At 40.1% G+C, this 126,474-nt stretch overlaps 4 protein-coding genes across 12 annotated transcripts; 2 read left to right on the top strand and 2 right to left on the bottom strand.

Annotated features, from left to right (window-relative positions):
- Window positions 1-5,075: 5,075 nt before the first annotated feature.
- Window positions 5,076-34,321, bottom strand: adss2 (adenylosuccinate synthase 2). 2 transcript variants are annotated; one of them, XM_085182120.1, is made up of 13 exons: window positions 34,073-34,321; window positions 23,763-23,865; window positions 21,926-21,994; window positions 21,783-21,833; window positions 21,529-21,595; window positions 15,245-15,352; window positions 13,585-13,666; window positions 13,339-13,465; window positions 12,109-12,263; window positions 11,587-11,711; window positions 10,849-10,946; window positions 10,443-10,592; window positions 5,076-10,333 (listed from the first exon to the last, which is right to left on the bottom strand). In XM_085182120.1, the coding sequence occupies exons 1-13, from the start codon at window positions 34,232-34,234 to the stop codon at window positions 10,281-10,283; spliced, it is 1,350 nt and encodes a 449-aa protein (XP_085038246.1). In that variant the 5' UTR covers window positions 34,235-34,321; the 3' UTR covers window positions 5,076-10,280. The 2 variants fall into 2 exon arrangements, with proteins under 2 accessions (XP_085038246.1, XP_085038247.1); XM_085182121.1 differs by lacking the exon at window positions 21,529-21,595 and having other exon boundaries at window positions 34,073-34,198.
- Window positions 34,322-38,650: 4,329 nt separating this feature from the next.
- Window positions 38,651-43,627, top strand: LOC146505614 (uncharacterized). The gene is made up of 2 exons (XM_085182126.1): window positions 38,651-38,962; window positions 40,418-43,627. Exons 1-2 carry the CDS (start codon window positions 38,782-38,784, stop codon window positions 41,416-41,418), a joined length of 1,182 nt encoding a protein of 393 aa, XP_085038252.1. The 5' UTR covers window positions 38,651-38,781; the 3' UTR covers window positions 41,419-43,627.
- Window positions 43,628-47,934: 4,307 nt separating this feature from the next.
- Window positions 47,935-100,727, top strand: LOC146505613 (equilibrative nucleoside transporter 1-like). 4 transcript variants are annotated; one of them, XM_085182122.1, is made up of 13 exons: window positions 47,935-48,099; window positions 80,668-80,755; window positions 80,941-81,022; window positions 81,590-81,765; window positions 84,406-84,545; window positions 86,764-86,898; window positions 89,326-89,423; window positions 89,693-89,774; window positions 91,396-91,481; window positions 91,722-91,830; window positions 92,923-93,008; window positions 96,026-96,228; window positions 97,427-100,727. In XM_085182122.1, exons 2-13 carry the CDS (start codon window positions 80,727-80,729, stop codon window positions 97,536-97,538), a joined length of 1,338 nt encoding a protein of 445 aa, XP_085038248.1. In that variant the 5' UTR covers window positions 47,935-48,099; window positions 80,668-80,726; the 3' UTR covers window positions 97,539-100,727. The 4 variants fall into 4 exon arrangements, with proteins under 4 accessions (XP_085038248.1, XP_085038251.1, XP_085038249.1 ...); XM_085182125.1 differs by lacking the exon at window positions 47,935-48,099 and adding an exon at window positions 68,161-68,367; XM_085182123.1 differs by lacking the exon at window positions 47,935-48,099 and adding an exon at window positions 68,161-68,372.
- Window positions 99,873-122,641, bottom strand: LOC146505612 (atlastin-2-like). 5 transcript variants are annotated; one of them, XM_085182114.1, is made up of 16 exons: window positions 122,365-122,640; window positions 111,981-112,153; window positions 109,973-110,179; window positions 108,088-108,222; window positions 107,844-107,948; window positions 107,674-107,724; window positions 107,527-107,583; window positions 107,219-107,311; window positions 106,843-106,981; window positions 106,308-106,435; window positions 105,742-105,798; window positions 105,589-105,660; window positions 104,530-104,961; window positions 103,138-103,152; window positions 102,823-102,966; window positions 102,265-102,380 (listed from the first exon to the last, which is right to left on the bottom strand). In XM_085182114.1, the coding sequence occupies exons 1-15, from the start codon at window positions 122,435-122,437 to the stop codon at window positions 102,829-102,831; spliced, it is 1,875 nt and encodes a 624-aa protein (XP_085038240.1). In that variant the 5' UTR covers window positions 122,438-122,640; the 3' UTR covers window positions 102,265-102,380; window positions 102,823-102,828. The 5 variants fall into 5 exon arrangements, with proteins under 5 accessions (XP_085038244.1, XP_085038245.1, XP_085038240.1 ...); XM_085182116.1 differs by having other exon boundaries at window positions 102,274-102,380; window positions 102,791-102,966; window positions 122,365-122,641; XM_085182118.1 differs by lacking the exon at window positions 102,823-102,966 and having other exon boundaries at window positions 99,873-102,380; window positions 122,365-122,639.
- Window positions 122,642-126,474: the final 3,833 nt, after the last annotated feature.

The following is a 126,474-nucleotide window of genomic DNA, read 5'->3' as shown; positions in this document are numbered from 1 at the left end:
CCGCTGGACTCTAGAGAAGTGGCAAAGTGTTCTCTAGAATGACAACTTAATCTTTTTTATCTGTCAGTCTGATGGATGAGTCTGGATTTGCCAGGAGAACAACACTTGTCTGACTGAACTGTGGCCCTTTGGACATTTTCATGCTCCCAACTTTGTGGGAACATTTTGGGGATGGGCCCTCCCTGTTCCAACATGTGTAAACACAACTACACAACGCAAGGCTAATTAAAACATGGATCAGCGAGTTTCCACCACACTCACTGTAGGAAGAACTCGCCTGGCTTGCAGAATGAACTGGAGCGAAGAGTCCAAGCCAGGCCTTCTTGTCCAACATTAGTGTCTGATGTCACAAACCCTCTACTGGAATAATGGTCAAAAATTCCTATAAAAACACTCCTGAACCTCGTGGAAAGTATTTCCAGGAAAGTTGGTGGTGTTATATCTGCAAAAAGTGGGCCGACATCATATCAAACCCTATGGTTGAAATGAGTTTATGTTTATAGAATCAAAGCTTTCCGCACTGACAGATGTCGGTTTGTTCAGGCCTGGGTGTGGCTAAATCAATTTAACTCAGCTTTCCAAAAAAACTCAGTTAATCATTTAATTCATGATTTTATCAAAAGGGGCAGTTACTTTTTCACACAGGCCCAGGAAGGTTTTCGATAATGTATAAAAAATACAACAAAGAGCCACATGTTGATTTTAGGGGGAAAAAAAGATACTAAACTGATTTTATTGTAAATTGTTTTCAAATTTTTAAAGATCATCCATAAACTTAACAGTATTAACAGGAATGTGCAGGAATGCCTGCTGGGTTTCCAAGACTGCAGTGAAACCTGCAATGATGTCTGGTCTGGAGACAATGGCACTAACAAAACACAGGAGGCCAGGCTGGAAGTGGAGAAGCTCATGTTTTTGTTGGGAGTCACCACGGTATTAATTAACAAATATTAATGCAGCTGAACTGCCTGAAAGCTTCTCCAAAATCTAATACGACTTCAGTCGGTTCAGTCAGATGCAGCTCAATACTCCCTAACTCTGCACACCTGTGTAACACTTTTTAAAGTCTCGTGCTTCTGTCTGTGCCACATCTGGGCTCTGTTTCCCTCTGAATCTAAATCTTTAATCTTCTGGTATTTTTAGAAACCAAAGCTTTGTTTCTGTAACTTTATTCAGCTGAATCCAATTTCATCTGCACCTTTTTACTTGTATTTAAAATGTTGTTTTGAATATTTATTTTAATTTGTCATTTTCTAAATCATCCAGGACCTGTTTGGAATAAACTCAGGGGGGCATTTTCTCTCATTAACCTGCCACCAGGTGGTGCATTGTATGCAATAAACTGGTAACTATGCTGAAAAAAAATGGTTTTTTTGCAAGGTTGTACAATGAAATTTTCATGTGATAAATGAACTAAATAAACATAAAGATAAATTATTATTAAATATAAATCATGAATAGATATAATTATTATTATAAGTGACAATCCCTCACATTTCTGAGTTTAACTATAATTTTGTGCATCGACCAGACATATTTAAAGATGTGAAACTACAGTGGCTTGCAAAAATATTTGCCCCCCTTGAACTTTTCTACATTTTGTCACATTACAGCCACAAACATGAATCAATTTTATTGGAATTCCACGTGAAAGACCAATACAAAGTGGTGTACACGTGAGAAGTGGAGCGAAAATCATACATGATTCCAAACATTTTTTACAAATAAATAACTGAAAAGTGGGGTGTGTGTAATTATTCAGCCCCCTGAGTCAATACTTTGTAGAACCACCTTTTGCTGCAATTACAGCTGCCAGTCTTTTAGGGTATGTCTCTACCAGCTTTGCACATCTAGAGACTGAAATTCTTGCCCATTCTTCTTTGCAAAACAGCTCCACAGCTGCTCTGTGACAACCTCAGAGGTTGTCTAAGAGAATATTGGGAGCAACAACACTATGAAGTCCAAAGAACACACCACACAGGTCAGGGATAAAGTTGTTCAGAAATTTAAAGCAGGCTTAGGCTACAAAAAGATTTCCCAAGCTTTGAACATCCCACGGAGCACTGTTCAAGCGATCATTCAGAAATGGAAGCAGTATGTCACAACTGTAAACCTACCAAGACAAGGCCGTCCACCTAAACTCACAGGCCGAACAAGGAGAGCGCTGATCAGAAATGCATCCAAGAGGCCCATGGTGACTCTGGACGAGCTGCAGAGATCTACAGCTCAGGTGGGGGAATCTGTCCATAGGACAACTATTAGTCGTGCACTGCACAAAGTTGGCCTTTATGGAAGAGTGGCAAGAAGAAAGCCATTGTTAACAGAAAACCATAAGAAGTCCCGTTTGCAGTTTGCCACAAGCCACGTGGGGGACACAGCAAACATGTGGAAGAAGGTGCTCTGGTCAGATGTGGCCAAAATGCAAAACACTATGTGTGGCGGAAAACTAACACTGCACATCACTCTGAACACACCATCCCCACTGTCAAATATGGTGGTGGCAGCATCATGCTCTGGGGGTGCTTCTCTTCAGCGGGGACAGGGAAGCTGGTCAGAGTTGATGGGAAGATGGATGGAGCCAAATACAGGGCAATCTTGGAAGAAAACCTCTTGGGAGTCTGCAAAAGACTTGAGTAATAATGAATAATTATGCACACACCCCAATATTCAGTTATTTATTTGTAAAAAATGTTGGGAATCATGTATGGTTTTTGTTCCACTTCTCACGTGTACACCACTTTGTGTTGGTCTTTCACGTGGAATTCCAATAAAATTGATTCATGTTTGTGGCTGTAATGTGACAAAATGTAGAAAAGTTCAAGGGGGCCGAATACTTTTGCAAGCCACTGTAAATGGGATATCTAATCACTCAAAGTGCTGGAAGTGTAATGAATACAGGAACACTAGCAAGATTCTGTTTCATCTTGCTAGTGTGACTAGATTTAACTACTGCCTTCAGAGTTACTGTATCAATAGAGAACCATTAATAACTGTGAAATTCCTGCTATGACAGGCCAGCATGTGTGCTGTAAAGATGTGTTGTCAAACTCCTATTAATGAGAAGCAGATACATTCATGAATCAAGGACAACTAACAATACTGCACACTCTATTTGAGGTAGCCTATATTATGGACCCAGGCAGGTCAATATGGGTGTCACGTCAAAGCCCATATTTTCAAAAAAATAGTGAAATTAAAGTTTCTCCATAAAAAGAACTTTAGCATGCTTTTTGCAGTTTTAGAAATGAAGCTAGTTACTGTTGCAGAAACAATAGGTTAAAAGAAAGAAAAATAAAATGAGTTTGGATTTAGCCTGCAGTTGATCCCAGGCATTAAACCAGAGTGAGAGACAAGAAAATAAAAACTGGGCAAAACGCGATTGCAGTTGTAATTTATGCATATAAGAGCATGTATATCAGGAAATCTAAGCCACCCATTCTCCCGAAAGCACTTTAAAACTGTTATTTCCAGCTGTGATAAGGTAGACAATAAGCTGCAACCTAGATTTGATCAAAACAAGTTGTTCTCTGGTCTGCAAATTTACTGTTGCTCTGTATCTGCCACATGCTGCGAAATTATTGTGCAAGGATCAGCAAGAAAAAGGAAAATAGGTAAGTCAGTGTGTTTGTAAGGACATTTAAAAGCACCAGGTGTTTATTGAAGTGCTGCGCAGCTAAGAGATTAAAATAAAGTGACATAACAGCAAGTAAAAAGCAATATTAGATTTAAAAGTTATGAAAAGGTCTTGATGTGAATGGTTTGCTTGTTTCATAAATATGGAACAGTAAAGCCCTCATCTCCTTTGCAAAAGACCGTAAAAAACAAATTAAAAAATCTTTTCATGCTGAAGAGATTCTGGTTGAAATTAAAGGTTTTATAAAAGTCTTTCTTCCAATAGTCACCTGGTGTTTAAGACAAAATTTAAATGCAGCTTCTTCTTTTCTTTTTTTTTACTACAATGGTTAAAATTATTATCCCCCTATGCTAATAGCTAATTGTATATTGGAACAGCCTGTAGTCGTTTCGTTTTCAAGTCTCATGTCTTTCAATACTGTGCGATATTTAGTACTTGCACGGGTTGCAGCTGATCACACTACCACACTGGAATTCACTGAGCTCCTGGGAACAACCCATTCTTTCACAAATGTTTATAGAAGTCTCGCACACATCTACTGAGCAATCCCATTCTTCTTAATTAATTAAGAACGTCCTTCCAATACGTTCCAGTACATGAGTTTTGTCCAGGTTGTCCTACTTCAAGGTGTGATGGTCTCTCTTCTCCACAGGTGAAGGTTTTACTGATCTGCAACCTCACAGCCCACTCCTGTTGCCTTTTTGAGACTACATTCTTGAGTTGGCAAAACATTAACGAGTATCTTTGCAGCTGTTCTGGGGTCTTTAGACAAATCTCTCACTAGTTTTCTGTCCAGAGTCTTTGAAATCTTTCACTTTCTACCTCTCCCAATGTTGTTTCTGTACAGAGTGTCTTCTTTGAATTTGTCACTCCAGTTCTTGATAATTGGAAACACTGTGATAACTTTGTATAGCCATCTAAGCTAATTGTAATCCTGACACTAAAACTATGCTTTGAGTCTTAAAAATTCTTATGGGACTTAACTTATGGGAACGGGGACTTTGTCCCCATAAGGGCTGTTGGTCCCCACAAGTAATCTTCCAATGTTTGGTCCCCACAAGGATATGTAAACATGTACACACACACACACACACACACACACACACACACACACACACACACACACACACACACACACACACAAAGTAAAGTGATACAAACATAACACAAAAAATACAAGAGATGTATGCCCACATCAGATGTATCCCCCCCCCCCCGGGAAAAAAATCACCTGACAGCCTTCAAAATTAAGGAAAATTTCCAGGCCAAGGTGTCTTATGAATGAAAATTAGAAGAAACATGCAAGAATCCATCAAGGTTAAAAGCAAAACTTCAAGATTTAAAGTTTATAAGATCACACTGACAGAGAGGTCTAATAAAATCTGGTTTTAATCGGTGCCAGACATTCCTCAGATCTGAAGAAATACTCTGCAGCAAAATGTTGTTTAAACCCGAAGAACTTTATTTGAAATTCCAGTCAAGATCCCAAAGTCACAAAATACACCAGCAGTACAGGAGGAATATCAAGATGTGGAGACTTTTTTTTATAACCTGAAAAGGAAAACTGTGTTTAAAAGTGTTAAGGACAAAAAGAGGCAGTGTAACATGGTAAGGTTTCGTGTGAACATTGTGCGCATGCAGCCATTTAGTCTGTTTATGATTCAGGCAGTTTGGACAAGTAAAGGGATAAAAGTTCGCTCGAAACAGCAGCTGGAAGAAAAAAAAGTCAGAGCTGCTGTTAAGAAAAAGGAAATAAAGGCTCAGAGAGTTCATGAGAGCAAACGTGCCAACATCTGCTGTGGACAGACAGAAGCAGGAGACAATCAGGAAATCAAATCAAACCATTTTTCTGCTTATAAGAGTATATGAGGAAAAAGCAACTTTCGTTGAGTGAGTCACAAACAACAGAAACACAAAAAATACAATTTCTTTTTTTTTTTTTAAATGTCCTCACTTTATAAGTGCAATGTTTAGGACACCAGATGAGAGGCAGATTATATACAGTATCATATAACTTCCATCACCAGTTTAATTATTTTGCTTTGGAAAAGGGTGGTTTTAAAAATACAGAGCACAGAGTATTCCTCGTAATTGTAAATTTTATTTCTCTGTGTGAAATTTCCAACATTCACCTTGGATCAGAGCAGCCACCTGCAGCTCATTAAAGGGAGATTCAACTGAATTGTACTCGTAAAGTTTTGTTTACATGTCATGTGTAGCCTGTAAACACAGGCGTTATTTGCTCTGTGAGCTTTCTGAGGTCTGATTAAATGCTACATTCATGTCAAGTCGATTCATTCATGTCGAAGCACCTCGTCCAGCTTGTAAATAACATCAAAACTCAACCCTGGGAGCTTTAAAACAGCTCAGCTTTAAAGCTGCTGCGAAAATGATTAAACTCCGTCTGCACCATCCTTCCATGAATCGACACCTCATTAGGATAAAAATTGGGGATAATTAAGACCTCTGCTTTCTCTTTTTTTCCTGTGATTGCCAAGAAGGTTATGCAATGGGTTCAGTTTGTTAGCAGGATTGCTCAAAATATTAAAAGTGATTAACTTCTGGAGTAGGTCCAGATCTGGATCCAAGAACTCTTAGTATTTGGGGTTTTTGTTTTTGGCTATTGCGAGATTAAGGAAGATTGAACATTTCTCATCATATCATCACAAATGCTCACAAACTAAAACATGAAGTACTGCCACACAACGTCATCATGTTTTCCAGAAAATATTATCCCAGTGTCCTGAAATATTTTTACATCCAGAGACTCGATTCACACACGATGTGGAGGGAGGTACAAGGTGTCACACTTGTTTTAAAAGTGTGTCTGAGCCACAACGTTATGGAAGAGCTTTACGTAGTAACATGAAAACTCTTTCAACATTCAAATCCAGACATCTTAAGATGAGATCAAACAATAAATAAAGCCGATTTACACAACAAAGTGGAAGACTACCACCACGTTCATGCTGCAACGTTTGAACCAAGTGGGAAAATGTTGCATCAGCTGCTTCCTTTAAACCTTCGACAGAATGGCTGCAGATGATGTTAAATACACTCTGATGATGGCACAAAGCAAACCGATCTGAACTGTTCATTTATACCCATACGTGGAATCTCCACCTGATTAACGCAATTCAAACAATGCGGCTACTAAAGCAGCTGTCGCGGCGGCCTCGCTGCATCGGTCTGTGAGCACGCCCACGTTGGAGTAAGAAATATGAACGCAGGATTAGACACGTTACCATTTTTCCTGCTGTGACCTCACATCTCCTCTGAGGTCTGGTTGCCAGATCCAGATTCTTGTTTCATTCACCCTTTTTTGCCTCAAAAGCCAAATCACCTTGTAGACAAACTATATAGTTGTTGTTTTTTTAATTTACAGACCCCTTTATTTTATTTTTTTATTCAGTTTAAAAGAAGACCCATTGAAGTCACTGTATCAGTTCACGCTGGACTGTTTTCTTTAACAACACCTTTAAAAAAGAAACAGTGTTCAAATTTAGGTTTACAAACAAAATCAGAGCTGTTTCTGCATCATTTACAGTACTGTATTAAATCCAACTCATGGCAGAACGTGAACATTCCCAAATATGTAACCATACGTAGCTATCGTAAGTAATAATACGCCATGTAGACACAGTATATTAAATAGCACAGGGATAATACCTTTCAGAAACTGTTGCAGTTTTACCCAGCTTGCTAGTACTGTGTGGGCACGTATACCATTTTTCTGATTTTCATTGCTCTGACATTCTTTGTATGCACACCAACTCAGCTTTGTCTCAGTAAAAGTAATGTTATTCATTATTAGCTCCAAGTCCAACAAGAGCAGCCCGGTTTCACTCTTGATCAGTGCAGACACAAGTTTAAAAGCATACAGCATTAACTTGTTTTTGCTGTGCACTGAAGACATTTGTGTGTGAGATTGAATGATGAACATGAGAAGAGAGATCAGAGTTTCAGCTTTTATTTCCTGGTATTTACATCTAGATGAGCGGCACAGTCTGGGCCTCACATCGTCCATTTGGGTTCTCTGTTGTCCAATGGCATGCATGGGGTTAGGCTAATGGGTGATTCTAAATTGATCATATGTATGAATGTGAGTGTGAGCGGCTGTCTGTCTCTAAGTATTGGCCCTGTGATGGACTGGCGACTTGTCCAGGGTGCATCCTGCCTCTTGCTTCATGACAGCTGTGTTAGACTCTATAACCAGGAGCAGGTTAAGTTTAACTTACAAAATCGCTGCGCACTGATCAATTAATTCTCCAGAAAATGTCGTCACAATTCTTGGAAGATCAAACCAACCTCTGTGTGCAGTCAGTGACTCAGTCACTCTGATGTCAGTGATATCTTACATCAGTAGCCCAACATAGATGCTTAGACGTTATTCTTCGACTCCCTTATTGCAAGTTTGCACAGAGAGTAAGTCCACGTTCAAGTCTAATTTTATATTCACGCTTTACTGAGAATTTTAAACACCACTGGGTTTTGTACATATTTAAACATTAATTTAATGGTGAAGCTTGCTCAGATTCTGTGACACTTAAGTCTCTAAACCTACACAGTCACAGCTTTTCTTCCAGACTTCAAATAGGCACAGATGTTTTTGAGCTGGACTGACCAAAATGTTTAAACTGCTCACACATTCATACAGCATGTTTCCTGTTACTCACACTCATTTCACAGCTGCATTTTTCTTCACTTTTTTCTAAAGTTATAGTTTTTTTCCCCCCACAGCTAACCATGGGTGAGTTTGTGGTACAGTATTGTTCCACAAGGTCCATTGTTTAATCATGGATATCTCCTCTCAGCTTAAGCTTTCACCTCTGGGTAGACCAACATGAAGACCAGTGAGAAAAGCATGTTATTCTGAAGCTGAGAAAGTGGAAAGAAGCTGAGCAAAGCCAGTAAAAGTATCTGGATTGTCCTGAAAAAGAAATGATGTACAGAGCAACAGGCATCTAAATGGCTGTCCAAGCTAAAAAAAAACAAAACAAAACAAAAAACAAGAGCTGATAAAACACAAATGGTGAAAGCAGCAAGAAAACCCCCAAAACACTAATGAGACTTTGAGAACAGCAATGCAGAGGCCACACTGCAAGATGCCAACCACTCACCAGCAGCAAAAATCAAAAAACAGGATTGCAATTTACAAAACTGTACAGATGAGCACCATCAGTTAAGGAACAGCTTTATGGACTGATGAGACAAAGCTTAACTACTACCATATAGATAGAAAGGCCAGTGTCTGCAGAAAAGCATGGATCTGCTCATGATCCTAAACATACAAGCTCATTTATAAAGCACGGTGGAGGTGCTGTCATGGCTTGGGCTCCGTCGCTTTCATTGATCACGACTGCAGCAGCAAAATGAATGAAGAAGTCTCCAAAAACATACTCTGACAATTTACAAAGAAATTCATCCAAAATAATCAGGAGGATCTTTATTATGTGGCAAGATAATAATCCAAAGCACACCACCACCTCAACAAAGGACTTCAGCAGGATACATAATGACCATGCACTTAAAAACCTGAAAACCCCAACAAATCTGACAACTACACGATGGTGCAGTAAAATCCTGTAAAGGCCTGACCAGTGAAGAAACAGGAAACCTAAAGTTTATTTAATGGATACTGAATAAAAGCTGAAACTTTTTTGTGTCTCTTCTCATGATCACCTTTTGATCCAACACACAAAATGTCTTCATTGCACAGAACTGTAAATGCAAACAATGTCGTCATCCACTAAGGTGGGGATTCAATGCAGTACTCTAAATCAAGACTGTGGAACTCCATGTTTTGGCTTCAGGTACTTTAGTAATTACAGTCTTGCAGAAAACTGGGCAAAAAAAAAAAAAGACAGCATACATCGAATCATTGCCTTCATCCCATGTTACCAGAACAATGTGCTAACAGTGCAAAGACAAAACATTAATCACAAGAATGTGAGGCGTGGAAAAGTGCTGACAGACTAATTTGATTTGTTTACTTCAAAAATCTAAGTTACATTAACATTTCTGTGCCTGTTAGTGGTTAGAGGAGAGCTCACCTGCTGAGATTAATCCTTAAAAGTCGAGCGTTCCCACAGCGATCAGTGGAAGCAACCGCTAGCTACGGAAAAAATTTAAAAGCTAGTTTTTTTTTTGTTTTTGTTTTTTTGGAGTTGAATGACAAGGCAAGTTTTAACACTGAGAACACAGAAAGACACATTTAAAATATAAACCGATCCCTTTATCATGTGAGGATGCGCCGTACACCTGGAAGAATAAAACATAAAGCACATACAGTCCAAAGCATCTAAAGTGCTGAGGGGGAAAACACAGCGCGTTAAAATCACAGCATAGATCAACCAAAATACAGTCAAACAATGTGTTCAACCAAACGAGCGATCCGGTGCCTGCGTGTCTCGTGGCCGTTCCTTCACGCCCTCACCTGATGGCAGCTGGTGTTGCCCAGTGTGTTGTATATGAAACAAAACGCTGCAATGTTAGCAGAGCGCCTTGTGATGCTGTTTTAATAAAGTTTAAAACTGTTAAAAATCCAAACAGACTGGAGAAGTCCAGTCCGGCACAGTCTGATGACGGTGGCGTCTTTGTTTGGAGGTTTAAAACAGGTAGGTAGGCTGTGTTTCTTTCCATTTGTCTAGAAGAGCTGGATCATGGACTCCCGGGACTTCCCTACTCCGATCCATTTGACTGATGAGGTGAGAAGCAGAAGAAGCAATCATCTTAGGGGAAATACTGAAAATCTATCAATTTAAAAAGCTGCTCATCAGTTCTTGCACTTCCATGCGTGACTTCTTACCAGGCACTCCCACATGCTCCTCAATGAAGCGAACATATTTCTGTGCGTTCTCGGGCAGCTCCTCGAAGCTTCTAGCGGCCGAAGTGTCGCTGTCCCAGCCGGGCAGGGTCTCGTACTGAACCTCCACACGCTGCAGCACCTCCTGATTGGCTGGCACAAATCAATAACAGCATCACACCATTAGCTTGACAGGAGGGATCACTCGAAGGGCAACAGCAACAGATCGATGTGTTCTCTCTGAAAACGGAGCTCTCTGTAAATGATCAAATAGACTGGAAGAAGAGAAAAGGCTGCCCGATGATCTCCCATGAAGGCAGAAGATTCTCCACCTACTCAGATCGAGTTTAAGTCTACCAAGCAAAACAAAATTCATTAACAAAGCTCACATGTTCAAATTTTTCCTTACCTGGAAAGTGAGGTATAGTTTGGTTGTCGACTTTGTACCCTATGCCCACTTTGATCTCGGTGAAAACGTCAAGTATGTCGAGTTTGGTGAGAGCTAAACTGAAAGAGAAGACGGACAGCTTTACAACAACTGGATAAAGATACTTTTTATATTTTTACAGCAAATCACTAAACAGATAAAACAGATCTGCTTTAAACAAAATGTGACAAAAAGGATGAAAAACTGACAGAAAACAAGAAAAACAAGACTTTTTAAAAAATTTATAATAGTCACCGTCTTCCTAAAACTTATTAGCATCACATCACAATATTCAATTCAATTCACAAAACAGTTGCCTCAAGGTGCTTTGTATAGTAAGGTCAAGATCCTACAATAATACAGAGATAACAGAGAAATCCCTGACCATATGACCAAGCGCTTTGGCGACAGTGGGAAGGAAAAACTCCCTTATATCCACGTAAGCTTTTAACAGAGCAGTTCCCTCTCTTCTTCTCTTCCTCTAAATACATCATATAACATATAAACAGGTTACATGATGTCCTAAAGTGTTTAGATACAATAATCAAAGATACAGAAACTTCCTTCTGTAGGGACACAAAACCAGCTTAGTGACATAAACTCGCCAAAGTGTTGCGACTTTGCCCTAAGGTGCCCAAGCATCCTAACTGGAGTTGTGACTCTACTATAAAATACCTTCTTTTCTCTTAAAATATATAAAAAAAAATATTTAAAACTCACGCAGTGAAGCCATTAATCATATGTGCATATTTGATGAGCACCAGATCCAGCCAACCGCACCGTCGTTTTCTGCCCGTGGTCACGCCGACCTCCTTCCCTCGAGTCTGCAGCAGGTCTCCGATCTCCTAATGAAAACAAGAGTCTAAACTTGAACATCAGTTCTTATGCAGGTTTTCTGTAAATGTTTGCAATTGCAGAAAACAAAAATACTCTAAATTTGTCTCTAAATCTTTGAAACGAATTCTAAGCTACAGCTGCTTTACTGCTGGCAGTGTGGCAAAACTCCTCCAGGTGGTGCTATTTGAAAATCTACTCATATTTCACACAGACAAATTAAGTGATTAGGCCATGTTTTAACCATGCAGACACAGTAGATACTGTATGTACGAAACAGTTAATGTGTATGTAACGTGCAGCTTTTAATTCTCGATGTGAAATATGAAGTCGTGCTTATTAAAAATAAAACCCGATCTGAACCAAACTTTTATCGTGTCTATATTTCGTATCGGTGTGTGCTCGTACATTCTTCTGCTCTGAGGGGAAAGCACCGATGCCCACTCTTGTGGTGTACGCCTTGACGACCCCATAAACCTCGCCGACGTTCTGAGGCGGCATCCCGAGGCCCGTGCACACCCCGCCCACCGTGCAGTTGGACGACGTCACAAACGGGTACGTTCCTGCAACGACACCAGAGGTGAAGTCGGGTCATACTTTCTCATGTCACATCTCCTTTACTGGTGTGAGCTCTGAAAAGGTGATGTCATCGCAGGCTTGTTTTAACAAGTGTCCTGATTTGTACTGATTTGTACACGTACAAAGGCTTTCATATTTGTCCAGAGATTTGTGACAAATCCTGCAAAACAAGCTGTGACTGGACTAGAAACCAGATGGCTTCTACGTGACACTCAGTTAAATTTAAAGTAATTTTCCTAATCTGTCATTCTGTCTGATTAGACCTGCGGTTGTACCTTAGGAAACATACAGACAGACCGACACAAACAGAACAATCAATCAGAGAAATGACATGCTTGGAAAATTTTAAAAGCAAATAAGTGCTGGGATCACAAAACCAGTTGCTGGAGGCTGCTGACATGGAGGTAATCCCATTGTGAGGAGAGACTGTTGTGTAATCAAACAGCAGTTTTGGTGTCTAAACCATCAAACGTGTCCTGTCAAAGTGCTCTTTATGTAAACGCCGACACCCATGTGACATGTTCTGATCATGTGTAGATCTGTCAGAAAGAGGGGATGTGTTTCGCTCTGACACCACAGAAACTACAGGCATCGTCTCTGGATCATGTTGAACTTTGACTGTAATTTAATCTGCTCTCAATGACAGGTTTGTGCTCTTACAGAGAGATATTATGGTTAATGAAAGGAACAATCAAATTGTCATACTTTAAAGTCTTATGAGAACAGTTAAAGAGGCCCTCTAATTCTGATCAACTGACCGATAGACTCAGGGTGCCTCCGTGCTCATGCACAGGTGAGTGGGTTGAACTTGTGATTGTGCACGCCAAGCCCAGATGCACAAAGCGCAATAATAACGATTAAACTTACCGTCGTCCCTACCCTGAGCTCCATGCAGGCTTTTGCAAAGAGCATCGCAAAGCTTTAAGTGTTTCTTGGACAACGTCATCAGCTCACCGTGGGTGCACTAAACAGCACTTTGCAGTCAGAAACAAGATTTATACTGACACTACAGGTTAGCACAAAGAAACAAAGAAGTGAAGTAAACACTGATTTACTGACCAAAGTCGATGTCCAACAGCGCTGCATTGGCTCCTTCCACCAGGATTTTCTTAGGAGGACCATGAAGTGCCTCGTACATGTAGTGCACACCATCTCTTACCATAGGCTTGATCTGCTCAACATAGTCCTAAAATAAAAAATAAATAAATAAACAGCAAAAAACCCAACATAAATAATAAATAAAATACAGGGAGATCTGCAAAGAGCACAGCTAAATGTTTTCAGATTTCCTTTTAGTTTTATTACCTTTAACTTGAGCAGCTCTCCGTCTATGTCGATCTTTAGAGTGGGGTACATAGACTGGTACTGCTGGGCCAAAGCTTTATACCTGCAACAAAAATGATTCTGATTTATTTCAATCATTCATGCACCTTGGTAACACTTTTCATATTTCCCCCCTCCTTTTCTGGTGGGGAAGTAGGAACAACCAGGAATGGCCACATTCATGAAGAGATCAACCCTTTGAAGGAGGTCAGTGAAAGTAGAAGGGTTTAGCATAGAAATTCGAATGTCTATCATGGTGTTACCTACTAGGCCTGTGCAATCAAACTGATTTTCTTCTACCTCCAATAATTATTAAAAGAATACATATGAGATAAAGATATTACCCTCCATAAAACTCCCCTCCCATACTGTGACATGTCCACTTGTGCTTTTCACTTGAATAATGATTATAGTTAAATAACACTAGCAGATTTCTGTTGGTCTGTGTGAATACTTTGGGGTTGATTCCTTAATCACAATGAGTTACTATAGCAGGTAGCAACTGTTTGGAAACTTTATTTTAATGAATCACTTTGCATAACCGTAACCTAAGTTGTAAAATTCTTCCTGTAAGTATTCAAAACCACCATGAGATAACCATAACAGCTGAACCATCTTGAATTTCAACTCTGAGTAAGCAAAACAACTTACAGAGCTGGATTTCATCCGAGCACCTGCTTAGATCTGCTTCCAGTAAAAGTTCCTGAGTTTATGGCACCAAAAAAAGGCTCGTCGGCCAGTTAAAATTTCTGAGCTCGGTGGTTCAAAAGATATAAAATACTACTCAGCCTTTAATTAATTAGTAATCTTAAACCTTTGCATAGTGACAGCGTCGCTGTCAGGGTAGGCTGAGCGGTGACTGTAGAAATGAAATGTGTTAAAACAGTTCAACTTTATTTTTGTTTCGCTTCTACAGTTGTTTATTAATGCAACATATTTAAATTGCAAACCAGTCCACCTGAAACTAAACTAAACAACCAGCTTCACACCAACTTCAGCTTCTGAAAAGTAAAGATAAGATATTTTATTTAACCCTTACTTACAGAGACAGTCCCGTTGAGACTCAATGTCTCATTTACATTTACTTATTAATGGGGCAAATCCACTGGTGGACGTCTGTGGGAAAGTGACCCTCAGCTGCCTTCCTCTGTGAGCTCTGTGAATGCTTTCCTGATAACTTTACGGACTCGATCACTGGTTTAAGATTACACTGAATAAAACCTGGAGTTCATTTTGGAAAGTAGAAGTCAGGAGGATTCTCCAGGGTAGGCTCATTAGCTAGCAACTTTCACAGGCTTGCGTTTTCACAGCCAGATTCACCCACTGGTTGGTCACATGCCGTTTCAAAACACTAGATGGCGATGGTGGAAACACTCTATTTTACTAACCAATGGGTAACACGGTGGTTGCATCCAGGTTTTATATCATTTATGGTCTAAACTATGGTCTAAAGCTTTTTTTGTGATACTGGCACAACAGCAACAGTTACCAGACAACCAGACTCCTGCTGCTGATATGCAAAAGTGATCAGGGTGAACGAGCACTGCATGTTGAGTCTTTATAGACTGTGGGCCTTTCCAGTCTCCAAAACTCTATTCTGAAAGGTAGATGTGACATATATAATGTTGTTGGTCGGACTGACCTTTCAGAGAACTGTGTGAAGTCTGCCAGCAAGTCACATATCCTGAGCCCGGAGCGTGCCGCCTTAGCCGAGTACACCGGACCAATCCCCTTCTTTGTCGTCCCGAGGCTGAGCAAGGCCAAGAGAGGAGGGAAGGAAACACAGAAAAAAGAAAAAACAGCATTTACATGCAGTCTTACTCCACAACATGAACTCTGAAACTGTAAAATCATTTCATGCCATGCACAGTTGCACACAAATGAAAAAGGAGCAGCTCAGTGGTTTTCACAAGAACAAAAGTTCATTACGCTGTTTCTAAAACAATACAACATAAAAAACATTTGACCTGCCACCTCTCATTTAATATCCCTAAAACGGTTTCAAGTTATAGTCACAGACTAGCAAGTCCGAACTCGTGATGTGGAAACTTTTATTCTCTGAAAAATGACAAAATGCAGATGTTTAACTGTCACTGAGCCATTTGCTTCTTCTCTACAGACTCCAAAATATTATAAACTCAGACAGAAAGCATCTTCTCACACTAGAGTATTACAGTCTGACGTGCTATCACCACAGAATTACTACAGAGACAGCATGCCCACCTAGATACACATCTACATACAAAAGCTTACCATGTCATCATGTACCTCTAATGAGACGCCCTATTAAAAGGAAGTCTTGGCACAGCAGAATATTTACACCCTACATGCAACTACAGAACAGAAATAGATAAATATGCCCTACAGTTATTGCGTTTCATCATCAGTGCAGCCAATATAACTCATGTAGTATCCAGTAACCATATGTGCCAATGTGCATGAGTGAAAAGTCAGCTGTTTCTGCCAGAGATGTAAGAAAGTAAGAAGGAAAGTCCAGTCGTACAAACTTTTGATTTATTTTTAAACGCATTTTTGCTTTATCTGAAATATTGCATTATTTGACATCTTAATAACACTTATTTAAATACAACTGTCAGAGATGTTTGAAAAGGGATGAACTCTTAAGTACAACTGGGAACAAACTCGGACACACTACACTCACTGGCTATTCTGTTATGTACTTCTGTTCAACCGCTCACTGATGCAAATATCTAATCAGCCAATTATATGGCAGCAACTCAGTGCATTTCAGCAAGCAGACATGGTCAAGATGTCCTGCTGAAGTTCAGTGTTGGGAAGTAACGGAATACATGTACCGCCGTTACGTATTTAAAATACAAAATATGAGTAACTGTATTCCGTTACAGTTACCGTTTTAAAAGGTGGTATTTAGAATACAGTTACTTTGTTGAAATACATGGATTACGCGGCGGTATTTCCCTGTTTCATATTGTGGCGGGTCAGGACTGTTTGGGTTTTGTTTGACAGCTACGTTCTGTAGTTCCGTTACGGTTGCCATGGTTACAGGGTGACTCTCTCTCTGCGTGTTTCCTGGGTGAGAGAGCGCCTTTTTGTTGTTGTTGTGCTAAGCTAATAGGCAGAATGCTACAGGTATAGCTCTAAAGAATGTAGCATCATAGGCAGTGTAGTCCGTGCTGCAGGAAGAATGGACTGCCATACACGTTATGTGTCTGTGAGCGAGGGAGGGAGAAAAAGGAAAAGTACGAGCTGTCATCGAGCAGAAACAGGAGCTGGAAGCATGTAAATATAATAATAACCACTGCAGCCAAGAAGAGTGCCTGACGAGCCAAGTTGTAAGTAAGCTATTAAGACTCGACTGTACACCGTGTTCGTGTTTTCCTCCAAAAACAATAAGTTCCATTGGAGCAGCCTTTCAACGCCTCTCTCTGTCTCTCGCAAGCAAAGTTGACCCAGACAACAAAGTAAAGCTATTTTTCGGCTACGTGCCCGACACAGAACCCACCGTATTAGCCAGAGGTCCCTTTACTACGGTTTGGAGCCGTGGACCTTCAGTAACAGTAATAAATCACAGCAATAGTACATTCATGTAGTTGTAAACAGCATGATAATATATTAAGTAATCCAAAGTATTCAGAATACGTTACTCTCATTGAGTAACGTAATGGAATACGTTACAGAATACATTCTGGGGCATGTATTCTGTAATCTGTAATGGAATACATTTTAAAAGAAACCTTCCCAACACTGCTGAAGTTCAAACAGAGCAGCAGGAGTGTTTCTAGTTCCTTGTGGAATCTGTGCCACAACAATTAAGTCACTTCTGATGGCAAAGGGAGCCCAATCTACAAAAGCTGTGATAAAAAAAAAAAACTGTGCAATATAAAGCATGATATTTTAGTGGAATTAAATTGGATTTAATTTGAGCTTCACCCCCAAAGTTTGAATACAGTGCAGAATAGTAGACTTTACATTTAAAGTGAGGCAACAAAATTTGAAAAGAAATATTAGACAAGTGGAAAATTAAATGTGTGCAACTTAATGTCCATTTCATGAATGATCTTACAGCAGTGCAAAGCTGGGAATGAGTGATGCATCATCTTTTTTCAAATATTTGTAGAAAACTTTCAATATTAATTGAAATATTAAAGTTTTTGTTTCTTTTTTACTTGCAATGTTGCTAAATTTGTCAGAGATGAAATTTATGACACACAGTCGCACAGAGATCCCAGCCTTGAACTGTTTTACAGACACTTTTAATTTTATGGTAGAATAATCTTGATTACAAATCTTGATTATAACATGAAATTGAGAGTTACTAACCTAAATGTGTGAGGTTAGATCAGCAATATAACACCGGCTGCTGTGATATTCCAGCACTCTGAATTGTGTTGCCTGGTTCTGTGATCGTATTCTGCTCTGACTTTCAGCAGACCTTACACTACAGCGTGCCTGCAGATGCTGGAAATCCACCAGCCTGACATCGCAATCTGCTGAAAGCTCATAATGACTCGGCCATTAAAGCACATGCACTCTGTCGCTCTCAGAAACACGTGAGCCGGCTGTGAGTTTGGGACCGTGGCTGCTTTTAACAGGAGTATGCTGGGTCTGAATTTAGATTAGCATTCTGAATGTTCCTCAGGCTTAGAATAATATTCCTCACACATATCAGTATGACGCAGTGCCCGGGCGAGTACTGAATTAGATGATTGAATATCTTGTTTTACTACCTATTTTATTGCTTGTGTCCTTGTGGAGAGTTTAGAAGTCAGACTGTCAGCAGGAGCCTGCTGCTTTACTTAGTCACTTGTTGAAGCTGTGCTACTCTGTCTCGCGCTACAGAAACGACACCAGCTGCAGGGCTGCTCCTCTCTGCCTGCCCTCCGACTTCTCATGAGGACGCCTCCAGGCAGAGGAAAGCTGAGGTTACACGCACAGTGTCACTGTGGAGAGATGTTCGTGCACACATGCAAAGTAAAGATAAGCCTATGTGTGAATAAGTAAAGGAGAAAATGCTATATCTATCTTTTTAAGTTACTATATATAATATAATGGGCTCTGTGATATGTATCCATATGTTTTCAGATACAGAATAAAACAGCATTGTATATATGAATATAGTTCTGTTACATTTTACAGGATTTCTCTAGCTAATTCTGACCCCAAAATTGGAAAATAACTCAAAGTTTAAAGGTATTCATACAAAATAAATGAACTGTGCAGGTGAGGGAGCACACAGAAGAGTCTGTAGATTTGTTCATGCAAATAAATCCTGGTTTATTTTCTGAGACTTTTACAATTTAACAAACTACTTTCAGTCTGTACTGACCCATGAAATGGCCAAAGTCACACAATGACACAAACTAACCACACTAGACGAGACAAACTCCCGTTTGTTGTGAGGATTAAATTAATAGTAGACTGCAAAGGCCCTCAAACCTATTATTGAAACCATCAGCAAGAAATATTAAAAATGCTTTCATTAAGGCCTCACCTGCACAAGCCTAGAGACCTGTGGGAAATCATCTCGTGGTCTCTGGTCACAAATGAAAATCATGCATTCCCCAACAGGCTGCTGGCAGCTGCTGTGAAATCGACTGCTAAACCCCATTCATGCAGGCCTAGAGACCGGTTAGTGACCTCCTGGTAACCACCGGTCTAGAGGAAAATGTGTATTCTGTGATTAGCAAGAAAACTGAAACTGAAAACTGCATCTGCAGTGAGAATAAAGCAATCACAAGGCGATTTTTGTGTGTTCCTTCTCTGCAACCAAATCACACAAAAGCAGATGTGATCAACCGAGTTGTCGATGAAAGATTTTCTGGAATTTGGAATTTGCCAGAGGACGTTGTCGACCGGTCTCTAGGTCTGTGTGAATGAGGTTTATCTTCCAAAGTACTATAACACTCTTTGGCAGCAATTACCCAGTTTAAACCTCCCGGCGGACTACAAACAACATTAACATATTATGTTTTAAGCTGTTTTGTTTAACAGCTGAATATTTACACATCGAGCAGCAACAGGATGACATTAAGTCCAATAATCCGCTTTTAACTCCTCGTGGAAATATCTGGCATTTTGGCTGCTAAATCCTCCACGATGTTCACCATCTAGTCTCTTTGCCTTTCAGCTGTTTAGTGATGAGCGCACAGAGTGGATGTTCAGAGATCCTTGTGTAAAATTACACTATGAGAACACAGAAAATGAAAGGTGTGCATGGAGCCGAGAGTCACCACGATGCTCTGCAAAGCCGAGGGTGGGAGCAGTTTTAGGTGTTATTACAAAAAATGTCAGTGCTTCAAGTTTGTATGTGAGGATCAATGTCGTGTTTATTTCCAAACAAGAAAGGAGACTAAGATGTTTATAGAAGAAATCCAACGTGCTGGGATCGTGTTCAAAGCTGCCGTTACATTCTTCTACCTGGATTTACAGTCATACTGTTGTTAACCGCATTCAGCAGCTACTAGTGGTGCAACGGATCAAAAATCTCACGGTTCGGATCGGATCACGGTTTTAAGTCACGGATCGGATCAATTTTCGGATCAGCAAAAATAGAAAAAAAAGACAAAAATTCAACTCGCCATTTACTTATTTAAGTATTTTTTGCCTATTAAAAAACATTCAACTGAAGATTCATTCCACGCACTTATATAAAAACAAATTAAGGTGCAATATGGACATTATGGACCATGCTGGGCATCCTCTGCATCCTCTGCATACGGCCATAAACAACAAGAGGAGTCTGTTCAGTGAGAGGTTGCTGCTCCCAAAGTCAAGGACCAGCAGACTTAAAAATAACTTTGTCCCACACACCATCAAACTGTTTAACTCCTCGCTGGAGGGGAGAGGGAGGGGAAACGGGTACAAAGGAGGGGGGAACAAGTAAGCTGTAGTGCCTTTTCACTGTGCAATAGTTTTTGTTAATATCCAACGGTGTATTCTTATTCCTATTTATTGTATTTATCCCTTTTGTATTCTCTGTATTTATATATGTGTATATATGGTATATTTCTGCTCACATTCTGCAACTTCTGTCGGTGCTGTGCTACTGGAAACTGAATTTCCTGGAGGAACCCACCCGAGGGATAAATAAAGTTTCATCTAATCAAATGTAATCTATAGGGCAGTACAGGGCTTTGTATCTACCACTCCACTGTGATATAACGAGCGGTCACGTGGCTTTACGTTGACCTGGAGGTCGACCCATTTGTAGTTAGGGCAACAGAAGATGCCTGGGACAGTTCAGCCATAACTTTAAACTTCTCCTGTGCATACATGCTTGGAACGATCTTGTCACTGAAGTGGACGCGCAACGAGATATCATAGCGTGGCTCAAGCACGTTTATCACAGTTTAAAACCCTTGTTTTGCACAACGGAATACGGCTTCCCGTCTGCAGCTAAACACCCCAGTAGCTTTTGTAATATCTTTAGCCCGGTTGGATTGGGCAGCAAAGAGCTGCTTAAATGCCGCAAACTACTCTGCTCCGCCACTTGGACCGCTAGCGCTGGCCCACAGACCCACCACGCGCACCATACGCATACTTTTTTTTTCTTTTTCGAATCTTCGGATCACGTGCGTACCGAACCGTGGAGTGGGATCGGTTCGGATTTCGGATCAACCGTGATCCGTTGCACCACCAGCAGCTACAGCTGGCATGTGACATGTGGAATAGTACCCTGACCCTGTGACAGCAAACTGCAAAACTATCCAGAGGCCTAACTAAGATTCACATGACAAAAAGAAAGAAAAGCATGACTCAGTGCAAAGAAGAATACCGAAAACAGAACGCAATCCAAGATAAGGAACACAAGGAGTGGCATTTATTCAATCAATGACTAACTTTAATGTTTGAAGCTGTGTTTGCTAATATACTGAGTACCTGAAACTTAAAGTGTGTGCACGCTGTGTGTACATTGCAGCCGTTTGTAAGCAACAGGTTTCTTACTTCTGGCCTGCTTGTTCTTGTCTCTGCTGTTCCTGAACGCCATCAACCGCTTGGTGGAAGTCAAACACTGCGAAGGAGGGAGAGAGGACACACACACACTCACACACCTCAAAGAAAGCAGAGCTCCCGCATTCACACACACATACACACCCACACACGCCCACACACACACACACACTTCTTCTTGCATGCATTCAAACTGTCGCACACTCTCTAAAGTAAACGAGTCCAGGGGCAGATCTGTGAGGACTTACCAATGTGTGCTCTGTCCGAGATGATCAACCGTTTCTCCCAGCCTTTTAGACCTACACACGCATATATGCTGTGAGTTCCACACAGATAACTAATACCATGTTTTGCTCAGAAAAAGAAAAAAAAAAGTAAGTACAGCGCTCACTTTTTCCTTTGCGTTGATTTTTTTCTGCTTCTTCGAACAGGCCTGGAAGATGGATCACCACACCATTGCCTGATGTAAAAACAAAGCTATGTGACATTACAGTTCTTGGTTTCAAATCAAAAGAGTCAAAGCTGAGTTTATTTCTCTGTAAACGATCAGCATGCGCCCTATTTTGGTTTACAATCCCTTAAAAAATACCCAAAATTATGTTTAAAGAAAGAAGAGTGACTTTTGATACGAAAGTAAAAGGTTTCAATGCCACAGTGAAGGTTCGGATTCTCCTACAATAGAGAAATTACAGGTAGTATAAAATTCTATCATCGCCACAATGTCACGCTTTGGGACAACGGAGGCTTCATTAATGATATTAGAAACAAAACTTACTACAAAGACAAGTCAAACTTTCTGACATGTTATGTTTCACACTGTTGTCATTTGTGATGCTGTCGATCGGAGATGTCCTGAGTAGCTCTATGGAGTGATATCGAGGCCAATCCAGGCTTATTACTCTGGATGAACTAAAATAAACCTGATCAAATTTAAACCCTGTCTTTATAGCACTCCACTGTATTAACTTCAGCCTGCTGGTGTTACTGTGCAGTCAGCCCCTATCAAGCAGCTTTGTGCTCTGAGAGAGTGAAAATTAAGGGCAAATGAGGGGAGAGAGTGTGACCTCTGAAACCCAGACACTAACAGATGTGTTACTGAATCTTAAATCTCTCCTCTGACCAGGGCACAAAGCGTTTAGATACCAGCTTCTCATTTCTGGCCAGAGCTGACAGTTACTTTCACAGACAAGTGTTTTTGTTTCCAGCGAATAGTCGCATCGAACGTTTCTGTGACCTTGAACACACTCGTCCTGGCTAATCAAAACTTTTGTACAGTTACAGTTGTTGCATGAGCACCAACCAGTGTTTGTTTCAGTCAGATCTACCCATTACTCATCGCATCATGGTTCAAAATACAAATAGGTGACGCCAAATTTGCTTTGTCTGTTGTTTGTTCTATACTGTCTGCTGTTCAGACCACAGTGGAAGCAAACCTGAATGCAAAACTGGCCAAACAGGATAGCCTGCATCTGAAAATGTTTTAACTTAGTTGGAAGACAAGCTTATCGTTCCCATTTGTGGGCAGAGTCGCTTCATTCGACTGTGTGTAAGTTGCATCTAAACCAAAGTCAGCGCCCGTCATTGTGAAAGCAGTCTTAGGTGTGCCTGAATGTAATGCCAAGAGACAGAGCAGAGCTTTCTTTACTCACTGGAGTATTCAAACAGCTGGCTCTAATTAGCTTTTAACTGGAGCTTCATTAAGTGGAGGCAATGGGGTAATTACTTTAACCAAATTAAATATAGGGAAACAAGGAAATTAGCTATAAAAGCATTAAAAAAGCTCTTTTGACACTGTCAGAATGAATGTGCTCACTAAATGAGACGTTCTCAAAATCTACACAGGAGGCAAAATTGTGTCACAACAAACAGAAATATGCCTCTACATATGAGTGCCACAGTCATAAGCAAAAACAAAGCAGAAACAGTATTAAGTATTGATAGACTGTACGTGGTCAACTGCAGATGTGTAGAGGGACTGGAAGCCTTAAAGGAGAAGTTGGATCCATTAGCTAATGAAATTACTGCAGATGGGTGGATACGATATAGCCTGCAGTCTGGCTCTGAGTCAAGCCGATCGCACTCGCTGTAAGAGTCGTCAGGATGGAGGCTATATGAGCGATGACGAGCAGCCAACTAAAAGGGATCGCGATCAGTTCAAGAAGAAAATAGCGAGGGACTGTGTGTGTATCGTGCAGCGATGTAAGTGTATTTCTGCATGCGATACACACCAATGAAAGCGGTGACCTTGGGGTTGATGATGCCGCTGGGTAGGAGGTGAAAGTCGTACTCGACTGAGTCGACCACCACTGTGTGTCCTGCGTTGTTGCCACCCTGCAGGGAGAGAGGGGGAAAAAAACAGAAACTGATGACTAAAGCCAAACAGAAACTAGAGGAGGCTCTCCAACTTTGTTTTGAAAAGCCAAATAGTTTGGCGAGAAGCAACAAGCATCATACACAAACCCCGAAGCGCTGCCTGTTAGGGTATGTGTTGCTCTGCGCTGTTGCTTAGAAACTTCTGCTTACTTTGAGGTCAGAAAGCAGAGGTATCAACCCAGTATAAACCTACTGACAGATGCATGGAAGGACATGTCAAACGAACTGTTGGTAATGTGTGGTAAGAACGCGTTCATAATCCTCTAGTCTGCACACCCAAACACAGTGACATGTTCTGTCAAGACTCTACAACTACAAACACACAAAGGAATATTCGTAGTTATGCCTGAAGGACATGGTACTCCAAGAAAGGAAATGAAGCTGGAGGAATAACGAGTTATTGCACCCCTCCTTACAACAAGCTGTGATTACAAAAGTAAAAGCTAGACTGAAGTTTATAATATTTGCGTAACAATATGCAATTTGTCTACAGGTTCTAATACTCAAAATTTATATTTATATAGGGCTTTACAAGCTCTTCAGTCCTTTTCTTGTCAAAATTGGTGCCTATATTAACCATAATCTGTCTTTTTTGTTTATTGAGCCTTATTAGCAGTTTATATGGCCCCAATAATCTTCTACAGTTGAGCAGAGATTACAAGCAAGAAAAAAGGATATGCTAATGCTACTTCTTTCCAACTCCACACTCAGATTTTTTAATTTTTAAGTCTTTAACTAGCGAGGCAAAGCAACAACACTTATAATAGCTCATCAGACTTTGTGCATCTTTATACAAACACTGTTCACATTTGCAGCAACGCTCGCCAACACTTAAACTGACTTTGACATGTATAAAAGGCCAACTCCTCACGCTTAACAAGACGACGCTATCTACCTGACAGCTAAGTCGGTGAGAAAACAGAACCTCATCAGTTTTTTTATGATAATAGTAAATGGTAAATGGACTGGTTCTTAAATAGCACTTTTCTACTCTTCTGAGCACTCAAAGCGCTTTACACAACTTGTGCATTCACCCATTCACACAAGCACATTGTTCTAAGTGCTTTCTAAGTAACATTCACACACATTCATACTCCGATGGATGCATCGGAGAGCAATTTGGGGTTAATATCTTGCCCAAGGATATTTGGCATGCAAACCACGGGAAGCCAGGAATTGAACCACCAACCTTCCGATCAGTAGATGACCTGCTCCACCCCCATAGTGATGATAAATCACAATAGTGATGACAGATTTATGACAAGAACAAAATCAGCTAATCATTCAGGCTGTGGACTCTTGGAAGTGCAGGTTCTGAGAAGCGAAAGCAGTATCGCCATCGGTGTGTAGACGCTCAGTACTGAACTATATATGTACACCAATTTGTTTGCAGCACAAGACATCCACTGGCTAAAGGAAACTACAATTTCAGACAAGCAGAGACCATTTAATCTTGTTGTATTTAATCATGCTTCTGTGAGTTAATCTGATAGGATGTAGCACAGACGCCTGCAGATGATTTAGCACATCTGACTTTAGAGATAAAAATGGGGGAACCCAGAAAAGGAACAGTGAGTTCTTGGACTAGAACATCACAATCTGACCTGCTTTACTCCTCTCTTCTTCATGTTTATCAGTCAGATGTTAAGGTACAAAAGAACACAAGGTACACAGAAAAGAAGGGGAGAAACAAACAGATACTTAAGCAAGTACCTCATTTTTTTTAAATTTCTTTTTCTTTTGCTGTGATGAAAAATTAAACTCCTGATCCATTTTTTCTGCTGCAGCTTGCGTCACTACTCACAACCCACGGTGCCTATTCAACTTAGGCTATCGTGCTGAAGCCTGTGGACATAAATCAGGCTCAGCATGTGCTTTGGCCACATGGAGTTATTCCTGGCTACAGCAGCACCCTGAAGGTGGAGAGGGGAAACAGATGGGGGGCAGATGCCTCTCCTTTTTAGATATGACTTTTACGATTCACCCCATCCCCCAGAGAACCGAAGAACTCCGGTCTTCCAGCAGTCCCATGACCGGCTTCTCGTACCCATCACAAGACACAAATTTTTACGATGGTCACCTACTGCCCTTTAGTTTGGGAACTGCAGGGGTAGTGTGATTACTGCTCTAAGGGTACAATAGAAGGTCTCTGCTATGCAAACATACTTCAACAATAACAGAAATTATTATTATTATTAAAAAAGAGACAAAACTAAAGCTGTAGTAGCTTTTTGACAATAGATAAAGGACCTGAGGAAAAATCTGACCTTGCTGTTAGCAATAATGAATCATGCGACTCTGACCTGGGATAAATGTTTTGATGTGAAAGGAAAAACATGGGTTAATCTTGCAACTATGCATCTCTTAGCCATTAAATTAACTGGACAATTAGTCAATCCCTACGTTATCACGCGCTACTGCTAGTTTCTTCTGAAAGACATAATTACATAAGATTAATTTACAGATTATTTGGCTTCAGCTTTAAGAAATCTTAAGCTGATCCAATCTTTGGATCTTTATTTGGTTAATGTGTTTAAAATGCATTTTTTTGCCCCATCCTCTCATTAATGTTGTGATGCAAATACTTTTGAAAAGCACTCGTTGGTCTCAGATTTCATTTATTTTGCAAAAATAAGCAGCTTAGAAATGAGCAAGCAGAAACTTCTACTCATTGTATAAGATTTGAATGTCTCAACGTCTCTGTTTTTACTGCTATGTCAGAATGGTAAGTTGGGTAAGTCGATGTCCTGCTGGCGCATCTGATCTTTTAGTTAGCATCGATTTCCAAAAAGATCTCAGTTCAGCGGTTTTGATGTTCACACTTCTTTTTTTACTTTTACAACTAATAGCACTGGGAAAAAAACCCCAAACTGCTCAAACCCACTGGGCATACCAAACGCCGAACAGCAGGCAGACATCGCTAGAACTGATAGAAAGTATTCAACTTACATTCAGCAGGTGGCCAAAAACTCAATAAAAACTTAGAGTCTGAATGACTTTTTGAGTATGATCATGATAATTACATTTAGGTTGCTATGAATAACACTCAGACTTGATGATAAACATGATGCTTTTCATCAGACTCATTATTAGATCCTACCTGCAAGATAAACCTGTTTTTTTACAAATGTCATCCACAGAGTTTTACACAGAGACAGCAGTGGATTCAGTAGATTCAAAGACATTTACATTTTCAGAGACTGGGTACGACTCAGTATTTATATCTCAGATTTCCATCAGATAAATTTTGTTTTGTTTTTTTTCACAGAAAATACTGTGATATACCACAGCAGGAAAAGTGATGCTTGATGGGACACAGTATCTGCAGTTGGAGAAAGAAACACTTTTCATAGAGGTTTTGAGAGTTTGGGAAAACACTGGACTACTTCAACCACAAATCCTGCTTTTTAAAAAAATTCTAAATATAGTTATTACATTTGACTTCTTTTAAAAACTCCTCAGAAGCAGAGAGCTTTGACGCCTCACCAAACTGTTCACGTTACCACACTGAATCCCATGTGTTAGCACAAAAACAGGGACTTTTTATTAGCGCTGCCACTTTTCATGTGAATCAAGTAACGTGCAAAACAGTTAAAACAGGTCAGCACCAACTCCGTTCTGTTCAGTCATTTAATGCCAGATAACAACTTTGCCAAACAGATCAGTTGTACCTAACACTTTGTCTCTGAGAAACAGGGAGTCATGGTGAGGACAGGATCTTCCTCCTAAACAGGCTCATGTTTTGTTGGCAACCATTTGCCTTACTCAAGTGTACTTTGACACTAAATTGCAGGTCACTGTCATGTTCTGTACTACCTTACAATGCTGCAAAAGATTAACTACATCTTATGAATCAATCATTAAATAAAATCAAATACCATACTCCAGAATTTGGGGCATGTATGTATATTTATAAGATATTAACTAGCCGTTGAGGATGCTCACACTTACTTTTCTTCTTTGTGATGCAAACAAAAAAACATAAAACAGGCAGGTAGTTTAAGCTAAGGCTGGATGTAATCACACCCCGAGCAACCTTAACAGATCGGGGGTTTTCAAAAAGATTTAGAAGCCCCCTCTAAAAAGTTTTGGCCTTCCACTCAAAAATAAATGAATAAATAAAGGCCCAAAAAAGAAGCACAGAAGGAGACTGAGATATCCTTTGGCCAGATGAGCTAAACCTAGGCTTTGTTCCACTCCATTCTGGGTTCATGCTCATGTACAGTTAGGAGCCCATCCAACGGGCAAATGAAAAAAAAAAACACAATGTAACTGTATTTGTTTAAATGTTTCCTCAATCTATATATTACCAAAACGCAGATCTATTTAAATGATATCATTGGTAGAACACAGTAGTTCATCATACACACTGGTGAGGCTAGTAATAACTCTCAGAGTCAGCTGGCTAAAGGATACAGTACTGCAAACACGAATGAAACAGAAGTGATGGAGGAAAATGGAAAAACTAGCAATGCAGTGAATTTATGACGTGAAACTTTGGTCAGATCTAAATGAAGGAGCCAGGCTGCCCTGACCAGTGCAGGGGTTTCTGCACCTCTCGACCAAAGCAATGAATATCGAGAGAATATTTTACCTGCATTATTATTTATTTTTTGTTCAACAAAGAAAGTTCCTTTTCTAATTGGGCAAGAGTATTTTACCCAAGAAGCTCTCTGAGCTCTATACTTTATTGCTCTTTCAACATTAATCCGTGAGCAGTAGATCTGACTGTGTTATCGATGAGATTAGCTGAATCAAACCAAGTTGCTGAGGTCCCACCACACAGTTGTGCCCAGGGGTCTTTAACTTCAAACTGACCGCCAGCATCTGCCTCTAACTGGTCACTGTGCAGAAGCTTTCCTGCATATAAAAACTAATGATTAGTTCTCCTTATGTGAATCCCTGTTTTGAGCCAGGAAAAATCCTGCCGTGGTTTGATATTTCCCCTCTTTTTCTGGTAGGAAGGTCTGACTTCAGTTCATTACAGACGATTTATACGATTTTTATCAGATCCTTTTAAGTCTTGAAAGACCAAATGCATCAAAGTCGAAGGGCTAACAGGGCAACAGTCTCTGTTTTCGTTTCTTTTTGCAAACATCTCTATAGAAACTGAGTCGGCGTGCGGCAACCGCGTCTCCAGCTGAACTCGTACATCATTATAATACAAACCACTGTAATTTAAACCTACACTGTAAACAAAACTGGACAAAATTGGCTTTAAAACTTGAGAGGAAGTATTATCAGTTTCACCTGATGACCTTGCTTCACAGCCCTTTGTTCTGCGTCAGGTACGTTTCCCATCTCCGATCAGGTGATCGAGCCACTCTAAACTTTTAACTGTAAAATGTCTGAATAGTGAAAAACACTTTGTCCAAAATGATAAATAAAAATATGACAATCTGGAGCTGTTGTTTAGAAAGCTACTTAAATAATCAGCTATTAAAGTACGTGTTGAGTCATTTCAATCCCACATCAACAAATGTTTAAACGTTTAAAAGGTGTGAGCAGCTTGTACAGAAATATATTACTGTAAATGTGTTTTGCTAGTATCACGCCCTGTCTGCTACACACCTCTGACTCACACACCCAACTGTCACCAACAGCATCTTAGGTCTGGGCTGTAAGGGACACCGAGCAGGACTGCTTGGCAAAGCTGATTTTATAAAAAGACTAAGGGTGCCTGCTGCAGCACTTCACCGCTCACTTACACATCAAGCACACATGTCATAACATCATAATGCAGTGAGGGGAAGCACGTCTGTGCAGGTCGCCTGACAGACAACTGGACGGAAAAGGGAGTTTCCTGAACAACCAGTTTTCGCGAGCACTCGGCAGATTCACTGGAACGTCTGCATTAGTGAAAGAGGCTGGGCTGTTTGATTGCAGCAGAATTATAAACCACAATTATTTTGGCTCCTGTTGAAATTATTTGACAGGTTTATACACGCACTTTCCAAAAGTAATTCTAGGCTTATCGAGCAATTCTGTATAATTACATCGACTTCCGTAAACATTAATTATATTTCAGCTGAAAAAAAGAAAGAAGCCACAGACTGTTGTGTCGGTTAATTTGGACTTTTTTGAGTGGAGAGCAATAAATGTGGCGCAGTAATTGTTTTATCTCAGTATCTTGTTTTATAATTTTGGAAGCCAACATTAGAATTTTAATTAAAATTGAACCAAGTGCACATCACAAGGTGTTATTAAGCTTTGCTTTTTTATTAAGACCAAGGTTTGCTTATAGCGCTTATCAGTTTAACAGGAAATCCACCCCATCTGCTGTCAAACAGATTTAAATCATAATTTTGAGATGTTTATTATGCATTTTAACTGCTTTGGTATCGCTGCCTGATTAGAGGATATGGTTAATATTTTGCCAGTTCACTTGGTAGGAGCTTTGTGAGTCTACTTATTGGAAGAGTGCAAGTTTGAGCTTGAGTTAGAGCAGAGATGTCAAACTTATTTTATATCGAGGGCCACAAACAGCTTACTTTGATCTTATGTGGGATGGACTGGTGAAACTCCAATTTCTGACAGTGTAAAAAAAGTTTAACTGCATATTTAATCAATTAGATACTTTAATATAAGACAAAGAAGAGATATTTCAACATTTTGCCTCACTTTGTCTACATGGTAAAGAATTACTGCTTTGCTATGCCCTCCTTCACATTTTCCATAGCCATCCAGCTGGCCAGATTGGGGTCTTTAATGGGCCGATCCTGGCCTCCAGGCCTTATATTTGACACCCATGAGCTAGGGGGTGAGCTGAAAGGACTATCTTGAGTCTAATTTTCAAAAAAAGTTACAGTGCTGGAGGCCAGAACAACACATCACAAATGCATTCACCATATGTTAGTCATCAGATCTTCAAGGTGAAAACGGTGTGATGCTTTTCTTTTTTTAAAGCACTTCTCTCAAGCAAGTTTCAAACCTCTGAATCAGATTTTCACACCTTGCCAAGAAGAATTTAAACCAGTGTGTTTCTGAGCCAATCTGATAAATTAACATTGCAGTGAATTGATGTGGACTATCCTGACGCTGTTATTAATTGTGCGTAGGCACAGCCGGATTACTGGAAAGAGGAGGGAGACACTGGGGTTTTTATTTGTTTCCCTCTTACAGCATGAAGAGGAAGTACCAAAATCACATTTTACCTCATTGTGACAGAGAGATAAAGTATTTAATTTCACCTGCTTTTTGTTTAAATGCATACAAAAACAGTTAACAAAGACAGACTTAACCGTTGAAGCTTTTGCCTAGAAAAGAAAAAAATAAACCTGGTGCATAAGCCTGGCAGGCTTGTAAAACATACTGTGATTAGTTTGCTTCCCCACTCCTCACTGCATTACATGCGCAGATTCAGGCTGACAAACTGCCTGTTTGTCATCTGCAAAGGTTTGATGCCTTTTCTTCCAAAATAGGAAGTACTGCGCATTGTTCTGCAAACACAACACACTCAGCTGACTAGTTTGCATGTTTTGTTGCTAAGGCAATACCTAAACCAGTCCAAAACATAAGGTTACTGCATTTCAAATCCAGACACTGTATGATGCGTAACAACATACATCACAGCCCTAATATAAGCAGTCTGATGCAGCCTTGCCAGACGTCAGCAGTCTTCTTTCTGTTGCTTTCCACATTAACAGCAGTGTTTGAAGCATTTCTTTTTAACTGAGGGTTTGAAACCTTTTTATTTAAGCAGATCAAGGGCAGATACAGGCTGGACAAAAAGAGGAGAGGCATATTAAAAGCCCAGGGATAACATATCCGAGTATTTTAAAGTAAAGAATCCACTCATTTTGCATGAGGAAACCACAGTGGATGCAAATCAAAAGTCCTTGTAGTCTTTGTACTGTCACCATTTCACTAGCAAGCTTAATTTTATTCTATCTGAGATTCTGGGCTCGGTCTTTAGTCTTGCTAAATGAAAGGTGAAATTCATTTTGTAAATTGTGGTCATTATTAGAGTCTGGAGGACTACTTAGGGTATGCTCACTGGCACATGATTTTGTCAACTACAAGTTGTTAGCCAATGAGTGTGTAGTGTCCTCTGTGTCACAGTCAGGCCTCAATTGTCATGTCTGGCTTCAAAAGATGGTCAAAAGAACCAATGAGTGGCTCTAGCCATTGTCTATGCAGTTAACAGATTTTTAAAAAGCTAAAACACTAAAATCTCTCTAAAAGCAAGCTGTGCCACTCTGTGACCATCGTGGTAATGCTTACAGAGGACCATAAGTGTCACGTCAATATTCCTTATAACATGGAGATTCACCCAAATCTCCCTGTTGCAAAACTGACCAGGCAACGCTTCACAGAGCAAATGAACAATGTAAATAAAGCATGCTCTAAAAGAAACCGTACAAGGCAAAGGAAGGGGATATTCTTCAATGGCATAGTTAGTCACTTGATCTCAACCCAAGAGAGCAAACAAACAAGCAGCAGCTGAAGCTGGCTGCAGTTAAGGTCTGGCAGAGCATCTCAGGGGAGGACACGCAGCATTTGGTGACGCCCATGGGTTCTACACTTCAGGCAGTCATTGACCGCAAAGGATTTTTATCCAAGTATTGAAAACAGTCCTTGTGCCAGTCTCTCCATCTACTTTTGAATTTGTATAAACATGGCTCTAAAATGCTTTTGTATAAAACATACAAAAGCATTTTGGAGTATATGTAAAGTCTTCATTGAAGTGCGTCACTTATTAGGAGGTAAAGTGAGTGTCTACAACAAATGCTGATTATTAGTAATCAATTAGTAATCCTTAATTAATGCTTCAGAAAGCAGGAAGGGGGCATTCTTCAGGTTTTACAACGCTTGTTTTTGGAGAAAAATAACCTCACTGACCACTCAAAGTGCGTTTAATTGCAAGTTACACTGTAACCACATATTCATACAGTACTGTAAACTTCAGGCACTTTTTGCAACTCACATCTATGATCAACTCACCAATGTGTGTCGTAGGATTGTACAAGGAAAAGGAGTACTCATATAGGCAAACTGCACGCAGACAGGCTTGGTACCAGGAACCTTATTTATGTGAAGCAACACCATTACCCACTTTTCCACCGTGGCACTGAGGTACCCTCTCTCAAGGAAACCTTTGACCTCTGTATGACCTCTATTCCTTTTGTGCCCCCATACACGATCACTCCTGTGCTGTTTTACTATTGCACTGTTTAGCAATTCCCCCCCCCCATGACACTTTAGAGACCAGCAGGTGCACAGATACATCGCATGTCACCACTGTCCCATAAAAACATATACAGAGACATGGCATGTACAACTTCAGAGTTTCAAGATTCTCTAGTTTGACTGCAACAGCATCAGTGTGTTAGAGTTTGCAGTACCTGCACATTTTTAAAGTTTATATTTTTGTGTATTTTTGGTGACGTTTGAAACGCTGTCAAATGTCAACACGGGTCAATTTTGAGGCCAACAGCAATTAAGGCTTAAAAGAAGAAAAGAAAGAAGGGGAAAATGCCTTAAGATAACTTTAATTGTGCCAATACCGCCAAGACACAAGAATTAATGAAGAGCTCGGCTAGAATAAACACAAACCGAGGATAGCCGCTGTTTTGCGCCTTCTCTCTTCAAATAATTAGCTCTAGGTATCTGTTTTACGTGTGCACATGAAGTCACCACAGCTTTACAGGTGTTTGGGGAGCTAGGCAGCTAGCAGGAATTCAAGGTGACTTTAGCAAAAACACAGAGAGCCAGCCTGCCTGCCTGGGGTGTTCGTCAGCCAGGAAATAGTCGCTGGCTTGTTGGATTCAATTCACACGGTCTTGTGAGGATGACAGAAAAAAGGGGGAGGAAGACCCCGCTTTTTCCGGTGCTAACCACTTTCACGAGGTGTGAAATTGGTGAAATCGCACCTGTTATGTTGTGTATTTGTAGTTCGGGACAGTACGGGTGAAGCCCGGCACGAAACAGATGTGCTGTATAAAAGGAGCTGAACGTATTGCTGTCGAGTTGGTACAGATTCGTATTTGCATGATTCGCGCAATATTTCCGTGGCGTGACAGCTCCCACTGAGTGGCTGGAAGTCGGAAGCTGACAGTAGGTTTTCATAAAGAATGCGGCAGAACATCAGAGAGGCGGGTGTTTCAGCTAACGAGCAGCGGTTACCTGCGGACTCTCTCCTGACGACAGAGCTCACCTAACGTACCTGGCATCTGCACACCATGTCCGCGTCCTGTGCCAGCAGATCCACAACTTTCCCCTTCCCCTCATCGCCCCACTGAGCGCCGAGTACCACGGTCACTTTGTTGCCAACCGTCGGCCTGGGTATCCGTGTCTTCGGGGCTTCCTGACTCCCGCTGTCCGACATTTCAGCTCGGTCCCTGGCTGTCTCCACTCCTCACCGACCTAGACTGGAGGAACTACCAGCGACTGACCCGAACCGGAAACCTGGCTTATTCTACGCATGTGCGAAAAATTCTTCTTCCCAGTCCTTTCACAATAAAATGGTGAGATGGTTAAATTTAGTACTTTATTATTCTTTCCTATAGCAAACTTTCTGAGCTCGCACAATGTTAATATTCCTATATTTGTTTGTTTGCTTGATGGAAGTTTAAACAGAAAGAAAGAAAGAAAGAAAGAAAGAAAGAAAGAAAGAAAGAAAGAAAGAAAGAAAGAAAGAAAGAAAGGATATGTTCTTTAAGTAATTTCAAAAATTCCAGTAGATTCTTAGATTTAGAAAAGATTAAATTTTTCCTCTTAATAAATATATGCATGTTTTGATTGCCTGGAGGCTAATATATTAGGAAGTTTAACAGTTAATAACACACTTATTACTATTTTGGTAAAGACTAATTTCATTTTCTCAATAAAAGCTGGAGAAATACCTGCGGTGGGTGCATAAAGTACGTGGGAAGCACTTTATGAAACTTATTATTATCATTGTTGGTGTTTAATTGTAATAACATAACAACTTTATTTGCAGATTATCCCACATTATGCCACAGTGGCCATAAAATAAATCATGACAGATCACATTTCACCAGAGAGTGCAAGTCATTGAGCTGATAATCTCTCGTCTTTAATCTGTGATCGAATACATGAACTTACATATTAGACATGAAGGCTGTTTGAGCTTGCGGTACACTCTGTGCATGAGTCTGAAATCGCAATTAAGATACAGAAGTTTGGATTGAAAACCCACAAGGACCTCTGCAGTTGCAGCTTCAAACCACAGTGGAATAAGTCAAATAAAAACATGTGCAATATTGAGCTTTTAAAGTTTTCAGAATCTGACTGTAAGCAAATATTCTGCAGACTTCAGTCCTGCTAGTCAAGGAGTGAAATAAATAGAAACACTAGCAAGCTTTTCATTAAAACCAAGTTAAAACATACTTACGCGCAGTCTTGTTGTACTGCATATGAGATGTTTTTCTTATTATTCAGCTCCCTCTGCTGGTGATCATAATGCATGCAAGGCCAATATCCCTGGAGCATTACTGGAGCCATGTGGTGCTGTTTCATGTAAGGTAAACCAGATATAAAAACATCCTTTATATAAAGTCAGCTATTTACATTTGGTTGAAACTGTTTCCTTGACAAAGGCTCAGCAATGAAAAAAAAACCTAAAATAAAACAATATAAAAGTATGTCTGCAATTTGCCTAGTATTTTTAGACAAGTGTTACATACAAAGTCTAATTGTTTACCTGCTGCAGATGGACATCAGCGGTGCCAGGTACAGCTTACATCATGTCCCTTTTGTTTCCTTTGAGCTCAGCGTGGGACAGATGGTCAAGTGGGTAGACAGGAGAGCACAGTGTGGGAGCAGTGGGCCCAGGTCACGACTCAGACTCTGTGGAGTCAGTTATAAATTAATGCTACAAAGGTTTTTCACTCTGACCTTGGTTTATGGAATGAAACAACAATGTGGATTTATTAATTTATTAATCGAAACTCACTGGATGAGTCCTCTAGTCAGGCTGGCATAAATCTTTCAAGTTCCTACCTGCTGACAAATACCAGCAACAAATAGAATGATGTGGCAGTCAAAAATACAAAGAAGTGATACAATAAATCTAAATTAATAGAATCTGGGGACATAAAATTTACTTGACTTACATGCATTTGATTTATATTTTAGCACATTTCCCTAACTAAACATTTGATTTTATACACTTTCATTTTATTGCTTCATGCTTTTCAACTTTGATGCACCAGAGGCACCAGAGGAGGCAGCCCCCATGCAACCCCCCCGCACACAACCTTGGCGACACACCAACCAGGACCCAAGCCCCCAAGGCCCAGCCAGAGCCCCAGCCTGGAGACGGAGCACCCCCAGAACTCCACGCCCGCCCCGGTCCCACTCTGGGGCAGCCAGGCTACCAGGTCAGTAACCCACATCCATCAGCACAGACCCTCCCCCAGCCCCGCTGCACGCAGCCACGAGGAAACCATCATCTAAGAGCCACCAGAACCCGTAACAGGTCATGACCACAACCCTGGGTTGGGCCCTCCAAGGAAGACGCTCCTGGGGAATCCCCCGACGCCCCAAGCCTGTCCCTGCCCCCACACCAATCACAACAGCGAAGGTGGGACCAAACTACGGCACCCCACCCCCACTAGGTGATGGAGCTGATCAAAGGAGCCCAGAGCGATTGATCTGATGTGGTGGCAGAGGCTGTATCAAGACTAATGTAATCTATTAGATAATTTCTATATTGGTTAGAAATAAGATTATTTTTATTTTTCCAGTTCATGAGGACTGTTTTCTTGGCGATGCATAGGGCAGTGAAAACCATGCGGGCTATATTCTTTTCTGTAGTGACATTATCTAAGTTGCCCAACGAACACACTAAAGGGGAAGTCGGAATGTTACATTTCAGACACTTCGATAAGTCTTCACATATCTCGCGCCAAAACTTCTGAACTGAGGGACAGAACCAAAGAGCGTGGATATAATTGTCCGGTGAATTGGTTTGACAGTGTGAGCAGCTGTTGGAGGACATAAAGCCCATCTTGAACATCCGATGACCTGTATAGTGTACTCTATGTAGTATTTTGTATTGAATTAACTGAATACAAAGTGTTACAGAAAGCAATCTGTATATTTTGGAAAGTAATTTTGGGGTTTTAAGAGTAAGAAATTGTACCACACTTGATGGTGTTTGTAGTTCAACTTGACCAGGTTTAAATTTCTTTTTTACTATGGATTTAATTTGTTGATATTCTAAAAATCTTTTCTTGTTGATCAAATATTGTGTAACTAGTCTGTCAAATGGAATAAATTCTGTTCCTTCTACTATATGTTCTAAGTATTGGATTGATTGTTTTGTAATATGTCAGGGTTGTTCCAGATAGGTGTACGTTTGTATGGGATTAATAAAGACTCTGTCAATTTTAGAAACTCCCACCATGCTGTCAGATGATAAATGGTAGGTCTGAAATCTCTAGATTATTACAAAGTGGTTGTTCTACATCTAGCAAGGTTCGTCTAAGAAGGTATGTTTTAGCAATCCTGAGATAAATTGAAGCCTGAAAGTTAGCTAGATCTAATCCTCCTTTATCCTTGGTCTTTTGTAGTGTTTTTAAGCTTATACGTGGTGGTTTATCTTTCCAAAGGAATTTAGACATATATCTAGAGATCTGAACCAATCTTGTGGTGGTTTAGTTGGGATCATTGAGAATAAATAATTTATTTTTGGTAAGACCATCATTTTTATAGCAGCAACCCTTCCCTTGAGTGATATGGGTAGACATTTCCATCCAGCCAGATCGTCTTTTACTTTTCTTTAAAAGTGGGATATGGTTTAATTTAGTTAAATCTGCAAGCTTGGGAGAAACATTAATACCTAAATATTTTATTTTTCCCGATTGCAGTTGTGTAGAAGAAGAATTATGGAAGGAGCAATTAATCGGAAGGACTGAAGATTTTGACCAGTTAATTGAATAATCTGATACTCTTGCAAAAGAGTTTATCAATGCAATTACCCCAGAAAAAGTAACACATCATCCGCATAAAGACTGATTACCAAATTTGTGTAAAGTTGCAAATAAAAATTTCCAGTTAACCCAAGGTTTACATTTATAAGGGATATTGGACGATAGCTTGGGGGATAAACAGGATCTTTGCCTGGTTTTAGCAGGAGTTTTCAACTATTTTCTGAGTAAATGAGAATGAGGGTTTGTGTTCTATGTGAAAAATAACAAAAAATAATATTAAAGACAGTGCTTACATTTTTATTTGATTCTTTTAGTTTTATAAAGATATACTTTATTTATTAAAAAATGTGAGATGTCTGTGTTAGTGCCAATTAAGTGCCACAGTTAAATACAGTATAGTCAATCAAAATAGCTTAAAAAGAAAAAAACAAATACTCACTATGAAAAAGCTATGTTTATAATAAATAAAGTAAATAAAGGAGCTCACAAGTAAAAAATACACAACAAATCAAACACATTTGTGAAGTAAAAGAAAACAACAAAATGATAATAATAATAATAAAATAATATAAAATAGCAGAATACAAGTACAAATGATGCACTAAAATGTGCTGGAGGAGACGGGCCAAGCACTGGATGCTGAGGTGAGCAGTTAAGCAGCAACAGGAGAATGAAGACTTCCTGCAACTGAAAGCTAAATATTTATTTTATGGTGCAGAGGGTAGTTAATTGAGTTAACTATAATTTTTATAAAATCATCAAGTCGAATCACCTTGCATAGAACATGCACAGTTAAAGGTTTCCGAGCAGTTTCGCTGGTGTCCACCAGAGGGCAGCACCTGTCTGATTTGTGGGTGCTGTCAGCGCTCTTCCTCTCGGTACTTTGTTTACTTCTGCTTCCGTAGCTTCTAGCTAGCGCAACCCCCGCTGTCTTTAAAACCTCTTCCCGTGCTTCTAGAGTAACACGTATCCTAAAATGTCTTCACCGCTTCTTCTCAGGGCCTTCGTGACCGAGCGCCTGACAGCCGCCGCGGAGGAAATATTTCAGGTGTTTGAGAGGACGATAGCAAAATACGAGGAAGAAGCGAGCAGCTCCCAGCAGGAGATCGAGCGACTCAGAGGTCTGCTGCTGGAGTTCATGACAAACCAGAAAAGAGGTCTGTGGGGTCTTATTTTTTACTTATCTGTGGGTGTTCGACTAGACTGGAATTATTAACCTAAAATGTAACCTTGCAGAGGAAGTTTATTTTCTGCAACGTAATTTGTGAAGTGTGTTTAATTCTATTTAACACTTTAATTTGTGCTCCAGCAACTGACTGGAAGACAGTCTAAAACTCATATTATTTCTGATTTTCCTCAATGAGGAATTTTGAAATGTTGTGAAAAAATAATAGTTAAACATTAAATATTTACTTAGTAGTAACTAAGATATGGTTTGGGGCCACCTGATCCAGCACTAACTATAAACTTTTATCAAAATGTCAAGTTTCTATTGTGATCTTAAAAGTAAAGAGGGTATCGGTGGGAGCTGGGTCCACAGCAGATGGTCCTGATAGTTGAAGGCCCAGCCTCCCATTCTACTTTTAAAAACTCTAGGAAGTGCAAGTAAGCCTGCAGTCTGAGAATAACGTGCACTGTTTGAATAATAAGGTACTATGAGGTGTTGTGGTCACTGTGTTGGGGCCTGATTATTCAAGACCTCATACTCTCATGTGAAAAAGTTGATTCACTGCACCCACATCATTCAGTAGGTTATGGAACCATTTTTAGCTGCAGTGACTTGAAATAATCACTTTCTGTACAACTATACATCTCTGGGGTTACATCTTGAGATTTCTGGGCATTTGTTTACACACAGCTCTCTTAAGGTTCCACCACAGCATTTCAGTCAGATGAAGTCTGGACTTTGATTGCGCCACTGCAACATCTTGAATCTTTTCTTTTTCAGCTATTCTGGTGGAGATTTGCTGCTATGCTTGGCAATGCGTTCTGTTACATGACCCATTTTCTGCCAAGCTTCAGCTGTCAAACAGATGGCCACACATTTGTCTCTAGAATACTTTAGTACAAAGAAGTGTTTGTTTGCAAGGTGCCCAGGACCTGTGGCTGCAAAACAAGCTTTAAATCATTACCCCTTCACCACCAACAGTCGGCATGACATTGTGTCAGAAGTCGTGGGGTTTGCTCTAAGCTCTGCTGCCCTGTTTCTTTTTAGAGAGAAGAGGCTTTCTCCTGGCATCCCTTCCAAACAGCCATGCTTGTTCAGTACTTTTCTAATTGTACTGCCATGAACTTTAACATTACCAATTTTAACAACAGCGTCCTATAGAGCCTGAGATGTAGCTCTTGGGTTTCTTTTAGCTTCAGGGGGTGAGTTGGGGTGAACGTCCACTCCTGGGAAGATTGTAGTATTGTGTTAACACACACCTGAATGCTCCAGACCAGCAAACTGCTGATATCTGCTTTTTATCAGTAAATGATAAGCTTTTAGTTCATTTGTATTTGATCATCTGAAAGCTTTTGAAGGACCTTTTGAGAGTAACAAACATGATTGTTAATCCTTGTTTATAGTAATAAAGTAATAAAAAGAAAGATTACATTTTCTTTTTCAGATGTTCTTCAGTTGTCTGTTTGTAAAGAGGAGTCACCGCCTGAGCAGGAGCCATGTGAGCGCACACCGAGCATCAGCATCCATAAGGGCAATGCAGAGCCTCGACATATTAAAGAGGAAGACAGCGAACTCTGGGCTGGTCAGGAGCAAGATGAAAAACAGGCCGAAGAGTTTCATGATGCTGATGCCTCATATCCACCTCACTCTTCTGTTTGGGAGGAAAATGAGCTAGAGGACACAAAACTGTCTCTGCAGCCTGAAGTGCAAAACTGTGAACGTGATGAGGAGTTTCTGGAGGAGCAGGAAACCAGAACTGCTCAGTTCATTTTGCCTCTCACATTGACATCTTCTTCACAAACACTAGCCCAAAGTGAAAGCGTCCAGGACGGAAGGGCAAGCGAAAGACCTGCTGCTAGTTTTTCATCTGAACAAACCCAGGCACCCTTTAGCACTTTCAGAGAATCCACTGAGTTACCTCATTTTAACACTGCTGCACCTGACTATCATTGCCATTTGTGCAATAAATCGTTTTCCTCCAGCCATCACCTGATAAATCATGCTTTCCACGTGCATTCAGCAGACGCAGGTGCCATCTGTGCCGTGTGTGGAAAGATGTTTGAATCCACCGAAAGCCTTAACATGCACCTCAAATCGCACAAGGGCTCAAAATGTTGCCACATGTGCGGCAAGCAGTGCAACAGCACGACCGCACTGACCGAGCACATGGCGAGCCACGCCGGGGTGAAACTGCATCGTTGCCACGTGTGTGGGAAAGAGTGCAGCCGCAAAGGGGATTTAAAGATACATATGAGGATTCACACGGGCGAGAAGCCTTTCTGCTGCTCCTTTTGTTGCAAAAGTTTCACCCACAGCGGACACCTGAGGAAGCACATGAGAAGCCACACAGGCGAGAGGCCTCACCGCTGTGGTATCTGTGGCAGAGGGTTTCTACAGAGTGCACACTTGAAATATCACCTGGGGACTCACACTCAGAAATATTGACTCATTCATCCCCCTGGGCTCATATTTAATAATGAAAAATGTTCAAAAGAGACGCTAAACTTTGCTGTAAAGAGCAAGAAGACCCATTATAAAGGTGTCAGTAACGTTTAAAGTGGGTCTAATTCAATTATTTTTAGCTCCATGTTTTTGTTCTTGGGCATTGCATGATTCACAGTTCAAAATAATCCTTATTTATCCTATTCTGGTCCTCGGTGCAGCCCTCCAGTTCATCCACTGCCTGAAAAACATGCTTTTAGGTCCTCTGAGCAGCACCCTTGTAAAAACAAGTCTCTGCACTCAGCAGCAGGTTATTATTTTGAGAAATCGATTGAAGCATGAACTAAATTAACTTGAATTTTAATGCTGCATGTATAGAATCACCAGTTAAATCTCAAAACTAAATAAAGCACTTTAAAATGTCCGATGACTTCCCCTAAAATAAATTTTTAAGGAAGGTTTTCCTCTGGAAATTAACACTTTGTTGTTTTGTAGTTTCTCTTTAATAGCTGCTATCAGGTGACACTGTGATTAATCATCTGTATGTTCTGATGTATCTGATTCATTTTCTTTAATAAAATCACATGTCACTGGAAGATGTGTTATAGAAAACCAAAGTGGAGCAGAAAATGAATTCTTAACTTGGGTTTTAAATAAGTGTTTGTTTATAACATCGTGACAAGATGCATGAAAAGTGCTAAAGAAAGCTGCAAACCTCTTTTAAATTTAAGCAGTGTAAACAGCTAAAAAGTAAAGTGAAGGACAAGTATTTTAACAGTTTGATGAGCGCAGGCTCTGAGCTTCACACTATGTTTCTCTTTACTGTTGACATGACCTCTGATCCCCACTTTGAGCAATAACATTGCCGATAACGTCCAGTTTGTAATGATTGCTTTTATACAACAGAATCTGAATGGTGTTAAGTCATCGGTTTATTTTGCTCAGAAAGAACAAACTGGGACACGGTGCACTTTTCCACTCTTATTTTTTTAAGTAAGCAGATGTTCAGCAGATGTGCTCTCTGGTACAGCTGCAGCTCGCCTGGTCATGCAAACTTAAAACACTGTCACACTTTCAGAGCCGTGTGCCGACCTCTTCATCAACCAAATCTCTTCTGCTCTGTGATTCATTAATTATAACCTTTATTATTAAAAGTAATTTTCCTACTAATCATCCCACTGACATTTTTTCACATACGTACTTCCTGTGATCTTTGGGTACACCAAGAATAATTTACTGTTAAGAGCAAATAATATCCATTCGTCCGTTCTCTTCCACTTATCCAATTCAGGGTCGTGGGGAGGCGGGAGCCTATCCCAGCACAAACACTGGGAGAACATGCAAACTCCAGTAAACATATATGACATGTTTGTGTGATAACCTATCAGGTTCAGTCCTCCTAGGACTTGCCCATATTTAAGGGGTGTCCAGGGGGCATTCTGGTTGGATACCCAAACAATGTGAAGACATCTCTATCTGTAAGGGAGAGCCTAGACATTCTTGACAATGAGCTCATGTCTGCATACATCAACAATTTAATTTTTCAGTCACAACCCAGAGCTCATCGCAAATATATATGAGCCTATAAATGGACAGCTTCATAGTGAGCTCTCTCTTCACCACTGCAGACACGATTCACCTGCGACCCCAAAACATTTATATTTTTAAAAAACAATAACACACAACAAAGCTGCATTGTCACGTCATTAGGAACAAATAGACAGAAATGATGGAATGAAAATTATTTGTGTCTGTATGATAAACAATGTTCTTCTGTGGTCTGCAAAGACCACAGTTGGTCACATTTCAACTAATTCAAAGCAGTAGGTTCTTATTACAGATGAAAGTAGCTCAGTTTCAAGCATTCATTCATCACTACTGATTTATTTTTTTAGAAATGAAGATTTTCATACATGCAGAGTCATATTTTTCTGTGCTCAGCTGACATTCCCATCACTAAAAAAATAATAACGAAGGTTTGGTTATACTTGTAGGGGCAACCGTGGCTCAGGGAGTTGGGAAGCGTATCTGTAACCGGAAGGTCGCTGGTTCGATCACCGGGCTCTCTGTCCTGGTCGTTGTGTCCTGGTGTTAGCCAGAGGGGCCGATGGCGCAATATGGCAGCCTCGCTTCTGTCAGTCTGCCCCAGGGCAGCTGTGGCTACAACCGTAGCTTGCCTCCACCAGTGAGTGAATGCGAGAGTGAATGAATAGTGGCATTGTAAAGTGCTTTGGGTGCCTTGAAAAGTGCTATATAAATGCAATCTATTATTATTACTTGATTAGTGCATTAGTGTGTAAGTTGAGCTATATTTCTATGTAAAGATGGACCACGAGTGCTGAATTGTTTTTTTTTCTACTAACGGAAGAAATTCAGAATCAGCTTAAAAGTTTAAAAAACATCTACATAGCAAAGCTTTTCATTTTTTTGTTTCTGTTCCTGTTTCTTTTTCAGTTCTTCTTTTTTTGGTCTCAAAAGGACGCTTTTCTTTACCAGCTAGATGCTTTACATTCATCACAAGTTTGTCACTAACTTCATACTGGGCGAGAGCTCTTGGGGAGTCTGTGTGATGCACAGCCAGCAGGCTCTGGTCACATGACCTCATGTACCTGCAGAGAATCTCTGGATGTAAAAGTTCACTGGTTGTTTCTCCATCCAGACATGTTTTGCCTTCATGCTGTAGATGAGTTCAAGAGTATCTGAATGTAACTCTGAAAGTGAACAATCTTCAGATGTCAGTTTGGAAATGGAACCTCCACAGTGTGCTGTAGTGGTGAATTATCACGGGCTACTACAGTCTAATGAATAAGAGTGTTTATTTTCAAGATGATTGCTTCTCTCTAGAAGTGTGTTTGCTTACGGTGGGAAACTGCATTGTAATTTTTACAGCACCATTCATTCAAATATGCAGCACAGAGGTCAACGTGACAAAACAACAGTTTTAAAAACAGATTTAAAAAAGTAAAAGAAGAGCTGCAATTATCATCAGTTATGTGGACAAGAGAAGCCAAAAGCAGGACACCAGAGATAGAATGATTGATGAAAAAAACAAGCATTAATGCTGAAATAAGTCCAATAAAATAACAAAGTCCAGAACAAAGTAAACAGAAATCAGAAGATAAACACAAGGACCCAGGGAATAGATCCAAAACCATCGAAACAGTCTGCACGCGACTGAATGTTTGTGCACTGAGCGCAGGTTGGGAAATTTGGGAGTGAATTATATCATTGTGCATTAGGTACCTGTTCAGCTGCTCATTAACACAAATATCTAATCAGCCACATGGCAGCAACTCAATGCATTTATACATGAAGATATAATCAAAACAACCTGCTGAAGTTAAAGCTGAGGAACAAAGATGGTTTAAGTGACCAAGGCGCCAGACTGGCTGAAACTGCTGATCTACTGTGATTTTCCCACACAACCACAAAACGCAAAAAATATCCAGTGAGCCATGAGTGTAGCTAGTACTCATGTGCTCTCGTTTTTCTAGGCTAACTAGTTTTACATTTACAAGAGAAGTTATCACTGATTAATTCAGGATGTGCACATGCATAGTGCAAACTGACAAAATAATTCAGTTCAGTTACAAAGAAAAAGTCCTTTATTTTTTAGACTGAGTGATATATATGACCTCCAGTTTAAAACACAGAGAGTGTGCTGTGCAGTGTGTGTATGTGTGTTTTGATTGGTTAATAATGGAGCTTACCCTGAAACGTTTACCCACTTTACTTTTTGCATGCCTCGGTCCAGCCTGAGAAGAAAATAATTTACCACTAGGTGGTACTGCAAGAACCTTTATTTATCTATCCAACTTCTCATTTTTCCACCTCCAGTAGTTAATTTTTGAACATTTTAATTGTTATATTTAAGCTTGCCTCACAATCCTGCTTAATCAGGACATGTAGCACATCTTAGTCAACTAAACGAACTCTGTTCATGCATTGATTTCAAAACCTTTATTAAACTTGGTATTTACTCCTCAAATGTTTTTTCTTTCATGGTTTATATTTTTTCTAGAGCTTTCATTTTTCAATTTTAATCACTCACTCTTGAGAACAGCAGCTGGAAAGCTACATTCGCCATCATCTATGACTTATTAAGGAACTCGTTAAGCCTTTTTTTTAGGCCTTTCCCAAGAATCTCTTCCATGTGGCCTAAAAGTTTCACACAGAACAGCAGCACATTCAGGAATCTCAGTGTTTGGGAAGCTGCTTCAGGCGATTCAGATTGAAAAAGCTAAAGAGCATAATCAGGCCTCAGTGACCCCAGAGCCTAAAACTAACTGCCCTAATCTGGTTATGCAACCACCCACAAAGACACGGGATCATCAGCAGACACCACTGGATCCTTGGAACCTATTTCCCACATGTCTGTTCATGTCCAGCCCAAATGGGGACTCAGTGGCTCAAACCTCACCAGATAATTTGTTTACAGTTCCCTTACGTGGCTTGATGTGCTTCAATCACTACTTCATTATAGACAGTCTGAGCTACAGCAAGTAAGAGTGTATAGTCTCTATAAAGCAGCAGTGTTTGATCCTAACTAAGGTTATTTGATAAAATCCTCCCATACCTTGCTGAGAAAAAAAAAACAGTCAAGTGGTTAATCTCCTGCGATTTAAATTATGTGAAACTTACGCAAGGGAATTGGAGGAATTTTCCTTATGTAGGTCAGGACGTGTCTCACAGTTGAGCTCATGAGAAGAAGGGTTATGCTTTTCTCAGTGTGTGTGTTTGTGTGTGTGTCTGCAGGGTGTCTGAGAAGTAATATTGTGCACTGAGTATAGTAATAAGACTTTGAATTGAGCTGGGATTCAGCCATGATCAGGAATTTTACAAACCCAGGGTCGCATAACAGGGTCAGTGAGTTACTCTCCATCCTGTCCAATGAAGGAAACGCACAGGACGAACATTTGAGGGGAATGCAGTTGTGGATGAGGAGAGATGTGCTCTCCCTGACACATGGATCGCCCACTGTTAGGTTGGGTTTGGTGTGGAGGAGGACAGCAAACGTGTCAAATAAAACATGCATGCATAGTCACACTAATAAGTAGAGTGTTGGCAAATAGAAATAAGTTGCATCATGTTCACATATTTGTGAAAATGCACCGTGAATTGCACACCAGATATTTCTGTGAGTTCACTGAGTAAATATCTGAATACTGGTGGACCTTTCTGTTTTTGTTTTGCAGCTATCTGATGTTTTAAATGGCATAAACTCAAACACAGTTGGTGAAAAAACCTTGAAGCAGGCCACATGACACATTTACCCTTTTTTTTTTTACCTTCTTTTGCTAATCCCGCAAAATATAAATCAGATGCTGGACCCTTTGAGATGAAAGGAGCTCCAAAGAAGAAAGAATAACTGATGATGATGCTGCAGCTGGGGGTAGAAGCTGTTTCCTCACATGCCCCAGCTCTCTGCACAGAGCTGGATCAAGCAAAGCCTCGTTTGTCATCTGTTACCTTATTTATAACAAACCAGCAACATGAATAAAAAATGGAATTCGGGGTTACAAAATAAACCATCTGTGCTGTAAAGCATCCACAGAAGGCGCGCACATTTCTTATCCAACATTAAGTGAGAAAACAAACCAACCATAAATATGATTTCCTTCTAATTTATTGGTGAGATTCAGAATATACCATCACTAATTCAAGCAAACATTTCTCAAATTACACCCTCCTTTCTCGATCACCAAGTTAATCCCCGAAAGGGAAATCTTATCTCTGCACCGGAATTCGCTCATAAATACCAGGTTTAAGCTATTTTTTGAAAAAATATTTAATTAAAAAATGTCTCACTTCTTACAGATTCGCAACATCTACTCTGTAACAATAAATACCTCTCCGTGTTTTTAATGAAAATAATGCCATATGGGTTGCATTTTCTTATCAGCACTCCCCGATGGAAAATCCACCAAGTCACGAAATGTTCATCCAGAACATGCCTGAGAAATATTCACTGATAGTGTATCTAATTTGTTTCCAAGTCTTTACAACGATTTGAGCCATGTTTAGTTTTAAACACAGACAGCTGCAGTATATGTAGAAGATGGGACCTGGGAGGATGCATTTAAACGCTGAGCTTTGTGCACACACTATCCAATCTGACCACTTCCCTATGACTACCCTTAAAAATGTTTTTTTTTTTTCTCCCACCTAGCACTGTCATTTCCATGCAGTTTTATTTGGGGGAAATAAATTAATAGTGCATAAATTAACACTCTTATGAGACTGTTATGGTTTTTATAGTTCTGAAGAAGAGTAGGTGGCTGCTGGTCCACAACAGTGCGAGACAGACTGTGGTGCCAAAATGCATGGACGAATACTTAGATATAGGTAACTGTGTCCTCTCTCTCTCTCTCTCTCTGACCCAGTATCAAGCTCTGGTTGTAGTTTTAAAAGGATTATAATCTGGTGGCTTATTTGTAAAAACCCAAAGTAACCAGCTGGCCTGCTATTTGACGAAATCTAGACCAGTCACAGAAATCCCTTTCGCCTGCCACCCCCACCCTGCAGTCAGTAGCCCATCTATGTGTGCCAGCTGCACGAACACCGAGGGTCTAATTTCGCGGCTGAATGAGACGAGAGAAAACAGACGAATGAACACGTCACCGCTGTTCCCCACAAAGCTCCGTGCTGCTCGAATGTGAGGTTATCGCAGGCTGGCTGCATCAGGTAAGTCTGTGTTCCTGTCTGTTTGGGACGAGCTGGTGAAACTCCAGCAGAACCGGTGACAAGGTCAAATGCTGCGCATGGTGCTGAAAGTGCGCCAGATGACGCGTGATTGAGGGCAGAGAGCTGTACTCGAATTTTGACGTGAGACAGAAGAGCTGTGGAAAAGTCCACACGAACCCCGCGTTCTTGTTGCGATAGCTGCAGAGGAAGTTGAAAGATGACTCGTTTGGACTCAACGTTGCTGCAGGCCAGAGGTTGAGACTTGTGCACGGTTTGAGTTGAGGCGCCACAGCAGGTGGCAGTGTGAGAATGGAGATCCCTCCTTTCAAATACTCACACACACACACACTCTCTATGCAGCAGGAGATAACATGAAAGAGCTCCGAGAATAGACCCCAATGATCTAAAAACACTACTGCATCATGTGAACATTTGGCACTGTGTTTTCAGTGCTCACACACCATTTCAGACTCCCCTCTCTCCCTGTCCTCTGTGTGCTTGCTATAATGTTGGTGGAGTGCGTTGCACCTTTAAAGCTGCTTGCATATCAGCGCTCCTGTGGCCTTGAGAAAGCTGCTATTCTCTCAGTGATAAGATGGTCTGTTGGTTTTCTCCTGCAGTGAACACAGCTGTGCATGTAAAGAGGAGCAGGTTACATCCTCACTGGAGCTGATGTTCTCAGTTCGAAAACAGTCATCAAAAATGTAGTTGATCATTAGAAGAATTGATTTGTTCTCAGTCTTATCTCACTGAAACTGAAAATATTTGGATTTGAACTTGACAAAAGATAAAGGCAAGATGACCGCAGAGCTTTGTGAACTCATGCCGCTCCTAAGGTTCAGTTATTTTATAGACTTGCCAATTAAAGGAGAACTACATTTCCTATATGCTGATTATTAAAAAAAACCCAAACCATACAAAATCATAAACATCACTAACACATCATCGGGTGTCAGCTATTCCTGCTCCTCCTCCTTCGGAGGTTTAAAAACATTACCGGTTTCCATAATGTAGCCATGCATTCGGAGATGCAGCTGACCTATAAGAATATAGCGGCCAAGATTCAACAAAGTGCAGTCTGGTTGCAACTGTAAGCATGTTTTGTTCTGCTCAGTTGTAGAAATAAAGAACAGAGTTTTAGACTGACATTTGAAATGTAATGGAGTTTAGGGAGTGGTACTTTAAGCAGTGGATCCAGACCTCCTCATCCCTCCTGTAGTTTTTCCCACTTGCACTGATTTAAAACAATTCTGGGGGAAACTGGGAGGGGATGTCAATCAAATTTCAAGGGAAAAAGAAACCACCCCCACGTCCCCACTTTAGCAACACCCCAGTGAGTAGCACTTTACTAGTTAATGGGCCTTTGTTTGCAAAATCTGTTAAGTTTCCTATTCATTAGGAAAACAATAAAACTATGTGACATCCTGATTGTTTTCTCTTGTTCTTGTAACAGAGGCGCATAGATAGAAGTGATTAGATTACAGACTGCAGAAGCCGAGGATCATTGTGAGTTTGAGCAAGATGCTGAACTCCCTACTAGCTCTGTAACCTTCAGCACCTTATTAACTGAGCCCAGTTTACTGTCCTTTTCTGCAGCTCTCTCTTTTTTTGATCTCCTACCAGGACGTTATGCCCTGAGACAATTATGCAGCTATAATTAGAAAGTCAGACGGGGGTGGAACAGCACACAGTGTGAGTATGCAGCAGGGTAACATGATGCAGTGGACTAACCAAAACTGAATCAAGGTCTTAAACACAACTGACTTTATTTTGTAGAGATAGACCAATCTGTTTATGTATTTAACTGGTGAAATAGAAGGAAATGTCCTTCACAGTTTCATGAAAACAACAGTTTAAATAAATGCAAAGGAAAGGAAATCCTGTCCTGCTTTGACATCGCCCAGAGGAGGATCCCAGTGTCTTTGGTTACCTCCAAACCTTTCTTCATCTTTGGTGGCACAAACCGCTACAGATGTCTACTTATTGTTTAATGTACACTTTATGGTCATTTTGTTAGGGACACTTGTTCAACTTAATGCATTTAGGCATGTAGACATGGTCAAGATGATCTGCTGAATGAGCAAGAATGGGGATTTAAGTGACTGTGAATGTAACATGGTTGTTGGTCTGAGTATTTTAGAAGCATCTCTGAAACAGATTAGACAAATTAGACAATAGGATGTTGATCTAATGAGTCCCAGTTTCTGCTGCGACATTCGGCTGAGTCAGAATTTAGTGTAAGCAACATGAAAGCATGGATCCATCTTGGCATGTAACAAAGGTTCAGGCTAGTGCTGGTAGTGTAAGGGTGTGGGGCGTATTTTCTTTGCGCACTTTGAACCCATAGATCATTTAAACACCCGAAACCTCAGTATTGTTGCTGACCTTGTGCATCTCACATACAGTCTACTGTAAGTAGTGCTAGTTTGTGTGCTAACATACTCAGGTGACACTGCTTTCTGCAGTGTTGTTTTACCATTAGCAAGAGCAGTTGTTTGTTGAAATGTTTTAGGGCAGTTTTGTCTTTGTAAAATGTTCAAAATAAGCATGATTAAGTGCTGAAAGACTTTAAACAATTAGTTGTGCTCATCTAATGAAGGTTTATTTAGTTCATTAGCACAAAGTGAATACCAACAAAAACAAAAGCAAGAAACAGAAAAAGGGAAACTGCAGTCAGATGGTTATTTTAAACATCTGCATTGATAACAGTGTATCACTAGTTAAGCACTGGTTAACATGTAACTACAACTTCACAAAGCTGTTAGTATGTATACAGACTTCCATGATGGATATTATGATTAACTTACTACAGAAACAAAAGGGACAGAGGAGGGTGTCTGAACTAAACTGAGAGGGCTTCTACAGTCACTAAAAATAAAGAAGTCTGATATTACAAATAACCTGAGCGTATTTTTGCAGAAAATACCCAGGAATGTGGTCTGATTAAGTTCCATCAGTAAATAATCTCAGGTTTGTTTTCACAAGTTGAATAAGGCATATTTTACATAAACACAGAAGTTTGTTGAGTTTAGCTGAGCAAACTGAGGTCAGTTTGGTTTTTGTCAGATAAGGTTCACGCCTATTTGTCTTCGTTGCTGGTCAAGCAAAGTAGATTTCATAAGAATGAGGTAGTTGCTTCATGTTTTTTCATGTGAAGATAGACATTATGATTACATAACATACCCATGATGAGAGTTCAGGGAAACTCCTCGAAATAATCAGAAACATATGTTTGCCATTTAAATCTTTCAGCTAACAGGCAGCTTCAAATTTGTTGTTTTCAGTGTCCACGAAGTAAACTGCCTGTAAGTAACAGAGCAAAAGGCTTTTTACACGCTTTGAGAAAACACTAACAGAAATTCAGATAATTATCAGACATTCCTAATCCGATCTTATATCAGATTTGTGAAGAATAATTTTACAAAAAATGTGAAGAGATATCCTGATTCTGCCTGCATGTATTTTATTTTGTAGGAGGCATGCAGCCAGCAGCCTCGTGCATTTTTATGACACATATTAGCCACTCTCAACGTTTAAACAAGCTGGCACTTGAAAAGAAAGTTTCCACTAGATGCTCTGCACCCGGGTGAAAAACAAACCTGTGATTCAAATTTAATGTTAAGTAGAAGTGACATATAACTGCACCGCGAGTCATACATGTGATTCCTATGCGACCGAGGATATATAGGCCCTGGGCTATAGTAGCATAGTTAAGTATCTGCTAGTGTGCTTAGGATCATTGTTCTGTTACACAACGCAGTTTCGACCAAGCTTTATGTTTTCGCTTTTTGACTCTACATTACTTCAGTTTACAGAGGAGTTCATGATTGACTCAGTGACTGTGGCTGCAAAACAAGCCTAAATCATCACCTCTTCACCACCAAGGTTGACAGTTGGTACGAGGTATTTATTCTAATATGCCATGTTGAGTGTTCGCTGGACTGCACAGAGTCCTGTGTATCTGGTTTCCGTTACACCAGGATCACAGCTTTCTGCTGCTGCATTTCCTCAAAAGAAAAGACGAAAGAAAAGGACAGGGCTGATTTTGATACTGTGGTATAATTGGGACATTTGTTGAGAATGAGCAAGAGTCAAGACCACACACTTGACTCAGTGAGCCAAGGGCAAAAACTAAATAGATTACAGGCACAAGGCTGACTGTAATTTCTCTTCTCACTTGCACTGAAATTAAGCCCAGTTTCTTTGATCTGGACTACAAAGCTTTACCCAAAGATAAGGGAAATACAAAGTTTAAGATTTAGAAGAAAGAGAAACACTTCTGAGGCTATTGATAAAAATGTATGACTTACTAGACGACTTGGGTCTACTCAAAAAACATTCAAGTCATGTGAATAATGTTGTTGCCCAACATATCTAAATCTGCAGACTGATATATGCATGTCATTTTGTGATACATGCATACAGCACACAGTATGCGTCTTTTGAGGTTTATGGTTTCCTTAATTCTGAAAACATTTTGCAACCAGGCTAGACTGCAAGACAACCACAAGCTCATTGCACACCAGTGCGACAAGGTTGCAAGCATGAGAGGGCAAAGCAGGCTTTCCTGTGTTTTGGTATCTTTACATTATATAAAGAGTGTTCTCCAGTCTGTAGCTGTTTATTTATGTTTGAAGAGTCAGTGTCCTTTTTCGTCCTTCCTCATATGTAGCACACAGCAGGAAACTAGCTGCATCAGTAGTATTCTCACTCTTGCGTGTATTCCCTGGTTTAGAGTGAGCATGCTGGAGGCAGCATATCTGCAAGGTAGGAATTCTGTGCCCCGTTACTTGGAGCGTTCTCACATCAGTGCAATCAGACATGACATAGTTTTTTAGCTGGGAGCTGGCAGGTAAAAGACTTTCACCTCCTTTGGGTAATGTCTATAAGTCCGTCTATTAAAACATCCTAAACAATAGATAAATCCAAGGTCAGTATAATAAGAGAATATGTTTATCTTTATTTTCTTTACAAAAATGAATGTTGTTAGATTCTAGATACTGTTACGTTGTTTGTTTGTTTTTGTTTGTTTCATATTCAGTTTTTTAAAAAACCTTTTGGAAAAAATTAAAATCCTTGAGGCATCATTTAGTCTTTTATCTCTGATTTACTGAGATCTTAAATCCTCCTTAAACATTTAAAAGCATATCACACCTTTATCAAACAATGCTTTTGCAAAATGCTAACTCCGCCTCCAAATAATATTTGTTGACAGACGTCGGGGTCTGTTGCATGATCGTCTGTGTGATGATGTCATGCCACTTGTGGTCAAAGTCTCAGCAGTGCAACTTGAGGCTAAAAGAGAGTAGGTGTCATGTAAACAAACACAATATAATATATGATAAACATGCTTCTTTTGTTCATTATTTATTAATAATAAATGAAAAACTGTAGAACTGAACCTTTTCCACATCTGTGTTTGAGATGCATTGATGATGGTGCCCATGACACATCTCACAGTCACTGTTTGGCCATGCATGTGGCAGATGCCTCACACTTAATCATCAAGTGTCACACTGCTATGTGGTCCACACGCAGCTGAGGGATCTGGTGTCAGCAGTAAGCTTAACGAGTAAATAAAGGCCAGCCTACAGTTCATCCTCAGTGTGAAACAAGCTGTTACAGTGTCCTTCTGCCTCTCTTTAAGCTAGTGGCTGTCTTTCTTAAATGCCCCTGTTCAAAAGTTGAAAAGCTCCTGCCCAAAACCCTGTAATTCTTATTATAATCATTTATCATTTATTTTATCATAAATAAAATTTCAAGTTTAAACTTATTTCAAAAAGGGTCAGTGAACAATATCACCAATATCAATGTCTTGTTTTTTTTCTCCATAAAACAGAATAAATCAGTTTTTTATCATTTTATACAGCGCTGTTGTATAGCTTTGCTTTTTTGATGACTCCTCTGACCATCCAGACTCTTCTTGCCATCAAGGAGCACTCATGTGATCAGTGATTATGACATAAAATTTTGAAAGAAAGCAACCAGAGATATGGTTCTTTAGGCCCACGGTTGTAACTGTCTCTATGCTGGATACAGTGTAAAATCGAATTAGTTCCCAGAACTCAAAAAAATTGAGGAAACTCGTTGCCTCAAAAAAATTGAGTAAAGCTCAGCTAAAAATGACTAAATTAGGACAACTTATTTATTTTGAGTGCCTGTACAAGCTCATTTGTTCCCAGAACTCAAAAAAATTGGATCAAGTTTACTTAAGATGACCAAGTTAGGGCAACTTACTCATTTTGAGTACACTGTACGGCCTTGTTAGTTCCCAGAACCCAAAAAAATTAAGGAAACTCGTTGCCTCAAAAAAACTAAGTAAAGCTTACTTAAGGTGACTGTTAGGACAACTTATTCATTGCAAGTCTGCAGTATTAAGAATAACTTTCTGACCGTACAATACTAATTGTTTACTTACTGACAAACATTTCAAGTTCAACTAAATGAAAAACCAATTTGTGGTAACCTGAATATGATTAAAAATAATTAACAACACTTTTTGTAATGATGTTAAAATCAGCCCAACTTTTATTTTCAAACACAACAAAGTATAACAGCCAACATACTGGACACTGTTCTGCTGAACAACAAACAATTATATTGCCATCACTGTTATAATCTTACAATGAAACAAAGTCTCAGATGTAATTATTCTGAAAATAAGTTTAGGCCTACCTCAAGTTTGTTTTGTACTTACATTACTTATATAATCAAAATAAAATATTTGTTGTTCTGTCACAAGTGCAGTCTCTGATTTAAACAACACATTTGTTTTTCATTACAACACATGAGCTGGATTGTTGTAATGTTTTAAGGATGGCTTGTTTCCAGTCCAGGCATTACTGCCTGAATAACTGTCATGGATCGAGGTGATCCAAATGTAGGTGCAGAAGAAAGTCTTTAACTTCCCTTAAGTACAGTGGCAGTGGGTTGGAGATGCAATGAGCTTGAACCTGCAAGCGACCATCTTCACTGACCACACCATCTGTGACGGAGGACTCATCTCTCCTGGTGTCCTGCAAGAAAACAATTATATTTTTTGGAACATGAACTTAATTGCTTTCTTAAAACATTTTTTTTCTGCATTTGGTATAAAACAGACTCCAATTTACACAATCTCAGGCTCCCTCCCCACCGGAGAGGTGACATTCAATGTCCCAATTGTCAGTCTGGATAGCCCTGACCACCACCCAACACACAATAATGTCATGAAAGCATCATTTTAAAAAGGGCTATGCAAACATGGCCAATAATTTTCATTCTAATGATGTGCAAAATGATTTGGGAACAAAACAAATTTTGCTGTTAGAAAACTTCCAGACTTCACTATTTACAGTGTAGACCCTCTAAACTAAGTTTGGGGGGTGTGATCTTTCAAGAAATGCAGACAAACTGTTGTTGTTTACTTACACCGCATGTCTTGTAGAATTAACTGGAGTCACCAGCAACAGCATAGTGCAGTCATATCTCAAGTCTAATAACAGAAGACAGGAAAAGATCAGTACAGAAACAACTTCCCCAAACCAAAGCACAAATAAAACAATAAGTAAAACAGGCTGATCTAAAGTATGATTAAAGTTCAGCCTGATTAATATAAATATAACTGACTAATTGTTAATATATTGGAAAACCAAAATACTTGCCGCTGAGTTGATGTATTTCTGTCCAACAACAGGAGTGCTGGTCCCGAACCTCAAAGACAGTAAGAAGCAAGCAGAGGGAGAAAAAGCAGAACATTTTTCAGAAACCGATTTGATCCTTAATGGCTGTGCAATCATTGTAACATAGAGTTTGCTTATGTTGTTAAATAAAGTCTAGATTTGACATTAATAAATGCCACAAAGCATGAAAAAAAAAAAGGACGTCTCCGAAAACATCTGAGCATTTTTGCAAATATGTGATGTCTTGATAAATCGAACAGATATTTGAACTTTACACAGCTATATTCTCGCCTGAAAATATCCAGAAAAAGTAATATGTTTTTTAGCCGCGCTCCTCCGCCATTGCCGCGCTTACAAGTAGGCTACACAGGCTCCAACAGCCGACAAACGCAATCTTCCTTTTCCCCAGACTACCCTTTCTGGGTCACAAAATAACCTTTTAAGATATTTTCAGCAGAGAATGTAGCTATGTAATGCTGAAATATCTACTTAATTTATGAAAATATCACATATTTGCAAAAATACTTCCACGTTTTAATCGTGCTGGTCAGCACGATAGCTGACCGGGAGGTCAAGGCTTGATAGAGTCCCCGAGCACAGCTAACTCCTGGCATATTGTTTTCAACCCCTCTGGAGTCTTTTGCTACTCAGGTTAAACATGATATATATAATTAGTTAGTTAGTTATGGCTATGGATTGAAAATACCCCCCACACCCCACCCCTAACGGCTGCACCTCCCGAAGAATTTTGTCTGGGCTCTTATCTCACTTTTTTATTTCAAACAATCAACAGAAAATTTCACCGACATAGTGTTATGTAAGGTTTTTAAGGCTGTGATGTTAATTTTTAAGTAACATGAGCCCAGCGGCAGCAGCAAGGCTAGACTAACACTAACTAGCTAGCAAGATTATAAACCTGGTGCTAAACTAAGACAAGCCACAAAATCAGTTTGAATAAGAGTAAACATTTACTCACCAAGTCAGTGTATCAGGTAAAGATCCACAGCAATGACAACAATAATCTCTTGAGCTGACGCTTTTCCAGGTTTGCTCAACATATTCCATAACAAATGCTGGCACCATGAACATGCGGACTAATCCGAGAGGGAGGAGGACGGTAGTGACGTGGCATTTTCAAAACACATCTTTCATCCTTCCGCACTGAGAAGCAAAACTTCCAGCTTACTTAGTTTTTCTAAGTTAAGACAACTCAAATATCTGAGTTTATCAGCGTTTTTGCATAAAAAGTACTTGTAACTTATTTAAATTGAGTTCTAATAACAAATTGATAAAAACTGAGTTCAGCCTATTTTTAATTAAACACAATATTACATTTTACAGTGTAGTTAGTAAGGACTGAGAGGTTGGGAAAGGTGGAAGGATGGCCACGTAGAATAAAGCCTGACCACAAAGGTGTCCCTTTACTTTTCTACCAATCCTGCCCACACACCGTACACACTTCCACTCTGTTTGGACATCTTTGTAGATGCTTCACCTCAAACAAACTATTCTCAGATGGAAGTAGAATATAAAGCTCTACAACACCACGACTAGTCAGGAGACTAAGGAAAATACTCATACTTTTGGAAGTGCATCCAGTTTTTTAGCTAACTGGAGCTCTGCAGTCATTGCGTACACACACAGGCTTATTTTAACCAGCAATTTTAATTTTACTTTTTTGACAATTAAAAATGACCTTTAGCAGCTGCCTCCAACACCCTCCTTCCAGTTCTCATCTATATAAGTTCCCCGAGCTCTACAAGCTGTTCATTCTCATTTACGTGCCCCACCCTCCCTCCTCTTTTCAATTCTTTAACTTCTTCACTTCTCTTTAGTACATGGGGATCTGCCAGGCCCGGGAGCCATTCCCCTTGGAGGCTTTCCCCAAAGCGCAGCTCAATTCATGTCCAAGCCATTCACCTTTACCTACTAAGACGCTGACAAACCAAAAACGGACGTGGGCCCAGCGAGTGAAAACAACATTTTTATATGATTTCCTAAGGCCAAGCACAGAAAAACCTCTGTATTTTCATGCAGAACATGAACTGCAATTCATTGTTAATGTTCTGGATAAACTATGCAGAAAATTTCCATAGTTTAAATAAATATCTGACTCCATTACTAATCATTTGAAATCCAGGGTGAAACTGAAGAACTGCAATTTTTTTTTAAAAGTGACTGTAGAGAGCCTCATCACCTGACTCTGACAGTCTGAAATTATGTGCTGTGTCACTGTGAAAATATAATTTCACTAAACACATTTCTTAAGCAATTACAGCCTCGAGTGTGCCTTTGTGTCCATTATGGTTTCAACAGATGGCCTGTGTGTGAAGTGGAGGGAGATGAAAACAGTCAAGGTTAAATAAGACTGGGAAATCAAGAACAATTGAGTACTGGGTTTCAAATGGGCAACCACACCACAGAAAACAGACCTCCAAAATGTTAAAAAAATAAAGCCTTTGCGTCTGGTTACCTCTGCTTGATTATTTTCCCTTATGAGGACAGAGCAACAGGATGGCTGTAAGCTCCTGATAAGATGTAAAGCAGGGCCTGGGCGAAAACTGATGACATTAAGAAGAGTGGCAAACAACATCAAGGAGAAGAGTAGATCTATAGATGGTCATGATCTGATAGCCAAATGTACTCCGGACCTAAAGTCTTGTAACAGCTGTCTGTCTGTGGGGAATTCAGATTTCCTGAGCTGTTTTCACAGATGATGTTATGTAAGTAGATACTCAAAGAAAACACAGGCAGCTGCATGCAAACACATATACGTTTACATACATGCAGTCATGGACTTCAGCTGCAGTTCAGATCATGTGCAGAATCGCGAGATTGCTCAAATTTACTGCAGTTTAATATTTGTTGTGTGTGTCGCGGTGAATGTCTGTGCAGTTAGTTCATAGTAAAACTGCGCATGGAGACTTTGGATTCAACAATTTCAAATACACTAACCTTGTTAAGCAGTTATGAAAAACACATGTTGTGACATCACAGATTGAGTTAGTTAGTGCCCACATAAAAACAGGGATTTTATGTTTTTAAGTGGGGGTTTTTCTGTGCAGTTTCTCCTTTTCTCTACATGAAAACACACTTTTACCTCACTTACAATTGACTGACCGTATAGATAGATAGATAGATAGATAGATAGTAGGGGTGCAACGATACACAAAATTCACGGTTCGGTTCGGTTCGATACTTTGGTGTCACGGTTCGATATTTTTTCGATACAAAAAAAATGTTCATGCCTTTTTATTAATTTGTCATTTATTAAATTTTCACGGCACATTCTGCACCACATCTCTGTGCGTTCATCATTTGTTTGAAGCCAGCTCACCTCCTGCAACCACTTTTCAGAGAATACGCGCTTCTTTTGTGGTTCGGACTCCTTCTGACATTTCTTTGGAGGTGGAGGAACATCACAGTAACTGCTTAAAGGAGCTTCTTCGACATCTTTAAGAGTTCTAAACAAATGTCTGTCCTCCTGAAAATCTTATGTACGCAAACACGCGTTGCAACTTCTTATCTTGTGCGGGTTTTTATTTTGACAGCGAATGCGCACCTGCGGACCACTTATGTGCAGCCCTGGTTATTTAGCTCGTCATATTGCAGCCACAGAAATTCTTTTGTCCATGAAACCATAAAGCTGCACTTTCTTTTTTCCTTATAGTCTGATTTGTCATAACCTTTCCGTTTTGTGGTAAGCTTTTCTTTGGCTGTCACTTCTTCACGCTGACCTGTCTTATTTGGCTCAGCAGAACTAAAATATATATCCTGCTGCTTTTACACACGCACTAACATAACGCTCAGCGATTCTCTGCGCGATCAACCTCTCACATGTTTAAGCTGCGGGAGATTTCACTTGTCATGTTTGCATAGTAAGCTAACGATTGATAAGACGATGTCAGAGGAATTGGTGCGCAAATTATCATCACTCACCAATCAGTACTGTCGCTCTCTATACACAGTTCACGCGATTGCAAAGTGAAAGCAAAAAACAAGCGCAAATTCAAACGCGATTTCAGTATGTCACATATTGACAGTGGCCGATGCCAATGACATAATTACCCAGCTACATTTCCAAAAGAATGCAAAAGCATTGACATATATTTTTCCTTCCTAGGATAGGCCGACGGGCAGGGCAGAGATAGATTTTGGTAGCCCGACTGGAAAAAAGCCCCGTCGGGCTAGCGATTTTGCGAGCCCTGTATCTGATTGAGGAATCACTCATCTTTGGAAAAGAGAGTTTATTATGGAGAAATGTCTCTTTCCAAAATAAAAGCTATACTATACGCTTCTTCTGGGCTATATTCTCAGCAGCATATTAAACATATCAGGTCCCCATAAGGAGAATCGTGTGCTAACGGCTGTCTAAATGACTCGGGTAAAGTTTGTAGCATGCTGCTTGTTGTTTTTCTCTGCTTCCACTTGTCTTTGCACTAGGATGATGTCGGAGTAAATGTGCAGTCATATTGGTTGTGTTCCCACTAGTGCTGTCAGCGTAAATCTGAAATGACATTAACGTCACAACACGGCAAATCTCCGTTAACCGCGGATCACCTCATGAGTGGGGCTGGAAGACGTCAACACATTAACGAGCTAACTGCGCTAACACACTAGTTCCCACCAATTGAGCATTGCTGGCACATCCAACATACTGTTTTACTTTTGTCCATGACAGGCTTACCTTCAGGGTCATACATCACATGAAAACCAAAATAGTTCCAAACGCCAGATCTGAATGAGGGTGGGGGAGGTTCAATTTGCCATGTTGCAACTAGCCTAGCTTCTGTCTCGCTAGCTTGCCCTGCGCTCAGTGAATCTGTGTTCGACTACTCCGCCTAGGCTGCACTGTCGAGCGCAGATCCACTGAGCGCTCAACACAGACAGCATCATCAGAAGGAAAGTTGATAAAATAAATTAAAAATGTTGTATCGTTCGATACATATGCGTACCGAACCGAAAGCACTGTATCGAACGGTTCGATATCGATACGAGTATCGTTGCACCCCTAATAGATAGATAGAGCGCTTTCGTCATCTCTAATTTGTGCCTCCTTGTCCCCGCTGTCTTCTTGCCTGTGACATGTAAAGCAATTTCAGTGTGTCATGTTGAATGAAATCCATTCCTAGATTGCATCAGAAGGACAGAGGAGACTTGCTGGAGGAGCTTTAATCAGGGATGCACAGAGCATGTTTTAGTGCTTCTTATTAGCCAATATAGAGCTTTGTGGGAAGGCTTTTTATGATAGTGCTTGTGTGGATTCAGTTCTAGAATGAGTGAGGGAAAATGTGGATGTTTTTAATAGGTTGGTTTGTGTGTCACGCAGTTCTTGCCTTGTGTTTGGTTGGTCACCGATTACACCTTTCTATCTTTCTGTAATTCTCACCTGAACAATGATGATGATACGTGAATGCAACTCGTGGCTTGAAGAGGTACCTGTGACTCGTGATGCTTTGAGATTTGATTTCCTGTTTAATATTCTTGAATGTTGGTTTGTGCTTAGGGGCTGCATGGTGGTGCACTGGTTAGCCCTGCTGCTTCATTGCAAGAAGGTCCTGGACCATGCAGAGTTTGCATCTTACTCTGGCTTCCTGCAGAAGTCCAGTGACATGGATGTTAGATGTTAGGTTACGTGGTGATTCCAAATTGGATGTAGGTGTGAGACTCAATGGTGTGTTAGCCCTACAACAGACTAGTTAAGAGTCTAAAAAAAAAGGGCCAATTTCTCTCAAGTAAGGCACCTAGACCCCCACCCCCTTGTAAAATGAAGGATTTCTTCAGTTAATTTAGAATTAACTCCAGCTGCATATTAACCATGCCTGTAAGCCAGCAGTCTTAAGGATGAAATCAGACAAATCTTTAAAAAAAAAACAAACAAACTTTTGTTCATATTTATATTTATCTAGTTTTTCTGTCAAAGCCACGTTAAGAATCTGGGTTCAGAGCTGCAGGTTGCTGACACCTTCCTTACACCACATTGGGATTAAAACCCTAGATTGAAATGCACTGCAAACATTTCAATGTATTAAATGTTGACCTTTTATGCCTGAGAAGCACTTGCCATTTGTTATGAACTGTGGAATAAAGCAATTAATTGTTTGTTGGTTCCAGTTTCCATATTTCTGGGCTTTTTTTAGTACCACTTTATTTCCTGGGATAACAGCAGCTCTTTCCAGAGAACTGGTCTCTGTCCTGTCATCAGAACAAATCTGCTACAACACAAATTAATTTTAAGGATAACAGAAATGTAGAAATGACAAGAATGCACACTCACACAGCCTCCGCCTCCGCGTGTGCAGAACAGACTCGCAACTGTTCGCAACTGTTTTTTGAGGGCAACTGTGACTGAGAGTGGTGTGAGAAATTTGTGGGTGGGTGCCCGCTATCTCAGTAAATCTAAATCTACGTGTCAAGTGCTCTTAAGTAAGGCACCTAACCCCCCGACTTCTCCCCGCTGCCTTCTCCGTGTGTGTTCATTGCACATGGATGGACTCAAAATTTCTGTGTACAGAACAAACACACCTTGTAAAATGAAGCATTTCTTTGTTTTAACATCATGTAATTCATACATTTTAACAGCATTCAGTGGAAGGTTAAGACCTGCTCAAACTGACATAGATAACTTCTGTTTTCTGTCTTCAGTTTTGTATAAATGTGCACACCTGTTTGTCCATCCTGAAATGAAAAATGAGCTCAGTGATTGATGGAAAAGATCATTTTTATGATACACTTAGATAAGCTTTTATCAACACTTATACATACCAAGTTAGTGATAATGAAGAAGTGATTTAAGGGAATTCAGCAAATTAAAGTCTGATGGGTTCTGTTTTATTTCATGGTCACACAGAAGAATGTGAGCAGCAACTCTTCAAGTTGCACAATTTGGGACTAATGCCAGTTTAAAATTTTCTGGATTTGGATGTAAATCCCATAATGGACTGTTTCAAAATCCTGTCCCTCAACGCACCTCCGGATTGAGGGGAATTCCTTGTCTGTGCAGTAGCAGATTTGCTGATGGTCCATTGTGACAGGGATTTCATAGTAGCGCGTGACCCTTGCAATGACTCGCACTCAGTTGGGAGTTTGAAGGGTCTTCTGAGGTAATGAAAACAGGGATTCCACTCTCACATACCTTTGTGAGGAGTTTTTCTTTGTTTGTTTGTCTTTATCGCTTCAGCCCAAGTTTTAAACCCTAAAAATGGAGCCAGGTCTTAAAATCCTCATCCTCCGGTAGAGAGCTTACTTCACCCTGCTTCCTAAGCCATTCGGGGGTTTAGAGGCCATCCATTGGAATTCCTTTCTTTACCACTGTCTTCTTAAATCTCAGTATGTGGTCAGAAAGCCACTTCCAGCCTATTCATGTCATGCCCTCCTCCTCTCTCTGCGTGCACCTCTTATGCCACAAACTTCACAAGATGTTCTCGAATTAGACGTGTGATGTTTATTTGCTTAACTTTTGTTCTAAAAATGGCAAAACAAGGAAGCTGTTTGTGGGTCAGCGGGAAGTGAAGGGGTTAAGCATTTCATCTGACAGCGACTCAACAAAAAGAAGAAGGCCATTGATTGTTTTTTCAGGCTCTCATTGACAATATGAAAGGTTGCTTTGGCTGCATGTTCAGCTTGTGCAGGCTAAAACCGCCTCTGCCAGATGTCACACAGGCGCTCCAAAGGAGTCAGTTTTCGCCAAAGACCACAAACACGCACACCCGTTGGGTTACAGTTGCTGCTTTTTCTGCCCAAATTTTCTGGTCGTCACCTGCATTTATCTTTCCCACATTACCCGTCAGATATCTCTGCATACATGCTCAACATTGCCTCATGAAAGAAGTCTCTCATAGAAGCCACATTCTCTTTTTTCCCTTTCTTTTATTTTCCTTCTCCCTGGCAGTCTCAGTCCTCTTCATGGAAAAACCCAGTTAAGTTTGTGCCTTACAGCACTGACAAGCTGCTAACCGACTTTCCTCTTTAGCTACACAAGCCAATAAACAAGCCACAGACATATATAGTTACAAAAATACATTTGAAAGGCCGGTGATGGAAATGCTGTGCAGTTTTGTGTCTTCACACCAGCAGAGAGAGAGAGAGAGAGAGACAGTGGACCCTCAGTCCTCTTTGCTCAGCTCGTCGTTCACTGGGTTTGGGTTTGGAGGGAAGCAGACAGACTTGTTCTCCGTCACAGATGGTTTCTGTCCGAAACCGCCGCAAGCTTTTTTTAGACGGAGGGGAGACAGGGTGTGGATGACTGTGTACCTACCACAACTATATGAGTAAACAGGGTTAAGTGTATCCAGACTCGACACAAAAATGTCCACAAACAACGGCCCACGTTTTATGATGAAATTATATGCTGGTGTCTCTTTTTGCACACTCTTGAGACAAGCTGTACTCTAAAAGATTCTGTAAGATGTTTGTATTTTATTTAGAGATACAGCAGGCCAAAGTGTTGCACAACAGCAATAACCGATTCCATCTGTTTCCAGCTTTTGATTATGACAAAAACTGGACTCAGTTCTTCTGGTACAAGGAAAAAAAATGTTTTCGGCAGTTTTTTTGTTTTACATAAATACAGCTCTTTAGGAATACTAAATAGGCTTTCTAATCTTGTCTGTGGGTGATTTGCCCTTCTCTATATGCCTCAGACTGTTAAACTTAGTCAGCTTTGGCCTTCAGGGCAAATTCCTGTGCCTAATGTCTTTGCATTTGAAAAAAAACTGTAGGTTTGTGTGAATATTAGTAATGCATGGTAAATAATTGATTGTACATTTTTAATTAAAACAACTCCCTCTATATTTAACACCAAATTAATTACTGGTAACTATTTGTATTGTGCTGCTTTGGAAATACAGTACTGTGCAAAACTCTTGCGATACCTCTTATTTCTTTATTTTGTTTCCAAGGAGCCAGACTTTTCTTGTCATTTTCTAAAGGGGTCTTGGGCAATAGTTATTCAGGCTCTCTGAAGATCTTTGTCTTTGGATATTGGCTGCTTTTTTACTCACTGTCTGTCCAGTCTTTGTATCTGACCAGAATGTTGTTTTGTTTGTTAAACCACTTGACACTGACCTATGAATCACTCAAGCATAAAATGTGCCAAACTCATGGGATGAACCTCTGTTCTCTCTACACAAAATGAACAACTTAGCAATGCACCAATTTTAAACAGTACATTTAGACACTTTGTTACCAGCAGCTGGTCAAAAAAAATCATAATTTGTTCAGATTTTTACTTAAATCTACCAAAAATACCAATGATGAGAGAATCTGACAGATTTTAAAAAGTGGTTGCTCCAACAAGGTCATTCCCAAGAAGCTATATTAGCTAAAACTAGATATTTCTCAGTAACATGAATCCTTAAAACATTTGAGAAAACCGTTTTGATGCAAGCTCAATCATCCAGGTAAGGAAATCCCAAAAGATCAGTGGTTGTTGATCAGTGGTCATGAATATTTGCATATTAATGATCAAGGAACTGACCTCACAGCCCATTGTTCGCCAGTTGTAATAGTTTCAGTCATTATGCAAATGTGTGCTTTATAAGGTCGGGGAAACCTGCTGTCAGCTGAGGCTGAAGAAGTCACTTGGATGAAAATGTAACATCCAGAAGTACAGAATCAACTTTTGGGATTTGAGAAAACTGGACAAATGGAGGATAAAATAGAAAGTGGTAGATATTATCTGAAAGTCATGTCCTATAGGTAATAGTCTAGGAGAGACCTGACACATGACCTGAGAGATGCTTCTGGCCCTTCAGTAGATCCATTTACTGTTTGCCAAAGCCTTATCAGAAATGGTCTCATTGGCTGTCAAGAAGCCATTAATGAAGAAGGGAAACAGGGAGAAAAGACTGAGGAATGCCAAATTACTCAATAGCTGGACTGAAAATCAGCGACAGTGACTGAAAACAGGTCTTTTGGAGTGATGAATCCAAATTGAAAATTTCTGGTTGAAATCATTGTCAGTATGAATGGAGGAGGTGAGGAGAGGTGCAACAATGACTGTTTATAGCATCTGTAAAATATGGTGGAGGCTCTGTCATGGTGTGGGGCTGCATTTCAGCCTGTTGTGTTGGGGATCTGGTCAAAACTGATGGAGCTGGGAAAGCAGAAAGAAGGGTTAGATTTTAAACCACTGATACCATCTGAAAAGTGTCTTTTTGGCAGAAGGTGTATTTTTCTGCATGTCATGTCATGGATTGGCAGAGCTCAAAACTCGACGTTACTGAAGCAGTGTGGGATCATCTTGATAGAAAACAGAGCAAAAAGCAGCCAGCATTCAAAGAAAAGCTTTAATTGTCTTTCAAGAAGCCTGGAGAAGTATTCCCGAAGACTACTTTAAGAAATTACTAGAAAGCTTGTCTAAGAGAATGGCAGTGCTGAAGAGTAAAGGTGCTCATACCAAATATTGACTTTCAAACTCTTTCAAAAATTATAATTGTACAAACTCTGTTTTTGCCTTATGTACTGATTTCCATCTACATCAGAGAATAGGATCAAAGAATACATTCATTAGGATTGCCGAACTTTGTGATTGAATTCTGAATCATTGCTTCTCAGGCTTCAAGTAGAAGACACATTAAATTCCTTTTCTTCCTCTATGGGAGAATCACAGCTGATGGGTTTTCATGGCCAAAGTTGAAACATCACTCAAACATGGATTCATCTCTGTTTGCATCACTTCCAATCTATGTAATGGTGTCTTGCAGAAACTTTGCTTCGTGCTTATTGCTCAGCAAATGTGGAAACTCCCTCAAGACTTGCTTATGACGCTGCCTGTGCAAAGGTGTTATCAAAGCAAAAGGTGGTTGCTTTGTTATAGAATATATTTAGTTGGTGGTATTTTTGCTTACTTAGTTTTTTTCGTTGTTATTTTGAAGTTCTGAATTCTTGTAGCAAAAACAAAGAAAAACCATGCTGTGCTGTGGCAAGTACTTTTGCATTACTTGGTTTCATTTGTACCACAAGCTGCTTCTTTAAAGTGATATTATTGCCACATTTCTGGTTGTGCTGGTCACATCAGTAGTGATATGATTACTCATCAGAGATGTTTCAAAAACAGTCACAGACATTGGCATTACACATCCAGAAAGTCTTGGGTGGCAGATGACATTTTATTGTCGTCCCACATCGAATACTCAAGCTTCCTCCGCCTCGTCACTGGTTAGGCTTCATGGCGTGCCGTTCAGGGAGGATTTTGAAAGTGCAGTTGACTTGCCGAGCCATAACATTTTATAGTGTGTTTCCATAAATTGTATTCTTTCCGTTTTTTCCTTTTAAATAGAATTACAGTGTAGAAACACTTTGTTATGAGTAATTTTTTTTATTCACTGTTTATGAAAAAAGTACAGCTGACTAGTGTCAAAATATGCGTATTGAGTAAAAGCTAATATAACGGCCATCTACTACACAGCAGTTTGTTGTTTGTTTATTATGTTATATATTAATAATCTTAAGCTGCAAGGTTGTATCTAGTTGTAGTTGAGCATGTCAAATCATTGTAGTAAGTGTAAACGGGAAGTGTTTAACAAAAAAATAGGAAAGAAATTACCTTTTATGACCGAGCCGCGGACCTTCAGTAACAGTAATAAATCACCGCAATAGTACATTCATGTAGTTGTAAACAGCATGATAATATATTAAGTAATCCAAAGTATTCAGAATACTTTGGATTACTTACTGTCATTGAGTAACGTAACGGAATACATTACAGAATACATTTTGGGGCATGTATTCTGTATTCTGTAATGGATTACATTTTAAAAGTAACCTTCCCAACACTGTGGTTAGATATGGTTAAAATGATTCAAATGTAGTAAGTATACACGTTTCATATAAATATAGTCTATAACTCATTTTTTTTCTGTAGCCCACATAATTACATTTCAGTTACATAAAACGTGTGAATTTTGATTTTATGTACTGTATAGCCTGTATAATTAATATGTATAAAATCCAGAAAGGTACACAGCAGGGGGCGGTTCATTTACAAACACAAGTCTAACTTAAGTTTCACACTGTTTTTTGTTAGAAAAAAATCAGATTGTTACATACTTAAATTTACACAATATGCCACAAATCTGCACTGTCATGAACAAAAAATTTAAACCTAATTTTTCATGATTTGTTGGGTTAACCCTCTGAGGATCTAAAATATAACTGGCCATTTTTGACATATTTGTGTTTCATGTTCAAATTGTTTCATTGTATTTTTCTTCCTTGCCTTGCTTGGTATCGTTCTTTTCAGCACAACCTCACGTGTCTGAATTTAGTTATTTTTCACTGACATACTGTATTAACAAAACGGATCTAAAATCACACAAAAAACGTGGTATGGGGTGGCACGTGGCATGGGGTGCCACCCCATGCCACGTGCCACCCTTTCTTTCGTGTTGTGTTTGGGCTCATTTATTAATTTTAGATATTTGTTTTTATACCCTGGCGGGCTACCACCCAATAACAGGCTTATTTTCGTCCCCTGTGCGCCTTTTGTTGTTCTAAACTTGTGATGAATTATGCGATTGGGTGATGATCATGCCACGAAGGCGTGTCTGTGTTCATTTGGGTTGTGTAGACAGAGTGGACGGGACAATAAACTCCACCGACTCCGGTAAGGTAAGACATCACACTGCAGTCATTGAGCGCTAGTGTGTACTCACAGACGCTTATTTTACCTTTACCATCAAGAATCGCCACATAAATGCGGCAGTAGTTTGAAACCGCCTTCAGATTAAGCTTAAAAAAGGCAAATTTGTTGAAAAATAACGTTGCTGTTGTATCGGATTCTGATTTGTGCTGTTATGTTAAAGTTACGAGGCCGTGGTTCGTTTTTATACCTAAAATAATCTAAAGAGGTAGAAAAATAGAGGCAGACTGACCGGGGCTTTCGTTACTCCGTGACCGCGTGTGTCCTTTGTTGATTTAAATTAAATTTAGCGCCACGTTTTCGCGCTCTATCCCGGCAATTAGACCCAGACGGTCCAGCTAGAGAAGAGGGCTGACTAATGGAAACATTTTGGTGCTAGAAAACGCTGTTTCTTAACGCATTTTTTCATTCCTGCGCTTCGCATTTCGCCGCTTTTTTGTTTCTCTCATCACGAGAGTGACACATCTAAACCACTGCTGCATCTTCTTCCCGAATTTTGTGATTTAAAAAAAAGAAAAGAATCTAATGAAACTCTTGTCGAATGAAAGAATTGAATATAGCAGTGCTACATTTTTAGATAACCTTGTGATCAGTCGTTGGACACGTGGTTGTGTAGGAGCACGTGTGTAGTATGTGTGTGTGTTGGCAGCTGTAATGGGCTCTTGAATGGTGCAACATGCGTGATGGTATCACACAGGAGCTAATGAAATGAATTGATGAGCAGATGAAATGAATGCATTCACCGCTTAAGTGTGCCACTTGTAATCTGAAACCATAAATGTGGTTTGAACAGGGGAGTAGGCATCCTGTGGGGTTCTTTCTCTTGTGGTTTTGTGATACTTAGATGATTTATAGGGGATAGTTCTGTTGCAGGCTCTCTCCCTTACTGAGTGTCGTTCCTGGCCTGGCTTCAGGTCACATGAATCTGTGTCTATTTGTGACTCTGTGACCCCTGAACAGGGAGAAGAGTGCGCCAGAATGGCAACTTTCCCCCCCCCAGTGAACAGCTGATAGTGCTGTGACCCACCACAGGGTGCCTAGTAAGAGTGGGAGTTAAGTTTTCACCTGTTTCCTGAGCTTTAACCAGTCTTCTTGGTTACAGAATATAGTATAGATAATTTTTGGCTAATGTAAAGGAAGTGATTAGGCTAAACTGACTCACTGCCTTGTATTTCAACTCAACTGTGCTGACTGTAGTGCAGTCATGGAGCTGCTGTTGCCAGTCTGCTATTCATCCAAACCACCTGAACCAACTGAAAAGACGGGCAGCTGGAGAAAGGCTTTGTTCCTGCTCCCGCTAGAGTGGCGGGAAAGGAAAATGAGTGTAAAGACAGCAGGTCACAGTGAAGACAACAGATCTGGAGACCTTTTAACACCCTTTCTTCTGGTGTGAATTGGATTTCTTTGTAAATTCTAAGGATTTATAATCCTGACACTCTCAGTACCTCACTGAAGTCTCCCTTATCTCCCTGTGTTATTGATTCCTGCTCTTATTTGCCCATGCAAATAATTATTCCCAGTGTGAGACAGCAATCTATGTAAGTCACTGGATTGCTTTTGTAGATAAAATCTAAAAAGGGGAAAAATCTAGACAGCATGATTGCAGTAGGTAGTAGTTTGTTTCTAAATAAAGATCACATGTTTGCTTTAGAGAGTGCTTCCTGTTGTTTTTCACTTCTTATAAATAGATGGAGTTATGAGTAATAAGCCAGATATTGTGTTTCAATTGTATTTCCACTCCCAGCTCCAGTGATGTTAGAGGTTTGTTGAATTACCTTCATTGATCTGCTTTCATTGTGTATTGAATTGTTGTGCAGGTCTGCTTGCTGTGAACGTGACAACTCAAATCCCTTTTTTGTACACGTGATGAGATTAAGGTATTTGCCAACGTCTCAGGATATTCCTTGAATATGAGCTGTCACAGTCATTGTTTGTATTTATCTATTTTTATCACTGACTGAATAAAAGGCCTGTACAGGCACGGCGTTTGGTGATGTCCACTGACTGACGTTGACACCAAATAGCAACTTTGACGTGATGAAAAACTGAATTTTTATGCAGCATAAATTTGCTGCCAGGGCAGGTGGTTGCTATACTGATGCACGGCCCAGTGAAAATTGGAAAGCAGTGTGAAGATATTGTGTTACAGTTTACTGTACTTAGTTTGCAGTGAGGCAGGAGGGTGTGCATGAACATGTATGAGCATGTGAACCTAAAATACGTTAAGAGATAAAGTACATGTAAAAGTCTTGTGCCATCCCTCAAATCTTTATTCAGTTCTTTATCCTATTAGGAATAGGAACATGAGAAATGGATGCATTTGATTTATTGAAATGTGTAACAAAGTGACTAGACACATAGTTTAAACTAGGTTTTGTCATATGTGTAGACACATAGACACACCTCTAATTAGGTGCCTTTTATGCTTGAATAATTCTTTTGATACACACACAAAAAAACAGGTTGGTCTGAAAACGGTCAAGTACAGGACTGGACTAAATGAATGACAAATTTCTAGCTCCTTGATAGCACAATGTAAAGAAATGAGGGGTGGCTCAAGATCTTTGCACATCACTGTAGCAACATATATACTTTGACAGCATATAACTTGTATCTCAAATGAAAGTGTTGCAGTTTTTTGCTGTTCATTGCTCTTAACTTGCATAAAACTCAGGGTGAGTGGTTGCCCACAAGCCTACGAGACTTGGCAACCAGAGTAAAACACTTCCTTATGTAGTCTGCCAATAAAGTGATGGTCAATAACGCAGCTTCACACTTTAAGCTTTGAGAAACTGAGCTGTAAACCTTATTCAACCCAGAACTCCTCTCTTATTCTCTCTTCTTTGTTCAAAAATGAGACTCAAACATCTTGAAATTTTTTTCTGGCCCTTTTTTAAATGGAATTTTTTGCTTCACCCATGTCTTTCCTCCTTTTTTTCAGTCTTTCAATTTGTTGTTCTCTTTAGACAGAATCAAGATAGTGAAACTGTCCGTGACACACAAACTGGAGGAGAGCCTGCGTGAAATTGAAATCAAGACTGTAAAAGTCAACGTACTACAACGTAGCTATAAAGTATTCCTGGGTGTCCTCAGTCTGAGCTGTGGAGCAAACAGACATTTCTGTGTGTGCCTCAGTTTGTGTGTCATACTTGAACCCAGGGCGATTCTAGTTCAAACTTCTAGAGGGTTTCAGCTCCCAATCATAACGTTATCCATATAGTGCCTTCTAATTAATTTTAAAAAAAGAAGCCATTTTCACATTTGCAAACTTCAATTCAGTTGGAGTCGCTTTACCATGTTACCTTCAAAAGCAACCTAATTGGTTGGATGACCTATTGTAGTGTTTAAGAATAAGCCGAGTGAATAGTCGGAGATCTCAGTCTAATCCAGCCGTTTTAGGGTGGAGGCTTTAGTTATCAAACCCGAGGCAAAGGCTCAGTCAGGAAAGAAGTATCGTCGTGTATCCCAATTTCATGACTGGAGAATAGATCTGAAGTCTCTTCGTTAGTGTAGTGGCAGCCATCCTGTTCGAGCCATGTTTAGAGTGGTATGAATCCTGAATAAACTACCATTCATATTAATATGTTTTGTTTAGCATATCCACTGGCATTTTTTTTAAGTGTGCTACTGGAAAGCACGCAAAGCATCCATGAAATACGCGAAAAACTACTTTGTGAAACATAAGTATTGTTTTTCCAGCTAACTTCACCATCTGCTGCCTCCTTCTTTCTCCTTTGTCCTCTCTCTATCCTCCGCACAGAACTAGAAATTTAAAAATGGCAAAAATATAACCTTATAATAATTATAAGAGCAAGTGGGGGATCCACAATCGATAACGGGACAACACAGCTTTATAATCTTTAGTGAATTTTACTACACGTCCTGTCTTACCTGTTTATTTTTGCTTCGTCTCTTTGCTGTCTTCATCCTGCTCTCACCCTTTCTCTCCCTCTCTATGTTAAATATTACAGTCAAAGACATGAAGATGTTAGGCGCAGATTTCAATTAATCACAAATAAACACAGAAGTTATACTTTGCAAACATTATATTTGCTAACTAAATTGTGAAAATAACAGCTGTATATCCATGTGCCTCTTGTGAGTGCTTATGAACTCCAACTCTGGAGCAGCCGGCTTGTAGTCTTTGTTCTGCTCTGCTGCCTCGGTGAGCTCAGCGTAGCGGCACATGAACCAGCTTTTCACCTCCTGCAGGTTGTGGTTAATTTGGCCCTCAAGTGCACAGCAGATTACCAGAGCAGAGCAAGCAGTCCCTGAGGTTGAATTGGAGTACATCCAACTGTGTGAGATTCTTTCTGGGAAGGTGCTGAATGGCCTAAAGGGCGGCCAAAGTAGCAACCTGGGCCAAAAGCCAGCCGGTAGCAAAAACAGGAGACTGGCAGTGCCAGTTAAAGTTAAAGGAGTGTCCACACAGGAACTGATTCACTCAGCGCACATCCCTTTGTAGCTGACGGTCAGTTGCTAGTGGGTGTTGCAGGTAACAGTTGCCTAGGTAACTGTTGTATTTGCCACCCCGTCATATGCCAATCAACACTATCCTTTACTGTTATTGTTGTTGCCTTAATTTCTCATATGTGGAAATCATTCCAACTTACTTTCTTGGAATGTTCGGGTTCAGAGCTAGTTTAGAGCGAGTCACAATGACGACTCAGAGGGTTAATATTGCAGAAATTCCTTTTTTTCTTAGAGAGGATTCCAAAAACATTCGGATTTTTAGGTTAATATTTTTAGGGCTTTATTTAATGGGTAGTTTATTTGTGTTGCAGTGGTGGCATGCAGTTGTGGCGCTAGAATAGAGAGTTGTAAATACATACTGATGGGGAATCCCATGCTGTTGGAGGGGATGTATTGAAAAGCTTGATGATAAGTGCTGTAGAACAAAACCACTATTGTGGTAGTTTCCATGCTCTGTCTTCGAGAAATTTCGGACCTGAAAAGCTATCCAATCACGGCTACATATTGCTTGTTTTCCAACAACACCCCTCCGTCCTACTGGTTGCACACACTGATCATTTAATGGCACACGCTAATGCTACTGATGTCAAAATCATCTTACATCGTGGGCCACATACAGTCCACTTTGATCTTAAGTGGGCCTGACCAATGAAGCTCCGTTGTCTGTGAGTGTTAAGAAGTTTAACTACTATTGAATCCCTAAAATAGCTCAATTTAAGAAAGAAAAGTCTAATTTCAACAGTACAAATTGCAGAAAAAGTTCTGATAGCTTATTGCTCAGACTGTTCTTTAATTCACAGGGTTGGGAGGGTTCACAAACTTGAGCATGACATGTCTCTTCAAGATTCTCAGTATAAAACTATCCAGTCTTCAGCAGTCGTGCTAAAATAAACAGCACCATCATATCCATTTCCTCTGGTTAATTCCTAGAAAAACAATCCAGTTCCAGTCCAGTTGCAGTTTAATATTACTAAGTCAAAATGCTGTCACTTGAAAAGGGTATGGCTCCCATTAGCACTGGGACATGACCTCGAGGAGAGAGTTTATTCTTCACACACCTCATCACATGACCAGCATCAAACTATTCTGTAACTCAGCCTGGGGATAAAGGCGTCTCTGTTATAGAGGTATACCGGTGAGAAAGAGGAACTTCTAACCTTTTCCATCCATGTTTAGCTCTGATTTAAGTGGCATTTTAACTATAACTTCTTACCCTCCACTGTACCCCAGTTTGAAAAGCTCACTTCCCCATACACCAAACCCCTTGTAACTGTCCTTGTCTCTAAATTCAGGCCAACACGCCACATAGACATGCATTACTTCCATAACACGTGCCACTCTTTTTCACATGCCAGCAATAACTGCTGAGAGATCACAATGAGGTGGATGGTCATACCATCTGTGTTCTCAGAATCAGCCTCTATTGTTCCACCAGTCCCCGCAGGACACACATTTGTATGGAGAATGTTGCGTTCACGACTGCTTTTTAACCCTCTCAGGCTCAAATTAAACTTTTTGTTGCTAATGCACAACCAAGTCCTGCAGTGGTACTTCTGAGTAAAAGAAACTCATAAAATATGTACGTGAGGTAATCAGGTTGTTAGTTTTTAACTGTTGCAAATCAGCAACGCCTGCCTTGAGAGGGTTAAACTTCTCAGTGTGGATGGTAAAGTTTAGATCATGCCCAAAGCACATGACTCCTTATGTGTGCTGTTATGTGTGCTGGTTTTAACTTAATGAGGAAACTGCATTCAGAACCTCTTTAACTTTTAAGCCTACACAATATAGGTTATTTTATAGCAAGCTTTGACTTGCTATAAAAAAGGATGCCAATAGAGTTTCTTTGTCTCTGCTTTAATGCAGTATACACATAGGTACATAGTCACAAGTTTTATGTTCTCAGTACATACATTATTAATTTTGAATCCATTTTTACCTTAGTAATGTGAATTGTTCAAGATTAAATTGTAATCAGAATAAAAGACATGCTTGAAACATGCATTCTTTGTAACGTCAACCAGGAGAATGACCCCTGTGGTTTTAGATAGCCTGATTTGTGTAGACGTCCGTGGGCTGTTTAGTCCTTGACTTGATCATCGAACTTGTAGTCAGAAAAGAGGATAACCCGCTGACTAACAATTTGCCAGTCACAACTGGTTACCCAGTACATGTAGAGCAGCGGTCCTCAACCTTTTTTGCACCACGGACCGGTTTAATGTCAGACGATATTTTCACAGACCGGTCTTTAAGGTGTTGCGGATAAATACAACAAAATAAAATGATACGACCAAGACAAACACTGTGGTATTTTGTAAATATAATAATAAACGCGAATTCACTGTGTAATTGTGTAACTTTATTAGCAGCGTCTTCCTGAAATGCGCCAACAACATTGAGAGTAACATCCTCCTCTCTGCCCCTTAATGCTTTCTGGTCACTATGGTAACGCGTAGATATTTCTTTCAAAATAAGATGCACAATTACAACACGGGAAAAGACCCAGTGTTGGGAAGCATTCATGTAACAAAGTGTTTTGCTGGTTACCTCTGTGGTGGCCATCTTGTTTTCCCAGTAAAGAGGAGGCCTGCCTCAATTGCGGCTCTTTTATAGGCCAGTCTGCATTAAGAAGGCGTGGCCTTTAGAGTATTTAAAGGGAGCAGGAAATGGATTGGGGGCCATTTTGAGAAGTTGCTGTCTGTATGTGCATGATGTTGGCAAGAGACAATAGAACAATTACTTTAATTAAGATCGAGTGAAGTCTGATGTTTCCCTCACCGCCCCTCACTGCGTAACACCCAGTTAACGATAAAACCCCTGAAAACCATAAATTTCACACCCGAGCCTCAACTCACGCGGCCTGGTACCAAACGACCGGGGGTGGGGGCTGCTGATGTAGAGCATAAAACTCACATCCGACCGTCGCTCCTTACATCTGGTTGCAGAACACTGAGATGGCGACAGCTAAGACTTAGGCTTCACTAATCACTGGGCGACGTCACAGTGGTTACATCAATCTTTTGCTGATGGTCTGATTGTCTGTCACATCTAAATTAAGGGGCTTTCTCATTCGTTCCTGTAAATGAGCTTTGGCTCAGATTTGGTTGAGGTTGTGACGAGGTTGTGGATTTATGTTTGTGCTCCAGCACAAAAACAACATGGGTCTTGCAATATTTAAGTTTGAAGATCATTTTTACACTGTGTAAAATCTTTGTAGTTGGATTAATGACACAAATGTGAGAAGAACAAAAATAACTTTTCAATTTCATCAAGTATAAAATGAGGTGAATACGGGATGAGAAGCCCACTTTATTGTAGTGTCATTGTGTGTCATTGTGGCGTGACCAGACCAGATTTTTCACATAAATTTTTGGGCTGGTCTGAATTGCCCTAGTTCTCCTAGAGGGGGAAACAATAAATTACCACCAGTGCTGTTAAATCTTTGTTAACTGGAGTGCTGATTGTTGGACTTGGACATCGTTGAGAGGCTAGCCATTGAAAGTGTTAAAGTGCACCACTCTACAGACTGCAAAGTGCTTGTGTGAGTGTGTGTTTGCTGGGCACCATTTCAGCACCAGGCAGCTTATGCCAACTGGCTCGTTTTGATGGCATGTTCGGTTGAGAGAGGCATACTTTACAGGAATCTGGGACAAGGCAAAGCTGGTGAATTTTAAGCACACTGTAGTGTATGGCTATGGTCAACGTCAAGCCTCAATAAGCTGCTCTGATAGACTGACATTTGTCATGCTAACTAGAGAAGAGAGATGTTTAAAATACTGATTTAGTGGTGTGATTCTCAAAAGGCTTTTCAGGAGAAAGAAGTTTAATCCTGGTCCTTTCTTACTTCTGCACGGCTGCAGCCGGTTAGTCACTGTGTGAAAAGAGCGTCAATGTCAGATTAGTGGTTTCGGAAAGTTACAAAATGTTGAGTCAGAGTTCTCTCAGTTTTGACAAAGGTGTGGGGAAAACAGGGTTAAATAAAGCTCAGACAATATGTGCTCCTGTGGATCCATACATCTGTTTTCTTAGCTGCTCATCCCATTAAAGGTTGTAAGACCCATCACACTGAGACACACCGAAACACACACACTCACTTTCATCAATTAAGCTAACAAACATCTCTTCCGATTGTGGGAGGAAGTCTGAGTACCTGGAGGAAGGCAGCACAGAGACAGGATGGGCACATGTGAACAGAAACACGAAAATAATTTCCCGAAAGGTCAAACTTGGCTGCCAAAGACCTTTGTAACAGGAATCGTGCTTTGATACATAATTTCCTAGTTGATTAAATGGGAGGAAGAAAAAAGATGTAGGGAAATATTCAGAAGTTGGTGAAAACCTTTAATGGGCAAGGTCAAACTCTATTTTTTTAAAAGAATAGTGTCTGTGTTTAGTGGAAAGCTGAAACTCTTAATCACATCGTTCAGTTTGCAAATTGCAACCTTAACTTTGCGCACAGTGTAACAAATGTAACAAATGTAACAAAGGTTGTTTCTAGTGTGAGAGGATGTTGTTGCAGGATTTGTCTGCTGGTCCTCTGCCCCTCTAACAATCCATATAGACCCGTCTCACTGACAGGGGCTTCTCACAGTTGGATTCTGCTTGTTCAGTCCCATGTTTCTACAATTAGCTAACCTGTGAGTGCATATAGAGGACCCTCTGTCCTCACTCATAGCTCGCTCATGACCAGCAAGTTAGATCTGGCTGCTCATGGATTCATAAGTTCTCTCAGCAGCGCTACAGAGCTTCTAGTACACTTTGGAAAGGCAGTTAATTCAACTGTAGCTAAGTCAAATTGTATACATATGTTTCCTTGATGTGATTAACTTCACATTCTGTTGATGATTTTGGTTAAATTTGAAGTATTTTAAACATTTCCCTATTTTTACTTGTGTCTCATAAAATCTCACTGTCTTTTTTTGACCTTTTATGCAGCTCAGATTGTTCGTTGAACAGTTACATATTGTTTGTCTGACTGTGAGAGATAACAGTTTTAGCCACGTAAACAGACGCTCTTTGTTTGTGCGTCAGCTTCAGACAATTTCTTATGTGATAAAGGATGGGATGACCCTTTATGACTGTAGTGTTACTTTCTGAGGAGTGTCTAGTTCCACAAATTATCTTATGTGAGAGGAGGACATCCTTCGCTCGCCAAGCTTATTCGTCTTTCCGTCTGTGCAGATTTCATACCATCTTTATCTTGACGAAAGGCAGGAGACTTAAATATGCATTAAATACTCCTGCTATCAATCGCTCATTGCAGATTGAATTTAATGCCGAATTTTCAACAATAAATACTTGTCGGCTGTGTCCTCTCTTGTAGCCTTTGCCACGATGTACTGTGTTATTTGGCTCATCAGCCAGTCACCTGTTGCTCATGAGAGAAGGCAGAGTCTGCACATCATTCGGCTGACTTATCGCTCACCTCTCATTACTGTGGTCTGCAGCAGTGTGAGCTAGCAGAGCTGTGATTCAGTGTTAGGTTAGCATATATTACTGAAGTAAACATCTCTGCAAATGTTGCAAATGCAGTCATGTGATCTTCATTTCTTGCCTCCCGGTTACGTTAATGGTCAAAAAGTGCAACATTTTGCAGTGGCCTTGCTCACGCTATTTCCAACAGCTTATGGGCCCCCTTGTAGTTGCCACATTGGTCATGTTTTGCGAGATTGTGGTATCACCACAGACCTGTCAGTGGGTTTGTTTGTTTTTTTTCCGCTGTCACAGCTGATCCATCTGCGTCCAATAGGAGAGGTGCACGACCAGCCGGTGCTACACCAAAGCACGGCTTGTGCAAGCAGATCCGACTGCGCTTTTGGTGTATGTGATCCTTCACGGGTATTTGAAGGAAAGTTTAGTTTCATTTTAAAGTGTGGCTTTTTAATCTAAACTACCAAACTGTATCTGTTTCAAATATTGCTCATCAATCTTTCTGATTGCTACTAATAGTAAAAAATGTCATATCAGCCAATCACTATTTCATGCAAACAAAACAAAGTGACTTTTTGATGCAAGAGAGTGCGGCCGTGAACCATACCACCGTATCAGTGTTTCATTTCACTATAAACACTGATCCCCCCTTACAGATTAGGGTAACACTTCCTCTCGCCGAAAAAGGTTTCCCCTCCATGTTAGAGGCAAAGACGTGCACCCACTGTGAATACGTCAAGTCCACAGGATACCGTTTTAAAATGAGCTCATTAAAGTTGAAAAGTGCAGTTTGTTAGCTTAAACTTTGCTTTATGTTGTTTAGATTGACTTGATGCCAAATTGCTTTGTTTTTTAAAAGGAGTCAGTGTTTTCTAGTTTTCTGTTTGGATGCGTGTCACACAGATATCTAAGCACATGTCTTCCATCAGATTCAAGACAGAAAGGTTTGAAAGGAGTTGGGGGAGCACAAATAGTTCTGGATAAGTCAATAAGAGGCAGTAAGAGCAAAGTGGATTGGGAAGTGAAAGATGGAGCAGGTCAAGAAAATGTGAACTTGATAATAAAAGAACTGCTGAGGAGGAAAAGTGGATGAAATGAGATGAGAAATTACCAGACAGTAGGACACATGGGGATGAAAGTGAAGGATAAAATGGGAACATGCGGATGGATAGATTAGAAAAATAGGATCACGCAGAGGGGACGCTTGGTGGATTGATTTAATTAATCACTCTTTTTGTTTTTTTTTTGGTTTTGCTCGACTATGTAAAGTAGTAGTCTGTATGACAAGAGTATTGTGTGCTCCAAATGTAAAAATGTGTAGGAAGGGCTCGAGGAGAACAAGATGTTCGAGGTAAAGGGAAGAAGGAGGGATGGGCACTTAGATGCAAAGGGGGCTGGTCACAAGACAGTTGGGTGTCAGCCTACGAAACATCTGTATAGTATAAGCGAGGCATGCAGAGCTCATTCAGCTCTTTGGTGATCTGATCGGTGGAAAGCGAGAGCCTCCGTCTGTGTTTGAACGCCTCCCAGAGTAAGTTTATTTGCAGTTTGTTCCTGTGCTTGTTGTGTTTAAGAGGAGTTGTGCTGTGAACTTTTGAATTTTAAAACTTTGTGGGAAGATGCCTCTGGCTTATTGTTGCTGAAGTGTTAAGCTGCTCTTTGTTGCTGCGGTTAGTTTGTGTTGTAAACACAATGGAATGACTGAGGGGTTGTTCACGTTGCATAAATTAGAAAATGAAATTAAGCTTTTATTGAAATTTGTGTATTAATTAGATTTTCAGTCTGAGGTTGTTTGGAAACTAAAAAGGGGGGTTTCTGAACTATAAAAAGGTCGTCATGTGGAGTAGGTGAAGAATCCAAAAAATGAAGCAGCAGCGTAATAAGCTCAGTTGCTCTTTTAGTTAGTGCCCTAGTTGGGAGTGAGTAGCTGTTAGCCTGCTCGTGCCAGCTTGTTCTGACCTCCTCCTGGCAGAAGCTCCAATTGTTTCTTTTAGAAATAGCTCATCCTACTCCGAGTTTGTAAGGCAATTCATTTACAGGATGAGTTTAACCAGTATATAAATAAAGTTACCAGTGGAAAAAAAACACGTGTAAATACTTGATATCACAGGCTATGCATTGCTTCTAAAATGTATAACAAAGCTGCAAGCGCAGCTGAGAGGAGAGGTGAGAAATGTATACATTTTAAGCAGGTTAAACAATGCATGGGAAAGAAAGTGGAGGATATTGAGGCATCCACAAGACTCTGTTCTCACTCTATTACATGTGAATATGTAAATACAGAAATAAACAAACGGCTGCTGATAATAACACATCGGAGATTTTTACTTGTGTAACCTTCCATTTGTCATCTGCACATTGCAGACCTGGTGCTGCACTAATCCAACACTGAACACGAACCCCGAGATTGTCCATCGAGAACCATGACGGCCATCAATGCGCCTCGGGACAAGTAAGAGGAGAATTTTTAAATGATTTAAGCTGTGCCTTTGTTGGGTTTTATCTTCCCATTAATATTCTCTGACTGAAATTTGGTTGAGTCCCAGTGTATATATTGTTGCGATTTGTTTGTTGATACTAAGATGAATGACTTGATTGACGTGCCTTCATGCGAACTTCCTTTTGCTTCTTTCCCAGATACAATTCAGTATGGCTCATTTTCTTTATCCTGGGCTTGGGAACCCTCTTGCCATGGAATTTCTTCATGACGGCAACAATGGTAAAGTACAATTTTAATCTTGTAATTGCGAGAGCGTCTGCAGGCGAATGTGGTTTATCTCTAGATCAGGAGACAGATGCAAATAAAAGGAAGAGCCCTTGTGGTGCCTTTTGTGGTTGACAAGTAGTTCTTTGAAAGGTTAGGCTTCACTAATGGGAAGGTTGGCAAAACATAAGCTGGTGTACCTTTCCGCTTTTCAATACACTTAATGTTAATGGCTGTCACACATCAAAGTTTCAGTTGAAATTAAAATGAGATTGCTCAGCTGTGCTTGACACCATCAGGAAACTGTTTGAGTGTAAAAATCATGTTCATTCAGCTTAGTTTGACTCAAAATTTTACAATAAACACTGCGCCCATAAGGCAGAAACATTTCTCAGTATTAGCCTCTGTGTAAACTCTAATCATCAGATGCTTTCTGAAGTGCTTCAGGAAAACAAAGTTCAGTTTTTGATGTGACTCTCTGTAAATTACATTCATGTGACATAAACTTGTGACTCCATATTAGTGATGAATTGCAGGAGAACCCTTGTGGTAAATGTGTGTTCTTCCCTTCGTTATCTTCAGTACTTCACCAGCAGACTGAAGGACGTGCCCACTGTGCACTCCTCCAATCAGACGGCCAACGTGACAGCCGGAGACTCTCGCAATGTGCTGGAGTCCAAGTTCAACAACGTGATGACGCTGTGCGCCATGGTGCCTCTGCTCATCTTCACCTGTCTCAACTCCTTCATACACCAAAGGTATCGAACTACCGTCGGTCTAAATAAAAAGCTCGACTCATTAAAAGGCAAACTGTAAATATTTCTACTGAAGCAAGAAGTGAGAAAAGATCTGAGGGAACACGAGTTAAGTGGCCACAGTATTGCCAGCCATCCATCCATCTTCATCCGCTTCATCCGAGGCCGGGTCGCGGGGGCAGCAGCCTAAGCAGAGAGGCCCAGACCTCCCTCTCCCCAGCCACCTCCTCCAGCTTATCCGGGGGAACACCAAGGCGTTCCCAGGCCAGCCGAGAGATATAATCTCTCCAGCGTGTCCTGGGTCTGCCCCGGGGCCTCCTCCCGGTGGGACATGCCCGGAACACCTCACCCAGGAGTAGGGATGGGTACCGGTATCCGGTGCCATGATGGCACCGGTTCTGACATAAACGGTAGTAACCAGACCGAAAAGCAGCGCACATTTCGGTGCTTTATTTCGGTGCTTTTTTTCCTGAGCTGTGATACACTTTCTTCTTCCTTACATTTGTATTGGCGGTTGGCAAACAACTGAAAGGTGCATTACCGCCACCAACTGGTATGGAATGATACACTTTAGATTCTAGCCAATCATTTTAAGTTTCCGAGAATAGTAGGCGGGTCCAGGTACGTACATTCTTTTAGAGCAGAGCTACAGATTAAAAATGTCCAAGGCGAAGCGGTCAAAAGTCTGGCTGTACTTCACAGCAAAAGATGCAAACTCAGCAGCTGCAACAAGTGCTTTAAGCTGATACTGTGATACTGTCAAAGAAGGTAACACCTCAAATCTGATGAAACACCTGGCGACGCATAGTGGTTTTTTTTAAAGCCGAGAAATGCGCTGTATTTGATAGCTTGCTGCGAGACCTCACACCGAGCACATCTACTGCTTGTGGGTTGCCTGTTATCGGACCCGGAATTAGCAACATCCCCCAAAAACCCGAAGAGGAGAGTCCTGGCCCCTAGCCCTGCCAGTGTAGCAGAAATGATGACGGATGATGATGGCAGCAGCAGCAGCAGCCGTTCTTCTCTGCGTGAGTAGCTTAATGTTGTTCGTGTGTAATTTACGTTGAGTAGGCTAACCACGTTATTACATTAATGCATGTAAGGTGAACAGCAAACACCATCATAGCTACATGCAGCTGTCTTCTTGTTTGATGGCAGATACTCCCTTCACCCTGGCCAAAAAGGCTAAAATGACCAAAGAAAAAGTGGAAAACAGTTAAACATGAGAGGTTTTTGGACAAAGTTTGTGTTTTTTTCCATTGTTTAAGCACTGCTTCCAGCCAAGAATGATACCATATATGCCCCATAGCTGCAGAAAAGGCTAACATTGTTATCTTTTTACAAAAAAACAGCTGAACATGAGAGGTTTTTGGACCACTTTTGTGTTTTCCATTCTTTAAGCACCGGTTTGAGCACCGTTTAAGCACCGGCACCGTTTCAAAAGTACCGGTTTGGCACCGGTATCGGATAAAACCTAAACGATACCCATCCCTACCCAGGAGGCATCCTTGTCAGATGCCTGAACCACCTCAGCCACAGTATTGCATTATAATGAAATAACAGCACTAGATTTCGGTTTCAGTTTAGTATCTTTTGTCTCATTTTATGGCACTGAGACATTTTTAATTAGTATATTTCATGTTTTTCAAACATTTTTGCCCTTTTGCTTTAATTGTGATTAACCTTTTTTTTTTTTTTTTTTTTTTTTAAATGTTTTTAATAGTTATAAATATTGACAATCTCCAGAGAGTACACCAGTAGCTAATATATTTAATACAGCATTTTTCTGAGGCAGAATTTACATTTTTCTTCAGTGGTTCACAGCGCTTATGTCTAATCTCTGGGGACGTATCTCTGCTGATACAATTGTCATAACGACAGTAACCAATCACTCACAAGGCAAGCTGTCTAAACAGTTAGCCTCAATGGAGCAAGTATATTAGGAGACCTCCACATGTGATCAATCAGGCTCAAACTTTTAATTGCTCTAATTTCTAATCATCTTCATTACTTACACAAGTTCAGTATAATATAAATCCCCTGGTGTAATAACTCAGTTATAACTTTTTTCTGTACTATGAAGTAATTTTACCATAGCTGTTTTTTTTTATTAATTTGGAGAAGATTGTGTACACAAGACAGTGTAAACTTTTCCTGCCCTTAACCTTCAGTCACCCTGTGCCACTGTGAGTAATGTGATCCTGTTGTATGAGCTTATGCTTAGTGTGTTTGGTTTAATTAGAGTAGGATTGAGAAAAATCCCGGGTGGCCCTTGACCACAATGAACCCTTCTCCTGCACTGCTTACTCAGGAATGTTATTTATGTTCCCTACTTCATGTATCTTCTTTACCTCTTCCTGGTTTGCTGTACTTTGGTTTCCCTGTCTCCCTCTCTTCCTCGGTTTCATTTCTCAGCATTTTTACCACTTAGTTTTTGCTTTATGTGTCATTTCTGTGTACTGCTGTTCTTTCAGAAAGACACAAAAATGAGCTTAAGATGGAAAAAAAAAGGGCTTAGTCACTGCAACTGACTCAAGCGCTTCCGCTTTCTTGACATTTGCATTTCTTTGAAGAGCAGTAACTGAGTGACGCTTGTGTGCTTTCACTATGGGCGTTTTTAGATGTGTTTTTTCTTTGTTTCAGGATTCCTCAGAAATTGAGAATCTCGGGCAGCTTGACGGTCATCCTGGTGGTTTTTCTGGTGACAGCGGTGGTTGTTAAAGTAGAACTGGCTCCTCTTCCCTTCTTTGTCCTGACCATGGTCAAAATTGTCTGCATCAACTGTGAGTGTCTAGTGCTTAAAAAATGCACAGTTCTTCAGTAAAAGTCTGTTACTCAGATAGAAAACTTCAGTGTATTTAAAAGAAATCTGTGGGCGATCAAAATGAAAAAAGCCTAAACTAGCCTACTTGATAACAAGAGCAGTGTTGGTACTTTGATTGTGTGCATTCACCTGTAGGACATGTAAACTTTTTGTTTGTAAAATGTGGAGAAAATGTTAAATGACTTTGTTGAAGAAGAATAAAGTGAAAAACGGATTTCAGTAAATCTAAATTTAAATAATACTAGATGAAAAGAAACAATAGAGAGCTTAAAATGAGTGCAGGTAGTGTGGCATGAAGTTTTTCTACATCTCTGCTTGGGGCAGTGGAGTTGAAATGGATGTTAGATAAGTGTTCAGCTTTGTGTCCTGTAAATGGTGCAGAGGACAGTCAGGATCCATTAAATGTCCACATCCAGTCAATTACATGACCTCTTTGCCAGCTGATGGAGGAATAAAAAAAGCATATATTGATTCAATCTAGATTCAAAAGACAAAAACAAGGACAAATTACCTCAGCAAGCGATACAGATTCCAGTAGCTAGCATTTCAGAATCCGGGCCACAAAGCATCACTTCTGGGATCACACCACTTTTCAGTCCCAAAACAGTTTGTCTGTCCGCTCAGATTAGTGTCCCTGTTCACCCCCAAAATCCCTGATTTGTGTCAGTCTCAATGCAACGCTCTAAGGCTTGCTCGAGGCAATAGAACTACTGGTGAAGATTCGTCATTGTCAATAATGTAATACAAGGAAAAACCAAAAACCACAAGTAGAATTTAAAAAGAAAAAAATTAGCCATTTCACCGTCACTCAAATCAAAATGAGCCAGAAAATCAACTTTTTCAGGTGACAAACTGATTAAAATTTAAACATTGGTACAGAGGACAATCAAATTTCATTAATTATCCACAGCCACAGTTATTTAGATCAGCGGTCCCCAACCCCCGGGCCACGGACCGGAGTCTTTTGGTAGCGGGCCGCGAGAGTTGAGGCTCGGGTGTGAAATGTATAGTTTTCAGGGTTTTCAGCGTTATTTTGTTATCGTTTTTATCGTTAACTCGGTTTTCCTGGGTCTTTTCACGTGTGTTATGAATAAATCTTCTTTTTTTCAGTACCGGTACTAGTTTTATTTTGTTGTATTTATCCGCGACACCTTAAAGGCCGGTCCGTGAAAATATTGTCGGGCATATACCGGTCCGTGGCGGAAAAGGTTGGGGACCGCTGATTTAGATGACCTCTTTGTCAGATGACAGAGGGTTGAAAACTGTATGTTGATTCAAACAACATCTAAATGGCAACAACAAGAACGGGGATCTGGGGGTAAGGGGGGTACAGCAGCCAAAACATGAGGATGTGACCAACAAATTCATTTAAAATCACACACCAGGGGTACAAAAAGGGGGAAAATGACACAGAAGTAGTTCAGTTAAACAGAAAATGTGGGGAAAAGGCCTCAGAGAGTTTTCTGATTTCTGCACACGCCAAAGGCAAATGAAGATACACAGCTTGCTGCACATCTGCAAAGAATTATCCTGCATTAGCAACAAAATCATAAATTTAAGAGCCCAGAAACAGAAAACTAACAGTTATAAGCTTCATGAAGAGATCTGTATTAGAATAAGAATTTAATTCATGGCCTTATTTCCATGTTGAAGATGTATAACTGATTATTTCTGATCTTTCTTTCATAAAAATCGTCCCCTGAACATGTTGGGAAAATTCACACAGAGAAAGATACACAAGCTGCGCTCTCACAGTGTTTGCTTGTTTACAATAAGTCACAGAGCAGCAGGAATAAACTTACCCCCCTCCTTATCCCCAGTGGGCCAGTCCTGACCCCCAGATTCGCATGTGGAACAGCCCATCGTGTTTGCTTTAGAGGGGAGGACACGGTGACTTTGAGGCTTTGATATCTGCGTCGGCACATTCCTCTCAGTTTCACACGTTTCGAGATTTCTGCAGCTACTAACTCGTTTGTAACATGTTGAATTGTGGAAGGAATTTGTCTGGAAAGTCTGTACTGACAAAAAACCTTTTTAGGGGAGACAATTAAAATGATAGAAGGATGTTGTTTCTCTCTGATATGCTTGTTGGCTATAACTGTGTAGATGTGGATCATTTTTTTGTGTTTCTGTGTCACAGTCACTCTGTAATTCCTCAAATGTGTTTTTCTCTCCAGCGTTTGGGGCGATTCTTCAGAGCAGTCTGTTCGGGCTGGCTGGGATTCTACCTGCCTCTTACACCACTCCCATCATGAGCGGACAGGGGCTGGCCGGCACCTTCGCTGCCTTCTCCATGATCTGCGCTCTGGCCAGTAAGTCTCACACAAAACAACTCTGGGATTAAACAATATACGGGGGTCATTTCTTTTTTTTTTTTCTTGCCTGTCCCGTTTGGCTCTTTTGCCATCAGAATTATTGTCTAAAGGCGAAGAAAGATGCCCAACGGATTTTCTTTACCAAATTGACCATCCCAGCTTTGCCGTAATGGTCCATTTGATTCACCTTTTATTCTTTATTTTATTTTCACTTGCTGAATACGGGACAGACTTGACTGGGGGAAAGAAAAGGGAGAAAGAAAGAGGGAAAGAAAAACAGTTGAGAAGAGGGACGGGGGAGAAGGGCAAAAAACAAAAACCAACAGAATAAGCAGAAAAAAAAATACATATATCGATCACCTGGATCACCTGTTGAGAAAGAAAAAAGAAAACAAGCAGAAGAAAACGAGAGTAATACAATAAACAACATCACAATGATATATGGGAATATGACAGTAAATACTAAATATTAAACATTATTGTGCAGCACGTAAGATCGACAGCACAGTGTGCATTGAGGTAGGAGCCAAAAAGGGTGTAGTTTGTGTGTGTGATCACCCGTGTGTACACCTGTGAGCATGGACGCGCTTGTTTTCTTAAAAGGTTCCCTCATGTAATGATCTGCTAGAGGGTGTGGGGGGCCACTGCCCCGTCCTCCAGGGCATGAAGCAGGTATGGAGGAGATCAAAACTCCAGACATCCAGAGGCCCCCAGAACACAAGAGACCAAGGAAGACCAACAGAGGGGCAGCCGTGCCACTGTCCCAGAAAGAGCTGAGGAGAGTCCCAGATGAGGGGTCACCCAGCAGCCACAGAGCAGAAGCCAGGGGGGGTTGCAGTGACGTGCCCGTGAGCTCCGCCGGCAGCCAGCTGTGCCTGAGTGACCGAGCCCCAGGCCGAGAGGCCGGGGGCACCCCACCTCCGAAGTGGCCCAAGCGAGCCCCAGGCTCCAGGCCCCGATAAGCAGCCGCCAAGGAGTGAGCCGGTGTGTACCCGGACGCCCACCCCCGGACACAAAGAACCACCAACGCACCGATGTCTGAGGGAGTCCGCCCCCGGCAGGGGAAGTGGTGGGGGGAGATAGGCCTCCAAACCTTGGAGGGCCTGAGCTGTCCTCAGAGAGGTGGCGTCTGATACCCAACCTGACATATGGACACAGACATACAGGCACACACAGATACAAACATCCATTCCCACCCTCATGCTCTCATATGCACTTACTCCACACTCAACCAACGTGGAGACAGACATAAAGAGACGCTGTACACACAATCACACTCCCCAAGCGTACTCTACAAACCGGGTCTAGGTACCCTTGCCCCTGGAGGGGGGAACTGCACCCAGACCCAGGTTGTGTTACCCCTTTCCCTGCGGTGGGGAGAAGCAGACCGCCCCGACTCCGCAGCAGCAGGGAGGCCCCACATTCCGGACCCCAGTCGGACGGCCAACTCCTCCTCCTAGCCCCCCTGCTCCAGCAGACCGCAGAGAACGAGGGTGAGAGAAGACTCCTAACCTCCCTCCACCCGCTCATTGTAGTGTTGATGTATGTGTGTTCTAAGGTGATGATCTTACTGGCCATGATCTGCGCTCTGGCCAGTAAGTCTCACACAAAACAACTCTGGGATTAAACAATATACGGGGGTCATTTCTTATATTCTGAAGAAGTTCTGACCCTCCTCTGAATCAGCTTACTTTTTATGTTCATCAACTTTAAATGAAGCCACGAAACATTTTAGCTTCTGTAACTTACCCCAAGATGTCTACTACACTGAATTGCCCCCAAAAAACAGACAGACAAGGTCACTGCCACAAAACACCAGACCACTACAGCTCCTCTTGCAGGTGGTGAGCCCATAGCAGGATGAGCCCATGTGGTTTATTTGAGCAGGCACTTGCCAACAAGTCCAGGGTTGCAGAGTGGTTTCCCTCTTATCCCTTCTCCAAGTGAGGTAACTTAGTTTATACAGGATCACCACATTTTGTCTTCACCCAAAACCAGTTTGCTTTGGGTTACCCTATCAAGGGTCAATTTACTCCACAGTTCATGCTCCTCCCCCAACGTGGCGATTCACAGAGTAAAGCACTTGTGAAGCCACAGTACCAGTGGCTTCAGTCTGTGATCCTTGAGTGAGTAAATGTGTTCTTCAGCCCTGACTCTGTCCTGTCCTTTAGAAGGTATGAGGGCTGGAAAAATGATGTGAAATTAAAGGCACAAGATTTCAGCCCTTGTGGACTTCAGGGGTCTGTAACTCTGACAATGTTCATAACGAGAACGTAAAAGTTTCTATGGCTTTATTAAGTGTTCTTAAGTTATTAGAGAAATAAATCAGCTGATTCTGAGGGACTTGGGAGGAACTGATTCATTTTTCATGAAATTATCCAATAATAACAAAACACACTAATGACTCTGTGTGATTGTCTTCAGGTGGGTCAGAACTGCAGGACAGTGCTTTTGGTTACTTCATCACAGCCTGTATTGTGATTCTTCTGGCTATAATGTCCTACCTCATTCTTCCCAAGATGGTAAGGCCTCAATCTATAAATAGAACTTATATTTTTTCCTGGTTTTCTTCCTTTCTAGTGCTTTTTATTCACAAGGTATTTGTTTGAAAAGGCCAAATGTGTCACATTTATTTATTTATTCTTTTTTGGAAAACACTCGCAGACTTGAGTGAAATGTCTTTGAGCCGTTTTGATTGATGGCGAATAAAATTCAGTTTCTCCGGGAACAAGCTGCTTATCTTTGTCCTGCTGGTTTAGTGGAATCGGTTAATCATGGTTTGTGTTAACAGGAGTTCTTCCAGTACTACATGGAGACCAGTAGATCTGCACCATCAGCCGATGAGGAGAACAAGATGGACTTGCTCAAAAAAGGTGCTTACCGGCCTGCTCATTATAAAAAAAGACAACAGTGTGAAACTTTTAGATGTGTGCAAAAAAGAAGCAGAAATGAAGCTAATGCAGATGTTTTAGTCAGGGGGTTAAAGCTAGGACACAACTTTTCATGTTATGCGACGTTATAGTCCGCTTGTACCGTAGAGGCTGCGCAGTCACAAATTTCTGCCTCTTGGATGTTACAGATGCAAAAAGCCTAACGCTGTTGTAACTCAGACTTTGATTCTGGCTGTGCAAATTCTCAAGAACTGACATCACACGGAGAGCGATAAAGTTCAACATGTGTACCCTCCTAGATCAGATTCTCAAAATTCTGTCATCTGTTTTGTATTTTTCCATCTTAACCAGCGGTCCCCAACCTTTTTTGCGCCATGGACTGGTTTATGCCCGACAATATTTTCACGGACCGGCCTTTAAGGTGTCGCGGATAAATACAACAAAATAAAACTAGTACTGGTACTGAAAAAAAGATGATTTATTCATAACACACGTGATTAAAAACGATAACAAAATAACGCTGAAAACCGATAAAAACCCTGAAAACTATACATTTCACACCTGAGCCTCAACTCTCGCGGCCCGGTACCAAACGACTCACGGACCGGTACCGGTCCGAGGCCCAGGGGTTGGGGACCGCTGATCTAAACGGTAGTTTTTTCCCGTGTCATTGTGACTTTTGCTGCACTCTGTGTTTTGTTCTCAGTTTTAACAACATTCTGCTGAAATCTAAACTGATCCAGAATCTCAAAACCTGCAGATTCCACAAACCTGTTTTCTATTAAGTGCAATCTGTAGCTCACGTGTGCTGTTGGCAGCACTCAGTAAGCTCCATCCTCGCCTGTTTCCTACGATGAAACCCTTTTGGAAATTGTACTTTTGTTTCTCTTGTTAGATTAGACAAAGACATTATTTAAAAAGATTGCATGTGACTGGTAAATGGGATTCAGACTGGAGGGCTTTATCTCCATCCAAGGCTTCAATCTGCTTGCTTCATACAAGTCTTTCTGCCAGTGTAATTACAGGCGTGGCAGCCACTATTCCTAAGAGCCCCCTCACCCCCCACCCCAACTTCCTGTTAACTGTTTAAACACATAAAAACAGTTTAGAAAACTGCTCTGTTTTCGCTTCTTTATAAAGAGCCAGGCAAATGATGCTTATCAGCTGAAAACCTTGAAACATTCAGCTGATGTGTGCCTACCTTTGCCCACTTTTTAATGCTAGAAGTGAAAATAAACTCCCTCCTCACTTCTGCACAGCTGCACGTATGATGAGGCTGCATGATTAGCATTAAAGCGGGTGAACAGAGCTGCAGGAATCCACGGTGGAGGTGGATTCCTGCAGCTCTGGAGGTTTTAGAGAAAATAAATGGGAAGTCATCTTGTTTTGGGAGTTCTTACTGCGTTTGCTTTGATATGAAAGATTATTTTCTTGAGTCAGTGTAATTTTATAGTGAGTAGGAGTACCTAATGGGAACCCTTTTGTCATTATAAAATGTAACAATGGGGATCTTGTGTGTACACCCACTCAAATATAGTAATGATGCTCTAAACTCCAGGTGCTGCTTGACCACTAAATAGTTTGGGGTTTTTTTTCCCCTCAGAAAGTGAAGCTGAAAAGCGGCCGGTGATGAATCTCATGGAAGATGAGACCAAACCCACTTCGTCTGTGTTTAACATCTTCAAGCAGGTGAGATGAGAGCTTCAAGACATAAGGCAGAAACTCCGGTTTTGTTGCCGGCAAAACTTTTGAGTCTTTTTTTCAAATCATAAATATCGTGCATTGAGTTGCAGAAGCTTCTATCACATTAACTAGTTACTACTGAAGCTGTGCAGCCAGCAATCTCATTACGAGTCAGACATTATCTGTTCCTGTGTGACAGACTGGTTACATAATATTGATAAAGCTCTTCTTGTTCTCTCTAATCAGATTTGGGTGATGGCTCTGTCTGTGTGCTTCATCTTCACTGTCACCATTGGAGTTTTTCCAGCCGTGACCGTCGATGTCAAGTCGACAGTTGCTGGTGAAAGTGCCTGGGGTGAGTCTGCAGGTCCCTTTCATACAAACAGTTACTGTTACAGTAATCAGTGAGCCAGGAATTCTGAAAATCTGATATTGGAGTTGGATGACGGCTAAGAATTTTTAACTCCTAAACTCCAGCAGTAATGGAAACTTCTCTCACCTGCTTCTCTGAAAGTGGTCGTTACAGTGGATTTTTTGTTGGACGCTCTTCCCCAGAAGGATTTGTCTCCTTCCAGGATTGAACTGGGAATCATTTGCTTACCCATTAACCTCCAATCATGATATGGGGAATTTTTAAGGCCTGGACAAGTTGTTGAATTTCATTCGCCTTCCAGTTCTTATAAAAATGAAATAATCATGACAAGAAGATGATCAGGTCCTATCTCCCAACCAAAAGACCCCGTGTCCCTCACCACCTCATCTATTTTTTTTTTTTATTTCAATGAAAAATATTGTTTAGAAGCTCAGTAAGTTTAGTTGTAAAATAATTAGGACACAGTTGTGTCGTCTTGCTTTTAAAGGGCAGGAAAGTTGTTGGGTTTAAAAATATTGGCACAACTTTACTATTTATGATTTTAAAAACTAGGGGGTGCCTGCTGGTTGATGTGGATTCCAAATGTTTGTGTTTTGAAAGGCTTTTAGTTCAACGTGGTATGAAATTGCTGCTCATTTTCTCTGTTTTCACACATGAGCTGTTTTTAGAAATCACAGTGTTTCCAGCAGTGCTGTGGAAAATATCCAGAATTCAGATTTAAGTGTTGTACAGTCACTAAACCTGACATTTGTGCTCATCTGCATAGTTTCATCTGAAAATATTATGGGCGAGACTTCATTTATGAACTCCAGAGCAGCCTATAAAATTCCAGAAGTTACTTCCATTTAAACATAATTTTTCTATAAGGTTTAAAGTGTCACCAGATCAGTTTTAGAAATTACTTTGGTGTTCTCTGGATTACTTTGGTCCCTCTGTAAAAGTGAAAGCAAACTTCACCTCCTCCTCTTAAACCAGCAGAGGTTTAATGGATTCCTGTGTATTTTTATTTGAGGAAAGCACCTCTGCAGTCTTGTTGCTCTTGACTACAGTTGGTTTGTTTTGATCTCTTTTCAGAAAAGTACTTCATCCCCGTGTCGTGTTTCCTCCTTTTCAACGTGATGGACTGGGCTGGCAGGAGTCTGACGGCCATCTGTATGTGGGTCAGTAAATCACAAATGAGATTTCTTACCAAAATTACCAGTGAGGCCACATCATGCTAAAAAAAAAAAAACAGCCCCATTGAGTTGAAACTTGTTTGCTGTGGAGCCAATTTTTCAGGTTTCAGGTGAGTTTCAGGTTTGTTTGTTTGTTTGTGAGCTCGGTCCAAATTAGCTGCACGGCCAAGTTAGCAAGCCTTTATCCATCAAAAACTCAAACATTGAAAGTGTATAATACACTACTTAAGCGTGTTTTAACCTGTACAAATATGCAGCAATGCCAGTGACCAGTGCTTGAACCAGATGAGCAAGTATTCTTGATTATCAACTCCTTTAAATGCATTTACAAACAACATTAAAGAAGCATCTGCAAAAAATGTTTGCCCATTCAGGGACGAGCTTTTCTGCTGAGATCAGAGGTTTGTATTTGAGGAAAGAGTGACTGTGTGTGTGTGTGTGTGTGTGTGTGTGTACGCATACGTGTTGTGCGTGTAAAGGGATTTTAGGGGTCAGAAAAAAGTGACTGGTGTTTTTCAGGGTTTGCTAATCTTTCCCTCACATCTGGATGAACAATGGGTCCTGGGTAGATATTAGAAAGGCAGAAAGCCCTCGGGTGTCTGTTTCCATTGTGAAATAATTTTTTGGATAACTTTTATTCTCCTACAAGCTTTAATAGACTGTTTTAGATTTGCAACAGAGATGCATAAATATTTTAGCTGATATTAAACTGAAAATCAAGTGACATCTGGTTTGTTACATCAGTTCTGCTAAATATTCCAAAAGTATGTAATAAAGAGCTACATGGCTTTAAAATAGGTCATTTTTATGCAGAAGATTTCACAACAAAACAAAAGGCTTAGTGTCGTCAAACTCATAATTCAAAGTTTAAAATCTGAGTATCGGCTGAGAATTTCACAATTGATTCATCCTGAGCTGTTTTTTTTAAAATGTTCTTGAGTCCGGAGACGGTTACCTCGATCCTATTAGGCCCCAGTGTGCCTCGCCCAGACTGGGGAGTCTCCTCCTAATCTAAGGCTGACACTACAAAGCAAGTTAAGCACACCCAGGATCTCTGTCTTTCTTATCTGGCTTCTCTTACTCCAACTTAAGTGTTCAGTCTGACAAGGTTTTTATCAGCTTGATTATATCCCACTGACCAGTTATGTTGGTTGCAGTGGTAAGGCACAGCTTTTACTCTAAAAGCAGATGTTCTCTGCAAGTTTCACTGCAGCTCAGAGATTAACAGTCGGTGTCTTCCATGCAAACTATTGGCAGCCGCTGCAATCGGCTAGCAATCAAAGCGATTACAAGGAGGCCTTTGGTGCAGCAGCCTCTTTGCAACCCATTTCACCTGCCAACCAGAGCCTTTTAAGACTTTTAGGATCGATACTGATATTTGGTGATTTAAAAATCCGATATTCTTTCTTTTCTTTCAAATACACAAAACATTAAGTGATTTCCCATTTGTTATGTAGTTATTTCTGAAAACTTATGCAGATGATATGATAATATACTTGGAAACTATCTTGTTTTCCTCATGTGGTGTTACCAGCTCTGCTTGGATCGCCTGTTTGGAGCGCCCTCTGGTGAACAAACCATGCTATATCAATATATGCGCCATGGTTGATGGGTGTTTCTTCCATCACTTCTTTATGCTGTTGTCATTTGTCATCAATCTCTAGTAACCTCTTGCCAACTGGTCAGACAATACACGTTTTTCCCAAGCGACCGCTGGTGGCAAGGGGGTCGCTAACTGGTCTCTAGGCCCAGTCAGCTCAGCGTAGCTACGAGTGCATTGACTTGAAGGAGGCGGTGTTTGCAGCTGATAACCAATCACAAACGTGTGACAGGGCCATCCAAACGGATGATTTTACTAAGGAAGGCAAAACATAAATAAAAAAGATTAAGACATTAAACACATAATCCAGTCATTTGATAATGATGAAAATCCTACACACTGGCATTTGCATATTTAAAAAACAACAAAAAAAAGAAAGTGCGTCCTGTTCACCGCTTCTCAGCGTCATGCTGATGTTTGTTTTTAGAATCATAGCTTCCTTTCTGGTAAAAACATTTATTCAAACCTTTTGAAACCTCGTCCAGAAAAACAAATTACCAAGAAGGTCAGATTTCCTGTGCGGCAGAGGAACTCATCTAATTTAATCATCAAGCTCAGTACAATCTGTTGACGTCCTCTGACCTGGCAGGAATGCAGCTTCTCGCTGCAGATAACGCTTGTCAGCTGATTCACCACCATGTGCTGTGTTTTTTCTTTCTTTTCTTTTTTAAATCGTCAGATGAAAGACTGGCGACGGTTTTCCTCTCTTTGTGATTCCACATCTGTGTTTGCTGCTCGAGCCTTTTGAAAAGTCAAAAGAATCGAGAGCACGTTGACGTTGCATGATATTATTTTATATCGCTGACATAGGGGGGAAAAAATCACACTAATTTCTCTAGAATGCTGATTCTGTGTTTTTGGGCTCATAACAAAAACGTTTAAGAACCACTGCTCTAGAAGATTTCTATATTTAACATATTTAATCTTTTAGGGGGAAAATGCTCTTCTGTTGAAGGGCTTTACTATATATTGAGTTAATACATGATAAACACATTATTTTATTTTGGATTTACATTCATTCAAAAGAAAAATCTTTGGGCTGTGAGAGAAGGCCTGAACTGGGCATTAGTTTATTTTTACCTTCATTTGTTCTGGTCGGTGTGATTGTTGTTTTTTTTCATGTTATTGAGACATTTTGTCATATTTTGCATTATCTTTTGAGCTATTTCACAATATTTAAGTTGTTTTGTTATGTGTTGTGTTTAATCAACTAAAGTTTTTATCTTATAAAATCTTGTTTTGTAATTTATCTATATCTCATTACTTATTGCATTCATACCTTCTTTTGCACTGTATCTTGTGTCCTATCTAATGCTTGTTTCTGGATACAAAACAGATCTCTTCAAATATTTTTTTTTTGTCTGACAAACAATCAATACTCTTTGTGTTTCTCTTTCTCCAGCCGGGCAAGGACAGCATCTGGCTTCCTGTCCTCGTGGGCCTGCGGGTCGTCTTCATCCCCCTCTTCATGCTCTGTAATGTCCAGCCTCGTGTGATTTCCCAAACCGTGTGGTTCAGCCATGATGCCTGGTACATCATCTTCATGATTTTTTTCTCCTTTTCCAACGGATACCTGGCCAGCCTCTGCATGTGCTTTGGACCCAAGTAAGGACTGCTCACCTACAAATCACAAACCCATCGGGGCGGGGGGAGGAATATTTCCTGCCTGTCCTAAAACCTTGTTCCTAACAGGACCTCTAAGGGCTAAATGACATCAAAACAATATGAAAACTGTTCATTCGTACACATCTGCTGACTTGGCTTTTGAGAGCTACAGAAGCCAAGTCAGTGAATAAATCATTAAATAGTTCCCACTTCTAACTTCAGTTGAAACTGCGAACCACATACAAATTTGATCAAATGTAAAAATCAAATGAATTCCATTGAAAGCTGCTGCTTGTTTTAACTCTGTGTCCACACTGAGGTAACTGCAGCATGCTTTTACTTTAATGATATCCCAAAACAAACATAACATGTAATCGCAGAGAGAAAATATTAAAAATAGCATAGAACCGGTCGTATGTTTTTCTACCTAAAGTAGCAACAAATCTGGCACTACACTACTGCAGACATCAGTGGCTGTGAGCAGGGCTGAAAATGACGCCAGTGCTCAAGTTTCCAAATCTGCATTTCCTCTGATGACCATTTGAGGCCGGCTTCATAAATCTAACCCATCCCCATAGACTCGCATGTTAATTTGGGATATAAATAGACTGGAAAACAAACAACCTTTGGCCTCTGTGGATTGTTTCCCTCCAACACTACATAACTTTCAGTTCTCAAATGTGTTTGTGGAGATAATAATCTGAATTTCAGGAGTGGGACCGTGCCTCCATACATGCCCCTTCCTGTTCTTTGTCTATATATTACGCCCCTGCACTATAAGCTGTTTGCTAATAGGCCTTCCGAATTCAAACAGTACCTTTTGTTTTTTATGAAACGAAAGTATCAAGTTATTGCTACCTTCATTGAAGGTAGTCTAACCAGCCAGACAATCCCCTCTCCATATTCTATCTATAAGATAAACTCACCGTTAAGACTTCACCAGCTGTTGAGTCATTACCTCCAACCTCAAAATCCCAGAATGCTTCAGTGGCAGTGTTCATCAGAGCCCAGCTACCTGATTCAACCTTCAATTTATGCCCAAGCCATCAGCTACTAGAAACCCTGTCAAACCTGAATGAGGATGGTACTCCCAGCTTGTGAACCATTTCTCAAAAAGCACCAAAGCAGAACTGACACTCCACTTTGTGTTCTGTAACGACTCATTCTTAACTGATTTTATCCCTCTGTCACCTTACAGGAAGGTGTCGCAGCACGAGGCAGAGACGGCGGGGGCCATCATGGCCTTCTTCTTGTCCCTCGGCTTGGCACTGGGAGCTGCTGTCTCCTTCGGTTTCCGGGCTGCAATCTAAAACCTGCAGTAGAACCTCAAGTAGATTTAGGTGGACCATTCTTTCCTCCAACACCTTCCCTGTCATGATCCTATATGGGAGCAGCTTTCAGTAACAGAGAGGAGACTGCACAGCAGGCTAGAGGACCTCAGTTTTCGACATGTGTACAGTTGAGACTCATCCATTCAACAGGAGCTGAAATGGGATTTTTTTTTTCAGCAGCACAGTGTGCAAACCTTTGTTTCTCCTGTTTTTGAGGACATTTTCTAATTGGTAACCACTGATCAGATCAATAGTTTGAGTGCAAATCAAAACCAAAACTTTTAGTTTTAGTGTACTTGTTATAGAAGAGCACAAATTCTTTACAGCACAGACTCATTGATCAATTGTTATTTAAAAAAAACAGGATTAAAATGTTTTAAAATAAGTTACTTCGGGGAATCATTTTTAAACAACAAATCTGTCGTTAATGAGGTTTTTAGATGGTGCTCTGTGGCTCATTCAGTAAATTGAAAACGTTTACACATCAGACATGAAGCGCGACTGTTAATCACTCCAGACCGTTGCAGTCTTTAACGCGGATCAAGCCAAATAAATGAAGACAACACGGGAAAATCTTGAACTCTGAAGGGAAATCTTGACCCATCGCACGGTTAAGGAACTGCTTCACTCCTCTCTGCTCAGTTTTTTTTTACTCAACAAAGACGTCAAAACTCAAAGAATGTAAAGATGGACTGAATCCTAAAGCGGAGGTTATAAATAACTTTTTTTTTTTCTCCTGCTGAATCTTCTAGCTAAACGCTTCTTTAGCGAGCGTTTGTAGTTTCAGATTATTATTATTATTATTATTATTATTATTATTATTGTCTCTCTCGCTTCAGTTTGACTCATCCAGATGTCACACGTTTTGTTTTTTTCTTAAATTGCTGCGTCTACCTGATAAAAATGAGACTTTGTGAATAAATGCATCATGAACATGCAAAACATGCAGCCGTCAGTCACGTTACATGGCATTGTGAGCGAGATTGGGACTTTAAAAATGGCGTATTTTCTCTTTTAAATGTTCTGTACGTTTTATAGCAAATGTAGTTTTTAGCTTATTTTGGGGAGCCGTTCATATCTCAATAGGAGGTAAAAATTGGTCATATTTGTTGCATTTTGGTGGCCTTGTAGGGCTTTATTTTCTAAGAAGTCTGCTTTAATTGTACACAGGATTCATATGAATACTAACAGCCTGCTTGTTTATAAGCACTCTGGTCTGGCTTTCTATAGTCTGTGTTAGTCTATAGTTGAATTTGGGTAAGAGTCTGTCACAGGCCATTAAAATGTTGTATTTCACTATAAAGTCATTCTGTGTATTTTTAAGACTTTGGCTCCTCTTGTTGGTCGGTTTTGGAAATGCAGCACTTCGCGTCTCGTCGGAACATTTCAGTGCTGAAGAAACTGTTGGTATAACTAAAAAAAAAAAAAAAAAAAAAGGAAAAAGAAATCCATACTATAAAAATACTCTATGTAAATTCAAACAAAAACAACAAACCTGGGGACTGTGGTGTAATTGTTTTCCATATATAAGCAGTGCCAAGCCCATTCAGTTCAGTCTTATTCATGTAGTGCCAGTTCACACCAGCAGCTGTCTCAGGGTGATTTATATTCTTCAGTCTTTAGTCAGATCCCTGTTAGTTTTAGCTTTTCTTCCGGGGATTCACAGACAGGATTTATATTGTAAGGTAAGGACCCTGCAAAATTAAAGCGGAAAGGTCTCCAGTGAGCAAGCACTCGGTGATGGTGGGGAGGAAGAACTTCCTTTCAACTGGAAGAGACCTCCAGCAAAACCAGGCTGAAACCTTTCACCCTTGAAAAAATAAATTTGGTCCTAGTATGTATTCAGGTTAACAGTTACTTGCTTTAAATATATAACATGAGGTGTCTCAGTAAGGATGTTTCTTCAATAGATCTTTTTCCATCTCTTAACCAGAATTCTTAATTTTTGCAACATTAAATATGTTTAGATATATAGAAATATACAATAATCCTACAGGATAAAAACTATTTTAAGTGTATTATTTAGGAGAGAAAATGAATGTATATTCTTTTCAAACTCTGGAGATTTACAATTCTAAATCACTAGTATCAAAAGCAATGTTGCCAAAAAAAAAACAAAACACATGAACTATTACTACTATTACTGTGTATAGAGCATGTATACCATGTGCTTTATTAGTCCACCAGGTTTATGTCACAGCTGCCCTAAATCAACAGCACTGTTAATTACTAGAATCCTGTAATTAATAAACTGATATTTTTATCCCTAAAATATAATTGTTATTCAAATTTGCATCCACAAAAAGGCTAAAGTTTTTTTTTTTAATATGCCAAATTAGTTTACTTGTATTCCTGAACAGTTTAACTGTTCACCTTATTAATTTGACTTCAGATTTCCAGTGTGTCAGCTCGAGAATATAAAAACATGACTTCAGGTTAAACAGGGTTTTGACAGATTCCGAAAATGTTGTTTTTGAACAGGTGGTCTTACACATTTGTTAAACCCTGTATGTTTATATATGTAAATACAGATATTTACATATATAAACACAGTGGAATCTTTTTAATCCTTTAAGATAAAATGAATGAATCCAAACCTATTGCATTCATCACAAACACAAATTAAATGAATGCAAAGAAACTTTGTTACACTTGTGTGATGATCAGATTTTGGATTAAAGGTTTGGTTAGTCTGCAGAAAATTTTCACATTTCCCAGTTAAGACAACTCTTCATATATACGACATACATGTGTTGCTTGCTGGTCCTTTAAATGCTTCCATCAAGGAATAAAAGACAAAAAAGGAGCCGAAAGAGTTGTGTTGATGATTTATTCTTAAGGTAAACATCTTATTCAAAAATAAATTACCAGAGATATCTTTAAAAGAGACGGACACCTTCTCCCGCCCGCTCATCACAATCAAAAGCTTTTCCTGTCAGATCTATTCACGCGTTTCGGCTAATGTCGATCCTCACGAGGAGAAACTAAACCTACAGCAGCAACTTATCATTCTTAAACCACAGACTGGTAAGTTGATCAACAAGAGAGGAAAACGAAAAAAAAATAACCATTTTCAACTGATTCACTATAAAATGTACACAAAGTTTATTTAAATATTTAATCCAACGTACATGCCCGATTTGTAGTTTGAACACATAAAAAAAAACCCATTAAACAAAAGACTGTACAGTACAAGACTGGTGCTTAAGGTGAGCAGTGGATGGAATCGATGTGAAAAAGACAGGTGTGACGAGTTAAACCGACTGGGTAGATTTATTTAGATCATTTAACAGTCAAGCACATTTTATTCATTTCATTCTGGAGATCGAAGCTCTGACAGCTGCCTCAACAAAAAGGCAGGTAAAGTGTCAGGTAAGGGGTTTGGGGAGCGAGCTGAGAAGACGAGACCTGCAGCACTCACTTGTGTCAGTTAAAGTAAAAGCTGACCAGCTTAGCTTCACTGGTAGTGGTTTCATTTGAATCATGTCTTTGTGCTAAACTAACCAGCAGCTGAGTGTTGCTTTACACGCATCTTCTCATCCAACTTTCAGCAAGAAAGTGGACAAACATAGCTCCTCAAACTTAATCCTTTAATTAGGTTTATAAAAAAACAAAAGCATCAAATTTACCGTAAATAATGTACAAAACATCTGAGCTGGGGCTCCCAAAGCAACAGTCAAACTTACAGCCTGTAGGTCCTAAAACTGCAAACAATCAGCACTAGTGTGACTTAAACTGAACTGCCTCACTATAGCTGGACTCTAAAAGCTCCTCATGATACAACACGGCTCCTCTTAACAGCATGCAGTGGGCCAAATTCTATCAGGTCTGTTACAAGAAGTCCAGATATAACGCGTAAAGAACAAGAGGATTGAGACTCAAGAGATAATAATGGAATATGAAACAAGCGCAAAGATGGGAGCCCAGATGTGGATTATACAAATGTTACCTGATTAACTTGTCTTCCAAATGTAGTGCAGAAAACTAATAAAGGAGGCAGACAGAAGAGAGAGAAAAAAGAATTACAGCTTTGATTTTTATCCAGAAGTCACATTTTCAGTGGTAGATAAATGTCTTTAAATTGCCTCCGACTCAGATTTTAATTTACTTTCACTTCAGTAGAATCAAGAGAAACTTGAGCGTCACATCTTCATGAGCTTTTTAAGTCGTTTAGTTGTCTGTTCTTGCAGGACAAGCTATCACCAGGCAGAAGAGGAAGTAAACTGAGCTGGCCTGTAAGACGAAATGAATTCAGTTTGCATCCAATGCTGTTAACAGCTGCCCACAGCTGTGTCAGTTTTCCCTGAATTACAGCTTAATCATGATACAAGTGCAGTTCACTACCACCATCAATCTGTGTGTACGCGTGTGTCAGCCTTCAGTATGCATCACAATGCAGCATGGCACACTGGAGAAGATTTGTCAGGTGTTTTGGCAGGAGGCTGGACTCTGCTCAGTCAACATGTAATATCTGAGCTGAGGCACTGGGGGGCGATGAAGAGCAGAGCAGGCAGAGGGCCTCAAGTCCTCGACAGGCAAATAAAGAGGGGGGCAGCTATGTGATGAAGGACATTTGGCAGGAAAAACAAAAAAAGTGGGTCAGCTTTGGTGTTGAACTAGTTTCACAGTTCTAGGACTGAACACGCCAAGTCAGTGGAGGATGATGATGACGATAACAGGTAGAGTTGAGGAGGAAGAGCATCAGTCAGTCTTTAACCTTGTTTGCTGCGAGCCTTGTTCTGTCAAGCTGGCTCTAATAGAGTTCATCACTGTCTGTCTCATGTTATCCCCCATGTATTGCTCAGTAACTGGCTTCAGAACCTGCAGGAGGAGGAAAAAAAAAAGGATCTGCATGAACGGATGATCAAACTGATTATCAGTTACAAATAGTCGATAAAGGAGACAAACTGAAATAAAGTAGGTTAGGGAAGAAAAGCAAGGAACGAAAAAAAGCACACAAGAAAAGCAAAGAATGAAAACAAAAAAAGGATGTATTTTTCAAAGTGCTGACCAGGGAAACAACTGAAAACTCTTAAGACGCGTGACAACAAAGCCAAGGAAAAAGAAAACCTTTGTTTCTATCCACACAGAATAAAATTATAAACCGTTTGTGCAGCCTCCGTGTCCCAGACGTGCTCCGTGCTCACACCCAGTACAAAAATCCAGCATCAACAGACTGAAAATTAAAAATCAAGAGGCCAGCAAACTGAAGGTTTTGATACAAGATATACACGTTTACGAGTCTGCAAAGCCACCAGCTGACCAGCAGTTAGTTGGTCTTCTTGTAGTTGTCGTTGAGAGGAGACAGAGCTTTCAATTCCAGTGTTGCTCCTGACGGGAGGGAAGGGAGGAGAGAAATAGGCCACGCCAGGCAGCTCCTGACGGGCTCCAAAAGTTTGGAAATGACCTGAGAGGAAAGCAGGGAGGAACGGGGGGAGTTAAACAGAGGAGAACCAGGCACTGATACTGGAAGAGGCCGTGGGAAAGAAGTGATGGAAATAAAATGATAAATAAAATGAGAACAGAGAAGGAAATGATATGATGCAGGCAGACAAAAACTGGAATCAACATCGCTCACCTTTCTTACCATCCTCTAAACAGCAGGAGAGGCACAAACAGAGACAGGAAGGTTGTTTAACCAGTGATAAAACAAAAAAAAGAATTACAGCTTTGATTTTTATCCATAAGTCACATTTTCACAAAAAAAATAAAATAAAATAAAAAATAGGGAAGGCAAACAAAACGAGGATGAAGGTTGTGCTGGCTGGGTTTCACTGGAGTTCTGTAAGGTGAAGTGAATATAAGGATAAGAGGACAGAAAAAAAGGCTAGAAGACAAAGAGGAAGAGAAGCATGGAAGGAAGAAAATAAACTAGATGTGCACAGATATAATGAACCGGGAGAAAAATAAGCTGTTAACTTAATGACTTTTACATTCAGCTTCAACTTAAACTAAATACACAAAACAGTAAGAACAAATACACAAATCCATCAGATTTATACTCTGTGGATATTTTTAGAAGGATAATAATTAACTGGCCCAGGATGGACCACATAACCAATTATTCACCTGAATTATTCAAACTACTCTCACTTCATCTCAGCATCAGATTAGGCTGCAAGCTACTGTCATTTCCCTTCACTAGTTTCTCACATTTAAGCCTAGATTATACTTGTCATTCCTGGTTGACAGAATGTAAATGTAACGTGATGATATGTAAATTCTCAATGGGAGAGCCCATGCTTCGTATGGTCACAAAAACCAGCAGGCACGCAGACGTCAGCACGGACCCTCGTGCTAACCGTCTGATGATGAAGTTTGTGGACGCAGTATATATGTGTCCCTGCTTTAGTGTAGTGCTTCACAAAAGCCTTTCTTGGAGTTTGCAAGTTTTTTTTGGCTACTTCACAAGCAAAAAGCGCTTTGACAAGTGTCTAACAAGAAGCTCAAATCAAAAATGTTGTTGTTTGTGAAAAACAAACTACTGACTCTTCGCTGTTAGCCTTGTTATTTCTCCCATTAGTAACAGTTGCTTTGCTGCTGCTGTGTGACGCAGTGAACAGAGATATAGTTTAATAGATCAAATGGTAGTCAATCTGTCTCTTTTGAGTTACGACTGGTTGATCATTATGCTTGATGAACACTCATGCATCGATAAGGTTCATAATTGTACGTTTCAGTTTAAATGTAAAAAGGACAAACCTCTATTGCATCAAATTGATCTTTGGTGCTTCTGCACTGTGATTTCCTTCTTATTGGCTAGCTTTCAGTATATAAAGGCACTGAACTATTACTGATTTTTGGAATTAAAATAAAAGGAATGCCACAATATCAACAAAACAAACAAAAAACAAAAAAAAACACCATAAAAAATTAGGAGATGAAAACCAAGCCAGTCTATTGAAGTCTGTGCACGCACACACACAGAGACACACACACTTTTCTCCCTCCTCTCACACTGTCTACCCACCTGCACCCAGAGTGCTTCTGCCACCTCATCTATAATCGTTCCCACCTCCCGAAACTCTCCTGAGTACTTCACGTAACCCCAGGCACAGAGCGACAGCAGCGCCACGCCCATGACCAGGTTAGCCAGTGTGGCTAAGGTGCTCAGGCCGATGAAACCCGTCACTCCAGACACCACATAGGTGATGAACATGAGAGCAAAAAGCGTTGCAGGGGTGCGTGCTGCGTAGAAGATGTTTTTGCCTTCGTTCTGCTTGGAGAGGTTGGTGTAGGTTTCCTCCAGCTCTGACTCCAGCTGATTCTGGTAGCGCTGGCAAAACTCCTTGCCCCCCATTTTCTTCACAGAGCGGAAGTAAGACACAGAGTAATCGCGGATCTCCTCGTGGCAGCGCTTCAGGTCAGCCGGGGCGACGTAAGGCTTGTCCCCACCGCAGACCTGTAGGGAGGGGGAGATGATATCAGGAGAAAGTCTTTCCTTCTAAATTTTTATTCCTAAGTAGTATGAAATTCTAAGTCATTCTGTTGGTTTGTTGGTACCTTATTACTTTTACACAGGAAAATATTTACTGTATTTTCCTAAGTCAGTCATGTAAAACTAGTCAGCAAGAGTTTTCATATACTTAATGCATCCATGCAAATACTTGACTGCGATACTATGAAAATTAGATCGATCAGAATTACCAGCACTCAAAGTACAGCACTGTGAAAAGAAAAAAGGAAGGACGCTGCAGTGATTTACTGAAACATGGTCGAACGTACATAGAAATGCACTGATAAGGCAAAAGCAGAGTTTGTACAATTCTAATGAACTTAAGTTAACTTTATTATTCACTGTGAGGATTTTTTCTATCCAGGTACACTCTTACTGCACTGGCAGTGTCTCAGGGACTATTGTCAGGCTGGAAAATGTAGCCTGAAACTTATTGCCCAAAATGCCAGGTGATTATCAGGTAGGAAGCACAGGTCGATTAATCAGGCAGTGATATTCCCCAATTTGCTCCCTGGACTTGGGCACCTTTTAGACTTCATTCACGATGAATGTCAGGGATAAACCGGTCCTTACCTGCTCCATTTTCTTGCTGTACAGGTCTTTGGCTCCTGCCACAGCTGTCAGGTTGTTGGCCTCTGCTGTTGCCTATCAAAAAATGAAAAGACAAAAAGATTGAACACAACCCTAATCAAAATGAGATAACTTAAAAGATTCCCAATTACTGACCTGCAGCATGGTCTTTGGGTGAGGCAGCTCCTCTCCCTGGTAGATCTTTATGTAAGCCTGCAGGAAAGAAAAATAAGGCACACCATCACAAAAGTGTTTATTTAGTTAACACTCTGGCAGGTAGGTGACTTAACAAGTACTCCAAGTAAAAGGCTGATTTTATCTTTAAAAATAATTTCATACTGCAAAAACCCCTAAATAAAATTTAATGCAAGTATGACTGGGCACACTTATTTTGGAAAGTTGGAGAAATGCAATCTGATGACAAAGAACTGAATATTTTTGTCAGTGAGACCACAGTTTACCAAAAGCTCTGGATAGCTATGTGTCGTTTATTCACTCTCAAGCTTTTGCGATTTATCAAAAAAAGGCAGAAGGGTGTACAATTTGAAGCCTTGTATTTGTAGTGCAGGAGGTCAGTATGAAAAGCACTGGAATCATTTGTGCAAGCAGCTGTAATCCTGTATACACTGAGACCTCTGTCTTTTTTTAAATGTAATTTTATCTTAACAACAATAGGTCATATTTTGGTCATACACTGGTATTCATTTAAAATTATGCACCACCTTGAAGTACTCCAGAAGATCTTTGCAGGTGACCTTGTTGCCTCCGATCTCTTTCTCTACCAGCTGACTCGGCGCCAGAAGAAGAGGCACGAGCTGGGCCAACTCTTTTTTGAACTCTTCATCGATGTCTAAAACAAGGAAAGTTGTGTAATTTCAGCCCAAAGACCTTTGGCAACATAATCCTAGAAGTAAAACTTGGCACTCTGAAGACATGTTGTAATTCTCTTTTTATCAGTATTAACAAGGGTTAGGACAGCTCTCATTTTTGAAGTTAGAAATACCACTCAAACAATTTTCTCTCTCTCAAGTTTCTGGTTTTAAGCCTGATAGGGACAATGCCATGCATAAATCCAATGGTGACTGGTTGAAAAACTGCCATGAACAGGAAAGGGAGTGACAGAGTTTAAACTGGCTGAGGTCACAGCTACAACATATAGGCGCCAATCTGCAATGTTTTGAGCAGGCTCCGTGTACAACCAGCACCTACCACATTTTTAGCCATTAGTCTACATTACTACTGTTGCCTTGTTCTCACCTCTCAGCCTGCCGTCGAATTTTGGGTTAGTAGCCACCTTCAGGCCAGGATGTGGCAGCAGGAAGCAGTTGATGTTGGAGAAACAGTGCTGGATATGATTTCTCACATTCTGCAACTCTTCATGTTGATTATGTTTAACCTGCATCGACACACACAGTGAAAATGTGAGCTTGTTACTGACTTTTTGTGTTTTTCAAGACGTGATGCGCCATCCATAACAGGAACATTGTTAAAATTATTTGTGCTGCAGGAAGCAATAATCAATGTGTGAATATCAGGGTATGGTATGGCAAGTTTCTTCTGTCTAGAAGCCTGTATCCTCCGACACTTTTTTCCCCTTTTATTTTCTGAATCTGCATTGAAATGTAATTCTCACCTGCAATCTTTTATCCAGAAATTCATTGCCTCCTTTCATTCCATAACAGAATTCGTAAGGAAAACACCAATCCCGAATGAGGAACATTAGAGACTAAAAGAGAAAAACAGTACAGATACTCAGAGAATGTCTTTGATTTTATGAAAAAACTAAACAAAACAACAACAACATTGTAACTGAAATAAACTAGGCTATTTTTTGCTACTTTTACTTGTCTACACTACATTTGTTTTCAGTGAAAGGGCTGACTCAAACATACATACACAATAAATTGCAACAAACACACAGCGAACAGAAAAGGCCAGTACCTGGAAAGGTTTCTCAGACACCTCTTCCATTGCAAGACGGCCATATTCCGTGAAGAGCTTCATATGAAAGGAATAATAAATGACAATGAAAGAACTGAATATTCTGATGGTACTTTTTGGTGAGAGAAGAAACAAAATGACACAAACCTGGAGGTGCTGCAGGTCATCCTCTTGTATGTTTGAAGAGAGATTGTACACCTGAAAGAACAAAAAAAACAAAAAAAACCTTAAATGTAATGCAAGACTTGCGTCTTAATATGTTAAAATAAATATGTAAATATATTATATTCAAAGAAAAGACATGCTTTGAGTATCACCTGAACAGAGCTGGTCATTGTGCTGAGGGCAAAAACTGTAGCACTGTCCTTTATGGTAGACTGACTGTCAAATGCTCCTTGTGTGTCAACAAGGAGCACAGCAACCTGTCGCAATGAGATTAAACGAGTTCAAAACAAATTCAGCACAAGTTTGTGTCAAAATGTTTGAAAATTCATTAACAGAAGATTAAAATAACTGTTCATGATAAATATGACTGGCAATGAGTGGAGGTGTTGTATCTACCTTGTCGCCATCAGGCTTCTCCACCACAAACACTTCACTCCAGACCTGAATTCCTGTGGTTTCCCTCTCACACCCCCCTCTCCAGGTGAACCCAGTCAGGGGCTCATCATTACCTCCTATCCATGAGTCTTTATCCTGAAAAGGAAAGATTCAAGATGAGACAGAGAAGGGAACAGAGGGACATGAAAACCAAGGTTGTTTGTCATCTAGATCCATGTGAATTCCTGTCTAAGACTGGGAGAGGATGAAAGATAAAAGTGAAAATTGCACAGATACACTGCCCAATGGGGCCGATCCCGAGGTCTTTTGTCAGTGCAGTGTGTTGTAACGTTTCTGGAATGGTGCATGTAAGACTAATGCAGTATGCCAAATGAAGGAAAAGCAACCAAAGGTTAATCACCATCAACACGTTTTATAGCATCTATGATGATTACAGCAACACGTTTCAACTAAACATTGTTCAAAGATATCAACAGAAGTTGAACAAACAGATGAATAAAAAATGATTTCTTAATGTAGAATTTCACATAATATAATATAATATAGTATAATACATTTTTTCCAGTCAACTGTTGTGATTGTGAGCACAAACGTCAATTAATGGTAACTCTTTGTGACAATGAATGTTTATCCCACTGACCACAAATAGGAAATGCAGCTTCAAAGCAAATGTGTGATTTAGAGGTCAGAGTACATCAGAGTACTGATTCCCCATTAGTACATATCTGTGCTGTGTCCAAGTGTGATGTGATGACAGATAATAAATACCTGAAGACAATACTTCCTGTAATAAAAAGGAACAAAAAAAAGCTGCACACACTTATTAAGTCTAGTGGTAACATTAAGTCATGAATAAACTTGAATTAATTATCAATAACTTCATGAATGCCCATGTTCATGCCCAACAACTTTGAGAAATACCATACTTGCAACACCCTTTTGTATTTCCTGGTATGTGTTCACGTGTGTGTGTAAGGTGATCCTGACTGCTTCTGTGTGTCCAACTGCTGTTAGAGGGGCTCAAAGACTCACCGTTTACACTTCTATAGGAAATAAACAAGATACTGTGCTCACGTGGACCGTGTGGACCTCACTGCAAATCTTACTCTCCTGGTTCAGCAAGTATCTCAGTACAAAATCAAAACTGGAACCACTTGTCTTTGCTCGTCACCTGTGCATGCAAATACTAGTTGAAGTGTCCTCTGCTGTCCTTGTTCATTTCTACCCAATTTCACAATCTCTACTGACTGAAAATGTTACTCAATAGTCACCCTTTGAGCAAGAATAAACTCTTATGTTTACTTAGCTCATGTAAACAGCTCATGTAAACACATCTTGGGTTCTATTAGCACTAATGTATATCTCAGCTCAGTGAAACTGTGTACAAATTAAAGTAGTACATTTTATATATGAGGAGACATCAATTTGACTGTCTTTATTTATATCTAAAGAATATCTTTAAATGCTCCGGGTTGTACCAATATGATTAAAGAATGATTCTTTAACAACAACAGGTGTGACACAGTGTACTTTAATGAGCTTATCCCAGAAGTCATAGGGAAAGGGGTGGGTTACAGCCTGAACAGGTCTCCAGTGTATGTCCAGGACTAATACAGAAAGACACATTCATTCATGTTCTCATACTCTATGGCCAGCTTAGAATTACTTCCATGTCTCTGGACTGTGGGAGGAAGCCAGAACAGCCACACGGGCCGAGAGAAAAAGATGCAAACCTCAGACAGAAAGAGACAGCTCAGAAATGCATGTTGGTCGACATTTCTTTAAATATTTGGAAAATGTAATGCAACTAATATTTGTACTTTAAAAAAACCATTTTTAAAAAAAATCCCTACTACAGAAAGTGTAAATACAACGGTCATCTCACCCGGTTGTGCATGTAGCGCAGCATGAAATCCAGCAGGAAGGACTTTCCCTTCCTAAAGGCTCCAGCCACAGACACAACAACCACGTTCAGGTCCTTCACATGTTTCTGCAGCAAGACTTCCTCCAGTGCTGTGGCGTTCAGCTCAAAGTTGTGCTCATTTGCCTGGACAATCTGGATGGGCCTGGCCACTTTTTTCTCTTCCACAGGCTGAAGACAAGAGTTTGCAAACAGTCAGGTTTGTCGGGGAGGTTCAGGTGATTTTTGTAGTGACCCTCAAAGAATTCAGTTGGTCACATTATTCTCATAAGTGTTGCTTGCTTCAAACATTTATAAAAGTATTGTTATATTTACAGTGGGGCAAAAAAGTATTTAGTCAGCCACCGATTGTGCAAGTTCCCCCACTTAAAATGATGACAGAGGTCAGTAATTTGCACCAGAGGTACACTTCAACTGTGAGAGACAGAATGTGAAAAAAAAAAATCCATGAATTCACATGGTAGGATTTGTAAAGAATTTATTCGTAAATCAGGGTGGAAAATAAGTATTTGGTCAATAACAAAAATACAACTCAATACTTTGTAACATAACCTTTGTTGGCAATAACAGAGGTCAAACGTTTACTATAGGTTTTTACCAGGTTTGCACACACAGTAGCTGGTATTTTGGCCCATTCCTCCATGCAGATCTTCTCAAGAGCAGTGATGTTTTGGGGCTGTCGCCGAGCAACACGGACTTTCAACTCCCGCCACAGATTTTCTATGGGGTTGAGGTCTGGAGACTGGCTAGGCCACTCCAGGACTTTCAAATGCTTCTTACGGAGCCACTCCTTTGTTGCCCGGGCGGTGTGTTTTGGATCATTGTCATGTTGGAAGACCCAGCCTCGTTTCATCTTCAAAGTTCTCACTGATGGAAGGAGGTTTTGGCTCAAAATCTCACGATACTTGGCCCCATTCATTCTGTCCTTAACACGGATCAGTCGTCCTGTCCCCTTGGCAGAAAAACAGCCCCATAGCATGATGTTTCCACCCCCATGCTTCACAGTAGGTATGGTGTTCTTGGGATGCAACTCAGTATTCTTCTTCCTCCAAACACGACGAGTTGAGTTTATACCAAAAAGTTCTACTTTGGTTTCATCTGACCACATGACATTCTCCCAATCCTCTGCTGTATCATTCATGTGCTCTCTGGCAAACTTCAGACGGGCCTGGACATGCACTGGCTTCAGCAGCGGAACACGTCTGGCACTGCGGGATTTGATTCCCTGCCGTTGTAGTGTGTTACTGATGGTGACCTTTGTTACTTTGGTCCCAGCTCTCTGCAAGTCATTCACCAGGTCCCCCCGTGTGGTTCTGGGATCTTTGCTCACCGTTCTCATGATCATTTTGACCCCACGGGATGAGATCTTGCGTGGAGCCCCAGATCGAGGGAGATTATCAGTGGTCTTGTATGTCTTCCATTTTCTGATGATTGCTCCCACAGTTGATTTTTTCACACCAAGCTGCTTGCCTATTGTAGATTCACTCTTCCCAGTCTGGTGCAGGTCTACAATTCTTTTCCTGGTGTCCTTCGAAAGCTCTTTGGTCTTGGCCATGGCGGAGTTTGGAGTCTGACTGGTTGAGGCTGTGGACAGGTGTCTTTTATACAGATGATGAGGTCAAACAGGTGCCATTCATACAGGTAACGAGTGGGGGACAGAAAAGCTTCTTACAGAAGACGTTACAGGTCTGTGAGAGCCAGGGATTTTCCTTGTTTGAGGTGACCAAATACTTATTTTCCACCCTGATTTACGAATAAATTCTTTACAAATCCTACCATGTGAATTCATGGATTTTTTTTTCACATTCTGTCTCTCACAGTTGAAGTGTACCTCTGGTGCAAATTACTGACCTCTGTCATCATTTTAAGTGGGGGAACTTGCACAATCGGTGGCTGACTAAATACTTTTTTGCCCCACTGTACATATCCTAAATCTCATTAATAGACTAATATGGTAGAAAACACATCAAACCTTCACATCTTTTTCTTGACTCTCTTCCTTTGGTTCGGGGGTGGGACTGATATTTTCGCCCAAATCCATGGTTCTGGGAAACAAATCATTGTCATCTTCAGATTTCGCTTCAGGTTTTGGAGCCTTGCGTTGGGAAATGGTGCAATCTTTGAATCCATTGACACCTTTAGAGCCTAAGACCAAGTGGAGATAAAAAGCTAAAATGAAAGTGGTTACATAACACCATGCTAGATGATAAAAGATAAAGTGAGAAACGGGACTTTTGCGGCCAGCTTATTTTCTAAGGAAAAGCTTACTTCCTTATTTCTAAGGAAAAACTTTTAACATAATAACTTCCTTTAGACTACTGTTCTGTAAAGCTAGAGAGAAAAAAAAGAAATGCCACATGGATCAAACTAAAGACAGGACTCTTTCCAGCTTTGTGTATTGGGCTAAATACTGCTATCCACTCTGGTTCCCTTCATCTAGGTCAAGCTCTAAAATAGCTATGTGTTGAAAATCACAAAGGGCCAGGAAAAAAAGGACAAGTAAAGTAAGTCAGCAGGAGAGTGCTTTTAGTGTTCTTCTCAGCCTTTTCCCCAAGATTTCTGTAAATATTTACTGCTAACTCTTAACCCTTTAAGACCTACCATAGAACCAAGTCCGCCAGAGCTTATATTATATTTTTACATGCTGTAGTGACATTTTTGGGAGCATTTCAAGTTGCTATACATCAATACAACCATTATAGCCCAGATTTTAATATATGTATGCATTAAGTGCATAGTAATTACATAAATTGCAAAAAAGTGCAATAAACTACAAAAAAATTGAAAATCGTTTTTGCTTTTTTAACATATTTCTAGTTAGAGAAATTTAAGAGGCTTATCCCTCAAAACTGCAAATACAAAAAAGTTGCACAAAATAGTTTCCTACCACAGGAAATTTATTTTGAGTGTCTTCATAGTTTTATTTTTGAAATACACCAATTTTTATATACTGAAGGAAAAACGAAAATATTATACTGCAAATTTGCAAAAAAAACAGCATATGCATCAAAATAAACTATTTCCAGCAGTGCGATATGAGTCCTAAGCATCCCAGAAACGACACAGAAAGTCATAAAGTCAAAGATAACTTTTAAAAACACCAGTATAGGCTCATGAGGCCCTGATGGTAAAAAAAAACAAACAAAAAACTACATTTCCGCGAAAATTACGTCACTTAAGGTTTCGGGCAGGTAATGGCGGACATGCAAAAGTTCACGCTGACGTCTATTCCAACGTAGGAAGTGTTATGAACAGCTGATCTGATCGGCAAAGCGTGTTTCTGGAATATTATGTTTTTGTTGCTGCAAGTGCTTTTTTATGCAGTTTTTGCAAAGCTATATGTGGAACGAAACTGTGACCTAGGACAAGCTGATGGCATAAGATGTAAGTACAACTCCTCCGGTTTCATATGCAAAAAAAAATTACTGCGCTAGCTTAAGTGGTTGCAGAGCTACCGGGATTTAAAAATAGTTACTTAAAACAGAGCGTGCCGCTCCCACCGGTTTTAAAGGGTTAAATCCCTTTCCTTAAAAACTGATTTCTTCCTGTATCATTGGCATAAAGGCAGTAAACATGAGTTTGATGAGCTCCAAAATCTATTATTTACAGATGAATGGCTTCTTGCATCTGTGAATGACATACAAAATCATCTTTTAAAACAAAAACATTGTATCATTTTTTCTTTTAAAAAGATTCAGAATGTTCACAGGTAAAGGGTAAAATGACACTATTTAAGTATACAGTTCACTGTGTACTTAAATATAAATTATTGACAGCCTATGAAACAGGTTGGGTTACAAGCCATTCATACCAAGTTGTCTCAGTCACGTCTGTCACAAGATTCAAATGGGCTGTCAGGAAAGCAACGTGACCAGTCGCTTCTAATTTGCTTGGCATTCTTGATAAGTACATGACCTCCATCGAAGTCCTGATATTTACAAAAAAAATTTATAACTATGAGCTCCTGCTTCATAGAGACCATCAAGATACTAAGCATTTATCAGGAGTAACAAAACTGACAATAAAAGATAAGACATCGCAATTATGAAAGTGGAAGGTTATGCATTACTAGTGTGTTTAACTGAAAAACAAATGGAGGAATTAGACACAACTTCTTCTATTCATGACCACAAGCTGTGCCATTAGTCATTTTACAAGAAAGTTATTTTAAAAAGAAGCGCTATCACTTATGTATAACACAAATTTCAGTCGAACATTTTAACTAAACAAGAAAGTCAAGTCTTGAAATTAATAGTCTGTTTTGTGAGTGCGTGGCCTCTTATGGAAACTGAGCATGTTTTTAGATAAAGTGGAAATCCTAAAGAAGAAAAAAAAAAAAAAAGTTGTGCAAGTACCGGTAGAGCATGTACACTAGGGCTGCCACGATTAGTCGACTAGTCACGATTACGTCGACTATCAAAATCGTTGACGACTGATTTAATAGTTGACGCGTCCTTTGAAGCTTTGTAAGATCACAAAAGACGCAGGAATAAGTAGTAGGATTTTAAGAGTGTAATAACGGACTGAAACAGAAGATGGCAGCACTGCATGTACAAGGATACCAGCTGCCGTTAAACCCCGAAGAAGAAGAAGTAGCTCTGTCCCAGAATTCATAGCGCAGCCCAGCTCACTTTCCAACAATGGCGGCACATAGTTAGTTTTAATATTACTCTTTCTGGGTCACAAAATAAACGTTTAACATATTTTCAGGCGAGAATGTAGCTGTGTAAACCTCAAATATCTGCTCAGTTTATCAAAACAGCACATATTTTCAAAAGCGTTCCGACGTTTTCGGAGACGTGTGTTACCCACTAGCTCGATAGCTAGCCGGGGGCCAGACTCGCTAGAGCCCGTGAGAACACCGGACAAATCATTTTCAAACCCACCGCCGTCTTTCGCTACTCAGGTTAAACATATGTAAGTCACTTAGATAACTTAAAAATGTTATTGTTTGGCTTTTTTTTAGTATTTTATTTGTTCCTGAGTAAATCGGTTTGGCTGAGATTAAAGTTATAGTTTTTACACAGCTGAATAAACGTCAAGCAGACAACTGATTATCAGAAGTGTGAGATGCTCGAGAATATACTCCGGTGTCCCGTTATATTTTAGATAGCAAGGAGTTTATTAAACTTCACCGAAACAATCTGCAAATGTCATATTTAATTAACTATCATCTTGTCTTTATTTTTAGTTAGCAAATACCTTAAACACTTAAAGCTGTAAGCTAATGATAGCTATATAAGAGCAGATGAATGCTGGTGCAATAAGCTGTACGTTTTACGTCCAATGGATGCATGATCTGATTAGTCGACTAATCGCAAAAATAATCGGTGACTAGTCGACTATCAAAATAATCGTTTGTGGCAGCCCTAATGTACACAAAAGATTTTTTTTTTTTTTAAATCAAGAAAAATGACAAAATTGAATTATTTGCTGTTCTTCAAATGTGAAAATATACAGATTTTTAAAAAATAAAAATAAAAAAAGGAAATTCATATTTTTGAAAATGACTTTGGTTACAGGTCTTTTCTCAGGGAAACAAAGCCAATCAGGAAATATTCAGAGCATATAACCAGAACATCAGCTAACAGAGGGCTTCAGTTGTGACAGTTGTGTTCACTGCTGGCAGCACAGCAGTGAACACAGCCAGCACAGAACAGTTGGCGTGCTCTAGAGAATATAAGCAGCTGCAGCAAGGAAAGCAATGGTGGAAAGCAACAAAGGTGATTATTCTTTGTTTAAGAGCGTACTAAAAACTAGCTCAGATCGGCAGCCATTTGGGCGGTTATGTTAGATTGTGAAATACACAAATAATAGAAATAACGCCTCAACTTCTTGCAGAACTTTTAAAGCAACTAAGGAGCAGTATTTCCTGTGAGAGACACCCATTAAGTGTGGACTTAGGGTTTAAGCTTAACTTCATATACATTTTAAATGTTCAAAATAAATTTTATAACCAAGTTTTTCCTAGCTCAAAATTGGATTTGGGAGTGGCTTTGCATGCAAGCGTGATTGACTAAATATCGTTGAAGCAAAGAATGTGTCCTGCCTTACTTAACTGAACCTTTTTCCTGTTACATTTGTCTACCTAATTCTTTACTTCTATAATAAATTTCTATATGTACCAAAGGAAAGAAAAGGAAAAATTTCTGAAATATATAAGGTTGTAGAAAGTTCTGTGGTGATGGGTCAAACTTTTCTAATGGTGTGATACTTCTAAGCTCCTCATCTATGATGTCTTGCTTCTTTTCTTTCTGTAATATTCTACTTCTACTAATAATGTGGATCTTTGGACTTTACCATTAGTCTAATATTTTGAAACCTCACGCTAGGTTTTCAGGGTTCAACAACACTGTTTTTCGATGTTTTCTCACAAAGGAGAAGCAAACAATCAATTTTTTAAAAAAAAATAACCAGAAGATTAATTACAGCTGTCTAACAGTTTAAGCTTTTGAGAACATCAGGTGATATTTCTTAAGAGAACAACTGTAAATAGGACACCCAAAGACCCTCTTGGAGATGCAAACGGGCCACAGCGGTGTTGTAAGCACAGGGCAGTTACAGTAATCTCCTCTGCACACAAATTAGCCCTGAGCATTTCCTTAGTCCGTGGCACTGCAGGTTTCCATCAAGACCAAAGCAACACTTAGCAGAATGAAGTGGCACAGACTGCAGAGACCTACACAAAGACACTATTCTGCTAAGACTGTGAGGGGCCTATGTTGCAAAACAAAAACAATACAGGCCGAGTATGCAAGAAAGCATAACAGACAGTAAAAGCCTATTAGCTCTGCTGATATGTGCACTTCATGATATATTAGCAAATGCACTGCCCTGCTCCTCCGCTTCCAGAAAATGAGGACAGGCCTAAAATTAGCCTCCTTAACTTGTTATCTTATGATGGCACAGAGCAGATGTTAACTGGCCTACACGATTCCCTGACACACAATTGATGATGAGGAATTTGCATCACACAAGCATAAAGCAGCACACAATCCTAAAGATATGTATGACTAGTTGACAAGCCATTTAAACACTAGATCCCTCGTTAGATGACGTTAGAAGACAAATTCTTCTTATTTTCTTAATAAGTGTATGTGTTAATGTGAAACAATCCACATCAGTTAACTATTGTTTGAAATGCTCCAATGCTACTCGGGATGGATTGAAACATCTCGATTTCTGTAACAGAAAGATGTAAACAAGCAAAGTGTAAAACAACCATGCAAACCAGTGCTGCTTGTGGTGTAGTCAGCTCTAATCGGCACTGGAGCAATATGTAAACACAATCAGCACGCTAAAGGGCAATTTATTCCTCTGTGCTCAATCTATGTACACAATGCAAGTCGGCAACTGACCAATACTGCTGCTGGAACTAATACTTGTGCATTGTGTGCCTGCAGTGATCTGTAGTTATGCTGTCAAAATCTGAATAATGGCTGTAGGATTAACAAGAAATGTAAAGGAAACAATAGTATAGAGATGTTGTCATTTGTATAGGTGAACATCAGGTTACTGCAGTAAGGTTTCCGAAGCATTACACAGTTATCTTTAACTATCAAGTGCAAGAATAGTATGCAAGGTAGCCTACATCTCAGCAGCATATCCCAAATGAGCTTCCCTGCCCTCACCCCCTCCCCTCAACTCCTGCACTACATCTGAGGCAGACTTTGATAAAGCTACAGTCCAGTAACTTAAGCAGCTGTCTAAATATGGAATGTTTCCTACTTTAAACAGGCAATGTCTGTGCAGGAGTGCAGAAATTACAAAGAAAATGGCCTTTGGGAGTAAAACTGTATTATAAAAAGAAAACATCATATCCAGTTATTCAAGCATGATTAAACAATTAACAAATAACATTTCTAGTTGAGTCACAAGAGAGAAAACTGGCATTTAAAGTGTTGGGGGGGAAAAGGAGAAAATTTCAAGCAAAAATCTACTGTTGTAACCACAGATTAGTAACACCAGCTAGTCACAAGCCCGGTTAAAACTCCTTCTTCCAGCCGTAGCACATCCAGAATATACAGGTGATAGTTTTTTATTCAATGCATAAAGGAGGAGTAGTTCACTGTAGGCTATTAAGATGCAGCTATGCTAAATTCCCTGCACTCCAACACTAAAAGACAACCTGACTTGGCCTCTCTGGACACGAGTCAACAAGGGGAAATGTTGAGTTGCAGCAAGCAGACCAATGTGGAGTCTGCGAGGACAAAGTGCAGATTAAGAGCAGCCGGAGTGAATGTTGTTGTTGCCACAGAATCAGCTGGTGTGTTCCAAACTAGACATAAGGGTTATCACGATAAGGATTCCTGACTGTCACAGCAGCAACCCTTTAGTATTCAGTCAAATATTTTGACTTGGTTTAACAAATGTACGCTGCATTAAACTGCTGACAACAGACCATTTTCTACATTTGTAAAACAAGTTGAAGTTATCACAACATAGACGGGAAAGATGTGACAGGCTTTTAACAACATTTAACATTAACTGTAGGTTTCAACATAACCATTATGACCACAGCTCAGTAAAACAGTGAGAAGTAGGGCTGGGCGATATGACCCAAAATTCATATCTCGATATTTTTTAGCTGGATGGCGATATAAGATATATATCTTGATATTTTTTTAAAGCCATAAGGTAAGAACAAAAAGAGAGTTCTTAGTCAAAGCTGTGTCCCAGATGTCACACAGGCACTTATTAACATACAGCATAGATGTACATGAAAAACACTACTCAAAAATAAATTATGAGCATTTATTAAATAATAATGCTCCATAAATAAAAGAAAACTATGTTGTTTTTGTGCATAACAAAGAGCTCACAATTGTGCAGTCAAAATGTAAACTAAGAGACGCTGAGCATAATAACAAGGGCAGATTTCACAGCTGCTCTGTTCCCAAGTTCGTGACTGACAGCCTGGAGTTTGAAATCTGCTTCGTAACCGTGTCTCTTAACAGGTGCCATTTATGGTCCTTATACACGCACAATACCGTACAGTACGTATCACTCCGCGAGGCTCCTCGGTAGCCGTAATGCTCCGACAATCCATCAAGCCGGTGCAGCTCCGTAGCTTACCAAGGTCGTACTAAAACATTTTTTGACAGATTGCTGAGCGCCGTGTTCCACATAAAATCGGTTCGCGGTCATCAAGCACAACCAGAATTCATGCATAAGGCGCGCTGTCGATTTTTGAGAGAATGAAAGGATTTCAGGCCGTGCATGGGGTTAGCGTGGTTAGCTCGTTAACACGTTGACGCCGTCCAGCCCCACGCACGGGGTGATGCGCAGTAACTCGTTAACGGAGATTTGCCGTGTCCATCTTGTCGCTGCCTGCAGGTGAAGCGATGGGGGAGGAGGGGGAGTTGTGTTCAGTGAAGGAGAGGCGAGGCCGAGTAACGTTGCGTAAAGACAAAAGTGGACGAAAGAGGCAAACTTGCGGCTCCACAACTATAATTATAACGTAACATAGACTATATCGATATAAAAGATATTGTCACATCTTATATCGCGTATAAAAATATATCGATTTTTTTTTTTTTAAACTCGATATATCGCCCAGCCCTAGTGAAAAGTATCATGGGCAAGTTAACAGTCTAATTTAGACCAATAGCTATTATATGATGGTTTATGGTGAAGCTGCAGCCTCTCCTTTCTGTTACACACAGCTGGTAGCAAAGATATAGCACACCACATCTGTTCACTGTATTACTGAAGGAACTGTTGCAGGTAAAAGCCATTACAATCTTTTATCAAACCGTCTGTTTAACAGGGTTAAACATCAAAAGGATATCTTGTTGCCTGACCACAGTCTTAATGAGGTAAAATGAAAATTGTCTCTATGCAAACTGCTGGTTTAGCCTGGCACGATCTTTAAAAAAGAGGCAGATTTCCTGTAAAATTTGCTGCATGTTGAAATCAATCCTTCCACACCTCTCTTTCTACCTGTAAAGGAATATAGCTTTAGTAGCCTTATTTATTTTTGCAGGTTTAGACTATTTATATGACATCTAGCTCTCTCAGGGGTTATCTATTGATGTAAACAGTTATCTTACTTAACAAAATGTTTTTTCATGTTATTTATGGTTATTTGATAACCAAACGTGTATTTTAAGGTTAAGTAATCTAAACCCAACTTTTAAACTGATTAAAAAAGTATTTTTTATCATAGTCCTGTGGATTTTTCCTTTTATGGGAAGGTCACAATCCCTTTCCTGGGTGACAAAAGCTTTCATATCCTAAAATGACATCTACTAAAAAGTTATGCTATAAGAGATTGAGGTAGTAGGCTATGTAGTTTTAGCAGACAAATATACTGTACTGTGAAAAAGTATTTGCCCCTTTCTGATTTATAACTAAAAACAAACTAATTTTAATATTAGACAAAGATATTAATTTTAAATGATTTAATTTATTAAGGGAAAATTAGCCCCAAAACACCTGACCCTGTGTGAACAAGTAACTGGTCCCTAACCTAACACCTGGTTGTGCCACACACAGGGCTTATAACAATGAGTCTTACTTCACTGTGGAGTAATTTTTGCCCACTCTTTTTTCACAAGTGCTTTAATTCCGCCACACAGGAGGGTTTGAGATTGAACAACCTGTTTAAGGTCATGCCAAAGCCTTTCAATTGGATTTAAGACTGGACTTCACTAGGCCACTCCAAAACAATTATTTTTAAACTATTCAGAATTGGACTATTCTGGTGTGTTTCAGATCATTGTACTGCTGCATAATGTGACTGCGGTTGAACTTGCTAGTCACATAGTCTCCTTCAGGATTTCGTGGTAGAGAGTAGAATTTATGGTTCCATCAATTAGAGCAAGTCGGCCAGACTGACTTCCAAAAAGTTTACATTTTTGTCTCATCAGAACACTTTCCCAAAGGCCACTCCTGGGAAAGCTCACCACTGCTCCAAGTTTACTCCATTTGTTGATAATGGCTCTTACAGTGATTTACTGGAGTTTCAAAGCCTTGTAATCCTTTCCAGACTGATAGATGTCAATGATGATGATGAGTTTCAGTAGAGTTTGCCTTGATGTGTTACTTTTTAAGACGTTTTAGCCGACTTCACTTTGTCAGACAGGTTCAGTTTGCATAATTTATTTATTCAACAGGTCTGGCAGTAATCAGGGCTGGGTGTGACTAGTGAAAGGTCACAAAAAATGTGTTTAGTCATATTTTATAAGGGAGGCTACTTACTTTTTCCACACAGGGCCAGGTAGCTAACCTTTTTTCCATTAATAAATTACATCCTCATTTAAAAACTGAATATTGTATTTACTCAGGTTATCTGTGTGACAAATGTGTGGGGAGGGAAAATAAAAACACAAATGGCAAAACCACTTTCCTCAGCACGGTATAGAAGTTGCCCACTGAGATGAAAAGAAGGCTTAAGAAGCTTTATCACAAAGACGTGTTATCATCATCTGGAAAACTTAAATTCTCGCGTTTGTGTTAAAATTGTTAATAAGTCAGAGCTTTGTATTACATCACAACTACACTCAATGGCAATAGGCTAATGTAACTCTGCCAAGGAATATACAAAATACATAAAATTCAATACAAAAAAACTAAATGAAAAAGGAGACAAATGATCTACATTATCTTCATAGGCTCACGGCTATGATATTTTTATTTTCTGCTAGAAAAACACAAGCAAATGCAGATCTGATTGGCAATTACCTTGTTTAGATCTGCTAACAAAGTGAGCAGACTACTTATAGGGTATGTAAAAATATCCCAGTCATTAGTGGGATGAGATTAGCACGACGTTACTCGATTTGTATTGCCTACAATCCGGTTTAAGGACATTGGTTTCAAACTTAAGAATGAAAGCACTTTAAGGCAGTTCAAAGTGAGCATGCAGGATGTGGAAAGTTAAAAAAAACAAACAAAAAAAGCGCGGACAAGCCGTGGGTCCTTCCTGAAACCAGGTGAAAGTGACGGCCCGGACAAACGAGCAGACAGGTGTCGCGTTTGAATTTTGTATCCGGGTCAGAATCACTTTTCTACAGCTGCTTTTTCTCCCCAAGTTACTTAAGAAAAAACCCACACTTTAACAGCGAGGACTCAAAACCCGATAAGACTAATTTCAACTCAAGTAAAATTCGCAGACTTTAAACCAAGTTGCCTCTGTTTGCGAGCTACACTAGACACATTCTGGCCGGGGCATTTGGCAGGACACCACGGGTCTCTCCAACTGAAAACAGAAACGTCTGGCTAACGGTAAAGCCCCCTGACTGGGACAAAGACCACCGAAACATAAACACGTTAACTCGTAAACGTGGTCCCGGCTTCACTCTTCCCATCAGCTCGCTGTCACACGTCTTTTCGCACAAATAAAAATACTTTACCTTTGCCATCGAGTCCGTGGCTGTAGTTGTTCTCCAAGTGAGTTCTGTTAACCAACCCGCTCTCCGCCGCCATCTTGGACTACTGAAACCTACCGTTGCTGACGTCAAAGGAGCTTTTTTTTTTCTTCTGGCGCACTCTGCTGAAGTTTTATCCCGCCCCGTGGCTGCTGCCGCCGCAATGCAAACTATTTACAGATATCCCAGAGGCAAAACAAGTGTTTTTTTAAATTAGTTTACAGCACACGTTCAACTAATCATTGCACAAATTCAAACTTTAAATTTCGTCCCCCTGACACCAGCATAAAGTCTCATTTCAGGGGCGTACCAATGAGTTCTCTCAACCCCCTGTTGCAGTGATTCCCAAAGTGTGAGCTGCAACCCCCTGGTGGGCATTTAAAGCAGTTCTATTGGCATCTAGGATTTTTTTACTACAAAAATATAATTTAAAAAGTATAGTTATTCTTTATTTATTGAAGATATCAGGACCTCTGTTGGGGATTAGCACCTCCAAGTTAGAGGCCATGACTCACTTATAAAATGGTGAACTCTAGGTTGGGAATTAGTTGCTGCTGTTCAACTGGAGTTCAAATACCTTATGGTCTTGCTTTTGTCTGGTGCATCATTAGCATCAGTGTGGATGCTGTACTGGTCTGCAATGGACACTTTTCATTGCTTTTAACACTTGTTACTCTTTCAGTTCTTTGTACATTATTATTTTGCTCTTCTCAGCAACAGCATAAGCAAGAATGGCCAACAGACCAGTTGTACCAGATGCTTTGTACATTGCCTCCATCATACAACAGAGAACTCTGCTACTAGACAGGCCATTCCAAAACTGCTGCTGGGTCAATAAAGAAAGAGCAAAAGTTGAAACAGTCAGCTTTTAAATACTTCAGGTAGACTGACCAATAAACCTCACCTACCAGGATCCTGCAAGATACCACAGAGGGACAAGCAGTGGAAATCACAGCCAATAGAGGACTGAAAGAATGAGATGGTAGATACATGTGAGGGAAATAAGCTTCCTCCTGAAGGTGTCTGTGCTTTTCCTTTTCAGATAGCATTAGGAACTGGGTCATTCAGGAGGAATTCAGAGAGTTGCTACTCCTCGTTATTGAAAAGAAGCCAGTTAAGATAGTTGGACAACCCAAAGGAGTTTTGGGGCATGTCCTCTTTGGACATGGGAGGAGGCCATGGTTAGACCCAAGGCACACTGGAGAGATTAAGCATCTAGACTGGCTTGGGAATGCCTCAGTGTCCCATCAGAAGAGCCAAAGGAGATGGTTGTGGGTCTCTTTTTAGACTTAGTTCCAATAGATGCCCAACTTCACATAATTAAAAAAAAAAAAACATGTTTACAGCTTAACCTCTTAAGCCCCAAGCCTACCTGATCTCCTGCTTTTTGCCCCCGTATCAGGGGGCGTTGGGGCTTAAGAGGTTAATAAAAAAAACTGTTTTAGAGTCCATGCATAGTTTCTTTTTGTAATGTTATACAAAGAGTCAGGAAATGTGATGAGAGCTACATGTGACACATTCAGAGCTGCTGCTTTAACCTGGCCTTCATAGCCACAGCATTATCGTCTTATTCTATTTTTTGTTGTTGTTGTTAACATGACTAGGTCTCATTGGTTCACCAATGCTACCATCATTAACAACATTGCTTCCCATTTGTAGAGTGTGAGATAGGGATCTTGAAGGAAATTATATCTATTTCCTCAACATTTTTGTGGGATCCTGCCTGCACTCTTTATTGTTTGGGTGCTTCACTTCTCTTCTCTACTACTCTTGTTCTTATCTGATAATCATAATCAGAAATATGTCTTTACATACATCCCCTAAGAACAGCACTTGGCAATGGTGGGAAGGAACAACTCCCTTTTAATGGGAAGAAACCTAGCAGAACCAGGCTCAGAGAGGGGCTGCCATCTGCTGTGACCTTTGGGGGCCAGGGAAAAGAGAAGCGAGACAAGGAGACCATAAGGAGATGATGAAAAAACACACTGGGGTAGAGAGAAGACAAATGTTAATGGCATGCAGTAGTAAAATACGTGGGCAAAGTGTACAAGAACTGCTCAGTGCATCATGGGAAGTCCAGCAGCAGTGTGAATTGATTGCACTTGATCCAGCCCTAATGATAAACTTTGTTCAAGATTAAAGTTTAAGGCCTAATCTTGGAAGTAGTGAGGGCATCTGTCCCCCAAATCAAAATGTAACAACACAAAAACCAGAAAGGAAAATTTAATACATTTTCATTTGCGCCATATCACATCAATATATACCATCAGCTTCTTTGTGTTTAGCACTGATTAGCTAATCTTAACACGCCAAAACTATCATTGCGAGCATAGAAGGATCCTAGTATTAGCAATTAACACACACATGCAAGCCCACTAGCATAACTTTCAGTTTTATTTCCTTCAAAAGTTCACTAACACACCATTCATTTATTTACATATTGTGGCCACTAGCAGCCATTTTTAGGCCTTGTACAATTTCAGCAAAATATTCCTCTTCCTTACTTTAGTAAAGCTTAATTTTGCTGACACAGGGAAACTGCCCATAGTAAAGATAAGCAGTTATCTCACATGTTTAGCCATATATTCAAGACATTAGAGAAAAGCTGCACTCTGCTTACTAACTTTATGGCTCTAACTACTCTCAGTCATGATGGTTACTAAACAAAAAGATATAAAAGCTCTTCTTAGTGTGATAAACTCAGTTCATGTATTTGCCCACATCCAAAATACAGGACTGACATCCCGTAAAGTTTCTCTGCTAAAAAGGAGGGTAGCTTTTCTTCATACCCTCTAATTACATGTCTGATAAGTCAGTGATGTGAGTTTTCATTGGCATGATGACACATCCAATTCAGTTCAGTTTGATTTTGAATTGAACTGTGAACTTTATATTGTCAGAAAGGCCCTACAAAAACATAAAAGAACTCCAGTGATCACAGTCCCTAGTGCACAAACGCTTGGTTTTGGTGGTGAGGAAGATCTCACTTTTAACAGGCAGAAACCTCCAATAGAAAAAGGATGTGGGGAGGAGCAGCCATTTGCCATGAGTGGATGTGTTGTGAGGGCAAAGAGAAGATAAAGGAGGAACACAGAGAGGCCACCAAAATAATATAACACAGGAAGTAGAAGTAGGAGAGGATAGACAAGTTGATGATATGCATTACTGATATACAAATGCATCAGTAATGAAAAGAGGAGACTGAAGGATGCTTCATGGTAAGAATCTTAGCGTCTTTGTGTTGTTTTTGTTTAGTCACTTACTCTTTTATTTTGAAATCTCTGTTTGGCTTAAAGTCCAGTTTGGTCTGCTGCAGGCTTTGCCCACATTCCTGCATTCTTTTTGTGCTAAACCTGCACCTGTGTTCAATTAGTGAATCAGTCTCTTCAGTGTCCTCCTGCATCTCCTAGTAAACAGCAGGGAAACTTGACACAAGTACAGTTGGTCTTTTACTTTTCTTGCTAATGCCCTACATTTCAATTATTTTCCTGTTGTGACTGTTAGGCAGTAGTTTGAGCCTATAAGCCTTAATTAAAAAGACTGAGCTCTAATCTTAAAAGTAGAAAGAGTGTCTTCTGAACCCAAACTGGGAGCTGGTTCCATTGGAGAGGGCTTGATAGCTGAAGGCTCTGCCACAGGAACCACAAGTAAGCCTGCAGTGTGAAAATGCTGTGAGTAACGTGTATTATAATGTTATTTTCCATTATTGGATTGTCAAACAAAGAAATGCTCAACAAAAACTGGAAAATATGAGTCAACAGATGTAACCATCAAAGACAAACAAATTTAAAAACAAAACTTAATGTGTATAATGTTACCTTGAAGGTAACTGATTTGATTACTGGGGAAAAACACAAGGAAAATTTAAATAATACCACTTGTTATGTTATGTCACTATACCATGGAGATCTTTTTATTACTGTTCTTGAAAGAGTTCAATTGTCTGTGCCAATTTTATATCTGGATATACCTTTTAAACAAATAAATGACATGAAAGAGTACTAAAAGTTAAAAACAGCTGTCCTGGCTCTGTCCAAGCCTTCTACAAAAGGTAATTTATGTGGTCAAGCTAATCCTGTAGTCCATCTCTCAACA

This window comes from Neolamprologus multifasciatus, chromosome 13 (genome assembly GCF_963576455.1).
Source record: "Neolamprologus multifasciatus chromosome 13, fNeoMul1.2, whole genome shotgun sequence".
In the NCBI taxonomy this organism is placed as follows: Eukaryota; Metazoa; Chordata; class Actinopteri; order Cichliformes; family Cichlidae; genus Neolamprologus; species Neolamprologus multifasciatus.
The sequence above is the reverse complement of the archived record's forward strand: the minus strand, read 5'-3'. Positions and strand labels throughout refer to the sequence as shown.

Excerpts from the sequence above, each read along its gene's own strand:
- LOC146505613 (XM_085182122.1), top strand. The coding sequence starts at position 80,727 with ATGACGGCCATCAATGCGCCTCGGGACAA. Across the intron at positions 81,023-81,589 it reads TCTTCATGACGGCAACAATG|TACTTCACCAGCAGACTGAA; the intron begins GTAAAGTACAAT and ends CGTTATCTTCAG. Across the intron at positions 91,831-92,922 it reads TGCTGGTGAAAGTGCCTGGG|AAAAGTACTTCATCCCCGTG; the intron begins GTGAGTCTGCAG and ends ATCTCTTTTCAG.
- adss2 (XM_085182120.1), bottom strand. The coding sequence starts at position 34,234 with ATGTCGGACAGCGGGAGTCAGGAAGCCCCGAAGACACGGATACCCAGG. Across the intron at positions 21,995-23,762 it reads CAAGGTCACCGCTTTCATTG|GCAATGGTGTGGTGATCCAT; the intron begins GTGTGTATCGCA and ends TTTTTACATCAG. Across the intron at positions 10,334-10,442 it reads GGAGCATGTGGGAGTGCCTG|TCAAATGGATCGGAGTAGGG; the intron begins GTAAGAAGTCAC and ends TCACCTCATCAG.
- LOC146505614 (XM_085182126.1), top strand. The coding sequence starts at position 38,782 with ATGTCTTCACCGCTTCTTCTCAGGGCCTTCGTGACCGAGCGCCTGACA. Across the intron at positions 38,963-40,417 it reads CATGACAAACCAGAAAAGAG|ATGTTCTTCAGTTGTCTGTT; the intron begins GTCTGTGGGGTC and ends TTTCTTTTTCAG.
- LOC146505612 (XM_085182116.1), bottom strand. The coding sequence starts at position 122,437 with ATGGCGGCGGAGAGCGGGTTGGTTAACAGAACTCACTTGGAGAACAAC. Across the intron at positions 110,180-111,980 it reads GTCAAGAAAAAGATGTGAAG|CCTGTGGAAGAGAAAAAAGT; the intron begins GTTTGATGTGTT and ends TCTTGTCTTCAG. Across the intron at positions 106,436-106,842 it reads ATTCGACGGCAGGCTGAGAG|ACATCGATGAAGAGTTCAAA; the intron begins GTGAGAACAAGG and ends TCCTTGTTTTAG.